Raw genomic sequence first — 142,440 nt, 5'->3', positions numbered from 1 at the left:
AGTGGAAGGTGTCCCTGTGCTCCTGTCCTTGCCCTTTAGCAGCCCAAGGCAGTGGCTGTGAGATCCTCCAAGGTGCCCTTTCGCAGCTGACTGCACCATTCTGCTCGCTGGTACAATGGGCATTCTGCCTTCTTTCCACAAAACTCTCCAGGCTTTTCCAGCATGAGTGGGCACACACAACAACTTGCACTACAAGGCTTGGCAAAGACACCAGCTTTTGTTTAGCAGGGTGCAAAGGACTAATAAATCACTTAATGATTTGTGTTCAAACACTGAGCAGAGTCATCAACAGCAGCAGTCGGTGTTGGGGCTCCAGCAGTGGCTCAGCCATTGGCTGGGCTGGGAGTTCAAAGCCTGGCCATGAACAAGGGCTGGAAAAGATCTCCTCCTTTATTTACATGTATAGTTATTGGAACAATGGAAGGAACAGCAGCAAATGACATCAGTGAGCAACCAGGATCAATAAGAACAGTCATGGAGAGTGGAAAGTTATGACAGAGCTTGGCCTGAGTGGAACAGAGTGCAATGGATTACCCTCACCTGACTTTGGTTTCTTCCAACCATGAGTGTGTGTTGTTCCTTTCACGCCCTGCCCCAAGGATTGGTTGGTTGATTTTCTAGCAGCTGAACCTAAAGTTGATATTTTTATTTTACTTAGTGGTCGAGCTAAGGTTCAGCTGGAAAAAACACCCTAAACATAAAATCTATGCCATGGTGGAATCCAGTGCAAACTTTTCTACAGGAGTAGAAAAAATAGGAAAAAACAAATACCTATTTATTGATCACATTTCTGGACTGAAGTATAGGAAGAACAAAACCCCACAGAACATTTTGTTGGACAACCCAGCCATTCTTAGCTTAACACAGGAACTGAAGCTCTCTGTATAATCATTCCAGCCTTCTAAGTTACCCAAAGCATCAACCTAGAGACTTCTCTCTGTCTACTGAGCCCAAAGGGTGTCTGTTCACCTGTTCACAGGTTACAGCCATACCTTCCACAAATACTTATAAAATAGTTCTTTAGAACACTCTGCAGTTCTGACCTCCTTTAGTTTCTTTACTCCTTGTGTTTTTGCAGGGATTTGCATAACCATGCTAAAAGCACGACTATTCACCTGCCTGATCTGATAAGAAAACTAATTTCCTGCTAGAATAGGAATTTTATTTATTTTTAAATACAAATGCATGGTGCTGGCAGAGTAGCCATCAAAGATAAGGAATTATCCAGAAGTTCTGAGCCCCTGACTTTAACCAGCAAGAAAACATTAACACTGACAGTCTGTATCTGTTGTTTGCAAAGTTGTCTAATAAACTTTCTGCTTTCAAGGAGTTTAGCAGCATACCTGATGTCCTACAGGTTGTTTGAAATCAAAATTTCAATGTACCTTTTTTTCCCTTTATAGTCTCCAAATAAGCACTACACAGAGAGGTTAAAGCATGACAGAGAAGAAAGAAAATCAACAGAAATTCACATCATTTGCACAATTGCCATCCTACATGTTTGGAAAGACCACAGATATTGGGTTAAATGAAGATAATAGGAAGTACTGCAAACTCCAGCAGCTTAAACACAAAACACAAATTAAAAATAAAACATTAAGGCAGGCCACAAGAAAGGTTTTGAAAAACAATTTGTAAAGGGCAAAGAAGCAGTTACTGACAAAGACAAAAATGAAGTGTGACGTGACAGGAGGATCATGTTCATCCACAGCCTGGGGGCAGATTCTGAAGGATTTTGGTGATCCATCCAAAGGACCTGAAGTCTCTTAGAAGTCAGAGTAAGGCACAGGGCTCCTGTGCTCACACTGCTCTTGTGGTTCCCCTCCAACATGGGTGACTGGATTGGAACAGATGGGTTTGATGTTAATTTCCAAGAATTGCTCTCCTCTAGAACAGTTTCACAGTACAGTCTTGATATGACAAAGGCATAAAATACTCTGAGTGTCTTGCTGGTCTCTGAAATAAAGAGTAATTTCTTCTTCTCCTTTCACTCATCCTGGCTGTGTTACAGGTATTGACTTCAATGTTTGATTTTGGTGGCTTTAAGGTGACCACATACCAAAGCCATTCAGAGGGTTCATGTTTCTCCAGTTACTTTTGAATATGTTTGGTTATGGGTTTGTTCTCTTCTTTCAAGAATTAAGCTCCTTCAGTACTCTGACATATGGATTCTGCCTCAGAACATTATTCAGAACTAGTTCTTCATGATTTGCGATGTGTAGAGCAACTAAACACCCTTAAAGACCCAGTATATTTCACTTCCAATTTATCCCATTTGGAGTCTTTTCCCCACAAGTTATAAGAAAGCATGGGGTCTTGTTCTGCCCTTTCTTCCAGCCAGGGTGACTGTAATGACCCAGAGAAATGTCTCAAATCAGCTCACACTGTTCCAGTGAAAGTATCCATTTGAATGTTACCAGCACAGCCTTAGACATTGTCCCAAGGGATAAGGGATTCCTGGGCCCAAGGCCACTCAATGGTTATGTTGCAAATGTAGCTGTACCCCCAGGCTGACAGAGGCTCAGTCTGTAAATCAGATTCCTGCCCAACAGAGACTGATCCTACTTCAGCAAGGCCTTCTCTGGTCCCTGGTTTAAAATTCACACCAAAACTGCTCCACAAAGGTCCCTTTGTAATTTTCTCCTCCTTATTAGTAGATCTTAGCTATCAAGATGAGATTCCTTTCATTTATTCTGTCTAGTTACACTTGAGTTCTCTTGATTTCATATGGATGAACTGCAATTCGTTTTGAGATGGAAAAAAAAGGGTATAAATTTGTTCAACAGAAGTTCAGTTTTGCTCCATCCAGGATGTTGAGAGCACTTGGGGATGTTGTCCCTGAGAGTGTGTGCTTTTACAGAATGGTTTTAACAGCTGTTATAATTTAACAGCTGTTATAATATTTTAATTATATATATTGCATCTGCTATGTTGACCAAAATGGGTGTGGAAGCAGAAGTACAGGGAAAGTTACTCTTAATATTTGAAAACAATTTTAAAAAAGAAAGAAACAAACAAAAAACCTGAGAGAGACATTAAAGTAAATGTACAAACCCTTAGTGCTGTGAGTAATCCTTTCCCCTGCAAACCATTCCCTGACGTCAGGTGACTCTCTGTATTTACTTGTCCAAGGGCTTGTGAGATTAGGTCTGAATACTATTCCAGAAAGAGTCCTCAGAGGTCTCCAACATTATCTTCATTATTCTGCCCTCTGTAAAGCAGCCATTCAACCAAAATTCTCTCTAATAAATTCAATTTATTCTCTGAGCTTTCTATTACCTTTGTGTTGGGTTTTAGTTGTTGTCCTGCAGTCACAATGACTGGAACAGTGACCTAAGGCTGAATTTGGCAATGTAAGGTAATGCTGTTTCAGGAATAGCTTAGGCTGGACTTCTGGTATAAAGTCTGGTTTTAATTCATCACTATGAAGAGTCAGCATTCATACACTGATATATAAACAGAATAGATACTGATACATACTCAGTCTTTCACTGAGTTCAAGCAATGCCGGTACATCAGTTTCCTTTGAACTGCTTGGTACAAGATTCCAGTGTCAAAGTATCTCATGATAGATGCAGAAACCTGGCTGATACAAAGCTTTAAAGCTTTTACTATACAAAAGACAAAAAAGTCACCTTTTCGTCATTTCTTTTCAATTGTGTGACTCCACAATAAAAAAGATGGGCTATACTGTGGTACATATTAGTATTGTATCATCATAATAAAGTCACATATCAGATTCATCCTTGTTCTAGTGAATTTTTAGCCTTGATCCAATCTAACACTGTTTTATTGAGTTATATAGCAGTATATTTGGCAGATCACTACCACAATCTAAGCTCAATAGTATCTATGGTTTTTATTATGCATCATGAAAAAAGACAACAAAAGAGTTTTTTTAGTTCAGAAGCCGTCATCTTTGACACACTGAAATTGAATTAGCCCTTAAAATTGAGTGTATTAAAATATTAATGTACCAGAATACTATAAGGGAGTGAATTATATTGTTTCTTTTGAGGCACTTTGAATCCCTTCTCTTAAGCAATACAGGGAGCTGGACATGTCTCTGTGTTCCCATCTAGACCTGGACATGGAACACATGGATGAGCACATTGGTACCCTGTGCTGAGTGCTCAGATGCACAAATTTTCCCAGAAATGGGGCGGTTTTCAGCTCTTCTGCCTCCTGCTGTAGTCCTGGCACTCAATCAAGTTCCCCACTGCTGGCTTTAAGATGAAGAGAAAACAGGAGCTCCTGCTTTGTGAGAGAGCAGAAGTGTGAAGTGTTCCCAGAACATGAAAGCATGAAAGCACGGAAACAGGAAATTCTGCTCAGGTGGATCTTTAGAACACACCTCACATGGCCTCAAAACAGAGGAGGCAGCAGAAGGTGGTCTTTAAGGGCCATTTTGGTTTGGCTTGGATACAGGAGTGTGCTCTGGCATATTTTACCAATTAAGCCATTATCTGCTGTCCATTATCCCCCAGGGCCACGCAAAAACTGTGCATCAAGTTTAGGATAAAGACAGCCCTACCTGATTTCCAGAACAGCACCAACAGCAGGACTGATACAATATAGGGTTGCAAGAGAGAAACTCAGACCAATCTGTGGGATAGATTTGAATCCAGATTTGCAAGATTACTGGAAGTAATCTTGGTTATTAGGCTATACCTAACACTGTTTCTAGATTCAACATGCACACAGAGGTTCAGGAAAATCCTGCTGTTGTGGGAGTATTATACTGAGGAGGACTCAGCCTCCAGAATTTTGTGGTGTCCATTGAAAGGGAGAGAATTTGATCCGTGTTTTTGGCCAACAGCCCATCAATCATTCCCACAAGGACTAAAAAGCAGTTGATGCTGCACAGCCCTACCCGAGGGCAAAAAGGGATGAGTAACAAGGCATGTAGCATCATTTTTTTTCCTGAGGAATTTGAATCTAGAAGGAATTCATCTGGCACAAATCCCTATCACTACTACAACAATAAATTATAAATTATTATAAATGACAAGTTTTCACCATGACAACACTGGATTGTAGCCTCAGCACAAGCAGCTAGGAAAACCCTTCTTAATTCAGTCCTTTCCCATATCAGCTGGATTCCCTGTGCAGTTGCAGGTTTACTTGTCCTTAAATCAGATGGGATCCATAGCTTGATGCAACAGCTAGTTACCATTGTGTTGTGATGCTCAGATCCTGATTCTAAGGATTTTTTTTAAAGATCCACTTTCTAAATAATGATTAGACTCTATAACAGAGTTTCACGTACCCCAGCCTATCCATTTATGACTGGTGAAACACTGGCCTTAGTAGTGAAACATTTGCCTTAATAGTAAAACTAAAATGTAGATGTCCAAGTGAGGAAGATGCCCCTGAAAATGCAGGGATTTTTAATGGTTAAGAGTGGGAAAAGAAATTCCATCTTGCCCAGAATGCATCATGAAGGATCGTGGCACAATTCATGGGCAGAGGATGGGGAGCAGGTGCAGAAGTCCTGCCCAACAAGCACCTCTGCCCAGCCCAGTCACTCTGCTGCAGGATGAATTTCTCCTGAGAACAGCAGAGCACCAGTACTGTCACTTTGGCCACTTTGTCCTGATGGGCTTCCCCTGACAAACGGGGTGGAAGGGAGAGCTGCAGTTCTACGGAAGCATCCAGAAGCACCTGCTTGCCAGGAAACGTTTTTTTCTCTTGGATTCCTGTCACTGCCCTCTTCTCCAAAGGTGGATTTCAGTGATAAGACCATAAACCATGACTCACATTTACACAAACCACTGTGAACCCTAAAGGGAACACATCCCTCTGGGAAATTTGATCAATGTTACAGAATAAGCCTGCAAAGAAGTAAAAATTCAGGAGTATCACTTCCAATCTTAATGGGATTTAATTTCATTTTTTAGAGAATCATAGAATTATAGAATTGTTAAGGTTGAAAAAGACCTTTAAGATCACAAAGTGCAACTGCCAGGGACCACAACCATGTCCAAAACTAAATCTTGTCCCCAGGTGCCACATGCACATGGTTTTTGAACACCTCCAGGGATGGGGACTCCACCATTGCCCTGGGCAGCCTGTGCTGGGCTTTATGGTGGGGTTTTGGTCTTGTCTTGGGTTTTAAAGTACTAAAAGCTGTAATTCTGATCCAAATCACAACACTCTAGACGTGGATGAAAGGGGGAAAATACCATCACGGGTTTAGGGACACTCAGATCCATTCTGTAACACTGCTAGAGTAGCTGGTGAAATAATTGAGCTATTGCATTTTAGCATGAGTCATTTGTTTGTTGTCAGCTTTAGCAGAGGAATCAGTGACCCTGTGTGTCAAAGTCTCTAATGTTGATTTGTTTTGATATTTTCCTAAAATGTTAAATTGAACCATCTATTCCATTTGCCAGGTAATCTTGCGAATTATTAACACTGCAATCCACAATAAAATAAATCATCAACAGCAAAACAGAAAGGTCTTGCCAGGACAAAAACAATCATTTAATAAAGCCCTAGGCACTAAATGTTAAATTATTTCTTTCTAATTTGAGTTGCTTGTATTTCTAGCTTGAAAAATGCAATTCCAAATGAAAAGCTCTCCTAGAAAAGATCAGCAGCAGCCTGCTCTCTAGCCAGCATCTTTAAAGTTTGAGCTTCCCTGGAAACTGCAAACTCCTACTGCAGAAAGAAGAGAGAAGAGCAGGCCAACAAATCTCCCCCAAATCTGTGCTGTGTGTATCCTCCCAGCTCTAAGTAACTGACAGACAATGAATCACAATGTTCTTTGCCCTCCTCCCTCAATAACAGTGTTTAAATTCAGCTAACATCAGTTCAGAGAAACTGTTCATAGACAATTTTTCTGGACCTTTACTTTAACTGCACTAAAAATTGGTCCCCAAAGCCAGCCTGGCTTATCAGCAGAGTAATCCCTTGAGAGACTGAAATGCACTGTTCTAAGAGAAACCATCAGACTCTCAAAATACTTTCCTTCAGGGACAAACACAGCCATTTATATCAATATAACAAAGAAAACATTTACTGTGAGAAAAAGCCTTCACTATATTATGAACATAATAAATCAGGGCTGGTTGCTTGGGATTCTAGTTTCATTTAGGCCTCTAAAATAAATCTGCAAACATTTGCCTGAGCTCTGTTTGTTCTTCCTCTGAGGACATTAGTGCTGTAAGATCTAAAACTCCCACACATACCTCTGTTTCTTTCTATTTACCCTTTAAAAGTAGAAAAGGTCTGATCAGGAATGCCCTATGCTGACCTTCCTCACTTCATCAAGCTCCTTAGGGACAGACAAAAATCCTAAAAAGTTAAGATAAGGCTGCACACAGGATTTAAGTCCATGGTGGTTTTGATGCTGACTTCAGATCAAACACATCAAACAGATACTGACATCCAAGTCTCTTCTACCCTTTTTTAAAAAATGCAGGCTTTTAAAATGAGATTTTCATCTGCCTCTGCTCAAAGTAGATGCACAAATGCCACATTGTGCCATTTCAGTGGCACTGATGCCAGGCTTAGACTGAATTTTAGGCTCAAGGAATGCAGGAGTGGGCCCCAAAACACTTCCCTTTTGTTCTGTGAGGATTCACTTCCAGTGTGACCATTTGCATCCTGAGTGCTCAGTCTGCAGGAGAAGCTCATTGGAGTTGTCAGTGCCTTGACTCAAAGTGAGTTCCCAACAGGAGTCTGCCTGATCCTCACTGCAGCCCCAGCCCAGGGGTCATCAACAGCATCTCTGCAGGCTTAGAGACAGTAAATAGGAAATATCTGGTACTGAGAATGACTAGGAGTTCTGGCAACAGATCCCAAGGCTTTTAGGCCATCCTGCCTTACAAACCCTAAGGAAACACACACCAAGGCTGCTTTTCCATCTGTAGGGCCACTGTCCAGCTGTGTCTCAGAAAGGGGAACAGTGAAGAAAACTTTTCATTAGGTGTTCTTAACATTTATTTACTATCAGTGGAGATTTACTATCAGTGTATTTCCTTAACAGCTAAAACTGGCACCACGGTAAAGGCTCTATCTGCCAATTAAGGGATTTCCTCTGTAAGGCTTAGAGTACTTTAGATTTGTACTTATTTAGTAAAAGGAATATCTTTATATAACTAGTTACATTTATATTTTTGCAACAGTTCACTTCCCCTCACAAAAATGAAAAGTTTTCTGAGTCGTTTTTAACACAGCAAATATTACTGTATTTAATTGGACTGAAATTTCATGCATTTTGTCCACCTGCCTTATTGGACTTGTACATGTGGCCTGTATAATGTATCATGTATTTTACAAAAGTAAATTTTTAATCCACTGCAGTCTTGGTGACCTCCTTTGGAGCATTCAAAGTACAATTCAGGCCTGGTTTACATATTGATAGCCACTCCAGAACACGATCAGTGAGCCATGGAGGTGTTTCCACATGAACTATGCTGCCAGCAGTTGGTCACACTAAAAGCCACCCTAAGCACGCCAGCTAATGACTCTGTGTCCTGACAGAGCCTGGCACAGACTCCTCTGGTGCAGGCAGAGCCAGCTGTGCCTCACATGATTTTCTCTGTATCCAGGCTGACTCTGGTCTCTGCTCCTTCTCAAAGGGTTTTCAGGCATGCCTGAGCACAGCCTTCTTATCCAAGAGTGTTCTATAGATTATGTACCTATAGTCAGCTTTGGCTCCCAAAAAACGGGGGCTAAACCAGCTCCACTGTACAGTAACAGACATGAAAATGCTACTGAGCTCTTCAGGTATCTGGCAGCAGGTGGGATCATTGATCCCAGTGGAATTACTTCGTCATAGTAGATTTACATGAGACACAGGTGAAAATGTTGGTGGAGCGACCACCTCACCTCCTGCCATCCCAAGAGGTGGGAACCACCAAGGAAGGGCAGTCAGGCTGTAGGATTGAAGGGAGCACATTCCAGGCAGCAGTGACACACAGCACCATTTCCCAGCCTGGAGCAGCAGGAAGTTTCCAGGATAGTTGGAAATTGTTTATTTTTGGCAGCCTGGAAGACAGAACTGAGTGGCCCCAAGGACACTCCACAGCCCTCAGTGGGGGAAGTCTGCCTGGTTTGTCCTTAGGGAGTTGTACCCAGGGAAGAAATGGAGAAGCCACACATACTAAAAGCATATAATAAACCCTATAAAAACACCTACATATTCTAGCAAGCAGTGCTATTAAGTCAAGTGAGTAAGCATAAATAGATCTACACAAAGACAAGAGGAAATATGAGCACAGACTCCTCAGAGGAAATCAGAAATTTTCTCTTTCTGAGCACATAGATTATCCCTGCTGAAATACTTCTGTCTTGAGTGCAGACTGAGCAGAAATATGCTTTCTTCTGTTTGTTGGAAGAACTTCCCCAAATTGCTGGCCAGTTTATTTTATAGAAGTTTATATAAAGCTGCTCTCTAGCTGGGTAGAGAGATGGATGGAAATCTGGCATTTCCATGTTTTTAAGCAGTTTGTTGTTAGATACTTGCAAAGTGTCCTGAACATCTGATGAATGGGAAAAATCTTGAGTACTAAATAAAATTGGATCTGCTTCAATGCCAGTTGTCCTGTGCTACCTACCTCCACTTGTTTTGTATACAATAGATAAATAGCACCAAGAGCTTGGGGTGTTACTAAGGACTTGTTTTTGTGACCCTTCTCAAGGCTGCACAGAGTGTTCTCCCAGCCTCACACTTCACCTACTCCTTGTGCTAATATTGTGTTGATGTTTTTAATCACCTGAAATCGACTTGTTTGAATGACCCACATCCCAATGTCAACCTGGCCACAAAATCAGCAAGTTCCTAAGAAACTGGACAGAGAAGGTAGGAGTCCACAGCCAGGAATTTCTGTCTCAGTGGCTGGTTTCCAGGGAGAGGTGGCTGTGTCTTGTTGATACAGAACTGAGCAGACACCCCCTACCAAGGGGGACACTGGGCAGGCAGAAACCTGTACTCTGGAACATAGTCAGGAGGACACCCCAACACTACCCTTCCTCCTCATGATTTGTTTTCAGTCTGAATCAGGATTACACCCAGATGCACTCCCAGGACATATAAACACTCATATTTCCTTTTAAATACTTACAGTAAAACAGAAAACATGGGTTTTACTGCCTTTGCCCCAGAGGTGTGCACAACCACTGTGCAGTTACAACATCAGTGCAGCCTTGGACTCGGCTCCTTCCCACCCAGGACCTTTCTGAACCATTTCTTTATTTCACACAGCTCACTCGATGGGCCCTCTCCAATCCAACCCAGTACAGCATGTGTTGTGTCCCTTCAGGGATGTGGGCTGTTTATTTAAGCTTGATAAAACAGGATTTGACTTGCAGCATGTTGAGGAAATACACCACTGTCTTTAAAAAGAAAAGGTAGAGGAAATCTGAGGTAATGTATCCTTCAATCAGCCTTGAATCCCTTGGACATTCATGCACAAACAAATATGGGACAAGAAGGCAGCAAGTTATGTCAAAGCCATGCATGTTCCTGGTGGGGAGAGTGGCCCAGTGGCAGGAGGGGAAGCCACAGAGGTTTCTTCCCTTCCCTTGTTGAGGCACATTGCCACAGGACATTCTGAGAAGGAGCTATCACCTGGAGTGCAGCAACCAAATCATAGAGGTGCAACTCGCTGGAAAAATTCCTCTCCAAATGTAGCCATCTGGAAAAGATTTACTGTCAGACCCCAAGGGTGTTGCAAGTGGTGTTGTATCATTTAAGGTGAGCCTAAAAGTAACATCTTAATGCAGTGACTGCAATGAGAACAGAGAAATTCCATTTACAAAATATGCAGAGCAATTGCAGATGCTCTGGAACCCAGGATCAAAACTCAAAGTTGTCTTGACAAAATGATATTGGGTCAAAAAGTAAAGAAACAGGACCCTTGAGAGATCATTTTACCTACCCTCTGACCCCAGGATCAGTTCTGTCAATACAATTGCTTCCAGTAGTTTCCAAACATACTCTTAAAATCCTCTAGTGGTATTCCACGTGCTCCCTCTGTGTTTTGGGTTTGTTTCCAAGGTGCAAGTACATTTACTGCTTTTCCAAGATCAACCCAAATCTCCCTTAATGTAATTAGCCTGTTTTTCATCTAGACCACTGTGGATACAGAAGACCTACTGCTTTCTTCCTTTTTGCAGCAGCTCTTTAAGGCCTTAACATTTATGTCCCACTCTCCTTCTTGCAGTTGCTTTTAAACTGAGAGAATTGGGGTTAACCTTTCCCTGAGAATCATACTTCTTAGATCTCTGAGCACCTTCAGTTCTTCCTTCCCAGTGCTCTCGTCAGCCCAAGTCTCTCCTGAAATGTAGCATCCAAAGCTGGACCGGGTCCTACTAATGCTGACTAGAGCAAACACATTACACTTTTTCAAATAATGCTCCTTCTTGCACACCCTCATGTGATATTTACCTTCTTGGCCCCAGCACACCATTATTGATCAGCACTTGATTGATTAGCTTGGTGATTCCCTCTCCCACCCTCAATTCCTTCTCTTCAGAACAGCTGCCTTGGGCCACAGGGTCAAACTAAACCTCTTGGAATCAAAAAGAAGCTGAGGGCTCCAAAGCCAGATATCCATGTCTCAAATTTTCCATGGAAAGGCCAAATGACAGGGAAGTTATGAGCATAGTTGGTGGCACAGTTTGGATGTTTTACAGGATTGACAAATACTGGTGAGTTCTGGATGCCAGTAGGCAGAACAAGTTTTCTGTTTCACACACATGGATCCATCACTGTGACATGGAGTTGATTTCCCAAAATACAGACAGTGCAAGACCAGCAAGATGACCCCTCCCAGCACCTTCTTGTGCATGACATTTCCTTCTAGCACCTGCACAATGTGACTGATCCTGATCCCTTGGAATCAAAGTGACAAGCGACACCCTGCTTCCCAAGGAACTTGATTCAAACCCAGCCTGTCACCTCACTGCAGTCCACGACCTGTGCCCTGAGGTCCTGCAGGGAGACTTTTGTGTAGGCAGTGCTTCCTTTGATCCCTGTGCTCTGGGCTCTGGCAAACCAGCTGCGTCACTGGGTCAGCTGAGGTGATCTGAACCTTTAGATCTGCTCCTTTGCTGCTTCCAAGAGCATTGTTTGGGAGGCTCCTTTTAAGGCACTGCACTGCTGGCTGGGGCATTTCCTCCCTGTGAGCAGGCCCTGAGCAAGCAAGGAAATGCACGAGATGTTTCTCCCCACTTTGTCTTCCTTTTCTGTACTTCAATTCCTCTTTTCTTCCCTCCCCCCCCCCCCCCCCCCCCCGCCTTTCTTTCACTTTCTTCCTCTTTCTCTCCTCCTTCCCATACACAGAATAATAGAACAGTTTGGGTTGGAAGAGACCTTAAAGATAATCTCATTCCACCCCCTGCCACGGGCAGGGACACCTTCCACTATCCCAGGTTGCTCCAAGCCCCATCCAGCCTGGTCTTGGACACATCCAGGGATCCAGGAGCAGCCACAGCTTCTCTGGGAACCTGTGGCCTCCCCACCATCACAGGGAACAATCCCTTCCTATGCACCCTGCCCATTTCCAGCACACATCCCAGCTACACCTAACAATCCTAAACCCAGCCCATTAAAGACTCAATTATTCAGATTTTCTCTGTGCACCACAGCAAGCCAGCGTCCCCTTTCCCATTTTCAGTGATGTCAGCAAGTCAATACTTTAAAAGCCCACAGGCATTTTCAGCAAATGCCATAATCCCATTACAGACGGGATTTCTATTTAATTGGAAATAAATAAGCAGGCAAAATAGCCCAACAGCCCTGCCCTACCCCCAAGCCACACTGTCACCCACCACTATTCCAGTTTAAAATCCATATCCATTATTGAAGACACTTGGTAAGTGTGACCATGCAAGGCTCTCATCCTACATTTATCCATGGAAAGGTGATGTGAAGGAACAAAAGCTTTTCCTCATTGCTCTGCCATGATCACAGGGAGAGGAGCAAGTCAGCCCCTGCCAGCTGGAGGTGACTGATAATTATTCAGGGAGAGCACTAAAGGCAGTGCCAATCCTGCTGGAGAAGGAAGGCTGGGATCAGTCACTCCCAGTAATCCCCACTGAGCTCTGCTGGGCTGATGTCTGTCACACTGTCACTGATGGCTGAGGAGATGGAAATCATGCTGAAGCCCCCATGGATGGGAACTCTGTCCAGCTGCCAAAGTGGAGAGAAAATAGGTTATGTAAACCACAGAAAGAGCTGCTTCAGCTGGAAGCTTTCCAACAGAAAAGCAGGATTCCAGACATTGCGAAATACACTAAGTTTTGCATCAAATAAGATGTTAGCAAATCTTCTATTTAAACCTTTTCTTGCCCTCAAAGGTAATAAAAATGTCAGTTTGCCACTTTTTCATTTCCCTCTCTTTTCCCAAAAAGTCATTTTCCAACTGTCTTTCCAATACTTTCTGTAAAAGTAATGATGTCAAAAGGAAAACATGCAAAGGAAAATATGCAAGAGATCTAAACATCATCCTGCAAGCCTCATCCAAAATAAAACAAAACAAGTAGAGGGAAGGCAAGGAAGAATGCAATAAATGTAATATTTCAAAAGTCAGCTATATGAATATAAGACACATAAGACAATCCAGTTCACTTTCACACCATTGTTTTATCATAAAAATCTGTGCAGGGCAGTAAAAGATTCCACCAGGAGCACTTCATCCACATTTCTTCAGAAGATTTTTCAGGCACTCTTAGCCACAAACTGCAATGTCCAAGACGAGAGTACATATAAAATATCCTCTCATCTTACTCCATCAGACACAGCAAAGGTTTGAATTTGTTTCTGGAAGCTTCCAAATCATGCAGCACTGCCATTGCTTGGGCTGGGTTACACAATCTGAAATCAACAGCAGACAACCAGGAGCGCTGATTTTTTTTTTTTAGTCTTCCTTTTTATTATAAGAAATCAGACAATAAATGGAGCCTATAAAAATCGAGCCAGGAGAATGCTGCAGTTCTGTTTCACCTGAAGAAAGTCAGGGGCATTGGCTCACAGAGCATCTCACAGAAAACTAAGGGGGAGTTGGGAGAGTAGTCAGAAAGCACAAATCGAGAAGCAGTTTTATAGCAACCTCCTTGCCAAATCCTTCACTTCTCCTTAAGTCTTTAGGAACTGGATCCTCTTTTCATCTATTTTATGATGCTCTTTTGGAACAGACTTAGTTTATTTAAGGAAAATGAGGACAGAAGCTGATTTTAGTCTAGGAACAGTCATCAAAATGACTAAAAATACTCTAGGAAAGGTTAAAAACACTCTAGGAAAGGTTAAAAACAAACCAAAGGTTAAAATCAAACAAACAAAGATCATGATATTATCTTAAAGTGCAAATCAACAAGTGCTTGCCAGTGGTTTACAGGAGCTCCACTGAAATCGTCACATTTCTAGAAGCTTCTGTTATTTCTACTAACTGATGAGAATTCACAAATACATTAGTTTAAAGTTGTATAAAAACTACATACATATACGTGTATGTGTATAAAAACAAAATAAGTAGGACCCTTAACAAGAACCTTATTCCTGAGATGAGGAATAAGCAACAACAAAGAGATCCTCTTCCCCAACCTTCTGTTATTTTTTGTTATAGTTACATCCCAAAATACTGTGAGCCTGTCAAAAGACAAATATTTTAGGCAGACATTTGAATTGCCTGTCTATAATAAGAGTGCATTCAAACAACAGAACTGGTATTCTGCTAAGGGCATCCAAATTCTCCTGAGGACTCAGCCCTTGCTCATGATAAATACAGGACACATTTCTCTGTGCAAGAATCAAACTACCCAAGGAATGATTAAGGGTGTCCACGTGGTAAATTTATTGTCTTACTTCAGAGTAACTTTCCCACCTAGGCTTCACTTTGTTTATTCTTCCCTGTGTGAGTGGCTTCAGTGGGGTCTGAAAAGATAACTGGAAGAAAAAAACTGTTCTGTTTTACTTTATTGCTTGAGAATAGTTTAGGTTTTGCTGGAGCAATTTTTCCCTTGAATACAACAAACTCATTTTCTAAGCATGGCAGCTACTCTTTTCCTTATCTGTGTTGCCTTGGAAACACAGGCAAAGGTTAATTTTCTTAAGCAGCCCATTAATTTCCTCCCCTGTCTATACTTCCCCTATATCACAGCTACAAGAGTTATGCTCCAGTGAAATTGAAGGCTTGCTTGCCTCAATGTCATCAAAAACACTTGGTAGCAGTAGGTGCTACTGGTAGGATTCTTCCCTTCCTATGCTTCTTCCATGGCTGGAATATTAGAACAGAAAAAAAGAGCAATATACACATCCAAATCTTCACAAATTTGGGGGAAAGAATGCAGCTGAAAGAATTCAACTGCTTGATCCAGCCAGCATTTGCTGTTCCATTTGCCTTTTGCACTGTCCTGTCCTTCCTCTAAATAATACTGTGAACATGAGAAATGGAACAATCCACCATTTAAGATTAAACTCCACAGATATTCACACTGAGTTGACTGAATTGGATACTGAATCTGACCCAGCACAAGGAAGCAATTTGCAGATGACACTGACTGTATTTCTATTTGCAACAGGAAGAGTGAAAGGCCTGGAAAAGGCCAATATTTCTAGTTTCTCAAGTAAGGGCAAACAAAAGGTTCTTACAGGTTACCAGGTCAGCAAACATGACTGGCAACAGCATTTCAGAAACCCTGATGTGCAGTGTCTGACTGCTGACAGTTGGCCTGCAAAGGATTTCCAGGGTGTCTGCTCAGTGCAGTACAGAGAAAAACCTCTGTGAATAAGATAAGCATCTACATAAAACATCTGAACAACATCAGCATTTGTTCCTCCTCAGCCCTAGCACACTCAAGCCAGCAGAGTTAACCAGAAATTTGCACTGAATATTTCCCGAAGATCACATCTTTAATTCCATAGGGCTTGCAGCAAAGAATCACCAAATCTGTTCATTGTATGCTCACAGTAAACACAGGGAACTAAAGAGGGAAAAAATGCTCTGGGAAAATGACTGAGATTTAGTTCCTAAGGGGCCACAGAACACGTGGGGTGCATGGAATCAAAATACACACACTTTGTTACTGATTTAGGGAGAGTAATGTATAGATGAGCATTTACACCAAGACCTGTGTGCAACCCAGGTCTGATCAGGGATGCCTGCAAGAATGAAGAGAAGCAAGGCAAATAATTAAACCCCACTGCAAATCTAGGTCTGTAATCCTGTAAAATGCAGGTTTAAGCCCATCAGTGGAGCTCAGGAAGTTCTAAGTCAGTTTGCTATTTTTAACCATCCAACATTAAACAGTAATAAGAGACAGTATTTCAAGGAAAGGTTTATCCATGGTAATCATTTCTCATGGAACCACTGACAATTTAGTAGGAAATACCAGTGCTATAGATACCTATGCATTCACTCATTGCTCCTCAGTTTTGTATCTTAAGATCCTTTAAATCCCTTCCAAGGGAAGCAAGCAAACTGGGAAGTTGCTTTCTGTCACTAAGAAATACTAATTTATCAATAAATAAAAAATTTAAAATCATTGTGATATTATTAAATTGAATCAATGATTCTGTGATTTTTAAAATATATTGAACTCTATGATTCTTGTGGGTACCTTCCAACTCAGGATATTCTGTGATTATAAAATCCTTATATTAATATGATATTCATTTAATGGTGACTGGTGTTTAACTGTAATGGCACACAGGGAAACAGTGCTGCATTTTGGGCAAATAGGACTTCAGTCATCCAAGGCAGTTTCTTATGAATGGTATTAGGCACTTTGAGAATTAATCTACTCCAAATCACTGTTCCTCCCCTGAGCACACCCCGTGCTCTGTACCAGCTCCCAATATAGTTCCTGACATGACAGGATCTCCAAGCCCCACGATGCCCCAGGGAATAGGGACATGGAAAATACCAGCATGTTTTTATTGATTTAGAGTCAGCAGTGGCAAACCAGCATTGACAGCTGGAGATAAATGTAACCTACATCTAGTGAGGGACACATTGGAAAAACAGGAGAAGTGGAACAACAAAAGGCCAATCTCAATTAGCTTTTATTCACCCTGTTGTATAAACAGACCATACAGCAGGCTCAGTGCAGAGGTCTAGGTGCATTTTTGTTTTCCAAAAGATCCAAGGATATTCCATCCTAACTACATGTGGAGCACAGCACAGAGCCAACCTTAACACATCTGAACACAGAGCAGCCCAGGAAGCAGCTGAGTAATAGTCTGGCCACAGGGTTGAGCAACTTCTGGGGAAAAATAACAACTACATACTCACAAATTAATCTAAGGAGAAGAGTTTTCATCAGTTCCACAATATTTTAAAACGCAAATTCTATTTTTACCATGTGTTCCCTTACTATGCTTACCACAGTGAGAGTCCACCACCAGTTCTTCTGACCATAAAAATGGCATTTCTAAGCAGTTCTGGGTGCTATAGACAATATTTTCTTTCAGAAGAGACTTGCAAAAAATGGGTTTTAAAAGACACGGAGAAGAGGCTGACATTCATAGAATCATAGAATCCTGGAAGTATGGAATGGTTTGGGTTGGAAGGAACCGTCTCATTCCACTCCCTGCCATAGGCAGGGACACTTTCTACTACCCCAGGTTGCTCCAAGCCCCATCCAACCTGGCCTTGGACACTTCCAGGCATCCAGGGGCAGCCACAGCTTCTCTGGGCACCCTGTGCCAGGGCCTGCCCACCTTCATACAGAAGAATTTCTTCCCAGTATCCAATCTAACCCTGCCTTCTGGCAGGGGGAAGCCATTTCCCCTTGTCCTGGTACTCTGGGCCCTTGTCCCGGCACTCTGGGCCCTTGTCCCAAGTTTCCAACTCTCATGGAGCCCCTCTAGGTACTGGAAGACTGCTAATTAAAACACTCATAATTAAAAGTAGCCCAAGAGGAGATGCAAACAGTGATTGGATGCTAAACTTATCATTATCTGAGGAAAAAAACTTTATTACCAGCACAGAAACACCATCAATTAATTTTATTTAGCGAGGGAATGTTCATTAGTCAAAATTCATGCCAAACTGTCATCAAGACCCTCATCTGGCCAGGTGTCAGTGAAAAAGCCAAGAGGAGAAGGGGTGATGGTATTTACTGTTCTAAATAGTGTCTGTAACAGATATTAAATAATAAATCTTAACAGAGAGGCCAGCAAGTAGAGCAGGGAAGAGTCACTGCCACTACCTTACAGACTTTCTGTTCCATACACCGAGAGAGCAGCACCTTTCACCTTGTCCACAAGTTCTTTGAGGAGACTAATTTTGCTTTTTAATTTTTTTAAGAATTCTTTTCCTAACCTTCCCCTCATATTTCACACTCTTTTCACCCTGCTGGTAGGAGGTGCCTTTCTGCTAATGTCCTTTGTGAGACATCCACTCCTGACTGTTATAGCACTGGCCACGTTTCAGCTCAGGCACAAAGTTTAAGGTGAGGTATGTCAAGTGTGCTGCAGCCTTTCCCAAGGAGAAACAGCCATCCCTAACGTGCATTTTAAAGGACACTTCTTTTTCCAGCCTGGCAAGGAAAAAAAACTCTTTGAAGCCAAATTATGAAACAAACAAAGATAGATTTTAGCCACATGACTATGGAAAATAAACATCTTTAGTAAATACATCTCACTGTTCTGACTGAGTTAAAAAGCCAATGAGCCTTTAATGGAGCTGCAGCACTGTCAGAACTTTGCCTCAGACAAAAGCTGGCCAATTCTAATTGCTTAATCATCTTAACTGAGATATTTTAAGCCCGAAGCACTGATTTCTTGGCAATATTCGAATTTCTAGGTAATTACAGTAATGGGAATTTGGAAATCAACTACAGACTCACACGATATAGGAAGTAATTCTAGAGCCTGATTCTGATGTTGTACCAATAAAAATTACTCTGCTAATAGCTCTTTAATGCTATTGACTGCTGGAGAACTGTAAATGACTCACACAAAGGGCAAGATCAGAATTTGAATCAATTTCATGATAAGCCATAAGAGTATCACTTGTATGTAGCAGAAAGGTGATGTTTTGGCTCTCCAAAGTGCTTGACATACACATTAGATAACAAATACCATCAACCTGTAAGCACTAGGAGCATTGTCTATCATATATTACCAGTGAAGAAAACAAATGCAGCAGTAGAACCAAAGTTTACCCCAATTAAAGCACCCCAGACAAGGCACAGTTCAGTCCCACCCTCTGCAAACCAACCTTTTTAACTGTGCTCGCAGCTGACAAATCCAGACAAGTTTAGGCCAGCAGGGGTAGGAAAACTCACCATTTTTCTAGTTTTAGGTCCTATTATCAGGAAACAAAACCATATAATTATTGCCACTGGACCTGAGGTGCTGATTCTTATGCAGAAAGAAAGGTAAAACCTCAAAAAGCAAAATTGGGATGGGAGAAGGGAATCCAGTATTGGATATCCAGTCCAATGATGATCTGTGATCATCTAAGTCTGGAAGACACAGCTTTCCCAAATAAGAGCAACTATAGAAACTAAAAGGCAAAATAAGTATAGAAAAGAGAGGGGGCTCCTCACATGTACTGTGGTCATTATGCACCCACTTACTCATTGGGAAATGCCTTCCTGGCTACCCCAGTTGCACAAACCCCAGTAAGGTCCCAGAAAGAGCAGAAGTTCTGGAAGAAATCCAGAGATTCTTAGAGAATTTTCCTTTTTTCAGTATGCATTTCAGAAAAGGTTGTAGTAAGATTTATATTTTTACATCCAGTGCAGTAAGACACCAAATTAAGCTGTGCATGTGCATTGTTACAGCCAAACAGGAAGTGAGACTTGCTCCACACATTTTCTGCTGCGTGTCTCTGCCATAACATTAGAGGGGTTCATTAAGAGCCCATTTAAAAGCACATCAATTTCCATTAAACTCCTTGATTCTGATAGAAGCTCAATTGTTTCATCCTTATTAAATTCTTGAGAACTTGGCTGTGAGAGTATTCAAACAGAGACTGACAAACTGTGAAGGTTTCAAAGACATTCTAAGCATTAGATTATTTACATCCTTAAGAACACACTGCTCCAGATAGTGAAATTAATTTGAGCTGGCTTGCCCTAAATTTTTTTCCAGCTCCTCAAGAGATTTTCCTACTGGGTTTAACAATGTCAAGCTGGTAAAGAACAAAGTACCACAAGATTTGAAAAATAATCTGTAAATCGCATCTAGAATAAAAATTCATGGAATTAGATCTTTTTGAAATAAAGGAATTATAATTCAAAGAATAAAGTGGAAAAAGGAGTCATGTTCTTTCTACACAGTAATGATACGTAATTGTTTTTTTTTCTCTACAAAATATCTTTGGAAAGTATTATTTAACTATTTTTGCCAGCTACAGGTAGGGCTGGGAAAGAATAGAAAAAAGAACACTCATACTCAAAATTGGATTGGCTTCACCCAGCATTTGCTATTGAAAGCCTGCAGAAGGGTGTCACAATGTCAAATACATTTTCAACTTGCTCCTTTTTCACTAGGAAGAGCATATCAAAACTCATTGACAGTGAGAGCTTCTCCTGGAGCAGCAGCAGCAGTCCTGGAGCCACCATTGCCACTGCAAGGATCAACAGGGTGTTAGTTCAATTTCTGGGAGACAGGGGTATTCATATTCCAGGTGTGCTGAGGTTCTTACAGCACTTCTGACTCTCCAGCTGCTGCTTGGCCTCATAACAGGAATAACAGACCTCTCTTTGCAGACCTCTGTGGTGGAGATATGGCAGTTGCCCAGAAAATCTGCTGCAAACTCATTTTATCATGAAATACACTATAGATTTCACAGACAAAACAAGGGGAAACAACGTAGTATCTTTGCCCTTACCACACGTTTTTTTGTCCTTGAAAACTTAGGTTCTTCTTCAACAGAAGAAGCAACAGAATTTTCATGCTTTTCTTCACAGAAAGGGTTGTAAAACATGGGCACAGGCTTTCCCAGGACAGTGGTGGAGTCCCCATCCCTGGAGGTGTTCAAAAACCATGTGGATGTGGCACCTGGGGACAAGGTTTAGTGGTAAACACGGTGGTGGTGTGGGGCTGACTATCGGTGATCTTAAAGGTTCTTTTTCACCTTTAACAATTCCCCAATGCCTCAGACACCTTATTTTCCATATCCCTGATAACTCCCACCACTCAGCTGGGGACTGCTGGCATCAGTCCATCTCCATCTCCTTCTTGCAAGGCACATTTTCAAACACTGAAAACTGAACAGCTTCCTTGACTGAAGGCCTTGCCTGACACCGCTAAGGAAGATTTTGCTATGGGAAAAAGAGACACAGACCTTGGGTTAGCGAGGCTGAAGTAAAGGTATTATGGTTAATTCAAGAGTGAGAGAATGAAAAAAAAAAAAGCTAATATTGCATTTCAGCTGCAGATTTCGATGATTAGTTGTAAGTGCATGAAGATGTTTTCAGTACTTGAAGGTACCTCGTTGTTTATCCATGACAAAGCATACGGAAGTGCAGATGGCACAGCTCTGTTTCACATATTGTGTTATACAACTATGATTGGAGTGACCCCAAACTGCCACAACAAGACATTTAACCCTCATTTCAGGCCAAATGTAAAAAAGACATTCAGATGCCTAAAGATGCAGATTGAAATTACTCAAATGATTAAAGCTAATTAAATTCAGCATGCATATACAAGTATGATCTTGTAAATAGCTGTAATGAAAATAATGTTCATTAGTTTGGGAATTATTAAATCAACATTTTGAACAGCTTCAGGAAAACAGGAACAGCAAGAACTGGGCTTAGATGAAGATTTACATAAAATCATCCACTCAGTGGTTGGCAGCTGTCAAAAAGTAAAGTCTCACAAGTTGCTACAGAAGCAACAGTTGTTACAAAAGCATGAAACAGGCAAGAAGATTATTTCCATCCATGGATCTTTCATACTGTGTACTCTGGGAAGCTTTGGTGAAACACAAAACATGCAAAGTGAAAAGGGTCAAAAGAGAGCAAAGCCAATGATGAAATGTATGGACTGACTTCCATATGGGGATTGACTGAGTGGAAACCCTGCAGCACAGGAAAGGTTTCACTTACAGGGGATATTTTAGAAGATTATGTATTCTTGAATAGCCTTGTGGAGGTGAGTAAAAATCAACTATCCCTCTCATGCACCAGTTCTTGTGCTGGAAGAGGAAGGGAAATCAGCAGAAATCAGGTTCTGAACAAACCAAGGCTGTTGGTCTTTCCAAAGCACTTGTTCAGCTCTTTCAAAATACTGTAAATTTTGTGCATGTACAACATCCTTTGGTGAAGAGCTGTACAAGTCTACCACAAGCTACAACAATCTGTCTTCTTTGTGTTTTGGCTATGGAGTTCTGCCAATCAAACCTCACATGGGTGCTGTTCTGCACCTTTGTTGTCCTTTCCATTTACTGCCTTTTCCACTTTTAATAAGCAAAAAGCTTACACGAACTCCCAAGGCAGCTGGACAAATGCTTAGCAAGACCTGTAGTTGGAATTATAAAAGTAACAAATCCCATCAGCCTTGCCTAAAAAAATGAGTTCACATGGGATTAGTCAGAGAGAAGAAAGGTATGATACACACCCTATTTTTACTTTTTTCTTGGCATCCATCCCCTTCTGGCCACTTAGGTCAGAGTCAGAGCAGGGGCCAACTTGGTCCCAGTCAGCATATGCATTACTGTGTTGGTTAAAATCAGAGTGAAATATAAAAAATCAAAATAATTTAATGGGCTTTTATCTAATAAAAAACCAAACAGTATTTGTTGTTCTGCCTTGCACTGTTATTTTTGGAGCACCATTAGCTAGGATTAATTAGTAGTAATTGGTAAACCCTTACTGTGAATCTTGCTGTAGAGTTTATGGCTTATCAAGACGTTTCATGAAGATGCATTCTCATGACTCAGATGTGAGGACAATGTTTTCCTTCAGACTCCTGCAGGTTCCCTGCCACAACTCTGCTGTTATTTATTCTCCATGCTAAGGACACAGCTGGTTTGTGAGAACAAGTGACCAGACTGATGGATTCTCATCACAACCAAAACCAGAGGAGATGGATGGCTTCAACCTCTCACAGTTTTAATGCTGTCACACAAACTGCCTAGAAAGACACAAACAAGTCACTTCATATTTTGGAGTATGTCCAATATTCTGAACACAGATGTTGTGAAAACATCTTACTCTGTATCTTTGATAGGGCAGATGCCAGAAACCTGTGATTTTGTGTTGTAAAAACTGATAAGCACACACAGATGCTTCCTGCTTGATACTGTAGGGTTCAGAAGAGCCCTCAGTATCAGCAGACATTGGCAAACAAACGCTTTTATCTCTGTTGGTATTTTGAGTCCTTTGATGCTCTTATTTCAAATCTGGATCCAAAAATTCCCAATTTATCTTTATTTTAGCCTCCTAAGAGAGAAAACAATTCTTTAAAACCCATGAAACTCCTGAGTAGTGATGAAACTGTGTATTTTGAAAACATTTTTCAATCCCAGCAGCATTCTGAGGGCGAGGCTGGGCTCAAGAACAGGACTACTGTTACTAAAGAAGAGGTGGTTCTTTATTATATCAATAGAGGCTCAAAGCTTGTTGATCTTTTTTACTTCCTTCCCTGTACAGAGAATGTTCACTTCAAGCACCAGGCAAACCTTGGGGCCCCCTGTTCACATTTACTCTGCGATTTACAAACCAAAATTATCCACCTTCAAAAGAGAAGCATGAACCAGTGCCTTGGTGTTTTTCTATCAGGAACCTAAATAAAAGAAATCAGTGCTTATATTTGCAAAGTCATTTGCCACATCAGATCTCAGGCCAACATGCTGCATTTATAAATTCCTTTGCCTGGCAAAATTTGGGGAGCAGCAGGAAGAAAACTTTCAGTAGACAAACAAGTGTGTAATCAGGAAGTTGTAAACCCTGTTGTGGAGCAGCAGCATAAGCTACATAACACTTTTACATTTCATGACTGACAAACAAAAGAGAATTCCTAGATTTAAAAAGGGAACAACTAACAGATCAAAGTGAATGAAAAATGCATTTTCTGCCTGCCCTTTGGAAGTTCCCTGCCTGTGAGCCTGCAGACACAGCCACCAGCCATCACACAGCCAGCCAGGTGCCACTATGGACCAGGCAAAGGCAGCACCTCAAAAAACAGAATAATTAAAACCTTACAAGGCTTCACAGATCCCTTTATTCATAAGGAGACTAAAAGAACAGAACCAAGCCTTAAACCCATCAGCAGCAAGACTTATTTCGAGTATAAACATCAGCAAGTGACATCACGGAGAAGAGACTTCACCTCCAATCCAATTGTCTGATCTGCTCCAGAGACAAACGCTCTTAATTCCTGCAGGGGTAACCTCGGAGCAGTTTCCCAGGCTGAGCAGCTTGCCTTTATAGGTCAGGCCAGCTCTGCTGGCCCCAGAGCTGTGACACTGACCTTAGCTGGGCATTTGGATCACTCTTGGTGATCCCACACAAGGAGCCCCACAGCAGCTCTCTCACAGAAGGGGAGGAGCTCTAAAGCCTCTATGAAGGACACTCAGTATTGAAGCAAGAGAACAACATAGGCTAGCAACAGAACAGACCTTAGCAGGAAAATATATTGGATGGGTGGAGATTTTTTTTTCACAGAATGCATGACTAGTCTTTTTTTCCTTTTTTTTCTTTTTTTTTTTTTTTTTTTGCCAGTGTCATGTGCTATTATAGAAACGTAAAACCTTAAATCTGATTTTTTCCTGAGCTGCAAACATAACATTTCCCCACCCTCTTTATTCAAACCACTCTAATCAAAACTGTCACTTGCTGTGGTCAGACACTTAGGAAACACAGCAATTCCCAAAAGTCTGTGGAAAAGTTTATTTTTTTCTTTGCCTACTCGGGCAGTATTTCCTTTTAGCCCTGTCATACTGCTCATTCCACCAGATGGTTTGCTGGTTCCTATTCTAGCTAAGAGGGATTTAACCAGCTTGAATTAATCCTTACAGTTGTCATCGACTAAGTGTTAATGCTCTGACACTGCTTTAATCCTTAGGGATTTCTTTCCCCTCTGTCCCCACCCTGCCGTGTGGAACAGGAGGGAGGGAGAAGGGCACTCAGGATGTTGAGCTGGCAGAACAACCCCAGTGCTCCAGTTGAGCAACAAGGTGACAGGCACTCACCTGGATAATCTGTCCCTGGTCATTCATATGGGAGATAAAACACCGCCAAGAAGCTTCTATTACCGCAGGAAAACTCACTAATTTCAGTGATTATATGTGAAGCAGGAGCACATGTACAAATGTAAGATTTGGCTTGTCACTTTTTAGCTTGCTCAGGGTATTTTGTGTCTTTCACACTGCCCAATTTTTAAAATTTTCCACTTTAATGTATTCCCTGTTTACTGAAAAGTAGAATCTGATATAAAGTAGCATTCACCCTCGGTGGGGGGTTTTCCTAGAGTCCGTATTTTCCTGTTGTGCTGCTGAGCTCATGAACCCAGCGCACCTGCATGTCCTCTGCGTGCATTAGGAACACCTCCTGGAATTGGGATCATTAGCATATCGCTAATCTCCACAAACTCATTATGCGCACACCCACTTCACCCTGACCTTTTCACCCAGCTGCACCACTGACAGACGCCCACTTTCCCCCTCCCGCTGTCCCTCAGGAAAACACGAATTTCTGGGTGTTCCCAGGAGGTGCAGGGAACCATTCTGGAAGAGATGGTAACGTTTGTCACTTGTTTAGAAACAGAAGTAAATATTCAGGGGGAAAATGCATTCAATTGGAATTTAAGAAGCCTCTTCGCTACTGATGGAGCTGCTCTATGGCAAACCTTGCCTGCAGAAAACATCTGAGCTCCTTCTGCAGGGCTACAGACAGCAATCTGGGAAGCATCCATTAAAAGCTGGGTGGTTATTCAGGGGCCACTGTTCCCACTGTCCTTGCAGGAAAGCTACACCTAATAAGGAAATTATTTGGACTATTGCATCAGAAACCATTTACTAGAGGAGTGACTTTAAGCCACAAAGCATCAGGTCTGCTTAATTGTGACAAGACACACAGTCAGCCTGCCACCCCTAGACTTGAAAGCAGCTGTATTTGAATTATTTTGAAAAATGCTTTAATTGAGAGACTTATAAATTGTCTCAGCAGCAACCAGACAGCCCTAGACATGCTACCTTCAGTAAACTAAATATGAAGTAATTCAGCAGAACTTAGACCATGATCTCACATCCATTGAGCTTAATAACCATTCACAAGTATCAAATTAATACCTTTAGACGTTTGCAGGAAAAAAGGTTTTAAATAAACATTTCCAGGTAGTGAATGACCAATTTCAAAAGAAAATATAAGTCTTCCCTGGTTATGGCTGGGATCCCAAAGGGGCCATTCACAGTTCCAATTTTATCTTTTCTGTCAGCTGGTTCTCTACTTTTTGCAGTAGCATTTTAAGGAGCATAACCAAAGTGTTTAACAATAGAAGTGTATATTTATTCTGTTTTATTCTACTTTTCTGCAGTGCTTTCAAGAAGCAGCAAAGGAATTTTTGCTCAGGTTGTCTAAGCTTATTCTTCAAGCAGCAACATGGTGTGCAGGAGTTCTACCCAAAAATGAAGCAGGTGGAAACATGTTGGTCTAATGGAAACCTTAACAAGGCTGCAGCTGGCATGACCAGCCTCCAGTGTTAGAGTTTAGGTTATATTTATATTTCTCTTGTTATATAATTATATAAAGAGTGCTTTCCTACCCCACTACATATTTATACAATTTGTGCATTCCCTTTCTTTCTGTTTGCCCAGCTTTACCTGGACCACCTTTTTCCCCACTGCACACCTGGGCTCTCAATCCTTCTACAGAGAAGAAGATGAACAAACACAACTTTTCAATCCACTTCTGTGAATTATAGTTCCAGAATTTATGTCTCACTTGAATTTTAAGCAAACTCTTGAACAGGGATACTGGAAGATAAAATGATATGTAAAATGCAATTAGAAATGGGGGAAGGTTTAGTGTGCTAGGGCAGCTTTTATTATCCATTTTCACACTACACTAAAGCTTGTTGTGTACTTTTAATTGACTGATTTTTTTTTCCCTCTCGTTTCTCTGTTCCACATAATGATAGAAACATGGAATTATAGAAAGATTTGAGTTGGAAGGGGCCTTAAAGCTCATCTCTTTCCACACCCCTTCCATGCCACTATCCCAGGTTGCTCCAAGCCCCGTTCAACCCAGCCTTAGACACTTCCAGGGATGGGGCAGTCACAGCTTCTCTGGGCACCCTGTGCCAGTGTCCTGCCATAGTATATAATTATGTATATTATTAAATACATGTTATAATATATGCAAATATCTACAAAAGTGCAAGGGTCCCAGCACAGCAAAGCAGGGCTGATGACTGATGTTAGTGTCTCAGAAGGCCCAGTTTAAGCTCATTCACAGCACTGTGGGATGTCTGTGGTGTCTGCATGAGGCACAGAAATCATGAGTCACCAGCACTGCCCCTCCTCTCATCTTACTGATCCCTGTTTCCTAAAACTTAAAGTATAAATTGAAACATTAAAGAGAAGATTGGGGTTTCAGTCTGCCCTCCAATTTACACACACACTGAGTTCCCACTGTCCTGGGGACAGCAGCACTCCCTGTCCTCACCCACCTGCAGCAGGAACCTGGTTTGACTCAAGATACTGATCCCAAGAAGGGAATCATGTCCTCAGTATCAGAGCAGCTAGGCAAAGGATTCCCACTTTGGAATTTAAAAACACTGACATTTTGCTTGGACAAACACACAGGGCCATGTGGGAATGTGAGTTTCCAGATATTCGCTGTAGCTCCTGCCACTGTCCATTCCCTGTGTCCATTAAATACTGTAAGACTCTAAATAAAAACTGTACAGTAGCAAATAATCACAATGTAAATAATCACAAGAACTGGTGCTCCAAAAGTTATCATTTCTGCATGAAACTCTTTTGAGAGGTCCCCAGCCAGCCAAAAAAATCACAGGTAAATTTAAATGTGTGGTTATTCTATATCCCACTGCAGAAAGCCAGCTCAAGTGTTGGTGGCAATAGTCGTGTCTGATAAAAGTGCTGAACTACTGATTTATGGGGATTTAATATTTAGGATTTCTCCAAAGTGGTGATGGGAAGACCTCCCCTTTAGGAGGATTATCCTTTTCTAAAAATGACCCATCTCGTCAGGCTGAGTTCCTGACCTTTGTTCCTCTCTGCTGTGCTCCAGAGTTTGAGCAGATTTATTTTGATTATGTATAATACCTTTACTTGCTTTAAAAATTATGGCCATGATTCTTATCCCCTAAAGACAATTAATTAAAAAAATCCGTTCACGGCAGCATTATTTTGCATGATGTCAGTGATTACCTCTGCTCTTACTCAGGACAACATCATGTCCAAACCTGTGCCCCACAGGAGACAGTAGTCCTGGTCAAAAAAAAAAAAAAAAAGAGAGGCAGCAATTGTTTTAACCACATCCTTCAGTGAATTTAAGCCCTGACATGTACACCTGCTCATGCTAAATACCTCTGGTTATTGTCTCTTCGTCAATTTAAGTATGAATGTCTGTTACTCTAACCAAACACAAAGCTCTGAGTAGAACATGTAGCAACTAAGATTCTTGGTCGTGTTGTGACCTGTAATGATCAGTCTAGTTTAATGTTTGCTTTGATGAATATTTTCCCCTCTGCTCACCAGTTAAAACAGCAGGAGAGTTCCCTGGCCCAGCTGGTGCACGTGGTCCACACACTGCCTGTCTTCCATGGAGAGGCAAGGACAGGGACAAAGAAGCACACAGCAGGGTTGTTCCACACAGAAACGCTTTCCCCCGTGCTGCAGCCTCCCCATCAAGCAGTCTCTGACAGAAAGGAGGAGGAAAGGCTTCACAGAGCAGTTCCCTCCCCTGCAGAGAGGACAGGGATAAAGCAAAAGCAGCAGCAGCAGAGCTATTCTTGCTTGCACTAAGAGGACTTAAAGCCTGTTCCTCTCAGCTGGAACCTTGTAAATGGAAGTTCTGGAGAAGATAAGGGACAGCTGATGTCTTCTCCACTAAACCCACCAGCCTGACCTTTACATATTGATTTAATGGATGCTAACAGAAAAGAAACAGGAATTCTGCACTTGATACCATACACCCCTGCCTGGAAAATCCCTGTGCCTGGAGTAGCTGGCAGAGCTCCAGGGCAGCCCAGCACACCATCCCCTTCTGCTCAAAAAATTCCAGTGGACTCAGACAATACTGTTTGATTCAAACTCTTCCCCAAATCTCTGTCCGTTCTCATAAGGTTTCAAAGTCTCACAGCCCCAGGGTCTGTTTGGGCTGGCAAGTCCCACCTGGCTCTGGACTAACCAGCCATAACTGCCTAGAGCCCTTTTTAGAGGTCCCCAGCAAAAAAAAAAATCCTAGGTAAATTAAAACTTATGGTTATTCTATATCCCACTGCAGATATTGCTGGAGAACTGCAAATTTAATCTGGTGAAATGTGCTGTGATGAAACGGTGCCAGATTCCTTGTTCTGTCAAGTTAACAACAGGCCTTTCCATCCACGGCTTTATTGCAGGAATTCAGAGCTCTGCTTTCAAAGGAAATAGCTTTAGGCTGCATCACATGTTTTACTTCCATATGGGAAATAGATGTAAAACTCTTTTTTTCAACATATCCAGGAAAACTGAGTTGCTGTCAAGGCTGACATAACAGTCTGCTTTGTCTCCTCAGTGGATGAGCAGACTAAAATAGCCTTTTCCTCACAGAATTCTAACACAGCTCTATTTTTATATATAAGCCCATGGATTTATTGCAAATCTACTGATAAAACTAGCACTACAATAACTTATGCAGACTACTTGGGGATTTTTTCCTCTTTAGAAAATTTGAATATACTAGTATTTTTTAATTTCATTTTAAATCTTTTAAAAAGCTGCTTTAGGAAGACAACTTTATTTCAGTGCATTTCCTAATTTGACAAGCATCTCAGAAAGCAGACATGAACCAACCAACTCGTCTTTGGGCTGCTGCCTCTGTCTTGGAAGGGACCTTGAAGGTAATCTCATTCCACCCCCCTTATCACACCTTCCACCAGAGCAGGTAAAATTAAATATATACCTAAATGAAATTAAATATATGCCTTAACTTATCAAATGTCCGTCTAAATATTGTGGCCAGATGAATTCCAGCTTTGTTGGCAGTGGTAATGTCTGACCCTGCCTGCTCAGATCTGACCTGGTGGCCAGTTTTTGGCATTCCACTGCCAGTCACATGCACCCTGCCAGCTCCCAAACACCTTCCTGTCCTTTATGGCTTTGCCTGAAGCATTAGGAATTCTTCCTTTTAGACTAATGTTCTGCATACTGTTAGTAGCTGATGGTATGCCAGCTCCCTTCTCCTCACCTATTCCCAGTTCTCCAAACAAACATTTATGCAAATCTTTTTTAGTAGCCTGAAAATTACCTTAAAGGTGTTTTCCACCTTTAAGTGTGGAATGAGTAAATGAAAAAAAGAAAACAAAATTTATTATTTTGGGTTAAGCATTCAGCACTTTTTCTTACACTTCTGAACTTCTTTCTTTCTGCTGTAGTTAATGGCAGGTTCCAGCTACTTGTGGATTCAAGTTCAAGACCTGGTGTAATTCTGACAACAATAGACCACACCTTTTAAAGGTTTCTAACAAAGGTGTGGTCTAGACAGTTTCTAAGTTATGGTAACTATTTATGTGTCTTGTGCTCGGAGGAATGGGTAAAGGGGTGAAAGGCAGCTGCATTGGGAAGTGCTATTATATAATGCACCCAGCTTGAGCTCCAATTACCCAGTAATGCAGCTAATTTTTTGTTTTCCTAAAGTTTCTCTTTTTTTCTGCTATTAAATCAACATGGGCTTTAAATGTGAGAATTTTCCTTTAACACTTTTCAGCAACCGTTTTCCATCTCCTGGTAATTAGTAAGTGCTGGCCCAGATATGCCAGAGCTGTAGGAGAACAAAGGAGAGAGAATCCTTGGATGAAGCCAGAGGGGAACGGGGACTGGGTCTTGTATTCTAATGCAACAGCTTGTTCCTGGTGCTCCCTTTTTTGCAGTTTCTAAGGGCTATTTAGAGCTCGTATTTTTTTTCTTTTAATGATTTGATTTTCCCCAAATGCAGACAATCGTGCAATGATATCCCATTGCCAGGCAGCTATGCTGGCCATCAGCTCTCCGTGCTCACAGCAGGTGTAAGCCTGCACACAAAGCCCGGGTGACCCAGACATCTGAAGCAGATGGAAATCCAGGGGGAGGTGGGGTGGGCGGGGTCAGATATGATACGGTGACACTTGCATCCTCCTTTATTACTCACACACTGACTGTCTAGAAATCCTAAGTAAATGGGATAATTATACTGCTCTTCAGCTCTGGTGTTTTCATTTAAATGCTCCTATGTCTTGCTCACCTCCATTTACTGCGACATCACTGGTTTTGTAACAAGGGAAGTTAAAAAGCTGTCACAGAAACTGAAGCTGAGGCACCTGGGAAAGTTGAAAGTATTCCCTCCCCGGGAAACATGAAGCAGAATAAAAATGAAGAGTAGATCTTGCAGCACAGTTTCTATTTCCCATTATTATTATTATTTGCATTCTCTGCATGTTGGGTATTGCAAGGGAAAATAAACAGCTCTAAAATCTCTCTTCATTACTCCTGAACAGTCTAGTTGGTCTCATTAGTCAGCCAGACACTCCTACTATTTTCACCTCCTTGCTTTGTTTACCCATGATAGCATGATTGAATACATTTCTCCCTTACCATACAAGTAGGTGTTAAAATTTATGCTTTGTTTTCCTAAATAACCTCCTACAACATACTCCTTCCTCTTCAAAATACAATCTCCTCTGCACTTCTATTTTTTCACAGGCACCAGCTGAGATACCACTCACGTTGTCACTGCTGTAACCCCTAATCCCAACACAAGAAGGATGGGGACCGGTTGGAATGAGTCCAAAGGAGGCCACAAAGTTGATCCCAAGGCTGGAGCCCCTTTGCTCTGGAGCCAGGCTGGGAGAACTTGAGGAGTTCACTGAAGAAGAGAAGACTCTGGGGAAACTTAGATCCCCTTCCAGAGCATAAAGGGGCTCCAGGAGAGCTGGAGAGGGACTTGGGACCACGGGTGGAGAGACAGGACAAGGGGAATGGCTTCCCACTGCCAGAGGGCAGGGTTAGATGGGATATTGGGAAGGAACTGTTCCCTGTGAGGGTGGGGAGGCCCTGGCACAGGGTGCCCAGAGAAGCTGTGGCTGCCCCTGGATCCCTGAAATGTCCAAGGCCAGGTTGGACAGGGCTGCTTGCAGCAACCCAGGATAGTGGAAGGTGTCCCTGCCCATGGCAGGGGGTGACACTGGATGGGCTTTAATGTCCCTTCCAACCCAAACCATCTTGTGCTTCTGTGATTCTATAAGATAAGCAGCCTTGCTTGAACTGGGCAGGACTTACAACTCACTGCCTGTCAGTAACAACGTTGATGTAAGAAGCAGATTGAGGGGCTGTGAGGAGACAGGAAGAGTTCAGTCTTCAAATTCTTTCAACCTTTTTCCTTTTTATTGAACCTTTTCTGAGAAGAAATCCTTGTCTGTCTGGAATAGAGCAGAAATCACGTGTATCTGCCAGTCCAAATTGTACGGTTTTCAGCCCATTCCAAACCTGAGTGTGCACTGACGAGTTTATAGATGAAAATAATAAAATGTCATCCTTCAAACCAATGATTCTTTACCACTGAATGCTATATAGAATTAAATCCTTGTGTTCTGCACGTGTCTGCCCACAGCAACTTCAGGTTGTAGCACTAATGCTGATCTGTGATCCTACTGTTTTACAAGTCAAAATTACAAAAATCGTCATGATACAGTACAAGAATTTGCAAACCAGCTAGAAATTATGGACCTTTGTAAAAGAAAAGACATTACTTCAGAAAAAAATTTACTTACTTGAGAATTATAGCTGAATAAAGCAGAGTAAATAGAGGAGGCCTAATACACTGTACTCACTATTGGATACACACTTCTCAATCCACTCTATTTCCCAAATACATGGACAGTATTTACACTACAAATCAACTATCCTTGGAGTGAAAACATTATGAAACCTTGTCACTAGGTAAATATCTTTAAGCTAAATGTTCAAGTTAAATTTCAAACTCCTTTGTTCAGTTAATTATGTCCTACTGGGCAATGTTTTTCTGTCAAATATCTTTCTGAATTGGTTTTGCTTTGGTTCATTATTCCTAAACAATCTCTTGAGGAAGTTCACAGGATAAGAATTTAGCATGTCTTTCCAAATACAAATGCCTCTCTTAAACTGTGCTGTCATAACAGTCGTGAGGTCTCCCAGCCCTGTTAGTGTGCATGTGGTGAGAAACAAGCAAAATATTGTACTTACAGGGTTTGGAGCTAAACGACAGAAGCACAGCTGATCACAGGCTCTCTTAATTCAATTGCCCCACATAACCTGCCTAGAAAAGACCTGCTCTGCCACAGGAAAGTGCAGAGGCCTATGTCAGAAGCAGACATAAAGTACCTTTAGTTTCCTTCATCTTCAGGTGAAGTCACTTGACCTCCTCAAGAGGCCATTTAATATTTCTTGTGTATAAAATATGCTTGGGTTTACCCAGAGTTTGCTGTGTTGTAATGTAGCCTCCTCAATGCATTCAAGGAATGAAAAAAAAGTTGCCATAATAAAGCAGAATCCCTTTTCTCTGATAGAAAGATCTAGCAAGTTAAAATTGCTTCATGAATATAAGATACCCTGTACTTAACTGAAACTTTTGTAACTCAATCTACTTTCATGGGGTTTGTTTATCCTGGAACCTGACCCCTTCAGCCTGCCACAAATCTGTTTTATCAACATAAAATGCCATTAATAATTAGATACCTCACTCATCTGACCATGGAAACGAAATTATGTGTACCACATAACATCCTTATGGCTTCAGAAATCTTTTCATCTGTGTTAGTTATCTCTTCATCTCTGTCATTATAAAAATGGATATGGATTCGATGGGTCATGCAAAAAGAAAATGTTCCAGAAATGATGCCCAAGACATAATCAAAATTAGTGGAGATATAGTGACTTAAGTAATTATTTTCATGGTAGTCAGTGATCAGAAAATACTTCTGCACATTCAGTAATGCTTCATCATTCCTTCTTTACACACTATAGTAGTTTATTTTTCAATTTATACTTAGGTCTCAGGAGGTTAGTGGCACTTGCACATATGCATATAAGCTCTCAGTTTTATAAATGTAGTGTCATGAATAATTGTCATCACTCAAGAGGAATGTAAAGCCTACCAAGACTTTTTTAAAAAAAACTGAATTACCCTTATCTCACACCAGGGATTTCTTGGTTTTAAGTGTCTCCAATTAATTACTGCTGCCTCCTAGATTCATAAGCTATCCAATATTTCCTGGAGAGACATAGAGGCAGAATTCCTTCAGAGAAGCACATCCAGAAAATATCACTTGCTCACTAAACAGTATGCTCCCAATTGACTGTGCTAACAGCTAATGTTTCTTACATCTTCAACAGCTACAGTCTTGAAAATATTTACAACTTTTTAATCTTCCCTTTCCCCCCCCTTTCTCATGGTGTCACATGAGATCTGACTGTGTATCATTAACTTTTTGAAATGTCCTGGATATCATTTGGAGCTGGGCTGTTCTCATGTGAAATCATTTAAATTGAATTTGAGTAAGAAGCTCTTACTCCATCTACTAAATCTGGTTTGTTTTAAGCTTCACCTTTTAAACTGCCCAAATGCATGATGTCTCTCAAAAATTTACAGGGTATATACTACTTGGTTCATGCTATGCAAGTCTGATCAGTTCCCATAGAAATAAGTTTAAAACATTGTGGTGACTTATCTTATTCAGTGAAAACTGAATTTGGCCGAGAAGAGTGAGACTGCTTACATGAACAGAGAGAATAAGGTATTTCTTTCACTGTTTAAAGAGAGAATAAAAATCCAGGAATCTCTTATTAGAGAGAAGGAGAGAGATAAAGACATAATTCCAGTGAAGTCAGCAGAGATAAACTGATAAAACCACTTTCAGATGAAATCTGATGAATGATGCAAAACCAGAATAGCTGTTACAGCCCCAGGTCAAAACCAAGACAAAAAATAGAGCTGTTTCACAAGATAGAGACACTGCTATGTTTATGAACATAAGGACATATATTCAGCTCAGCATTTTCATCTTTTTCCTTTCATACTGGCATTTATGATCTCATCTGGGTTTCCTGCCCTTGATTTCTTAACAGTCACAGCCTGCAGTACTCTGAGCTTAGACAGTCTGTGAGTTGCTCTGGATTGTGCTTGGAGAGAACACTTTCAGCACCTGTGGGGCACTGCAGCAGCACTGTCACCTGGACTTTTTAGACTCTTATGCTACAGTTTTCATATTTTGCAAACCATACTTCATGTAGGGCTAAAGAGTTCCCTGAAAAACAAGCTTGCCCACCTCAGTGCTCTTCACAGTCTTCTCGAAGTTTCTGATGTGCTTTGGTTCCCTTGGATCTTCCAGAGGGAAGGAGAGCAGCTCAAAAAAGCTGAATTAGTCTGCGTGTGACTGGGCATTTTGGGGCAGGCAATGAGCTCTGAAGCTGCTTTTCTGGAGGCTTCTACATAGCAGGGACCAGGCTGAAGCTGTTAGCACCTGGTGGGTGTGAAGTGAAGGGGCACCCACTGCTTCCCTCCTTACCTAAAACTTGGCAGCATTCATCTCTAGTAGGGTAATTCCTGTGTATCTATACCAGCCATGGAACAGAGCTTGGCCTTCAGATGTGACAAATTATCACTGATGGAATTTTGAAGTAGCATTTCTAAAAGCTTTAAATTCTTTTTTACTTAAAAAAGAGCTGTAAGCTCATGTAGAATTTGGATTTTTGAAAAATCATAGTCATGGAGTAGTTTGTGTTGGAAGGCCATGTCATTCCACCCCTGCCATGGGCAGGAACACCTTCCACTATCCCTGTCTAACCTGGCCTTGGACACTTCCAGGGGTCCAGGGGCAGCCACAGCTTCTCTGGTCAACCTGTAATTGTGTTTAAAGATGAGTAACCTCCACTACTGAAAATAAAGTTGCTGAGCTTCCAGCCAGGTTAAATGCTTTGTCTGTTTAATTGATCTGGTTTTGCAAGTCAAAAAGTGTACTGGATGTTAAAGCCCAGCTGCCTTTTGGTGGGATAGTTTCCATAAGTGGGAACTACAAAGAGAGAAAAAAAAATTCCATGTTCATTTCAACATTGAGGTTCTTCATTAAAACAAAAAATACATTAAGCAGTGAATATAAACATTAATTTTAGAAGAAAGGGCAAATGAGGCACTGTTAGTAAAGACAGTGAGTAAGGCAACATAGCTGAGATGGATTTGATTAATACATTAGGAATAACAAAATAACCCAAGCAATGTTCAGTTTCCCAGCATTAAGTAACCTTAATTACTTTCTACTTCTCTAATACATGTTTGCCACAGGGCATCTATCTACCATGTTGAACAGTAAATTTATGTATTTCTTTATGTAAGTTTCAGCCTCTTTTAAAAATCAAAGTTAAGGTCATGCAATGTTCTATATTTACAATCTACAGCCCACTGGAGCCAGATGAAGCCTCCCACTGAATCCCCAGCCACCAGCCTGAGATTGGTTAATGTGAGATTTTTTACCTTGGGGAGTGTAATTGTTGTCTGCTCTCTCTGCCACCCACGAAACAGTGCCTTTACCACTTGCTTTAGGTGAGAAAGTGGGTACCAACATTATGACTCAAGGTCTCTACCAGGTTTTACAGCTGTATGTATTTTTATATATTAATTTTACCTGCATTTTCCACGGGCAGGTAGTGATAGAATGAGGGATTATGACTTTAAACTGAATGAGGCAGATTTAGATTGGATATCAGGAAGGAATTCTTCCCCCTGAGTTTGGTGAGGCCCTGGCACAGGGTGCCCAGAGAAGCTGTAGCTGCCCCTGGATCCCTGGAAGTGTCCAAGGCCAGGCTGGATGGGGCTTGGAGCAACCTGGGACAGTGGAAGGTGTCCCTGCCCATGGCAGGGGTGGCACTGGATGAGCTTTACGATTCCATCCCACCCAAACCATTCTGGGATTCTGTGACATTGCCAGGAGGTTGTGGAGAGCAGCAGTGATGAGGGAAGATTTGCTGCTGCCCTACCCTCATCAGTCCAATCTCTGCCAAACCTGAAGCAAGGACAAAGTGCTCTGAATTTCCCCCCTTGCCTATGGCTGGCAATGATTTTTGTGCCTGTGGCTGTCGTGTGCAGAGCAGCCAAGGGCTGCACTGGTGCTCCCCAGCTGTGCTGTGTCTTTTCCCTCCTTCCCAGGAGAAGGGTGGCCAGCCCAACACTGCTGTCAGAGCTTCTGCTGTGGCTCTTCTGCCACGTGGCCAAAGACCCCCAGTGAACTCTGAAAGGATACAGAAGGATAAAGAGTTAACATGAAACAACTGAAACCACATTTCCCTATTTTCAAATTCTCCATATATCTTTCTTAGTGTAAATTATTTGAGGAGGGAAAGAGATAATGGCTGTTTACAGAAGTGCCACTATTTGTTATTACTATGAAATAAGAGCAAATTCTGAAAAAAGTAAAATTATCTAAATTATGAGATAGGTAGTTAAGCCTCACAGTGGTGACATTTCAAATTGTAAATATTGGAATGAAGCAAGCAAGTGCATAATCCCTTTCCATAAAGCATTTCTTGTAATAGCTGACATTTTCCAGGCCCTATTTTACCTTGCTGTATGTCAAATACTTCTGCCACATTAAAATATAAATTCCAACTTTGAAATGTTACAGAAATAACTCCTCACTAACCTGAGGAAAGATGTCACTGTCAAATCAAACCAAACTAATTCACTAGCATAAACCAGCTTGTCTTCTGGTATGAACGGACTACAAAGAAATAAGATGACATTTGTATAGAGACAAACAGAATTTGAGTAGGGGACCAGAGTACCCTTCTGGAGGAATCTGATGGATTATTATTATACAGTATATTTTGTCTGTGTTGTTTTGAGTCCACCAACCGCTGTGCATCCAGTTTTGGGCAGGGAACATCTGAGTTTTATTCATCAGAAGCACTTTTGATATTTACTCTGCTACAACCAAAAGCAGTTTTGCATTTCAAAGGGATTCCTTGTATTTATTCCCTCATTAAACAACCTATTTTTCAGCTGGAGACAGGTTTCATATAGTGAAGTGTTAATATTTAAAACTAACATCTTCTCATGTTGAGGATGCTACCTACTGATTAAACCAGGGATTCAGCTCAGCTAGGCAAGTTACTTCACATTTCTGAGATGTCAGCACTCATGGGATCAGATTGATAGCTGTCTCCTCCATGGGAAGATGAGGCAAGGTTTATTAGCATTTTGTAAAGTTTACATGAAGGATATTGATCTTGACATGTGAGGAAGATCTTGCTCTTCTTCCCTACTCAGTATAAAATTTAGGTTTCACAGTCTGAGCTGGGCTGTGCTGTGGCCTATTGACCCACTGATAAGCAGCATGTAGGTGATCATTTAAACAGCAAAGCCCTAACTGGGAAGGGTGAGATGATCCAGGTTAAGGATCTTCCATGAAGTTTAGCTTTCAGGCTGCACAATGCCCCTTACATATCGAGGCAGAGCAGCTCAGCTGGGAGTTTGGCAGTCATGGGTGGCTCCCTTCAGTCTGTCACCATGCTGAAGGTCAAGGTCCTGCTACTCTGATGCTTTTAGGGCTTAGGAGAATATTTCATTTTTGCATTTGTTCTCAGGAAGTGTTTGCACAAGAGTTTATGAGCATGGAAGTGTACAAGGAATGTCTGGATGTTGCACTCAGTGCTCTTGGCTGGGTGACATGGTGGGGGATCAGTCACAGATTGGACTCCATGACTTTGGAGGCCTTTTCCAACCTGGATGATTCTGGGATTCTGTGCTGTTTTCCACAGATGTGGTGTGTGAGTTTATTCTCACATTGTTTGGAACCTAGGAGACCTTTTCCTGCTCACCACTTATATCTGAGCTACATTCCCAATCCCAAGCTCAAGCAGAACAAGCTAACTGCTAAGAGACTTGCTGTACAGAGAGGTACTAATTGCAGATAGAGTATAACACACAAGGCTGACTTTAAGTTTGGCCATCTGGCCTCCATTAGCTCACATGGACTGGGGTTGTACACTTTGTTTCCCATCACATGACTTTCCTGTGTATTCCATGGTAGTCAGCCTTGAAAGACACCATTTATAATCTACAAGCCCCATTAAATTTTCACGAATATTCAGCTTTGGTAGTAATCTCCTGAACACCCTGTACTTGATGCATTCTTTCACCAGGGAATAATTTCCCTTGATAAACATTGATGAAAATGCAGCCGAAGTTAATTGATACCATTTCCATTTTTCACTCTGAGCATAGTTACTCTCGGGTTTGCTCTGTTTGTGCATGACAAGGATCAGTTGTCTTAGAGAGGGACTTACTATGCCTGAGTGACTGCAGCATCTTCCCACAGGCATTTGTGTGACAGTCTCCTCCAGTCAGCCAGAAGTCTTTTGCCAGCCATTTTCAGACTCAAGGATAGCATCAATCTCATGGTGGGAAACCTTTTGAAACTGAAGGCTGCTGTCACCATCAGCAATCCAGATACCCTCCCTCCCTTTCACACAACAGTGTGATTTCTCCCTGAAGAGATGTTTCCCAGAAAACAGATATTTCTGTTTGAACCGGAATTATTTTTAAAAGGTACTTTTCAGAAGTTTAATTTATCTTTTAGGGGCAGTGGTATCAGGAGCATCATTGTGTAGTCTGGCAGTGTTCTGTCTCCTAAAGGGAACTGACAGCACTGTACTGTCTCTAAACAAAGTCCACTTGATATTTAGTAACAAAACCACCTTAACTTGCTTAAAAATAGCAGCACGAATTAGTCAAGGTTTTTACAACACTTGGTATCATTAGCTCAAAACAGGAAGATAAACAGCAAATATAGATGTGGTTTTGTATTGTTTACTGCTTCCAATGGCACCATGTCCACAGAGTGCTTTCAGCAGACATGTCTCCAGTTTACAGATCATTTCCTTGCTCAAAACCCTCCAAAGATTACTGACTATGTCAACATGGGTTTGTACAAGAGCAGCCCTCAGGGCCAGAGCAGGACAGTTGCAAAGTTGGAAATGCTATAGCAAAAATGCCTTAAACATATGAACATGTCACTCTGTTCTTAGTGGAAGTTAACAAGTACCATCATTATATTAATAATTACAAATGTTTTCTGTTCCCTGCTGTTTTACAGGAGAAACCTGCTCCTAAAGATTCAGCAATTTCCAAAAGCTTCTCTGCAAAATTTCCCTGTTTGTTCTTCTCCATTTGCCAGGCACCTTTGCTGCTCTTTTCCTGCTCTTGCTGTAACTGGAGGAGCCAACCCGGTGGCATTTACTTTGCATGAACAAGACTGTGCAGAGGTAACCAGACACACAAACCTGCTGGGGAATGGGCAGAGTCAGAGAGCATCAGGAAGATCTGAGGATTGAGTTACCTGATCTCATCTTCCAGCTCATGGATCGCTGCAAGGCCAGCTCTGCTGAGCTCCTCCTGCTTTGGGAATTAGGATGTCTGGGCACCTCACATCACTGGGCTCATCGTGTGTAGCTTATCTGTGATCAAACCATAAGAGAAATTATCCCTGAGGCACATAAAGGGAAATAAAGGCAATTTATCTTTTCATTCTTGTTAGTGGAATTGTACAGCAAAGTAATCCATTCCCTATTCTCTGATGTGAGGGTGGGGAGGCCCTGGCAAAGGGTGCCCAGAGAAGCTGTGGCTGCCCCTGGATCCCTGGAAGTGTCCAAGGCCAGGCTGAACAGGGCTTGGAGAAAGCTGAGATAGTGGAAGATGTGCCTGACCATGGCAGGAGCTGGGTGAGGTGATCTTTAAGACCCCTTCCAACCCAAACCAGTTTGGGATTCTGTGATTCTATTGATGAGATTTCAAAGCAGAGTCACAATTCTAGATTTACAATTAAATCCTTAATACCACGTGTTTGGAAGTACTTAAGCCTTGAACAAAAGGAAAAGCTTCAGATGCTTATGAGAGGACTCTATTTTTCACAAATTATCCACCAGCTTTTTTCATTGGCAAAGGCACAGAGTTCAGTCTCTTTGCCCTGAAATTTCCAGATCAGGATATGCAGATAGTGGGGTTTGGCTGTCTTGTTCATCATTTGGGGAGAATTTATGCTACTTTACATGGACACTGGGCCATGATGAGGTATATTGCACTCAAAAAACATAGAGAAATAGCTAGAGATCAGTCCCTAGGGATTTACCCTACAAACTGACTGGGATGTTAGTTAGATACCCAATGGGATTTTCAAAAGTACCTTCATAGATTCAGCATCCAGTTGTGCTGAGATTTTGGCACCTTATTTTCTTTCCATTAGATTTTCCTTTGAAAATGTGATGTCCAAGTGCCAACTGCATTTCCAGGGATACAATGATCTCTGGAAATTGGGTGTTAAGCAATTTGCCTGGCAGCATCTGGTCTGTCAGTGAGCAAGTGCAAGAGCTCTCCAGGCTGCTAGATGTGGCTCATCCTTGGCCATTAATGACATTTCAGTACATGAGAACATCTGACTGACATGAAAAATTCCTGTGAATAAAGATACTGAAATATACCTTTATAGAGATATTTTATTAAATAAATGTATATATATAATATAGATATATTAAAAAATATATTGTTGGCCTCTCCATTCCACGTTAAGTTTTATGGGAGAAATAACATGTATTTGTAATTTCACCCATGGAGCGAAAAAAGGGAAAATTTTAAATCAACTTAAATTTTGGTTCTAAAAGACTGAAATAAATTATTTTTATGTCCTCTGCAGATCGTATTTGTTTCCTATAGGGGCTCTGCTTTTCCTGTGCATCATATTATTTCCTATTTATTTCTTTTAAAATCCCTCCTTTAGGGCTCTGTGTCCTACTCTCCTTCTTATTTTTCATGGAAATTTTTATCATGAAAAAAGAGGAGCAGACAGAGTTAGGGTAAAGAATACTTTATTTAACTTGGCCTCTTCCTGCACCTACATATTTGTTTATGATTTGCAAGGTTCCTGCTTTCATCCGGGCAGAAAATAGTTGCTAAGCAGCAGCATTACTTTATAAAAGGCAGAGCCAGGGTTTGATCCTGCCCTGACTTGTGCTTGTGACTACTCCCTCTCCAAGGGTGGGATCTACCTCCCACCTATCAACTAATCTATGTCTCTGTACAGCTCACAGTGCCCTGGTTTGGGCTTTATCTCTGTATATATGTGTGTGTGTGTGTGTGTGTGTGTGTGTATATAAAAGAAATTAAATTTGTGTTCTTGTGTGCATTTCTGGGTGCACTGGTACAAATCAACTTAAAGCTTAGTGTCTGCCTTCTTAAATGCATGAATTTACCTAAACTGTGCTGGTGGTATGAAGCTGGTCCACTGATTTTTGCCTTGGAAAAATCCATCTTGAAAACCTTGCATCAGATTTTTGAGTTTCTTTCCAGATTTCAAACACAAAAGTGAAAAGCTTTGAAACAAAGCAGAGAGGTTTGTAATATATGCAAAAAACGTCAAGTCATGTCCCAGCTTTTCTTGTATTGTCATGCCTCTGCCATTATTTAACTAAAAAAAAAATTTTCGTTAAAATTTATGCAAGTGTGTGAGGTGCATAAAACTCTGGAAATGTTTGGAGGTTTTGTTCATTAACTCTCATTGTACTTTTATATTTGATCTTGGTCATAGCAGCCAGTAAGTTGCTTGTTGTTTTTCAGCTCATAAAACAGACCAAAAGCCTTAGAGGGCATGAGTGCAAATACATGGAGTTTATAAATTTATCATACAAATGTAACAGGATAGGAAATGTGTATATCATCTAACCAGTGATGTGACTTCAGCAAATCCAATCCAAACTGCTGTAAAGCCACCATTTCATGTAGACCCAGAACTTAGACTCACAGAATCCTTCAGGCTGGAAAATCCTTTTAAAACTATCATTCCCCCAGCACAAGGCCACCACTAACCCATGTCCCCATGTGCCACATTCACACATGTTCTGAACTCTCCCAGGGACAGTGACTCCACTTCCCAGGGCACCCTGTCCCAACTCTTGAGCAGCCTTTCCATGAAGGAATTTTTCCTAAACTGGGATGCTCTTACTCTTCAGAGTGCTTTATACACGTTACCTGATTCCCAGAATTGCTCCTGAAACAAGTCCAGTACCTGGCTGCTGCAACCACATGTGGGAAGCCACCCAAAGCAGTGCAGTGGCTTCTTTAAATCTGTGAGTTGGATTGAGGAGAGGTGCCATAAATTCCTGACTTGATAAGCCTGACGGTAAATAGGCCGGACTTCAACCCATAAAACTAACTCCTGAAATTCCCCAGGTGTGGCATGGATTGCCAGGTGATTTGGGGCAATTTGCAGGGATTCTCCACTCTCTGTGTGTAATGCAGAGGTCTGTCCCTGCTGGGAGATACACACATGCCTAGCTTCTCCTCCTTGGGATCATGGCAGAGACCCAGGAGAGGAATGAGAGGATGTTACCTCAGGAGAGCACAGAGTTCCCTTTGGAGGCACAGCCAGTCCAGGCTAGATCCCTGGACAGAAGTCAGAGCAAAAGAGAAGTCAGAGCAAGGTTCAAAAGCAAGTACATGGAAACCAGGTTGTTACAGCTCTGAAACACCACAGAGAGGCTGAGGAAAAGCTGAGTTTAGTCATCAGTGGTTGTTATGCTGATCCAGCTGGGATTACACAAGGTAACTCAAGGAGAATTTCAGTTGCACCCTCTACCTGTATTTATTATTTTTTTGGCTTACCCACTTTCATGGGCCTTAATATTTAATTGACTATAAATGAACACTATGCCCAAAAAGTGAGAGTATAGCCTGCATTTCTCAATTTTTCCCACTGCTGCTAACATTAATTTGTTTCTCTATTGCTTTTAAAGACAATTCCAGTACATTCAACATGAATTTTAGATGTACATAATCAGATATATATCTCTCATATTCTATAACATCATGTCAATACAGAGTATAACACAACTTCTCAGAACAAATTTCTTAGCATATGAAGACTTAATGTTTTGCTTAAATCTCCAGTTCTCAGGAAAACTTACAGCTTTTTCTCTTTGATGTTGAAAAGCAAAACTGATTGAAAGTGTATTTTTAAAAAGCCAGTGGGAAGTTAAAAAGAGAAGTCACACACATCACTCGTGGCCCTGGAAACAGCTGTGCTGCTTTTGGTGACAAAAGGCTGGGCTTAGGCCTTATATAACTCCAGGAAAATCAATATGCAGCAAACGTACTGAGCCAGAACGGAATTTGACCCTAAATTTTAAAAATCACACAGGCTGTCTCCTCTCATATCTTTAAATGGGTTTTTTTTGTTCCCCAAATACCTTATTTGCTGCCATGAGTGATGTGTTGGCAGTGGATTGGGTCACTTGTAGGTGACAGGTTCAACATTAATCACTGCTGTATCTTGAATGCTTAACAAAATGAGGAGTATGTTGATCCATAAAAAATTGCCAAAATCCAAGCTGCACTCTGCCTAACTGCAGACATCTTCCGAAGAGATAAAAAGGGCTGCATGGTACAGATCTACCATTCCTCTGGGAAGTCAGTCTCCAGAGATCTCGACAAGCCCTCACAAAACTGCTCCTTTCCACACCTCAAAAATACCTAGGAAACCAGAACAGGAATCCTGGGTGTCTCTTTAAGGCACAAATTCTATTTGATACCAAAAATGCTTGAACCTTGAAAGAGTAAACTCCTCCTCAGCATGTACTTGAAATGGATATTGTTATGCCTGGCTGTTTGTTTCCCAATATTCTTGACAATGTTTTATCTGGTGTTTATGTTCACAGTAGTCTGTTCACAGATTTTTGATTACTTACTGTTCAAAGGTAAAGTAAATCCAGATATCTGGGATACATATTTAGCAACTCCAGGCCTATTTATATAGTGCCCTTAGGGCACTGGTCCACCTCACAGACAACTGAGAATAGAAAATGCTGTCTCAGGCAAGCCCACGAACCACTTCCTGTGCCCCCAGTGAGAGGATAAATCTCTGTATCACTGCACATAGCACTGAGATCCTCACCCCATGGCCCAATGTCTGTTGGCTGTAGTAGCAAAAATAGGTTAAAGAATCACCATTCCCATGCAAAACCAACCAGCTGAATGATTCAGGTTGAAAACAAGAAAAACTCCTCAGGAAGTTGATTTCTAGGTTAGGTGATTTCATTGTGCATTAGAGTATGTCCCAGCACATAACTGCAGTGGTGCAAGGGGTGAGAAAAAGCATGGAGGAGCTGTAGGGGTTGCTCTTCCCAGCCCTTTGTTTCTTCAGCTGGATTTGCAGAACTACAGAAACAATGCTAACACGTAATGTCTGTCATAGTTCTGTTTTCATAGATCGAGATCCTCCTAGAAAACTCTCTCGTCTCTTTGTTATGAGCAGAATTACAGGTGACTGTAGAATACATCCACTTTGCTCCCTTTTTACCCTAATTTGAAGAACCCTGTAAACCTCTGTCTAACTGAGGTCTGTGTTGAAGTGCTTATTCCACCAATCTTCCAAAGTTACTGCAGGTTTTGGATTTTTTTTCCTCTGGTTTGGCTTGACTTTTTAATTCTGAAGTTCAAAATCCTGGAAAGCTTGAGAATGTTTTCTTCTTTCAATTGCATCACCAAACTTTTTCACTATGACCATGTCATTGCCTGTTCTTTCCCCAAATATACAGTTTCCCAGTCCCAACATTTAATTTTTCAAAGAGGTGGCTTGGAAATATAGGAAGATACCTGCACAGCAATACCTGCAGCCAGCCAGTTATTTTGGCCATCAGCCTCTTTTGATGACTTTAAAAAGCTCAAGCTTTTAATCTTATCTAAATTACAATAATCTTTCTGCATATTTCTTCCCTAAGATCATATAGTAGATCATATGTTTAACCATATTCATTAGGTGGTCCTCTTCTAAATGGCCATGCAGAAAAGACATGTTACAGGCATGAATCATGTTGTTCTTCACAACAGAATAGCTTTAGGGTTAAAGTGTTAATACAGGACTTGGATGATTGCAATTTAACCCACAGTTTTGCTCCATTCTTCCTTTGCAACTCAAATCAATGATGTGGCCTTTCTGAGCCTCAGCTTCTTAAGCTGCAAAATGAGGCCTATAAATCTCTGCAAGTTGCTCTGAGACTACAATCATTCATTTTGGTGATGGGATCAGAGATTACAGTGGGGAAAACTTAAAGAAAAGTAACTGTAGTAGAATTCCAGGTAACAACAGGGCATAATCCTGATTCACTCATAAAAAGGAAGTGATCACAAAACCAAAAGGGATTCAGGTTTCACTTACAGATTTTAAACTACAGTTTATAAATGGCTCTGCCATTTTCCCTTTCCCATCAAACACAGTCAGATACCCTTCATGTATATGCAAAAGGAAAGATAAGGCATTGCACAAAAGCATCACAAGGAAAGACACTGGAGATTGTTTTAGCTACTGAAGAGCTGCTAATTTATCACCTTGGGGTTTGCCAAGTGGCATAAAAGCAGGCAATGGAAATTACTGAAGAAAGGACATTGAGAAGACAAGCCATAAATTAATCAGAGACAAAAATTTAAGAGATGAATTCTTAGTCTCTTGAATTTTCTCGCTTCTTCTTCAAGAGAGGAAGAAAGATTATCAATTTTGGGGAAAAGCAAGTCAATATTCTCAGTTTCTTTTTAGAACTTTAGCTCTCAGTAATACAAAGCAGACTGATATAAAATGAACATCTGTTTTGTGTGCTCTAGTGCCTACCAGAATTGATAAAAGCTGAATACATCCTCTAACTTTTGGAGTGTCTGTGTGACTTTTTGGGTCTGTGTGTATTATCTGAACACAGTTGGTTGAAAACCACTAATGCCTGTTTCTCTTTTCCCTAAATACTTATCATTCCTAATATTGGAGACCTGCATGGTAATTAAGATTATAAAACTGTAAGTAAAACATGCTGCAATTACCTGAGTAATTTGGTTTAAATCAGCTCAGAGGTGAATGAAGCAAATGCTCCTGCAGTCAATTATTTCCCACAGCTCCACACTGGGCCAGTTCTTGTTCCAACAATTTCAAAAGTAAGCATGCCTTTTACTCTGACAGGAGTAGGAACTTGCTGTTGACTGGTAGGAATGGCTGGCTGCAGAGCTTTGAAGCTGGAACAAAACAGGCATCATTATCACACACCAGCAATTGTCTTGGCACCACAAACATTTACATATCAGCATGTTGCACACTCTTCATTTAATGCGTGAGAGTAAAATAACAGAGACCTTCGTGTAAGGGTCAATGTAGAGTATTTCATCTTAATAAAAATCAAGTTTATTGTTTAACTTCCCCTCCTGACTATCCTGATATGTACATGTCAGAAAGGCACAATGCAATGCAGAGATACATATATATATTTAAAGAAATAAGCTGGGCTTTTCCCCACAGTGTTTGGACAGCTAAGAGCACTATTAATACCCCAGTGTAACACGAGGCAGCCTGCTGTGGTTCCCCCTCTCTACACTAAAAGGATGGACCCAGAAAGTGACATGCATGACCTTATGGTGGAATTTGCAGTCCCCAGGAGAGTAGATGACTCTGCATGTCTGTCAAATACTCTTGTTGTATCTACTCTATCCCCATTGGCATCCATCATGCTGAAATTTTAAATATCTCTAGCCTTTTTGTCCCCTCTCAAGACTGGGCAGTAATTCAGATACTGGAAGGGACACTGGTGCTGCAGAAAAAGTATTTCCCACTTCAAATGTGCTCCTTTACACTTTCCCCCTGTGCTGCTCTACCTTCCATAACCCTTCCAGTGCTCATCCTGTTTGCACTCATGTGCATATCTTCAAAGTGCACTGCATTTCCATTACGATATTCTGTGACTGCATTACAAAGTGTTGCAACTTGAGGTTGCCTCTGTGCAATTACTGATTCCTAATGATATAAAAATATGCAGAGACTAGCACTAAAATAAAACCATTTTGTTCTTGTTTACTTGTATTTAAATTAAATATTCTTGTTAAGGAGAAACTTGCAATTACTCCTGTCCTTTTATTTTAACGATGATGGTATCTTTAGTATAAACAGGTCACACTACAGATATTATACACGAATCTCTCCCCCTTAAATTGTCAGAGATTTGCTCGAATTAGCATTGCAACCAGAAGCTCCCAGCAGAATATGAAACAGGAGCTGGAAGCAGTGACGTGCTCTGTTTTCAAAGCCAGCATGCACACAGAGTGGCCTCAGCTGCCCAGCTCTCCTTTTACCCAACCATTAAAGCAAATCCCGCTGCAATAGGGAATAAAATTAAGTTCTTCTTGCATTCCTTACACAGCCCCTGTCCCTCACATCCCTTCTGGTGAGCTCTAGCCTCTTCCAGCCTCCAAGGAGAGCAGGCACAGGCAGTTACCTCCCTGCAATGAGGGGGAGAGGTAGGCACTGAAGATCCAGCCCCCACACAGATCTTGTGAGGGAGCACTTGAGTTGAAGCAGTTCAGATAAAAATCACAGGTAATTCTGTAACCTGTCCTTAAATAACATTCACATAATATTCTTTCTTCTGCAGCTCTCTCTCTTTACTTCTTCTCAGGTATTGTGGATCATCCCAGGTGTCAGACTCACACAATATGCTGCACTTGCAGAAGTCTCACAAAAATTCTGAGGAGTGCCGACTGCCCTGATCTTCCTTTCACCATATTCTCTCTAGATTCATGAGGTGGAAAACTTCCTTTCTGTCAGCAATGCCAGTCCTCGAACTTTGGTGGTGTTGGTCAGGTCAGACAGCTCTCTCCATGCAGTCCACTCAGCTGTGGAAACAAACACCACTGAAAACTGAAAAATAAATATGAAATAGTTATGTTCTATGCATTTCTATGCTGCAGAATTAATTTACATATAGCTCCGAGGTCTTCAAACAGAAAGTGTTACAGAAATGCAATGAATGTATTGTGAGTTACGTGAAAGAAATAATTTCAACACAAACTCTGCCTTCAGTTGAAAGATCTCATTTCCATGGAAGCTTTCATCAGCCCTATCAAAACTTACAACCTATGACAAGCTGGGTGTGGCACTCACCAATGCCACTGGAAGCAAATCACACCAAAAAAAGACACCTGTCCCAAATGTTAAACATAACCCCTCGCCCAGTGCTGAATGTTCTCCTGACACTGGTGAAATCAGAGGATCCATGTATCAGAAGGTTGTTTTTTCAGACACTGTCAAGCTGCAGCATAATACAGAGTGAGCACACAGTTTCAATAAATGTCTGTGTTCTTTGGAATAAATTATGAGGTTGAAGATTAATTCATCTCTCTTGATCAAGAAACAGCACAGTTCATCTTTGACTTTCTCCTGTGCTCATAGGAAAACCAGCCCTCAAGGTGGGGCTCTCATTAACTTGCCTTCGTACTAGCAGGGATATACAGTGGGAACAGCTTTTCTTTCATGGGACATAAAGATTCTTACATTTTTCTTCTCTTTTTAAAATTAAATTACTCTTAACATTACTATGGCTGGAACACATAAGCAGAGTTTGAGTGTCATCAAATCTATTCTTCTGCTTGTGCAGAGATTACAAATGCACAGTCCAACTCTTAAATAATTTTGTCCTCAAAACTTATGATGTTAGTATTAATTCAAAAAACAAAATTGCAGGACGCTAGGTTCTTCTGTAAAAGCAGAAATAAGAGTTTTGTTTGAAATAAAAAGCCCTGCAACAGGAACTATGGATCTCTCAGTATAAATTTTCAGTCATTTTCTGGAACACTTTCTGAGCAATGATAGAACAGATTGTTTCATTCTCGTTTGCTTTCCCAGCAGAGCAGCTAAATCCCTGCGTGGTCACCCTTTATGTTATTTTAAAAGCTCACCTGTCTCTCAGCAGGGAGGACAGGCAGTGTAGCCATCACAGCCATGGGATGTGTGGGAGCAGGCCTGTCCCCCAGGCTGTTGGTGCCCTCAGCCTGCTGCTGACGCTGTGTTCTGGTGTTCCTAATTACAGCCATCCCTTAACGACCACAGCAGGGATACAGGAGGCTGAAAAACACACTGTCGGCAAGGAGCAGCCTCTTCCAGCTGTGGTGGCCTAACAGCAATCCCTGATGCTTCATCACAAGAGGCTGGGATTTACACATCTCCCTATCCTTCTCTGGCATGACCCTGCTCTTCTTTGGGATAGAGGCAATCAGGTCGCTGTTTGTTTGTCTTCCAGAGATTTCCTACTGTGACCATTCTTAATTATTAATTATTAATTAATTTTAAAATATTCTGATTTTTCACTAGGACCATGAGTAAAAGTAATGATACAGCTTCAGAGGGAGAAAATTAAAAGGAAGAAAAAGCAAACTGGGAGCTACCAGGCTCCAGCACAGCCAGTGAACACTTAGTGAATGCAGCCCCAAGGACAAATAGTACAAAGCTCTTACTTGCGTGCACAGTCAGAAGCTGGCAGAAAGCTGAGGGGTCAGGAAGGCAAACAATTCAAGTGCAAAGTGTTTTATTGTAACCCTCTGCACAGGATGTTTCAGCCAAAGAAACTATTGTCCTTGTGGAAGCAAGAAAGACATACAGGTATATGAAACGAGTCAGCATTTTTGTAATGTACAACTAGAATATATTTGCAAAGATCACCTCCCATCAACCATAAATTAATACAGCTGAAAAGCTTTTGATTTTAAATAGGCTTCCAGTCCTAAGGAACCAATAACAAAATTTCAAGTTATATAGGAAAGCCACAAACTAGAGAATTTTTGAAAGGCTTATTCCTGATCAGGAGCTCTTGAACTTACATGCAAAGTGAAAAGGATCAGACTTTAGTCCAGTGTCCTTAAAATCATAGAATTCCAGAATGGTTTGGGTTGGAAGGGACCTTAAACCTCATCTTCTTCCACCCCTGCCATGGACAGGGACATCTTGCACTAGCCCATGCACAAGCCCTGTCCAACCTGGCCTTGGACGCTTCCTGGGATGGGGCATTCACAAAATTTGGAATCAGATCTGGATATCAACTTTGGATTTGTTTGCTCCAAGAATGATGACAGGACAGGTACTGCTTTGTGAACACACCCATACTTCTGAACTGATATTACATCTGGGTTAAATACTGTCCCAGGCCAAGGAAAAATAACTTGTAATATAAATAAAGGTAGTATCTCCATGCCCAGAATGGATCAGCTGACAGTTGCCTGGGGAGAATTGTCTTGAAAGATTTATAAAAGCTGTAATTTTTCTAAAATTGTAACTGTTTTCTCTGTGCAATATATATCTGCAGCTGGGAGTTCACATGAGTCTTCATCCCAAAAGCCGTGCCTTTGAGATGGAAAGATTGATCCTTCAAGGACAGGTAGTCAGAAGAAGGGTTTTTTATGGCCTTAACTAGTGGCTCTATCACAATCCTCTGAACGTTTCCTATGGACTTCATCCAGTTGAATTAATTAAGGAGAGTTCTGTTTGCGTAATGGAAATGAGACAAGACATAATTTATAGCCTTGGTGTCACAGACAGTCTCTGGCTTTCTGTCCAACACAAATCAAGAATGGTGACTGTGGTGGAAGAATTATGTCTCCTGAAACGAAGGAGGGAAGTTGTTTACATTGTTCGAGAAAGATGAGCAGAGATTTGATAGAGAACCTGTCATTAAAATGTCAGGCTATGGCTATTAAACCTGTGTCTTTTAATACTCCTTCATAGTGTTTATAAATGTCCTACATTCTTTGCTCCTATGTAAAGAATTTATCCAAGACTATCACTGCTTTGCCACTGGGAAGGAAAGGAGATGAACTGCCCTGCTCAGAGTAGCTCTTATCAGCCAGCCAGATGGCAAATGATGTGCCAGAATGTACAGGGAAGAGTCCAGCATGGACCATTAATCCCAACCCAGCCCAAACACCATTAAAATGTCACTGCTAAGGACTCTGAGAGCCAAGGCACTGACAAAATGTGCTCTATACAAGCACTACTGCAACTGGAATGAATGATCAAAAACCCTTCCAAAGTGCAGGAAGCAAAAGATATGGAATGAGTAGATTGGTGTAAGTGATAATTACACAAACCACAAGCAAATTTCAATTTTAAATATATATATGATAAAGGTTATTGAACTAAATTGTATTCAGTTTCATAAAGCACTCCGTTCATTCATAAAAACAATTTTCTATTTAAAACAAGAGCAGGGACTGGATTCTCTGGCTGGTGGTGCTGCACTGCACTGAGCTGTGCTAATCTGCATCCACAGAGAAACACTACAATACTCTGAATTTAAAAACATTTTGTAGAGCATTTTATGAAGAAAAAGAAAAAAAAAGGCCTTATTCCCACTTCTAGGAGTGACATATTTTTTCTATACTTCCTCCATTTTCAGTGCAGCAATCCAAGCCCCATATTTTGCTCTAACCAAACACAGTATTTTCTCCTCTCAGGTGGTTTTAATGACAAAGCTCTTACAGGAAGCAGAGTTTGATGTTATAACATTAAGCTTTCGCAATACCCAGAGACAGCAGATCTTTGGATGGACATGGTGGAGACCAGCAGAAGAGCCACATCAGGGACTCCTACAAACACCTGACTTAAGGGGAACACACCATTTGGATGACAAGAGGGTTTCCAGGCATTAGACTGTATTTTCTAAGGCAGGAGACAACAGATATGCAGAGCATCCAGAGCCTTCAAAAGCATAACAATTAGTTCTGGTTCAGCTCACAGTAACTCAATTACTTGGTATCAACTCAATCTACCAGGCCCTTTCCATAACGTGTTCTTCTTTACAAATTAATTAAGATTTAGTACAAGTTGCATTGGGAAGGGTTGCAAAGTTTCCAGCCATTTGAAATAAAGGCTTTTGCATGTCATAGAAGTACTTTCCATCATCATAGGATCTCATCCAGAGTAAGGGTGTTTTAATGTTTAAAATAGTTTCATGTTGATTGCACAGCAAGGAGCGGAGGAAAAACAAACCCTTTTTTTACAAGTAGGAGTGAGTTTGGGTGATCAGAACACAATTGGGCCAAGGAGAGCTGAGCTCCTGGCCTAGCCCTGCTCTGCAAAGTCCCAAAAGTATTCCCCTATCACCGGGGTCCATGGGAAAACAACTGGGAACACTCATCTACAGCTGTAGGGAAGCTGCTGCTCCTGCTCTCTGATGTCACATGTGGTGGCTGACAATGAAAATTCACGGTGATTCATAAAGGCATCTCCATCCCTAAGAAAACTGGAAGAGCAGCTTGCGTAATCTTGAGATTTACTTAATTAAGTCACTTCCCAGCACCGTTCTATTTGATCATCATTCCTTTACCTCCCTCTCCCTCCCACAGCTTTGCCTTTGATTAACACAGCCCTGATAACAAACTTCATTCAAAAAGAAAGCAGAGAGTGGGAAGGCAGCCCTGAGGTGTGGCTGGTGATTTAAAAACTGAAAAGAGGCAGTAAGAATGTTTCAGAGAGGTGGGAAGCTGGGATTGTCCTTTGCTGCAGGCAAGGTGAGAAGCTGGAGAGGGCCTCAGCTGCAGCTGAGATACATGTGCAGGTGAGGAATATACCTACAGCTTAATGCCTCGGCCTGCTTCTGATGAGACAAGACAATTATTTTCAGTATTTTAAAGCAGTTTCTGCTTGAAACCTCCGAACGGCCTAACTACAGTATTTTGAGACATGCTTCTCCACTGAAGTTCTTTAAGAGTGTTGGAGAAATGGGTAAATTTTATATAACAAAATATCACGTACACTGCACAGCTGAGACACTGAAGGTGTATCTAACGTAATCGACAGGTTTCCTATTTCCTGACTAAGGCGGCCTCTGAATCCAGAGGAAGGACACAGGGAAGTTGCACGGGGAAGTGTACAATGCCTTCCAGGTGACCTTGGCTCTTTGAATCAGGAAGCAAACATGGATCTTCAGACTTCACCCAGTCCATGGATTATTTATGATGATCTTGCAGCAGCTCTCCGGCCCAACCATGAATCAGGAGCTTGCATGCAAACACATAACGAACAGACACAACTTCAGATACCCGTCGTTTATCAGCAGGGATGTTTAAAAATTAATTACCCTGGAAAGACAGAATTTATCCTGAAGAGCGTGTGGCTATATTTCTCATCCAGCTGGGAAAATGCTGTTCCCAGAGGGATTCCAGGGTGATGGGGTGAGGTGGAATGGAGCTTTTGCGGCCTCACACAGAGGGCAAGCTGCCACGGGGAGTTTCCAACGTTAAACACGGTACTTTTTGGTCAAACAGACATGATGCCTTGAACTACAGCCCAGATTGATGAGGAGTTATGGCTGAGGGGCTATTACGGCTGCGGGAGCCTTGTGGCTGAGAGGAAGCCGTGGCTGAGGGCGTCAAACAGGTGAAGGAGAGTCGCGGCTGAGCGGGTGTCATGGCTGAGGAGGAACAGTGCCCGAGGGCGACCTGTAGCTGAGGGGCTGACATGGCTAAGGGAGCGTCACGGCAAGGCGGATCTCATGGCTCAGAGGGTGTCGTGGCTGAGGAGAACACGCAGCGCCAGGACTGAAAAACAAAGGCTACTGCACTCGTGGCTGTACGCTCCGATTAACGCTCGCTGCCGCAGCCGGTACCGGCCCGAACGAGCACAGCGCTTCCGCTCCGACCTCCGCCTCAGCCCCCACGGGCGCGGCGCCTCTTCCCGCCGGCCCCGAGGCGGAGGGGCCGCGGAGGGCGGGGCGGCCGGACTCGTTTCGCCGCCGAGAGGAGCAGATCGCGGCCGCCCCAGCACCGCCTCCTCCCCTCCCCGCTCTCCTCCCGCCTCGCGGAGGCGGAGGGCCCGAGGTGAAGCGTTGTGCGTGTGTCCGCAGCTCCCGTGGCCGCGCTTCCGCGCTCCGCTCCCCGCTCCCGCCGCCTTCACTCGGCAGCGCCGCGCTCTCCGCTCCCTCTGTTTCTCCGCTGCCCCTTCCCAGCCAGCCGGGGCTGCGCCTGCGAGTCTTCTTCCCCCGCATTCTGGAGGCTCCCAATATGTTCAGCACCGTCCGCGCTCAGAGGCACCAGGTACGGCCGGGCAGGGGCCGTGCGGCCGCGCTTTGTTCGGCGCTGGGGAGCGGGTGGAGGAGGCGGCGGCCTGGACGGGCGCTCCGCGCTCGGGGAACCGGAGCTCCTGCGGCTCCGCGGCGCTTTGTTGCTTGTTCGGGGCCCGTTTTCTTGGGCCGCGGAGTTGCCCGCATGGCCTGAAGGGCGTGAGGCCGCTCCCTCCGTGCCGGGGGAACGGGCGGGCCCCGGCGGCCGGCAGATGCGGTGTAGCCCCCGGCCGGGAATTCCCGGGTTCCCCGTGCGTTCCGATGTGGTGCCAAGGTCAGACGCTGCCTCTCCAAGCGCCACGCTGCAGCCGCGGGGTGGCATCTTCCTAAACCCGTACCATGGAGGGGGGGCGGTGAAAGAATCGCGGGAATCCTGGACTTTGAAGGAAATAGCCTCTCGGGGATGGGCAACGTGTGCGGATAGCTGGGTGCCAATATCATGACCCTCCCTGTCATCTATACCAGTTCTAGGAGGTGGGAGATAATAAAGCAAAATCAGTGGCTGTCAGCCCACGTTAGTGCTTCTGGGGAAAGCTGATGAGGGCGAATGACCAGAGCGGTTTGGTTTTGGTATTTTAGGATTTTTTTTTTTTTTTGGGGGGGTGGTTGGGGAGGTGTATGGTGTTCTCTGCGTGCGGTGTTTTCTGCCTGAATGCAACAATTTCCAAAGCTTTTTTAGAATTTTCAGAGGCTCTTCAAGGTAGAAAATGCCTTTGCGTTGGCACTTTTGCTGTTCCTTCATCCGGCATTCCCACAGACAATAAAAGCCTGAATTGACTATAATTTCATGCAGGGTAGAAAAATATTGACAGTGAGAAGCGAAGCATCTGAGTTATTTCCTAAGGAGATGGGTGGTGATAGACTAATGGAAATACAGTCTTATGTCACTCCTTATTTGTGTGGTTTGTGAAGAGAGGACTTTTGTTTTTTGCAGTGATGGGTGTGTAGACATCACATTTATTCTCTTCTGTCAGCAAGCTAGAAAGTAAGAAAGCAAGCAGGATGTGGTGCTTTGATGGTGAGATTGGTTTAATTTTAGAAAGCAGATTTTGTAGCCACAAGCCTGATTCCTGGAGCACAGGATGCAACAGTCAGGGAATACTTTCCAGTTAGGAAGATGTGTTAGCTGCTGTAATTAAGTCTAATTTTGTTTTCATCAGCTTGAGTTCTTAAGGAGCAGGAGATGGTATAAAAGGCAAAAACTGCCCAGGATGGGGGTGGAAGGCAAGGCGGACATACAAACAAAAATCACTGATTTGGTTGTGTGACAGATGTTTGGAGAACTGTGGGAAGTGCTTGTTAGTAGAAAAAAATGAACCCGGGGGTAAGGAAAGGGGAGGAAAGAGCTCTGATTTTAGTAGAGTGAATGTGAGGCAGAAGGTTGAAAAAGAGATGTATGTAGATAAAGACCGTGATGACAACAGCAAAAGTATAAAGTAGGAAAGGCAGAACCTTTCTCACGGTATAAAGTGAGAAAAGGGAACTAATGACCAGAGCTAGGGCTTAGAAGCGTGGGAGGCCAGTCCTGAAGGCCTGTGCTGAATGGGCAGCCAGAGTGTTACAGCTGAGGGTTGTCACTGGAACAGCAGTAACATTCAAGCAGGAAGCCTGCTGCATATAAATTTTTAAAGTCTGCATGCATAAATGTGTTTGGAAGAGCTCTCTGGGTTTGCTCTCTGTAGAGGGCAGTCCAAGCATTGCATCTTCCGGGGCTGCACGTAAGAGATTTTGGAAAATGTCCACAGTACTCTGTCCTTCCTCTTCAGTTCCTAACCAGTGATAGCAAATACTCTATCTTCCTTCTTTCTCTCTGTCCTCTTGGCATGGGAGCAAGACTGAGGTTGATGTGTAGTGAAATAGAACAATTTTGTTTACAAGTCATAGTTATCAGTGAGACTAAATCCTTAGTGGAAAGCAACTGAAAAGTGAATAAGCACAATAAAATAGTTGTAAATTCTGAGTCTTACTTTAGATTACTGGTATAAAGAGGTTGAGCCTCTTTAGTGGTGTAAAGTATGTCGATAAATGTCTTGGTCTTTGGTGTTTTGCCCAAATGCAGACTCGGACATGAAAGGATGATGTGTTCTTACCGTAAATAAATGCTAATGTATGAAAAAATGTTTTGAGGACATTTGGTTTTATCTTCTGATTCAGATAATGGACTGTGAGCAGTCGTAGGTGTGACCTACATTTCTTCTGAGCTGGGCTGTCACAAGCCAGAAAGCTCTGACTTTTTGTTTCACATGTGTCAATCAAATGTCTGTCATTATATCAGCAAGTACTGACTTTAAATCAAAAGATTATCAAGTACCTCCCCCAAAGGAATGCTTTACCTGTGAGTTGAAGAAGTAATACCTTAATTTGACTAAAACGTTTGTGCAGAATTGGCACAGCAAATACTGCACATGGAAAATGGGCAGTATTAAAGATGAGAAGTAAAATTTGTTAGGTCATGGGCAAGGTGACTTCTGCCTCTGGGGCTTGTTGTCTTGATGGTCACCTGAGACCGCAGCTCCTGCCAGAGGCTCAGCGGGGGAGAGGCCTAGGGCAGCACTGAGGATCACTGTGTATCAGTATCATTGCTGTATAGGTGAGTTTTCTTAAATGTGCCTTTAAATGGGCATACAGTGAAATAGAGGAGGGAATCTCCCTTCTGGAAGTCAGGATGTGCAGCTGGTTTATCTCTGAGTGTGTTATGAGTTGTGATTCGCTCATGGTCCAGTGGTACATGTACCTGGCAAAGGAAAATCTCAGTCTATGCACGACATGAGGTGTTCAGGAAACGCACTTACTACAACAAGGTTGTGTTTAAAATCGAGCAGCTGGGCAGACATTTGAGTCCTGACATTCCTGTGCCTGGGAACAGCCAGGGTGTTGGAACACACCATGTGGGTGTTCCGTGACTTCAGGCCTGCCTGAGCCCAGTGTGATCAGCTCTTGATCCAAGGGAGTCTCCAGCCCCAACACCAGTACCAGTCCTTACTGTTAAAACTACAACAAAAATCCAGAGTTTACGGATTGATCTTTATTTTTTTGCATCATTTTAAAATAAGTGCTGGGAATAGCTGCTCTCAGGTAGGAATTTTCTTCAGTGGAATGTGTTGTTCCTGTTCTGGGATGGTAATTCTGTAGCTTTAATGTGTTTAAAGAAGTGCGTTTGGATGGAGCTTGAACAGTCATGGTGTCAGGGGCCCAGGCTTTACCTGGCTGACAGACATCTGGGGACATCTCACTTGGCTTAAAAAAATTCAAAATTATGAAAAAGTCAGAGTTCTTGATGTGCTGAGCTAAAAGGGAATATAACAAGGAGGGGAAGGTACTGACAAAGTGATTTCGATTTTTAAAAATAATTTAAAGGGAAGAGTTTGTTTGCAGTACCTGTGTATAACCTTTAATGCAGAACAGGCAGCATTCTTGACTTTGCAGTGAATTTTGGCTGATAGTTTGGATTGTGTTCTAGCAGTAGTACTCTAAACCAAAATATGGGAAGTTGTGAATCTTCTTGTTCTATTTAATGCTGCTTTGAGTAATAATATTCGCCATGACACACACAACAGCATTGAAACCTTGTGACAGTAATTAAGATATTTAAATTCCAAGATGTTCAAATTCCTAGATACTCAGATTGGACAATACCATTAGGGACACAAATGCGTTTGTCTGCATGGGATTGGTGTCTCTCACAAAGAAGGCCTTTAACAGACAAATCTTCCATTTCAATCCAGAACTATTTTGGATGACCTTCTTACGTCTTCAAGGTCCCAAGCAAGTACGTGTGGCAGAGTTAGAACACTGGAAATAAAACTGATGTGTTACAGCAGAATGTGACGAGACATGTCCAGAGATGTAAACTGAGCGAGGCTGATTGTTGGATTTAGTTAGAATAGTTTGACTAGCTGTCTTGTGACTTGAAATATTTTGGTTGTGGTTAACCTTTGGGGAAGGTTCTGTTTTGAGAAGTTTGCTTGCTTTAAAAATCGCAGTGATTATGCCAGTTGTACCAACGGAGGAAGTGTTGACTGCCAAATGTCTAATTAAACAATATTTGTTATATAGAGCTTGGTGTCAGCTTCTTAACTTGCCTGTAGTATTACAGAAAGAATAGACCTTAATTTATTATTGTTTAATCTCACCTATATGTGAGATGTGTTCTCCCAGCAAAGCAGACTGGCATTGCAGTGTGTTGAAGGAAGTTGTGTCCCGGGGTTCCTGGCGGACGCTGCCGTGCTCGGGAGCAGGTGTGCCCTTCTCCGGGCTGTGTGACTGTGCCTGCTCCAGCAGCCAAGCTCAGCGACAGTTTGCTGTGCTGCCTGGAGTGTTCTGTGTGCCCGGCTGTGGGAATGGAGGCAGTGTCCCGTGGAGCTGGTACGCGGTGGGATAATGCCCCCTGCCGCTCCCGGGAATCCCTGCTGGGCTGCCCGGGCACCCGGCAGGTACAGCTCCTGCCAAAGTCACCGCTGGGCTGAGTGCTGCCCATGCACCACGGTCACAAGGCTCTGTTCCTTGCAATGGAGAGGCGCTTTTTGTTTTTGACAAGGAGAAATGAACTGCGTCTATTTTTAGGAAACCCGGTTCCCAATGTGGCATTTATTCTGTAGATACAAATATAGTATTGGAACTGAAATGATTGATGTTTTCCTGGGGTGGCAACAGGGTCATGGAAAGTTCCAGAGTGAGTGTTTGTTGCCTGTTCCCTCCCTGCTGCTGCTGCTCCTCCTCTTCTCCCCTCCCCAAAAAATCCTGGCATAAAGAGCCCACCAGCATGTGAATTCCCAGCACAGCCACTCCAGTCTGCTCTGCCAGTGCAGAGCTCATCCAGAACCCAACAGATTCCCAGCTTGGCAGAGAGACTTTTTACCAAAGAAAGCTGTCATACAGATAGTGATTCCAGACTTTATAAATCTTTCTGGAACTAGCAGAGACTGGAGAGATGCCCAGTCATTTCAGACATGTCCTTAATCCATCTTCAGACAAATTTAGGCATTCGGTAGAAGAAGGCTATAAGTAGATGAGCACAAGAAGAGCCGAAGGTAGGAGACTTGTGGATTGGGTACTTTTAGAAAATGGAGTAATTTCTATTGTGTTGTGTTTGAGTTACCTACTTGTGGAAACAATAATGATAATAGGATGTCAGAGTTGGTAAGGGATTGGCTAAAAATGGGATTCAACTCTTCTAACTTTTTCTCTAAGCACTAATTTAGCCCTTTTCTTGTCTCCAGGGGTATAATGATGGTGTGGTTGATCTCACATTAGGCATGAAGACATGCTGGTGTCAATATGGAATTGTTCAGGCTGCTTGCTTTTTGTGGGGAAAAATAATACAAAAAAACCCCCAAAACAAACAAAAAAAAACCAAACCCAAACTTGTTTGTGAAGAAAAACGTGTTTGTTTGGGTCAGGACCGTGAATGGAGTTTTATGTGAAATACATGGCAGTGCTATCTGTCGTCTTTACATGATAACTTCTTTATTGCAGGTTATGATGCATGATTATCACAGAAGAAATTCATGTCTATAGCTCATAAGGACTATATTACATCATCTTCAAGCCTGATAGTTTTGGAATCCATATTGCAGCTGCAAAGACACGTCTGCTTTTGCATTTCCACAAACATCTTCCGTGTCAGGAGATCCTGAAACTCAAGTGCTCTGTTCTATCACAGTGATACCATTGGGCTATTCTAAATTTATAGTCATATATTTGCTTGGTAAGTTGTACCATTAATTGTATATTCAGTAGTTAATACTTCTGTTGTATGTAAATCTAAAATCTTGGTGGGTTTTTTTTTAATAAAACACAACAAATGGATGTTTGTAAGTAAAATTATTGTTGCCAGTTTAGGGTTAGATACTCGCAGTAGTAAGTGAATTTAAAATTGATAGATTGACACTGGAAGTATTTTGTGGGAGCCTTGGTATTTTTATTACTGATTTTTGCAATCCACTTTCTGTGGTTCAGAGTTTTCTTATTTAGTCTGATCTTCAGAATTTTCTTAAACTTGAGATCGAAATGTACATTGTTTCTGGTAACATTAATAGAATCCCATATATACTCTAAGATTTTTAAGGTAACTGTACTTCTATGTATGTTTGCAGCTCAAACTTACAAATCTGATTTTTTTTAAAATTGCTATTTCAAATTCATTAGGTTACCTGAGGGTAATAGTTTAGTATTCTTAATTAGCTTCTTATTCGGAAAGTGATTAACTAAAAAAGAATCAATTAAAGGAGCTATAGAATAGCTTCCACATAAAAAAATTAGAGTTTCCTGAAGTTATTTTTCCAGTTTTGGACTCTCCCTGAGGTGGTATCTTTGTATATGGCTGAGATCTTCAGAGGAAGCTGTTCTAGCTTTGAGATGACTTAAAATACATGATTGTTGTTCAGAATTTATTAAATTCTGTCTCTTTTGTTGCTCATAATGTTCTTTCATGACTGCCAGCTGCTCTAACATACTGAGTCATTACTCATTAAATTAAACAAAAAATGTTTCTCTATCTATTCTATTTCACAAGCTACTTTAAATTCTCAGTTCTTATTTTTCAGTGTAGCTGGATTTCATGTCTGCAAAAAATGCAGCTGGACCAGGATGGTAGGGAGCGGAAAGTGATGATGAATATGTTAGCTGGGGATGGATCTACCAAAAGAGATCTTTAGGGAGGGGAATCCGTGTAATCCAGTGGCTCCCAGATTGCTCCCACAGAGCTGGCATAGATTCAGTCTGTGGTTTTGAACCCAGTACCTGCTGAAGTGATGTGGATGCATTAAAAGTTGTGGCCTCAATCCCTGAAAATTATTAATCCATTAATGCCCCCTGCATGTTTGTATGCAAACAGTGTGTTGCTAGTGCTGCTGTACTGAAGCAAAATGCTGCATGTGTAACCTTTGCCCATTGCACGTGCAGCCAGACCAACGCCAAAATGATTCCCAACGGGTATTTGATGTTTGAGGATGAGAACTTCATCGAGTCGTCTGTTGCCAAACTCAATGCCTTACGAAAGAGCGGCCAGTTCTGCGACGTCCGCCTCCAGGTACCCGGGCCTGGGGGGCTCTGGGGGTTACACCATGTGGAGCTGTTCCCTCACTCACTGGGAGATGTGTGATTTTAGAAGCCCATTTTTCTGAAAAATGCATACTAAAAAAAAAAAAACAAAAACAAATAGGGTGTACTTTGAGGGAAGTGATGTTAACTTTCAGCTTGAGACTGTTGATTTGAAAAATTGATTTGAACTGTGGCGCTCACCTGAGTAAGCCTTCAGAATGTGAAAATACAAAGGTAATTACAAAAAATCCTCACCAGCACATGGGCTTCTTGTTTGTGTTTGTCATAAAGGTATGTGGACACGAGATGCTGGCGCACCGAGCCGTGCTGGCATGCTGCAGTCCCTACCTGTTTGAAATCTTCAACACTGACAGCGACTGTCATGGGGTTTCCCATGTGAAATTCGATGATCTCAACCCAGAAGCTGTTGAAGTTCTGTTGAATTATGCCTATACTGCTCAGTAAGTAGTTCTCACGGTAACTAGAGAGAGGATAGACTTCAATTTGAAGAATCAGAATAATAGAGGTAAATTTCTCTGTTTAATAGGTTAAAAGCTGATAAAGAGCTGGTGAAAGATGTATACTCTGCAGCAAAGAAGTTGAAGATGGAGAGGGTTAAGCAGGTATGGTTCTCAGCTCTTCTGGAAGTCCGTTCTGCCTTCCCAGGCTGAAAGCATTGCACGTTTTGGTGTTAGTGAGCCAAAACCTGATGCTTCTGTGGAAGAAGTGCTCAGCATAAAGCTGCTGTAGATGTTCCTTAGAACTGTATTAATTTGGTGCCAGCTGGATGTGTTGCTTCCAGTTGAGCTGTCTTGGTGCCAGGGTGTTCCCTGAAGTTACGTTTTGTATTTGTGCACCTGTGTAAGAAAACCAGCTTTGGATCTTGGCTGGTTCCTTACCTTCAGATCTGTGGCAGCAGCGCTGGGCTTGGTTGTGTTGAGAGCGTGAATAAACCTGTAAGTCTGTCAGAAAAAGAATAACTCACACCTGAATATAAATTTGGTACTGTTTGACTTTGGAAATACTCTTAGCCGCAGATAGGGGTATCCTTTACAAGGGAATTGGGATTATTAGCTCACTTGACTGGGAAGTAGTTTTGAAGAGGTGTTCAGTAGAAAAGTGGGGTCAGTGTGGATGTCCGTAGCTTCCAGATGTGTCTGACTTTTTAATTTAAGATGTGCATGTTCCTGTGGAAGGCAGCATTCCCTTTACAGCACTGGCATGGGGATGACAGCAGAGTCACTACACTGCAGTTAGAAAACAGCTGCTGCTGCTGTATGTTGGGATAGATAATTTAAATGTTTAAAAACTGTCTGCTTGTACACTAAGCTGCAGCTCTTTCGTTGCCAGGTTTGTGGTGACTATTTGCTCTCCAAGATGGATGTGCAGAGCTGCATCTCGTACCGGAACTTTGCCAGCTGCATGGGAGACTCTCGGTTGTTGAACAAGATTGATGGCTACATTCAGGAACACCTTGTAGAGATTTCAGAACAGGAGGAGTTTCTCAAGCTCCCACGGTTAAAGGTTAGCTTAAGTTTGTATCCTTCTGGTACAGGATTTCCAAGAAGCAACCTGAGGAGCAACTAGGATTTCGTTCCCTTTTGGGGGCAGGAAAGCTTGGTGTACTGACTGCTGTCAACAGTGTGACAATTCTGAATCTGTGTCCTCTTCTTACTGCTGTGGACCTTAACTGTAGGGAATATGTGCTGTCACCTTTTCCAGGTGTAAAAGGTGATTGTATTTAAATGTGCTTCCTAGTTCCATAGGCCGAAAGCTCCTTGTGCTGTTTTCTGGTTGCATGGTAGAGTTATGCTTACTCTGTAAAGTACAGCATGCTACAGGGTAATTCCTGGAGAGTACATAACCTTTTCTCTTCTCCCTCAAGCTTGAAATAATGCTGGAAGACAATGTTGGCCTACCCAGCAATGGCAAATTGTACACAAAGGTAATCAACTGGGTACAGCGCAGCATCTGGGAGAACGGAGGCAGCCTGGAAGATCTAATGGAAGAGGTTAGTCTTTAAGAAAATGGGATTTTGTGATTAAATATTTAAAAAACCCAAAAAAGCCAATATGAAGGATGACCCCTATTTTTTTTTCTTTTTTTTTTTTCCGTTCACTTTTTTAACTATGACCCTGAAGAATTTAAATTTTGCTGTAGGTACCCCTAAGCTGAGAAACTGGGGGGGTGTTCAGGTGAGCTGAATGCACTGTTCAGTCTGGTCTTCACTTTCCTTTTTGCTCCCTGTTGCTGTATAGTAGCCTCAGAGTGGCCTGTATCTGCTTTAGTTTGGGGAGGTGGTACTGAGACTTGCCATAGATTGGTGATGTTTTCCTTTGCAGGTTTTGCTTGTAAATGCACAGTAGGTAAAAGCTTCTAATGGTTGTTCCTCCCCGTTGGTTTATCTCCCCATAGGTTTATTAACAAAACTAGGATACCAAGGCTGAAGAACCAAGAAGAGCCTCAAGTGTATTGACACGTACAGAAGCAGCAGTCCTGCCCCAGTGCTCCTAAGAAAATCCGCTGTGGGCAGAGAACGATCATGATGATTTAATGGTGTTTACTTACTCCTTTACAGGATGCATTATTTTAAAACTTGTGTGTTGTTAAATGGCTTTTCTCATGAATACTAATGGTAGATGTAGCCTGGGCAGTGTTTAATGGCAAAATTAGTGGGGAGATAAAATTTTTAATTGGCTCCAGCAAACGCACTTTACCAAATCATGTGAAATTCTTCGAAATTTTCCAAGTCTGCTTTTACAAGCACGAAAGATCCCCAGAAACACTTGTCTAGGCAAAAGTCCATGTTGATGCTGTCGTATAATCTCAAGTGTGTATTTCCTCTTGGAGAAACTCAATTTAAAGCTTTGATCATGTTGAAATTAAGATGCATTTCATTGAAACAGCTGCATCTGATTTCAGTGGTGGACAACAGTTTCTTCCAGAGCTTAAATTTATGTTGTCTTCCCTCATTCCCATATCTTTCTTTTAGAATCCACTGTTGGCTTCTCTTGGCCTTTTTTGATGGAGATAAATATGTGTATTTTTTATAGCAGAAAGCTTGTGTGCAGGGATAAGGAAAATGCTTGCATGAGACTGTGAATTTGTGTAACTCTGCAAATTAATGTGCCTTTTGCTTGTCTAATGTTTCTGTGCTGGGAAAACAGCAGAAGCCCATGGAAAATGAAGATTTCTCTCAAGCTGAGAAAGTAAGGAACCTTCACCCCCTGTTTGAAGATTGCCACCATGACATCTGCTTCCTTTTAGTTTTGCCACTGTGCGAGCTTGAGATGAGCTGACGAGCAGTGTGGTGTCTGGGGTAATGTGCCTGTAGCTGAGGAGCACAGAGACAGCAGCCACATGGGTGTTCTGTTGTTGTTTTTGCAGGTGCAAACGCTGTACTACTCAGCTGATCACAAGCTGCTTGATGGAAATCTGCTAGATGGACAGGCTGAGGTGTATGGCAGTGATGATGACCACATTCAGTTTGTGCAGGTACAAATTGCAGACAGTCTCAGGTAACCCCAGGTAGACTGGAGCAGTTTACAGCACACCTGAAGTCCCGTGTTCTGCTGGCAGAGAAGGCAGCAGGTGCTGTAGTGGAGAAATGCACCACGAGAAGGTGTCTGACTGGGAGCTGCTGCAGGCCATGATGTGCTCTCAGCTTGTCTGTTTGGCAGGCTGGGCTGACTCTCAGCCTTTGCAAACAGAGTGCTCTAATTCTGACTTCAAAATCAATCCTGGCTCTTAGAAGAAAGAAGAGGCAGACAAGCACTCAGCTGTAGGAAGTCATCTGAGACCTTGTAGTTCCCAGAGACTGTAGAGAAACATGGACTGCTTGGCTTGCAGTGGGGAATGTGTCTGGTAAATTTGGGCCCAGAAAATGTTTCCAGATCCAAGTTCTAATCCTTCAGCTGCCAGCGTCCTCTTCTTTTGTTCAGCTGCACTGGTGGTGTAGCTGCCAAATCTCTCTGAGTGCAGATCACTCCTGTGCTATTTGGGAGGTTTTTGTTGCGGTTTTATTTTTTTTTTATTTCTTACCTGGTGTAATCGTTCTGAACTCCAGAAAACCACATGGCTTAGTACAAATGCAGGCTAAGATAGAAAGAATAAAAAAGGACTAACAGTTGTAGATTATCAGTTGCTTCATACAAATTAATTTGGTTTAAATTTATGATTTTGAAGCAAATACATTGTACTATTTTATAACAGTGAAGCATGTTCATACAAAAAGTTTCCTTCATTAAATTTTTAGCTAACGTGTAAAACACTGCCTATCCCAGAATGTGGATTTTAGAAGTAAAATGAGAGGAGAAGGAAAAGCCAGCTAATTTTCCAGTTTCTTAATTGTTTTTAGAAAGCTTTCACGGGGTTTTCTACCTCTAGATACCACTTGTAATGCTTAGAAGCAGAGAGGTGAACGTTAAGAATGTTCATTTTCAGAAATAAGACCAGTAATTCTCCATGTTTTTCTACAAATCCTTTCTGATAAGAAAAATCACCAACTTCAGACATCCTAAACAGTTGAGAGAACTAACACTAAAAAAACCCTAGATGCCAGTCCTGGAAAAATTGTTACTTTTACATTTTTAAATTACAAAATTTTGTATTTTCTGTTGCTGTCGAGGCAACTTAAGGATAAGAGTGTAAGTGGTTAATTGGATGAAGGTTCAGAAATAACAAAAATGCTCTCTACAAGTGTTCTGGTTGTCTAGGTGAGCTGAGCTTAGCAATCTTGCTCCTTCCTTTCTGTGAGGTTATCTGAGTTAGGTGATGTGTTTCAGAAGTCTTGTGACAGTTTCCATGGAGATCAGGCTCCAGGGAATTGTGCAAGCATCTCAGACTTGGGACTGTGGTCATAAACTCTGCTGCTGAACAGAATAGACAGCACAGTAACTTCCTGTGCTTCAGGAAGAGCCTCAACAACCCCAGCCAACTGTGCTGAAACTGGAAATTTTGAGGTTTTTCTTAATAGAGCAAAATAATATAAGCTACAGTATAAATTTAATTGGAAATTAAAAGAAAGCAGAAATCTCTTGTTAGTGGGAAGTATCAAGGGAGTAAAATCCAAGAAACAGCTAATCTGAGCACAGAGAAGAACTGAGGTGAAATTAGTTTTTCTTCAGGAAATGAAGAGAATAGTTAATTCACTTGCAAACAGCGTTATATAATTAACTCAAGTTCGAGAAGCAGAGCTGGGGAGTGAGACTCCTGTGTGGTAGCCCAGTTCTTTCTTTATATTTGTAAATCCTGCTAGAAATGCACACTTACTTCAGGGATTTGCAGTCCAGCACCAGCAGTATAAAGGTGCAGTCACAGGATAAAGTGAGGTTCCAGGAGAAAAGTGTAGGGTGGTTTTTGCCACTGTTGCTGGGCAGGCAAGATGTTCTGCTGAAAATCTAGGTGTGCTATAAATGCTGCTGTGAGGAGGTGGTTGACGAGTGTGCTCTGGAGTAGCTACACAGTATCTCAGAGAAGCAGAGGTAGAAGGAGCTGTAGTCTCTGGCTAGGTTTCTGTAGCTGCCTTTTGATTTTGCAGAAGAGGCCACCACGTGAGAATGATCACAAGCAGATCAGTAGCAGCTCCTCTGGAAGTCTTTCTCCAAATGCTACTGTTCAGAGTCCTAAACACGAGTGGAAAATCATTGCTTCAGAGAAGACTTCGAGTGAGTAACAGGGGCAGGGGTTGTCTAACAGATGTGTTCTAGTCTCGGGTACCTGCCACCTTCTGCTCTCCGGGGATTTCCTTCACATCTCTGAGGAATGCTGAGGTGTTTTTTCTTACTGATGATAGAAGTCAAGTAATTTGTAGGGTGCTTCTGATGTACGTGGGCCAAACTGGGGTCACATACATCTCAGTTCCTTATCAAATAAATCCACAGTGTGTCACCATTTTCCCAGAAAATCCAAAGGAGACAGGCAGTCCATAGTTAATTAACAGAGTTGTTTGCTCTGTGTGTGCAAGGAGACTCCCCGGCACCTGTTCAAGTTGCTGTCATATGTCCTTTGGGCAGTCTTTTAGTATCTAAAGCATAGTTGTCAATAACGAACACTTCTTCTAACACTTGGAAACAGTAACATTAAAAAACGAAATTTCGGTGCTGCCAAGGGGAGTGGCACAACCAGCAGAGCCCGTTTGGCATCCAGCTCAGCCCCCTTCAGGTGGCACCGTGTTGACAGTGGCGGTGTGCTGTCCCCGCAGGTAACACGTACCTGTGCCTGGCCGTGCTGGACGGGGTGCTGTGCGTGATCTTCCTGCACGGCCGCAACAGCCCCCAGAGCTCCCCCTCGAGCACCCCGCGGCTGCTGAAGAGCCTGAGCTTCGAGCTGCAGCCCAGCGACCTCATCGAGAAGCCCATGTCCCCCATGCAGTATGCGCGCTCGGGGCTGGGCACGGCCGAGCTGCACGGCAAGCTCATCGCTGCGGGTGAGCCAGGGCAGGGCCGCCGGGCTGGGGCTGTGCTGGTGCCTCTGAATGTGGGGCCAGTAACCTCTCGCTTGCAGGGGGCTACAACAGGGAGGAGTGCCTGCGCACTGTGGAGTGCTACGACCCCGAGAAGGACACCTGGACGTTCATCGCACCTATGAGGACGCCGAGGGCCCGGTTCCAGATGGCAGTGCTGATGGTGTGTGGGGTGGGGAGCGAGCCTGTGGGACCCCACCTGGGCTGAGCTGAACAGGGCACACTGAACAGGGTCGCTGTAGAAGTTCTCTCTGTAGTTCTGTGGTTACCTGAGCGCTCACGAGCTGACTGGTGTGCTGAGAGGTGACGGGTGTTGGTTTTTTCCTCTCAGGGGCAGCTGTATGTCGTGGGTGGGTCAAACGGCCACTCGGATGACTTGAGCTGTGGAGAGATGTACGAGCCCGAGATTGATGACTGGACCCCTGTTCCGGAGCTGCGGACCAACCGCTGCAACGCAGGTGAGGGAGGCCTCTGCAGTGCCCAGACTGAGGGTGGAAACTCAGCCAGTTCTTGCTCACTTGCTCTTCTTTCCTGTATCAACAGGAGTGTGTGCCCTGAACGGGAAACTGTACATTGTGGGTGGTTCTGACCCCTATGGCCAGAAGGGACTGAAGAACTGTGACGTGTTTGATCCTGTAACAAAGGCTTGGACGAGCTGTGCTCCCCTTAACATCCGTAAGTTTGTTGAGGAGCTGGGCAGGGATGGGGAGAAAAGGGTAACTGCAGAACAGCACCAAACCAGAAACTACACCAAAGCAAAGCCCCTTTGAGTTGCTGCTGCTGTTGTGGTGGCTGACTGTGCTGCCTTTGGTTGCAGGGAGGCACCAGTCAGCTGTGTGTGAGCTGGGGGGGTACCTGTACATCATCGGCGGGGCCGAGTCGTGGAACTGCCTCAACAGCGTGGAGCGCTACAACCCCGAGAACAACACCTGGACCCTGATGGCACCCATGAACGTGGCACGGCGTGGCGCTGGTGTGGCTGTCCGTGATGGTAGGGCTGGGGCTGCTGCTGCCTCGGGGCCTTTCATGTTTGTTCTGATAGGAGCAGCATACAAAGCTGTGCTCCTTTTTGGGCAGGAAACAGTACAGTAGGAGCCTGGCTAAATGGCCAGTTTTAATTAAAAAGCAAAAATCTCTTGGTCTGTGGGGCATTCTCTCCCCACCTCTTTCTTCTGAAAGTATCACTGTGCAGCTTCTAGAGCTGCACCTGTTTGAATTTGGATTTTGCCCTTACTCCGAATCAAATTCCCATCAGCTGTCACGGGCAGGAGACCCAAAGCACAAGGTCTGTAAGTGCAGACCTTGACCAGGCCAAAGTCTGTGACAACACCTGGAGTCCCTCTGAGCTTTGTCTAGGCTCCTGGTGGGAACACAGGCCGGCTGATGCTGAGCAGTGAGCGTGGCTCCCTTTCCTCACACAGGAAAGCTCTTTGTGGCCGGAGGATTTGATGGCACGCACGCAGTGAACTGTGTGGAGATGTACGACCCTGCCAGGAACGAGTGGAAGATGATGGGCAGCATGACCACGCCCAGGAGCAACGCTGGCATCACCACCGTGGCCAACACCATTTATGCAGTGGGGGGCTTTGATGGCAACGAGTTCTTGAACACGCTTGAGGTCTACAATCCAGAGTCAAACGAGTGGAGCCCCTACACCAAAATTTACAAGTTTTGAGTGAATTAAATTCCCTTTTCAAACTAACAGGCTTAGTGATGTAATTGTGTTTCAGTAGAGGTACACCTGTGAATAGGGGTGGGGAGGGCATAGATGTTGCCAACAGCAACACAGAGCTTTTGCATATTGCATATTAATGTGCTGTATATATTTGTTTTGGAAAAAATATTCAGATGAAGGGTTTTTTTGTGTATTTTAGAACTTTAAAGGTTTTGGTTTTGTTTTAAGATTTTGATGATAATGTAAGAGAAACTAGACCAGGCATATCATTTCAGGAGCTTCCCCCAGGGTTTGTCACTTTGCACATTGGATGACTTCCTGGAGATGTGTTCTTGGGGCAGGAAGGGTAATGTTTGTGGGGGATAATGTTTTTTTCTTTCATCAGGCCTTGGTTTCCTTCAGTAACTGGAACAATCTGTAACAAGAAGCCTTATTTAAATAGATATAATGGCTATTTTTTTTATTAAAAAAAAGCTGACATGCCTCTGCTAATACCTTATCTTTTACAATTGCCTTTTTATAACAGTTTTTATATACTCAGCAGAGTATTTTGTCTGTTGAAATGCAAATGGCAGATAAATGGTTATTGAAACAAAGAGACAGCCTTGGAGTTTCTAGAGCCCCAGTGGGACAGTGGATTGCCCCCGCAGGTGAGCTGCTGCCTCTGCTGCAATAATGTGAGTTAGTCTGCACCACCTTCCTTAGAGTTGCACAGGGTTTCTGGACATGACACACCCAGACTTTCTAGGGTGGGAAAAGGATTCTGGCTCCAAGTATTTTGAAGACAATGCAGAGTGTGCTTTCTGTACAGCAGTTTTGTTACTCTGGGTGAGCTGATCTTTGTACAACAGTTTGGGGAGGGGGGTTCTCATGGGTTTTAAACTCTTGCCAGCTGGCAAAGAAAATGTGTTGTAGTATCTGTCTTAAGTTTATTTTTCTAATATTACCAGCTGGAAGTGTGATAGAACACAAATAACTTGATTTTGTATGTGCTCATAGTCCTGATTTAGTTCACTCTCTCTATTCCTATGGATCAAACGTTGGGGTGGGATGACTTGGTGTCTAATGTGTAGTGCTGCACATCTAACTCTGGGTGCCAAAACTAGCACTGACTGCTTGCTGCTGCTGCAAACACATTAAAGGTACCTTTTGGGAAACCCTTGCACCACAGGCGTGCCCTGACCTGCCTTTGTGTCCTTTTCTTCCACGAGGTGTCCAAAGAGGAGTCTGTGATACTAAAAGTGACATTTCAGATGGGGGTAGGCACAGGAGAGGGGCAGGGGCTGGAGTGTCCCGTGTCCCTCATGCCTGCAGGGGAGAGGCAGGCTTGCTGCTGGAGGCTCTGGGGTCCCAGAGCACCACAACCCCTGGGGAGTGTCCAGGAGCTGTGTACAGAAACCTCTCTGCAGGGCTGGATGGTGCCCCACAGGGCCAGGGGGACAGGCCACACAAACTTGCAGATGCACAACACGGGTGCAAAGCTGCACCTGGAGCTACCCCTTCACCTGGGCAGCTTTAGGGATGCCACACTGGTGCTGGCACTAGGCCAGGTCCTGTGCAGTGGGGCAGGAGCTGGCTGCTCCAGCTTCCCAAGGGAGGAGGAAAACACACCAGGCTCAGGAAATTCCCTGGCTCCCTGCAGGCTGTGAAGCTGGTCCAGCTGAGCAGAGAAAAACCAGAAAGAGAGTGGGGAGCAAAAGACCCTCCCAGCCAGCTGCCCCCAGAGCATGGCCAGTGTATGCTGCAGCTGGGCCAGGGTCGGGACACGACGTGTCCCCATCAGCCCCTTGGAGCCAGTGTCCCCACCCTGTTCCCATGGGCTGGAGAACCCCCATGGAAACAGCCCTGCACAGCCACCGACTTCAACAGGAATTCCACCCCAGTCCCTGGCATGGAGCCTGGGCAGAACTGTGCTGCATTTGCATCCACAGGTACTGGCAGAGTAGAGAATTAACCACTGTTTAATGTAACAATAAATTACATTTTTACAATCAAGAATTTACAAATATATCCAAAAGTTAATATCAAAATAGACACTTCAGGACTTTGCCAGTCAGCTGATCTCTGTACAAATACATACAAGAAGAGGTAGTGTTAAAGGCCTTAGAAAATGGCTTTTGGAAAGTTTCATGTACTTAAAGCAGTTCTAGAAAGCAACCAACAGTACAGCCAGAGAGGGATGTCACCTGGAGAGCAGGGACTACCAGGCCCACCTTCCAGGAGGATGTGGCAAGAGCAGGGTAAGAAGTTTCCCCAAGAGCACTGCTAGCAGATTTCCAATAGCTACTTCCTGACCTCCGAGTCCCAGATGACACAACAGATTCCTTTCTCTCACATGTGACTTGTGAAGTACCAGTAAAACAAACAGGGCTTTTCCTATACAACTCAGCTCCTCCCAGGAGTGCTGGATCCTCACAGCACAGCTGCTGCATCCCAAACCAGCCCTGCTTCTCCTGGGTATCCATGGCTCTCCACCCTCACTCAAGACAACATGCTAATAGGGAATAGAATTCTCAGCAGAAATCCCGACATTTAATGTCCACGTGGAACTGTGTTTTCCCTTCAACTCCAAGCCAAACCAGCACCTTTGAGAAGAAAAGCCGGCAGGTTTTTGGCTCCTCGAGCACTTCCCTCTCCTCCCCCTGAGGAGGTGGAGCTCATGCGGCTGAGCCCGAGTCAGAGCCAGCCCCGGCTCTCGGCCTCCCTGTGGATGGATGCCTGGCACTGCTCCAGCATCTGCTCCAGCTGTGCCAGCTGGCAGCAGCCCACTTCCAGCCTCTCCCTGGGAGACAGAACAGAAAGGTTAGCAGGACACAGCACAACAGGAATCTTTACAAATACTCCTTACATTTTCAAGGACGTTTACATCAAACTCGGGCGCTATTAATTTTGTACTGCAAAAGCAGTGACTTTTGCACTAGAGCTGCGAAATCTGAGGATTTCATATGAGCTCCTTATAATAGCCAGCCCACAGCTGCCACAGGCAGGGCTCCTGTTCCCTTCGAGGGCAGGTAAAGTGGAACAATTGGCAGGAGAGGTCACTGACATCCACCTTCTGGAGAGACTGATTCTTTCTCAAAAGTCCATTTAAAAGCTGCTCCTCAACAAAGGAAGAAAACCCCAATCACTGAGTTTCCCAAGCACAGCCTGAGGGCTGCCAGGGCAGTCTCCAAAGTACTTTACTCTGCTGAACAAAGATTTCCACACACTGTTTTCTTTATGCCTCTATCAATACAGGTCTAGAGCCATCAACCTGTGGGAGTGAAGCTTTTAAACTGCTTTTTATTCCTGATACAAATATAGAATATCTCCCTCTTCGAGTAACTGCCCCCTGATCTTGCAATCTGATACTGAACTTCACAGAAGGTTCAAGGATGCAGAATCAATCCAGGCAAAGGGAAGCTTTTTAGAGTCATTCACCCTCCAGCCTTTCACTCAGCTGATCCTGGCCAGGGACAGCTCATTCATATTCACACAACAGCACAAACCAGCTACCTGTCCTTTATTAGCCAGCTCAGAATTATTAAAAATCCACAATCACATTTTAGAAACCTCCCTGAGCCTGGATTCACAAAACCTTCACAAACTGACACAAATTCATACAGAAATGAGCCAGAAACCACTGGCAGAGGAAGAGGGATCAACACCTCACCTCCAACAGCTTAAAATCATCATGTAGGCACTGATGCCTTATCTCCAATTTAATTTCTGTCCTCTCCTGCTCTGTGTTAATTGGGCATTAAAATTAAAAAGGTAATTTTAAAAATTCCCCATTTATTTTCCCTACACTGTTCCTACAAAGGGGGATTTTTATTGATCCAGATGATTCCTGTCATGGTACCTTGGTTAATACAGGTGAAAAAGCTGCCTCAACCCCCCCGATGGGGGCAGTAACTGACTCACCTGTACAGCTCCTGTGAAACACACTCATACAGCTCCTCAGCACTGAATTTCAGACTGTTATTGATCTAAAACAAAGAAGAAATAATATAGTCAATTATCAAGTAGCACATGTTTGCTACAATTATACATATATAGGAATAGCAGATACAGCTCATGTATTCCCTAACAGGCTCTCAAGTTGAAACAGTCCATTAAAAAAGTCATCCTGTATCTTGTAATAAAATCTAGTATTATGAATTCCAGCTCCATTTTCTAACCACTTCTGCATAAATCTAAAAGACCTTCAATAATTCTTCCTCCCCTCTTTATTTACATATATACATAGATATATGTGTAACTCAAATGAAATAAGCTCTGACTTGCATCAATTCCAAAAACATATGTGAAGGCCCAAACCCCAAATATATTTCCTTGCATAGCAGAGCACTGCAGGCCTGAAATATGTAACATATTAAACAGACATATTCTACTAAAAACATTCATTTCAAGACTTTTTACTCTTAACAAGAAGTCATTCACACCAAGTGAGTGCTCAGCAAATCACAGAAATAACTCAAATATCTGTTGAAATCCTACCAAAATCTATCTTTATGTTCAACAACTAATAAATAAGAGCAAAGAATGAAAATTATTAATGGAAATACAGTGATGAGACATTACCTCAGAGGTACTTAAAATAAAAGCTGTATGTGAAGTGATCAAGCACCAATGTCATACCTCATGTCTTCTGAGGAAGCTATACAGGGTCCAAATATCTTGGAAACTGCTGGTTGGGGTCAAAATTCTGAAAAAGAAAAATTTGGGGAGACTTTCAAGCAAGTAGAAAAGGAGTCTATGAAAGAGTTAAAAGAAGTCAGAAATCTTCAAGGGAAAAAAATTACTTGAACAAAAAGGAAATCATGAACTTTGAAGAATTTTCCCTTCCACTACTCTAACAGAATTAAAGAGCTTATTATTTCTGTGAGGACTTTTCTGGAGGCTTTTTCTAATTAAAAATTCCCTCCATGTTTTTGTGAGCCATTCCTGTATGAGGAGGGAGGAAACCCAGCACTAATTGGAAGCCCTTTGGTGCTCACCAGTGAGGCCCATGGGCTCATGCAGAACCCCAGCAAAGCTTCCCAGGATACACAACATTCCCAGCCCAGCTTTAACTCATTCCCTCCAGGTTCCCACGTGCAGCCCAAATACTGCAACTCACTTCCATTTTTTGCTACTTCTAATAACCACCAATTCCCACCCAATACTGCCAAGGGCCAATGGGATGTGGCAGCTGAAGAGAGATGGCTTTAATGAAGCACCTTGATGGACACCCTTTTCCACAAGGCTCTGAACCTGATCCAATAAAGAAGTTGGTTTTTAACAAAATTAATTACCCCCATCTATTTGGGCAGTTACAATTCAGTTCCACCTCAGTGTAACTTCATTTGCATTTACCAGGAAAAGAAGAACCCTCATAAATGCTGCAAAATGTACCATAAAATCAACATTTAAATACAAGTAACACCTTATATATACTAAGAAATACTGATAAAATTGTGATTTTTAAGTCTTAAATAGTTAAATCATAATTAAGATAATGACTGGACTTGGAAAAAGACAAAAATCTTTTGGGGAAAGCTCTATTTACTTTCCCATGGGAAAGTGCCCAAATTCTCCTCTTGCAAGCTGTAAGCTTCATTTATAAATGAATTAATTAGGAATTGAAAAAAAAACAGGAAAGTAACAGAATAAGCTTAAAACTCCAAGTTAAAGGATCCTATGTTTGAAGCAGGCTGGAAGATCATGACACAGCACAGGATTTATTGTAACTGGAGTGTCTGCTGCTCTTTCTCACCATCTTTCATAGGAATTATCACCAAAAATTAGTCACACATTCTTTCCCCCCCTTCCTAAGAAGCAGTACCCAAAATGTTTGCCTTAAACCTGCCAACTATGAGTCAGGAAGGGAACCAACTGGCTGTTCTGCCTAAAAACACCTCACAGCCTTCCCGGGGCACCTCAGCGACAATTGGCTTTGACAGTGGAAAAGCCCGGCAGGGAAAAGCTGCCAGCAACCCTCCATGGAAACGCTGAGAATCCTGGGAGCTGGAACTGCCCAGCAGCTCCCATTCCCCCAGCAGCTCCCATTCCCCCAGCAGCTCCCATTCCCACCCAGCAGCTCCCATTCCCACCCAGCAGCTCCCATTCCCACCCAGCAGCTCCCATTCCCCAGCAGCTCCAGCCTATCCAGCCCTGCCTCTCACACCCAGCACCTTCATCAGCAGGAGTGGAGCATCCCAAGCCTGGGAGAGGCTGACTCCTCATGGAATCATTCCCTCCAATCCAGGGATGGCTGCTGCTATCAGCCTGGATGCACAAGTGGACATGACATAAAAGCTAAGGTGTTACAAATAACCTCATCCCAAGGCCATCACAAAATGCTGGGGAAAAATCTGTCCATCCCCATTCTTCCTGCTGTGCCAAGGACATACATGGATAAGTGATGGAGCTGCTGGTGGAAAACCTGGCCATGGGAGCTCTCCAGAGGAAGGATGGAGAGAACACACTCAAGTGTATCCCTGCAAAACCTCAGGTGCATGGACAAACACACTGTGCCTCCAGCTCTTTGGGGAAAAAAACCCGAATTGTGTAATTAATCATCCAAGTAACTTAATGTTAAATCCTGTCCCTCATTTTATGGCCTTTGCTTGGACGATGCCAATGGTTTCTGGGTTTGTACTGTGGAATGAGAAGTCAGACTTTTGGCTCCAAGTTTTACAGGCAGCTCCAAATAAAAGAGATTTGTTGTTTTGAGGGGAGAGTCCTCACTCCACACAGAGCTCTGGGAAGCTGCTGAGGGAAGAGCCTGCACCATAACTTCCCCCACAGATTCCCAACAGGTCAGCATTTATGAAACAGCCTGGCGCTGTCTGCAGCTCAATAGGGGCTGCAATACCAGCTCCAGTCTGGGAATACATTCTTCTGTACAAAACTGACACATTCCTGCCTACAGAGCAACGATTTCTCAGCACCACTGCTCCCTACTGCTTTCAGTCACTGCATGTTCCTTTCTTTCATCACCTACAGCCACCACCCTGTGCTATGGAAAATGGACATTTTAAGAGAAGGCATACACTGGGAAATCTGGACCTGTCTGTATGAGCATTGACTCTGCCTCCATTACTTCATTTAATCAAGTTGCCCTCATTTCCATGGAAGATTTTCAGTGATAAAACGTCTGCCTCAACTACAGGACTATGTCTCTGTGTCTAGAGAACTTCCCCTAAATCAGCAATTTTACCACCCCGTGTTTGAAACCTTTTGGCTTCTCAGAGTGCTCTAAAGGCACCACGGCTGAGCAGCTGCCCAGCACCTCTGCCCTGCCCCTGGGGAGTGCTGCCCACTTCCAGCTCTACTGGAGCTTTATTTCTTACAGTTGTCATTAAAATTGGCACAACAGAACATTTCAATTTGGGCCTGGCAGCAGAGAAGGCCGCAGGTAAGTTCAGTTTCAGGTTTCAATTAAATGCATAAAACCATGAAGATCAAACAAGTAGTGATTGGAATGTCTGATACTTTCTCAACAGGGAGCTAATCTCCATTTTACTTCCAGAAAGAGACTTGTGTGCAGGGCAAGATTAAAGGCAGAGCTCTCATCTAGAGACTTTATTGGGATTTTATGGCAGAAATTATTAACTGCCACAGGAGCCTAAGGGAATGAAGACAATTCTCTAATGAGACACCAAGGAAAAGAAACCTCAATTCCTCCACTGACCAGCTGAGAAAATAAAGAGGACACAGTTTCTCTACATCTGTGAAATTCTGTACTAAAACTAGTAAAACTGCAGAATTGTTTTTAATTTATTTAAATTCAGTGATCAGTTCTGATATAGTAAGATTCTCCTGCACTACTGAAATCGTTAGAAATTACACTTTTAATTTACAAATGTTTATTCAGCCCTTGACTAAACCACATTTTTCCAAACCCATTGGAGTGTGAGAGAAATTCTATTTAGATAAAATATTAGAAAAGCAGAATCCAGACTCCTTATGCAGTCAGTAACAGACCAATATTTTTACAGGTGACAGCATATTAGTATAAATATTTAGGAGGCCTTGTATCTAAGTGTATATGCTATAAGCTGTGAGTGATTTTAAAACTGGCATATGAACAAAAAAATTCTTTTTTAGCCAACAGATGAAAAGAAAAAATCCAACTTGAAATAAGTGTATCAATTCACCAAAGACCGAATTTTCTTTCTTTTCTAAGAACAAGGATTTCTTATCTAAAAGAAACTTGGCAGGAAACATGAAGACAATGTCCAGTTCCCTAGGGCTGCATATAAAAGCTTGCAATCACAAGTTCTATTCAGCTGGGAGCAAATATAAGCTAATCCAAACCCCTATTTTAAAGAGTTAATGTAAGAGACCTTAAATAAGGTGCCCCAATTAACTGGTTCCAAGTAATACCCAACTCAAATACTAATATAAAATACCAGTGAGAACACTCACAAATCCTCAATCCAAAATTATTTAAAATCATGTAATGGTTTCACAATTTTACTGGATGCTTAAATTTCAGAAGTTTCATACCATTTGTTCATTACCAATAGTAAAGGTATATAGTTAAAATATGCTAACTGTACTGATTATTCTTAATTTCAGAGCTGAAGGCTGTCATTGCTGGCACACAGAATTGTGCAATACAAACACCACTCAGCTACCAATGCTGTTAGAGGAAGAAACCAAGATAAAATAAAAAACCTGCACAGTGTCACAAAGCTTACCAGAATAGGGTAATGTGCCAAAAGCTGTTCCTGACACATCTTCCATGAAACAAGTTTTGTTTTTTTTCCCCTTTTCTGTATCTGTATTTGTCATTAACATGTCCTGGCCATCAAGCCTGAATAGCTGGGGTAGTGCCACTGGTGTAGTATTTTTTTTATGATTAAGGGTTTCACTGGATTTATCTCAAAAAGCATCATCATGTTTTTCTAATTGTTTTTAACAATCTGAAAAATCTAAACTTTTAATGCAGTTGAACTTTCAATATAATTTACAAACTTCCACAAGATATTTTTTCTCTTCTTTGTTCTGGACAGCAAGAGCCAGAAGGTACCACAGAGTCAACTGTATTTTATTACTAAAAGTTGTGTTAGCTCCAAATATTCAAGCCAGAACTTTCTCACTATTTTTTCTCCAGTGCCTCCTTTTCTGCAATCATGTCATTAGATTAAGTCACTGAGAGGCACTTTTTCAAAAATCAAGAAAAATAAATACACTGCAAGGTCAGTTTTAGAGCAAAATGAAAGTGAAGTGTCTCTGCCCATGGCAGGGGATGGAACAAGATGAGCTTTAAGGTCCCTTCCAACCCCAACCATTCTGACTCTACGAAAACTTCTGAATTTTTGCTTTAATACTCTGTAATATTCATAAAAATGCAATGAGACATTAACATGGTTCTCTGGAAAAGCTCCTCAGAACTCTCCAACTCCCTTAAATCCCTCCACTCAAGGCCAATGCAGTGCATGTTTGGGGCAAATTCTCTCCATTTCTTGCTCCACGATGCCACCTACTGCAAATTTGCACGTCTGAGCAGGCACTTCCAAAGTGTCCAGGAAAACTACTCCATTCCAACAATCAACCTGTGTACTTGAGGAGTTTTTATTTTCACAGAGCTCTCCCACACAAAGAAAACCAACAGTTCCCAATGAAACATCTCTGCAACACAAAAAGAACTACCCTGAATATTCCATATTCCCATTTAATCCCATCCACCACATCTATAAACAGATACCCCAGGATCTGTTGCAAAAACGTAAGCATTGGAATGAAGAGATCAAAGTTTAGCAGTAACCTGCTTTATTGAAACAATTTCCTTAGAGGGAAAAGACCCACCAGCAATAAAGTGAATCCATCAGCACTCAGCTGCTCAAGCTCATGTTTCTACCCATATTTTTCTGCTTCTAATTTTATATATTTTGATTATTTATGTTTGAAAGAGAGAATGTAATTCTTTGAATGAGTTATATTTCACTGCTATGAAAAAAGGACTAAGCCAAGACGACACAGGAGATTCCTTATTCTTCCTGAAACTTCCAATTTTTGTACTGTAAAACAAAGGGCAGAGGGCTGGGGCACCCCTGCCAGAGGGCAGGCTTAGACAGGATACTGGGAAGGAATTGTTCCCTGTGAGGGTGGAGAGGCCCTGGCACAGGGTGCCCAGAGAAGCTGTGGCTGCCCCTGGATCCCTGGAAGTGTCCAAGGCCAGGCTGGATGGGGCTTGGAGTAACCTGGGACAGTGGAAGGTGTTCCTTGCCCATGGCAGGGGTGGCACTGGATGGGATGTAAGGTCCCTCCCAACTCAAAAAACCATGCTGGGATTCTGTGGCTCTGTAAAGACAGAGGGAATATTATCCTGCCTAAAGAAAGAATGCAGCTGATTGTCGTTGTTACGGCTGTCATGAAGAACACTCGAACTTAGAACAGCAAAGCCCCAAAACTTTATATCCTTCACTCTATTGGAGCTTTGCCCCTATCTGAGTGGGCCTCACATTTGAAACACAAATGCCCTGAATTATTCAAAGTTCCTGCCATCAGAACTGATGTATTAATCATAATCATTGATCATTAACAGCTTCAGTTACACCTGGCAGAGGTGACACTGGTCAAACACTGGAAAACAAATCCCAGACACAGAAGGCAATTTCCAACAAGAGATCTCCATGTCTGCAATACTTTCATGATCTTTTGCTACCAATGGTTCAAGGCAGCCCTGACAGTAGGATTTTTACTGCAAATCATGTCACCAAGCACATGAATAAAGCGTGGTTTGGTGCTGAAATATTTCAAACTTTTGTGGCTTCAGGAGCCCGTCACACATTTTGTGCCCAGCTGCAGTGCTCACCTGCCAATGCCCTCACGGATGTCCTTCACTGCTGCCAACAGCTTCTGCAGCCCCAAAAAAGCCTCCTCAAACGAGGCCTTGGCAGCCATGGTCACTGCACTGGGGTCCAGCTTCTGGAATAGCTCAATACTGAAATTCAAAAGAAATAAAGAGACAGAAAAGCAGTTAATAAAAAAAGCTCGGAATTCAGAGAAACCCAGCGTCCGTTTTGTGCTTGTATTTTGTTTATTAAAACAGAAAGGTCAAATATAAATCCCACTATCTAAAACAGTCTCAGAATAAATGGCAATGCAGAAATGGAGTTATCACTGCTGATTAGGTGAGTCCTTACAGACCACCAGAAATGGAGTCCCTTTGGCTGGCTCACAGCCCCTCCTTGGAAAAGATTCTAGACTAAGACAACAAAAAGAAAACACAGTGCCTATTTGGATTTTATCAAAAGATATGGCATCACAGGGAGTTTACATCAGATTTTTTTAAAATAACCAAAATAAAAGCAATGGTAAAAGATCTAGAAGGAAGAGAAGGTAATTTCCTGCAATTCTGAGTTTACATGAGAAAGGAAATTCAATAGATTCTGCATTCAGAACGTGAAGAATTTTGCTCAACAACAAAATGTTTTCTATTTTAAATTGATTTTCAAGATTTTAAAATAGGATATAGAATTTGGCATAAGCCAGTAGACCTCCATTGGGTTTGGAAAGAAAATAACCGCAAGAAAATTAAGATCTCAGATGCTACTTTATAGATAAACACAAGATTTTTGTGGATGTCTCACACTTGTGGAGTTTCCAACTTTATTTTCCAGGGCAACTCATTTCAGCTGCTGCATAGAAAAAGAGTAGCAGACTGACTTAAAAATTCACATGCTCCCAACTTTGGTGTGACAGGTTGTGTGATTTTTTTTAAATTTTTTTTGGGGGTCAATTTAGATTAATTATGGAGTAAAAAAGCACAGTTTCTAAAATGTGCTTGTTTGAAAGTTATCTAAGGTTATGCGTTAGCTCTGAGCCCCTTGAGCAAGCTGTACCTGTACAAGTTCATGGTGTTCCAAACACCTTCCAGGACTGACCAGATTTCCTGGTGTCTGTTTTCCTGAGTCACATGAAAGCTGGGATGTAGCTCTTTTTCCTCAGTGCTTTGCAGATTGGGCATCGTGGCTTCCATTTTTTCACACGCAGCATTTTCTGAAAGAACCATGATGTCTTCTGATAAATCCTGCTCACTCTCTGACCTCACCTTATAAAACAGTTCAGCAAACAAATAATCAATGTATTTGGTTCCTAACTTCAGAAAACCAGAATCTACACACTTCTACAGATTTTTTTAAGGCAATACTCAATGAATTAAGGCTGAACTCTGAGTCACCTTGGTTACAGTCTCTGCATCCAAAGCCTCTCTCAATGATTTGGGCTGGAAGGAATCTTAAAGCCCATTCAGTTCCACCCCCTGGCATGGGCAGGGACACCTTCCACTGTCCCAGCTTGCTCCAAGCTCTGTCCAGTCTGGCCTTGGACACTGCCAGGGATCCAAGGGCAGTCACAGCTACTTTGGGCACCCTGTGCCAGGGCCTCACCATCCTGACAGGGAGAAATTTCCTTCCCTGACAAGCTTTCAGACAGAGCCTGATTCTCATGACAGCAGAACTGCAGTTTCAGGGCTGACTGCATCACACAGAGGTCCCTGCACAGGTGATTCCTCACCTTCTTTCTTTCCCCTTCTGCCTTTTCCAAAGACACCAATAACTCTTTACAGCTGTTCTGACCTATCTTCTTTCTCATAAATCCAAATATTTCATCTATACCCATGACTCCAGTTTTTAAGCCATTACACACAGAACTGACTGTAACTATAAACCAAAATAATTGGAATTTCCTCCACAGCAACTCAGAGTTGAGCTGGGAGTGAAGATCAACTTCCGAGAACACAAAAGGTGTCAAGATAACCCCCAGCAACCATCATAATCCACGTGATACAAGGGAACCCCTTCTTCAGCTACAAAGACAGTGAAAGCTGAAATAACATACTTAAGAACAGCAGTCTGGGACACATGTCAGAAGGAGAAACAGCAAGTTTAATTTCCAAGACCCATCAGAGAGAAATGCAATAGAAAAGTAAGACAAAATAATGATTTTAAGTAACCCTTCCAATACTAACACATTTGTATTAGAGAAAAAAAAAGTATCAGCAGATATTCACTGCATGAAAATAAAAGTTGGGGTTTCTTCATTTAGAAAATACCCCAGCAACATTTCCTGGAGCAATCAGTGGAAATGATGGGAATAATCAAGAAATCTAAACCAGGTTTGGAACGTGGAACAACTTGAGGATGGGGTGAGGTGAACAAATACCAAAGTTGCCCTTACCTGCCCAAAGGTCTCACACAGTTTTGTCACTTCAGCATAAGCCTGGGGCAGGACACCGTTGTAGTCTGACCTGCAGCTGAAAGCATGGAGCAATTTTTTGGATTCCTGGAGCAAGACATGCACTGTTGAGGAGTCTAATGGTTTATCTGATGTTTAGACATTAATATAAGAGGGAGAAAAAAAATAAGTTAGGATTTAACAATCTTGGCAGGCAAATTTAATATTCAAATACCTAGATTAACAGAAGCCCATGAAAAGCCAAGGAAAATAGTTCAGAAGCATCAGGTACAACAATCTCAGAGAAACAAGAGTGAGACTGCTCACTCCTTAAGCAAGTCTTCCAAATTTATCCTGGGATCTTGCATGAGGATCAACTGGCATATCTAAAATAATTCTGCAGAACAGCAATATCACAAAGAGCTAGAACCAAGGAAATCACAGAATATCCTGAGTGGGAAGAGACCCACCAGGATCATGGAGTCCAAACCCTGGCCATGCACAGACACCCCAACACTCCCACCCTGTGCATCCCTGGGAGCGTTGTCCAAACACTCCTGGAGCTCTGGCAGCCTTGGGGCTGTGCCCATTCCCTGGGGAGCCTGGGCAGTGCCCTCCACCCTCTGGGGGAGTTCACCAGGTCTGTCTGTCAAAATCAAATGCTCAAAGACATCCTTAAACAAATGGAAGGTTTTGGTTTTGTTTTTTTTTTTTTGGTTGACTTCTTTTTAAAACAAACCTCCCTGCCCTCACATACCACATTAAATATCCTTTGTTCCTCCATAATTTTTTGGCAAATGCAGATCATTTGGTCACATGTAACATGGGGGCAAAGGAGGGAAAAGGATTATTTGATTTTTAAAAATAATTCAGAGACTTTGGTGACTACTAATACACAGTCAGTTCTATAACTCAAACCTGAACAGGGAGGCTTTTTACAAGTTTACAATTAGCTTTCTCAGGGACTGTTACCTGCATAAAGGTGTTTAGAAAGACATTCAATGGTTGAAAGTAAACTCCTTGGCACCACATAACCAAAAACAGCCATCCAGTGTTTTTTGTAACATTTCAGCAGGTTTGCTAAGGTCCACGGTGGCTTCAGATACAAGATCTGGAAGAGAATATGTTATAAATTCAAAACCTGATTTTAATTTAGACATATTCCTATATGTTCTACAACTGCTCTGTTCTTCAAGAATGTGATGATTTGTGACTGCTCAGGGAGAATTTCAGTGATTCCTCAGAACTAAGACCATGTCCAGATTTAAACAAATGAATCTATTAATAAAGATTTGATTCAGCAGCACCATGGGTTAAACAGTGATGCTCATTCAGAAGCAATACACAATCAGTCTCATGATTTGTGGTTCCCCATTCCTCAAAAACTCTTAATACTTTTGATTCATCTCAAAACTGATCTAATGAGTTACTTGTGCACAAAAGCCAACAGTAAGAAGAACAAAAAGAGCAACAGTAAATATGCCTTTGATTTTCCAGTACTGTTACAAAGTAAAAATAAACACTGTGACTATTTATACATGAAGTAAAACGTGTACTGAACAAAAATTGAGATTTCACTACTATCAAGTGTTTGAAGAGATGTTAAAAGAAATTAACCAAGTGAATAGAGAAGTGATTAAAAGCTTAGCAGCTAATCAGAGCAACTTGGGAAACAACAGTCATCCCACGATTTTGGGGGATTTTTAAAGCCAGAGGCTTATCTGCATTAATTTTAAATTTTTAACAACCCCCCACCAGCTATAAAATGGAATCTGAAGTAAAGCATGGACGATCTGAAAGTGCCTTGTACATGGGTATTTATCTTCTGCAAACAGTACTTTTCCAAGCATGTTTAGAGGTTCTCATTAGTACCCTTGTCATTCTGTATCTGCACTGGAATCAATTTAGCTGTGAACAGTTTTATCCACATCTGCTCTGGTGGGGAAGAAATGCCTACAACAAATTCCCCAATATTCTACAGAACATGATGGAATTATTTCTTGCAGGATGTATTTATAGTGCAGGAATTTACTTGACCAGAAAAGCTGAAATAGAATTTTAATGCCACTAATAAAAAGAATTCTGAAACTTCACACTGAGAAACCAGCAATTCTGTCACTGTGCCATTAAAATACTGCACATGTTGCACACTAGTGGTCAAACAGGATAATCTTGCTATAAAATGAAATATTAGAAGTGGGCACTGAGCTGTGTCAGTGATATCATGGACCTGGATGACTTGGGTTTGGCTTGGCACAGATAATAATAGCAATAAAATATCAGTGACATTCAAACCTCTAAATCATCCAAATATCAAGCAAGATGATATGATGTAAGAAATCACCTCCATCCACAGGTTTCCAAATGCAAGTTTCATTTCAGTCTCCAAAATACAAGACAAAGCTTCTCCTAAGTTCCTTTCAAGGTCTGGAAGCACAATTGGGAATTGTCCAGTAAAACCAGCACTGTGTCTTGTCTTCCCAAATTCTGTATCTGTCAAACCAATGGCACAAAAGGTATTTATTGAAACTGGGTTTATATCTAATTCATGTTGATGGTACATGAAGAACTTGTCCCCATAAATAAAGACAGACTGCACTTTAGTTTACAAAGGAGATGCACTACACCCACTACACCTAATTAAGTTTCAAGTATTTCTAGTTATACCCACTTGTACTGTGCATATTTTTAATTAAGAGCTACTAACCAAGAAGGTTAATTTCCCCAGAGTATTACTCATTAGTGATCTTACTCCACGTTTCTTTTTTCCTTAAATAACTTAGATCATAAACAGCCAGCAGGGTTATCAGCAAGCACAAGAGGATCACTTCTGAGCTCTGCAAGCTGTACCTGTATCTTTGGAAAAATGAAAAAACTTCCTTCAGCCCCAAAAAGTTCAGGGCACCTTTTAAATTATTCTAAACACAGGAAATCAATGCAGTGTTTTTCTCACCTAAATTAAAAATACATTGCAATTGAATTTCCTAGAACTCTGAGACAGATGGCTTAATTAACACCTTGAACTTCCAGAAAACCTTTGAAAAAATCTTCCCTGAAAATGAAACATTCCTAAAGATTCAAGCATAGGAAAACTGAAGGTGTAATACCAACTGTTCTTCCCCTACCCCACTAATTTTTACACATGCACAAACCAGCATATTCCACAGACTCACCCTGCTTTGACTGCTGCAGCTCCTCTGAGCTCTGGGGCCTGTTTGCACTCACATTCTGCAGAGCAGTGATCAGATCAGCTTTGCAGAATGCCTTGACCTCACTCACAATGGCTTTATTACACAAATTTTTATCATCCCTAGAAAAGAATTACTTGATTTCAAAAAAGGAATAAAAGAAGCACACTGAAAAAAATCTGTATTTGGAGAATTTAATTTGCAAACCATTATATAGACAAAGTTCTTTCTCAAGCAATTAGAAGCAGTTCAAAAAATTAAACTGGAAAATTAAGTTAAAATTAGAAACATACTGAAAAGTGTTTCAGGGTCTAAGTTTAAGAAAACAATAGCTGCAATTACTACAGCAGTGATGCTTAGTTGCTATGATCTCAGAAAGCAAACCAGGCAATAATTCTAAGACAGTACTATCTTATATGATGGCTACAGTTAATTCTCCTTGTTGAGATCCTTTTTAACTATTCTGCTGGCCAAATCATTATCCCAAATCCCACTCTGAGGTTCTGCTCTAGTACTTTCTAAAAATTCCCACTGCTTATCTTGGTAGAGGATAAAGGGATTTTTGGATGAAAAGTAGTTCTGAAGTCACCACCTGTTTTGATCAGTGAAACCTAAAATCACCATCACTACCCTATGAATACTGTGACTGAAACAGCATTTTCAGCAGCCACTGTGTCAACTTGCACAACCCAAATGGTGCCCAGATTTTTAACCCCACTCACTGAACTGTGCAGGAACTGGTTCTAGCCAAGACCAGGGCAAGTAGAGCCAAGGAATATTGGTCCTTCAAGGTAGCTTCACCTGCTCATATCAAATTCAGAATCAATGCCCAGAGGTCAGCTGTTATCCTCACAAACAGGAACAGCAGCAAATCCATGCCCTGCTTCTCTCTAAGATTAACCTCTTGTCACTTCTGCTCACCTGGCTGAGAACAGAGATAGTCTCTAACTGGATCTCAATCCTTAATTCATGTATTTTTTTCTATTTTGTAACTTCAGTAATATTTTTTATGAGAAACCAGAATAAAATCTGAGAAACCTATGCTTTAACAAGTTTTAAAATTGAATATTGAGTAAGCTGCATTCTATTTCAAGCCTCAAGCTCACGAAGGTGATTCTATCTCCAATTGTAGTGATTTATTATATCCTTCTACTCTAGCTTTTAAGAGGGTGATTGCCCTTCCAAGAGCTTACTTCAGAAACTGCTCTTTCTTTCAGCCCTGATTTGAAAGCAGTGTGGCAGGAGATCTAAAGGCACCCAGGAACTCACGTGCAGAGGATGACAAGAGCTTGTGGGAAGAGCTTCTGGTACTGCAGGCAGCACTGCAGGACACGGTCATCGTTGTTCTCGTCGCTCAGCCCATCTGCAAAGGCAGTGCACAAAGCTGAAGGATGTGGGCACAGCTCAGCCTCACAAACACCTCAGTGCACTCACGGTGCTCTTTGTACATTTAACACTCCCCACACAAGAACACAAGTGTAAGGTGAAAGTGAGAAACAACTGGTAAAACAATAGACAGTGAAGACATTTGCATGCCACAGGCTTAGACACGCTCTGAAGGCTGCTGTAAGAAATCAGCTCATTTTAATTAGCAAACAGCAGAGCGAAGAAGTCTCCATTAAAATCAGATTTGTAAGGCTGCCACTAGGTAAAGTGCAAGGATAAAATGTGAATGTGAATCCAGCATAAATGAATTGCAAATGTATTTACACATTTTTTGAGAAGCCAGCTGCATGGATTGCCCCCACAGTTTGCAATCTTGGTTCTTGAGACACTTGTAGATGAACTGCACTGCAGGGATAGCTTTGTCCCGAACATGCTGCAACATTTTCCCCTTCTTCAAGTTGTCCAGCTCTTGCAGGACGACCCAGGGAATTATTAATGCAAGTCTGTCAACTCCTGGAAGGAAAAAAACCACCACCAATAAACAAAGGTTTTTGCAGGAGCAACAGTACTACAGAGAACTTTCAATTTAAGCATCATATTTATGCAAGTTCACACCTTTTTGCCAATAGTTTCCATAGTCCTTGCTCGAGAGAATCTAGCATTTGAAAAAGGGCTGAAAAAGCTGACTTCCCTCTTTCTAACCTAACCTCAATCTGGCACTACACTGATTACATAGAAAAGTGACAATACTAGGCAAACAAAAGGGAGACACAATTTTATTCAGCAGAATACTTTGAAAACAGTATGACACACATTTGCAGCAATTATCTTGGCACACACCTGCTGTAAGATGTTGCAGCAAGGTGAACAGCAGCTGGAGTACCAGGCTGCACACACCTGAGTGACCACAGCTGTCACTATGCCAAAACAAGCAGCAAGGGCTTGTGTTCATTGCCAACCAGCATTCCTAAACCAGGAACAGGAAGTGTGGATACTGGACCATGGTTTTATTTGTAGGTAAATATGGGCTGAACTTTAAAGCTTTTATATGAAATATAGAGTAAATCAAAAGTTTAATAACTGTTCTGTTGGTCCCCCCATGACAAATACTTACGTCAACCATTTTCTTTCTCATTCACATGATGAGAACAGAATTTTGAAAAAAATGCATTAATAACCATCTGCTTGCAATAAATAAGCCAGGAATCAGCAGTCTTCTCAACATAGTGGATCTGGTGCAGAAACCAGAAACTGATGTTGCAATATTCTAAAAAAGCATCTCAGTATACATAAGACAACAGCATTCCTAACCTGGGAGAAGAAATACAGCCTGACACACTCCTGAAAATGACTCAGGCCCTAAGGAAAGGTATTTCCCAGGTGGCTGGAATAAGAATATTCATTAGGTGAAAGCATCAAAGCACCCTAAGCATTCTGACAGATTCCAGATATGCCTACCAAGAACTGACACACACGATGCTAATCCTGCAAACATTAAATAACCAACAGCTTTCCAGCATATTAGAGGCAGATATTAAAGTCAGAGTCTGCATTCCAAATTTCTGAGAAATTGCTCTGTTCCACCACCTTTACCAGGACAGCAACAAAGCACTGACTGACTGCTCCACATTTTTGAATTGTTTTATATTTCTAGAAAAAGAAATGCTAAAAGGAGACTAGAAAACAGAGTTACCACTAGTAAGAGGTTAAATGCCTAAATTATGTTCTTAGAAAGGGTTAAGACTTATTTACTGCTAAGAATTCAAGCATATTCCTGGGAATATCTGCCATGATTCTCTGCAGGTACATGGGCTATAAGCACAGTAGGTTCTGCTTCCTCAGCTGACGTTTCCCTAGGATGAAGTTTGGGTTCACAGAACCAGGCTCTCAAGGGTCCCTTCTGCCTCTGCAGATTCTCCTTTTTAAGGAGCCCAGGGCTTGGTTTCATTCAGGTAGCCTGAAACTCTTATAACATCTGTTTTTCTTACAGTGTCTTACTCATCAGAACATATTTACATACCTGGTATATCCTCAGATTTCAGGGATCTCACAAACTCAAGGTGACTAATCATTATATTTGTGTCAATCACCACTAGGATGTTCAGACCAGAACTAAAAGCCCCTAGGGGAAAAGAGGAGAAAAAAGAGAAAACAGCAGAAATAATGAGTTGTGTGCTCTCTGCTCAGACCATCCATAACTGTAATTACTTGTTGCAATTAGAGAGCAAAGCAGATCCAATCATGACATACCAGCAGAAACATTTAAATCCTGTTCTGGAAGATCTATCTCCATGCTTGTAAGTTCTCCACAGGTCTGTATTACAGACAAGGCCATCCTCTTCTCCACACGAGCAATGTGCAAGTCTTCAACTATCTGCATCTACAGTGAGAAAACGTGCATGTGTGCAATCCACTGGAAGGAATCACTTCATAACGATTCCCTAAAATGATACTTCTGCATTAAAGCTGTTAAAATTGCCTCAAAATTATGTTTGAAAAATTTTAAGTCAGTACAGGAAATGTAAATCCATGAGAACTTCTGCATATGCTCCACTAAAGACATCCAAAATATGGCCTAGAAAGATTTATGACCTTTCTACATGGTATTCAAAAACTTTGCTATATTTTTTTTCTACACAAACTGCAAGCTTCCTAACAGGCACTTCTTAAAAAACATGCCTCTCCTCCAACTAAAAAGTTAAAAGGATGAAAAATGAGATAGCTGGAGTATGTGAACATCTATGAAGGCCTTTTTGTTGCACATGGTAACAGAAAGACACTCTGTATCTCATGAAGTTCCTGATTAGCAGCACTTCAGCAAGTTTGCTTAGTTTTTTAAATAAATGCTCCACATTTAAGTGTAGATCATGACTCAACAATATCAAATACTAGAAAAGGTCATGGAATTGTCCAGTTACACCACCTCGATGCCCTTGGTCTTTAAGACAACACAGAAGTGTTAAATGAAAGTATTACCAACCTCTTGGTCTGTTTCTGCGCTCTGACTGTCTTGAAGGGGTGGAAAGTCTTCAGAATTCTGTAGGGAGAATTAAAAACACCACAAACACAGACCTTACCAACGTCACAAAATATCAAGGAATACTGAGGTACAAGGGATGCCCATGCCAGGACTTCTGGAATACAGCACTACAGTGTTAAACAAGTCCCTCACTCACCTTGGGGACAGGCACAGGCTTTCTGACCTCACCTCCCTGGTAGGAGTCAGACGTGCACGGGACCTCAACATTCTAGAAACAAGCAGAACAGAAGAACAACACAGGTCTTAGAAGGCTTTTTAGAGAACACTGAGTATTCCCAGGTGAATAGAGAACATAAACTTCTAGTTATGAGCATCTATACTATCATTTTAATAGGGCTTAGCTGCATGGCTTTCTTTTAAATAAATAACAGTGGATTAGACAGCAAATTCCATGTAAACATTAACCCGCTCACTTTGTTTTACATTGAAGGTGCTTGACCAGGCTGCCCAGAGAGTTTATGGAGTCCCTGTCCTTTGTCCTGGGCAACCAGCTCTGGCTGAGCCTGCTTGAGCAAGTGGGCTGGACTGGATGACCTCTAGAGGTGCCTTCCAACCTCAAGGAACTCCCCAGCTTTGCATGTAATAACTCTTGGCATACACACAAAATGCTCACATTACCATAACACAAACTGGAATCTCCAAAGATGCTGGGCATTGACACCAGAACAGCAGCAAAAAAAACCCCTGCTCAAGATCCAGCTTGTGTTTGGCTCTGCACCTCAACCTGAGCTTAGAAACAAACCCATCACAGATAAAAGGGAAGTTCTGCAGCACACACACCAATTTAGTCCCACATCCACTCCAAGCTTTCCTGGCACCACTCCGCTAGCTCTTTCTGGCAGCAAGTTTCCATTGGTTCAGTTTATTCATTCAAAAATGAAATAAAAAAAACAAAATACCAGCTGATTTATACCTAAACTGAAGTATTCCACACCTCCAGCAGCAAAGCAAAGCCGTGGAAGCATCTGTGCAGACACAGTCCCAACATACAAGACCTTTACTCTTCTGGTCTGTTTAACATTTAGCTGAGGAACATGGAAACAACGTTTACATTGGGATCAGAAAAATCCACCTAGTTAGCTATGAAACCTGGCTGGATTCTGTAAGAAGACAGTCTGCTCATATAAATCTGTCTGCCATTAAGAAACCATCCTGAAACATCTACATAATACAAAGAACAGGGCTCTCATTACCTGCTTAAAACACAATGCTGTGGCTTCCAAGTCTCCCCCTTTAGTTCCTGAGCGCTCAGGAGCTTTAGGAGAATCTGTGCCGTGTTTCTTGCGCTTCCGAGACTCCCATCGTGGCGGAGTCTCAGATGAGGAGTGTGACGATCTGTGTTTACTCGTGTACCTCTTTTTCACAGCAAAGTCCTTATATTCTTCTTCCTCCTCTTCTTCCCAGAAGCTAGATAATGCACTTGGCTCCTTATTTGCAGACCTATCACTATGCCCAGTCCTTGCAGAGCTGTCAGGTGGCTTTTTGGGAATTCTGACATCTTCACTACGTTTTTTTAAGCCCTCTGCCTTTTTATGTGGTATCTCGTGCACAGAAGACTTAAACTTTTCTATCATAGCTTGTTCTGCTTTTAGCTTGAGTTTACAGAGTTCAGCTTTCTCTCTCTTTTTCTTCAGTGCCTTGTCCCTCTGAAGTTCAAAGCTGTGCCAGAGCCTTTTTCCTTCTATTCCATCAAAGCGACTTCTTTCCTTGCTGGCAGCCACCACATCAGGAGTGCGGGTGGTTTTGCCATGTTTGATTTCTTTGGCTTTAAATTGGATCACTATTTTCTTCTGCTTTTCAGTTTGAATTGAAGAACCATCCGGGGTTTTGCTTCTCTTTGGAGATTTTTCCTGGGATCTTCCATCCGCACTGTGAAAAGCACAAGACTTGTGGTGTCGCTTCTTCTCTTGCCCATCTTTCTCGTGTTTGGATCTACAGAAACATAATAAAGAAAGTAATGTTATGTTTTGGCTCAGAGAATGGAAAAGAGCAACAAAAAAAGCACCTGCATTTGACTGAGACAGAGCTAAGCATTTATGAGCACCATAGTCTTAAATACGAACTTCAAAATAGTTTGATATGGCACTTTTTGGATTTACCTTTCCCCACTTACAGCCATTTTGGCTTTAAGAAAATAGAGAAAAAGCTTTTTCTGCATTCACTGTTGGTTTGAGAGATACCTTACACAGCTGAGCTCCTTCTTATCACACAGGTAAGTTTTAATAGCAGTTCACTGATAAAGGAGGTATGTCACCTAAATGGTCACCTTGGTCACACAGTGCCAAAACACACACAGCTTTCAAACTGTTCATCCTGCACTGACTGGGGAACTTGAAAAAGGAACAACAGAGGGGAATACAACACCATTCTATGGAAATAATGAATTATATGAAAAATTATTAGGAAACTTTCTTATAAGAGCAGAGAAAATTCTCAGTAATTATATTTACTATACACTAGGTTTAAAATATTCAAAGGAAGACTGGTTAAAACACCATATTTTATTTGATGAATAGGTTGAAAAAATCTTCAGTTCAGCATTAAGTGGTCTGTGATTGTTACATTTTTAAGTAGTTCTATTTAATGACAGACTGAGAATTTACCTCTGAAGTTCTGTTTCTCCTTTCACAGTGTGCTTGTAAGATCTTGTGTCTTCAGAGTTCTGAAGGTAAAAAAAAATCAGGGGCTTACAGAGGAAACTGTAGTTAAAAAAAACCTTCATAAGATAACATCAAAACTGGGTGGTTTGGCTGCTTAGAGAGACACTATCAAAGGATGCCAAGGATGTGCATGCAAAAATAAGGGTGCAAATGGTTTAGCAGCACTTAATGATTTAATCATGGAGCTCTTTAATGTTTACAATGTGATTCAACACGGCCCACTACAACAGTGACAACTACAGATCTGAGTAACATTGCTACCATGATCAATTCACAGGCACTCAGATAAAACCATGTGTCCCACATGTAGTTTTTATACACTTCTGGGATATATAACTCAGTTTTCCCAAAACCTCAGCAGGGTGTAGGAAGTTACAGCAGCGAACAGTAACACATGGATTATTTTGGATAAGGAAGCTCCAGACGGTTCATCCCTTCACAAATAATTCACTCCTTCAATAAGTGGGGAGCGTTGACTCAGTGAGGCCATTAGGTCACTGCTGCAGCAATTTCTGCTACCTAGGGAGGCCTTAGCTGGTTTAATTCCACACTAGAGAGCACTTAATGCAAAATCAAAGGCTTGCAGAAACCAGGGGAGTCCTAAATTAAAGGCAGTTCTGACAACTTCTGCCTGTGGTTGGTTCTGGAGCTGCAGGACCAACACCAGCAATGCAACAGAAAAAGCAGAATGACAGACAATTCCAAAGGCTCCTCCTGGGGTCACATGCACCCTCCTGCTGTCTCCACCAGCTGGAAAGAAGTGAAGGGACTTCCTTGGGGTAGGTGGAGCTCATGATGCTGCTGGGACAACTTCTGGTGATAATAAACCCATTTCCAGCTGCTCAGTTATTAATTTCTAATTTATAAACATTTGACTTTGAACAACATTTTCTCTATGATCAGAAAGCTTCCAACATGAATAATTAAGTTTATAAGGCCATAATCATGCTCATTTATTAACACTTGCAAAAAATTTTTGAGAAGACAGGTAAAAGCTCTCTTGCTTTATACACACTCCATGCAAAATCCAATGGGAAAAAAATCCAGCAAATTTAAGGGTGGATATATTAAACTACTAATTTATCAACTATGTATTGCACTTCTTGCACTTGTCAGAAGTAGACACAAACAGTAAAAAAATAATAAGAAGCTACACACAAGTAAGACCAGAAAGATGACAACTCCTGTAGCACCTGCATTTTACAAGTGATTCAGTGAAACCTGACTTACTAGATACAAGTATGTGCTAGAACATGCTGAGAATGTTGGTCATTAATTTATGTCTCAGTGGCTAGAAGAAAATATTTGAGAGTCACTCATCAAAATGCTGCGAAGTACAACATGTGGTTAATCAGAAAATTAGGATGTGTGTTCCAAGGTACAGAACAGTCCAAGAAAACAGCAGCACTTTTAGTACCACTATTAAACCCAACTTTCCTCAAACAGAAAGATGCACTAAAATAAAAAAGTCCTTTATTTTCTGATACCCACACTACTCACAGCCTCTGAAGAAAAATACATTTATCTGCCCAACTCAACCATCCTGCTGTTCTTTATGATCCTGTTTTTAAATTGGATTCATCTTTCTACCACGAGGCTGCTAAACAATTCATGTTCTCTCGAATGTAGGAGTTTGAATTAAGGTAATAAAAGTAATATTTCTGCTCCTACTCTGTCATCCTGGCCATCCAAAGAGACTTCCTTTCCAGCTAGTTTCTTCAGCTTCTTTTTAGACATCTTCAAATCCTATGAAAAAAAGCAGGTTGTCTTTATTACTTGTGTCAAGTTTTTAGGTCCAGATGAGATAAAAATAAGGTTTAACTGCATAGAGAAAAATACTTTAATAGTGTTCTTTTGCTTTCTCATTACAGAGCCACAGCAGATCTCAACAGGGTTAATTATTCACATCTGAGGGAATGGTAGAGCAGAAAGGGCAGCGATTCCATCTCCCCAGAGACACCTATTTTGTACCAGGAAATAAAGAGGAACTAGCATCCTTTAACACTCAGTCGTATAACCAAGTTTTAAAACCATCGGACATTGGCAGGGGCTGCCCAGGGAGGTGTTGGAGTTGCCATCCCTGGAGGTGTCCAAGGAACGATTGGACGTGGCACTCAGAGCTCCGGGCTGGTGACACGCTGGGGATCGGGCACAGCTTGGACTCGTTGGGCGTGGAGCGCTGTTCCAAGCCAGCTGAAGCTGTGACTCTGTAAGGCAGTCCCGGCTGTGTGACAGTCGCCTTCGGCCCCTCCCGAGGATGGAGGAATTACAGTGACATCCCGCAGCAGCCCCGCCACCCTCCACACAAACAGCGCACAGCAAGAGGAAGTTCGGGGGAGCTGTGGAAAGCTTCACCCGGGGTCCCGGCGAGCCGACTGACAGATGCCAGGCCCGAGCAGGGGAGCCCGGCACCGGCTCCGCTCTGAGGCGCGGGCAGCACCGGGCTCTGAAGGAGCCTCTCCACGGGAGGCTGAGGGGCGGCAGCCTCCTGCCTCACTCCCTGCGACGGGAAATCCCCGGAGGCCCGTAAGGCACCCGGGGCGCTGCCAACACAGCTCCTATTCCTTTCCCTTCCTTACGTCCATTTCCCTTCCCTCCCCCGCCGCCTCACAGGACGCCTCACCCCGCTCGGCCGTTCCCCGGCGGGCCCCGCGGCGGCTGTCAGGGCCGGGCGGGCGGCTCGGGCCGTGCCCGGCACAGCTGCCCCGGGCCCGCGCGGCTCCTCCCCCGCCGCAGTGCGCGCCGGGCCGGCCCGGGCGCGCCTGGGAAGTGTAGGCGGAGCGGGCCGGGCGGGCCGCACTCAGTGTGCGGACTCCGCGGCGGGAACATGGCAGCACTGGAGGCGGCGGAGGCCGCGCTGGGGCGGCGGCAGGAGCAGCAGCAGGCGGAGGAAGAGGAAAACCACGAGCACGACCATGGCCTTGACCATGAAGGCGGCGGCGAGCTGGCGGCGTTCAGTGAGAGCGGGCGGGGAGCAGGCGGGCGGGCAGCTGGGCCCTCCGTGCCGGGGCTGGGGACGGGCGGGTGGGCGCCATGCGGAGCCCGGGCGGGTTTGAATTTACACCCCGGGAGGATTTGAATTTACACCCTGGAGCCGATTCCTGACTCCGTCCGCCCGGGAGCCTTAGGAGGCGCAGGATCCCGGTTCTCCCGTTTTCCCAGCGCGGTGTGGGGCCACACGTGTTCCCGCCGGCCTCGCTACGCTTGAACCTGCGCTCCTATCGCTTCTTTCTTCCCCAAACCTAATGATATTTTGTCTTTGGTGATTATTTATTATTCCACGAGGTTCCATGGGGAGCCCGAAGTTCGGCGTGGGCCGCGCGGGCTCAGCCGCGCATCTGTCATCGCAGTTGTTTAAACCAAAACGCGTTTGCACCATGTGCTCAAAGCCGAGTCTGCTGCAGCAGGGAAGTTGGACCACCATGGTCCTTCCGACCTGATCCCCTCTGGGATTCTATAAACTGATTTTGCTGGACTTCAGCTCCCCAAGTGAGCCCTTTGCTGCTGCAGCCTTACGGTTCGACGGAACCGACTCTTCTAAGTATTTCTTTTTCTTGTGCACGTATACTTTAGGTTCTCTAAAGCATTATTCTGTTTGTGTGTAATCAGTGATTTCTGGTGGCCACTTAAAAAAATCCTGAGGTCTTGGATGCTTTTCTTCATCGTTCAGTGTGAAAGTTTACCTCTCTCCTTGTACGTTTACATATTAACTAGATTTTTTACATATATACATACATTATCCTTTTCAACCATTTTAACCTCTCCACGTGCTCTGAAGATGCAGACTGTCCAACTCTGCTGGTTTTTTGTCACTGCTGTGCTCTCACTATGCATTTTTTATAACTGTTTCCACTTTTCCTGCAACTAATCAATACCTGTTACAGATTTCTTATCAAACACGCTTTTAATTACTCGTTTTCTTTCTATATTTATATTAATAAAATATGTAGAAATTATCACCAGGAATCCTGCAATTTTTTAATGGAGCAGTAGGCTCCATGCAAATCTTTCTTAGGTGAGTTGTCAGTTTAAAACAGGTCTGTGAGGAACACAGCAACAATCTCTGCATAGCAGTGCACCTCCTGATAGATTTTAAGGTAGGTAGAATAATTTTACTCTCTGCTTCTGTTTCTTCAGTTTCTTGAGCCCCTGTCTTGAGGTATTCCTTCAATTTTCTCTTTCTGTTAGTTTTCATAAGAAGAGATATTTATACCCAACAGCAATGTTTAAAAAAACAAACATAAGTAGCCTAGGGGAATCTGCAGAACTGCTGTAAGATCCTTCCAGCTTGTCTTAAGTTGTGGTCAGGAATAGGTGGATCGAGAAGACTGGTGAAATCAGAGAATCGTGGAATGGTTTGAGTTGGAAGAGACCTTAAAGCCCATCTTCTACTATCCCAGGTTGATCCCTGCTGCATCCAGAGAGCAACCATACATTCCTGCATCCTCTGGAAATAGCTTCCAGCACAAACCAGTTTGTAGGTCCATTGAGGTCTCCATGAGGTGCATCCCTCATGCATGTGTTGAGATAGACAGCACGTGGTTGCCTTTTGTGCTCTGTCTGCTCATCCTGTCTGTCCCATCCACGCTGAAAAGCCTTGGCCTGCTCTGTTGCTTCTTGGTAATTGTAAAGTGATGCCAGACCTTTATTTCTTGTTACCCGTGGTTGAAACTTCACTAGTCCCACCTGTTCCCTGGAATCTTACTGGAAGGAGGACAATATCTATAGATTTACATGGCTTTCTGAATCCTTTCCTAGTGCTTCTTTATGTCCCTTGGAGAGGGGTCCATAGGAACACACCTTCTGGGGATTTCTACCTCTTACTTCAGTTATTTTTCCCGGATGTGACTATTCTCGTCATTTTATTGCCTCATCTCTCAGCCTCTTTAAGTGCTTGAAATATTTCAAACATTTCACTAGGCCCATCAGGTACTGCCCCAGGAAGTAATTCATGTGCAAATGCTGATGGCCCCAGCACTTACCCTCATCACTGCCTCTGCTGATAGCAAATTCCTGCCTTTGTCTCTTTTATATTGTTTGAATCATGAGCTAAACTGTTCTAAACTGTTACCAAACTTTTAGCTGCCAGTAAATTGTTAGGAGAATTTGGAGCTCCTCCTTGCCTTCGTTGCCTTGGTTCAGTGCATCCTGCCTGAAAATAACGTGTCAATGTTATTTTGTTCACCTTAAACATTTGATGCTGATGTGTGAATAGTCATTTCAGCTGTCCAGGCTGACGTTGCTCCACAATGGTTTCCAAGGACAATTGAAGTGAAAATTCATCTCGTACTATTTTCCTACATCATTTTTTTTCCTCGTTCCTGCTTGTAGTCAGCACCAGATTATTGGAAACAAATGAACATGTTTGTATAGTTCAGTTACATCAATGACACTTTTACTGGGCTTTTGTTTGGTTTTAAGATGGTTTGATGGCCTCTGAAAAAGTGAAAAGCAACAACATTGATGTGAAAATTCCCGAGTCAGAATTGGAAGCTGAAGAAAAAGGAGCAGAGGAAGAACGCCCAAAGGAATCTGATAGCAACATTTTGGATGTATCATCTGATTACCCAAGAGGTTTGCTAATAAACTCTTAATATTTGTGTCATGTGCTGGAAGAAAGGTAGAAATACTGGGTAAAAAGGGAGAGGTAAAGGGAATGTGTGAAATCTTATTTTAAAACTAAACTCTGTATCTTGACCATGTGGATCAGTTGCTTTGTCTGGTATAAGAAAACCTGAGGATTTATCCTTGTAAAGCTTAAAGTTGCTGCAGAATCTGTGTTACAGTGGACTGGGATGTTCTGTGTGCTGGAATAAATAAAGCAGATTTCAACCTAATTTTCTTGGTATTGGCAAATTCTGACCAATAAGTTGAAAAATCAGATGGTACATTTAAAGGTTAAACTGTTTACTAAGGGAAAGAAAAAAATGGTAGAAATAAATGTATCCTGGCTCCACAGTGAATAATTGTTCTTAAATTTGGTCCTTATAGTTCAACTTATAGTCCTTATATATCAACTTATAGTTGATACTTAATTTTGCCAGTCAGTTCTTTTTTGCATGATTTGCATTCACTAACAATGCTGAGCAGTAAAACCAGGTGTAAAGGGAATGTGACTTGATCTTTTCAGCTGGTTTTTTTCAAATGAGGGTATTTCTATCTTAGGAAGTTTGTGTGTCAGTATTAAAAGGAAGTAGGAATATATGAAAATATATGGATCTTACTAAACAGCCATTGTGGGGATAATTTTTGCAGTCATTCCTGCTGCCATGGGAGTAAAAGGACAAAAACAAGTATTGCACTTGCTGCTACAGTCATTCTCTAACAGTGCTAGATTTGAAATGTTGCATAGAAAAGTAGCAGTAAACTAAAAGCAATTTTTAAACTAAGAATATTTAACTTCTAAATATTTTTGGGTTTTTTTTAGACAAACATATTTCAATTCAGAGACACCTTGCTGATCTAGAGAAACTGGCTGACTTGAGAGAAGGTGAGTTTTCCACAGCAGTGTCCCAGAACACAGATATTTGTGTTACAGGTATTTACATTTTCCTTTAGATTTTATCTTTAACACACTACATATATTTATGATAATTAAAGAGGAGGGGTTTTGTAAAAAAGAGCTTTATGATTTCTTCTCTTGTTCTGCTAAATTCTGCCTGGGTGGTTGTTTCTGTAATTATTTTGTATTTTTTAAAATTATTTTATAAAAGATACGTTGCCTTTTTTGCAGTTTAAATAGATACCATCTGCTTGTTTTGTCCAAAAGATCCAGGAGTTGAAACAACAAAGTCTTGTTCTAACCTCTTGATTTGTTGGGGTTTTTGGTTTGGTGGGTTTTTTTTAACATTTCAAGTCTGTGCATGTCATCTGTAAAGTTCTGTTGTTCCTCAGTACTTCTCAGAAGTTTCCTTAGCCTCATCGTGCTGGAGTGAAAAATACTAGAAACCAAAACCCAAAGGTAGTAAAAGTTAATGAGTTTTAAAGTTATAGTGATTTTGGTCTATATTCTATGGAGCAGAAAGAGGCAACCCATAAATGTGAAGTTTGTGCATGAAATAGGATGTTCCCTGAGGATGTAATCTCTAACTCGTGTTGATTTTGCCTTCAGCCTTTTTTCCCTTGGCCTGCATCTCAGCTAACACAAGTGATAACTGTATTTCATGTTTCTCATAGTTTTTAATTGTATTTTCAGATAAAAGGAAGCCTTGTCCATTGTGTCCTGAGGAGAAATTCAAAGCGTGCTATAGCCACAAACTCCATCGCCACTTGCAGAATTTGCACTGGAAGGTTTCTGTTGAATTTGAAGGTAATGGCATAGTAAATACTATTGTAAAATTGTGGGTATGTTCTGTGTTTCATCTTTCAAAATTCCTCTTGACTTAAGCATTTTGTTACCAGCTCTGAATTAGAACCATATTTTGATAGAATGAATTTTGAGGTGAGATGTAACATGTAAATGTGGAATTACTCTGTTCTTCTCCAGCCAAAATGGTTACAATTGTGCATTTTTTCTTTAGAAAAACACTAATAAGTGCTTGGCAGTTGAAAATTACCATAAAATTTAAAATATGTGTTTAATGAAAAATACTTCAATGAAAGTTTTAGTTATATATTAATAATAATCAGACACACACTCATGGTCAGTTTTGGTGGATCATAGATTCCATGGGTTCTGATAAACACTTGAAATCTTTATGTAGTTTCAGTATTTAGTAGCTTTAATTGCTTTCTTAATCAACTCTGTGATCTGCTTGTAAGATGCATTAAAATTCCTGCAAGAAGTTTAGGAAGGAAAATAAAGTGAGCAGTGTGTGTTTTTTAAAAATCTAAGTGTGTGGGTTTGTGAGAAAAATGGGCAAGATAAAGTTGAACTATAAATGTTCCAACTGGAGTATGAGGTATCTCATTTAGGTTTTCTTTAACTGGAACCTATGTTTATAGGAGTCTTCACACAAGGCTTTTAGCCAGGTAACTGTTTTTGTGAAAGACTCACAGGTACTTTTGAACTGGAGATTTGGTGTAGCTTTGTAAGATGCTCAGAGACTTATTTTAATAAATTTTAAACTCTTTGCATTTTAAAGTTTAAAATGTATAATTAGCTGATAAATATCCTCGTGCAGAGAATGAATGTACCAGATAATTGGTGATGTTCCCTTGTTGCTGTCTTTTGAAATCTGAAGCGAGAGCATGTGGTGCAGGCCACAGACATACTGTGCATTTACTGTTCTGGGATGGCATTTGTTTTCCAGGGTACAGAATGTGCATCTGTCACTTATCCTGTCGGCCAGTAAAACCCAACCTTGTTGGAGATCAGGTAAAAAAAGAATCACAGAAATTCTTGTTACTGTACACAGTGGGGGAAGTGGGGGACTGAGGGGAACTTTTGAGATGTGTTTGGAGACTAAACAGATCTTGCTCCTCTGTGTGTGGTGCCAAAGGCTTGTTGGTCCAGGATGTGTGATAGAAGCTTTGGGTAACTGCATGTGGTTGTACAGCTCTCATTGTGGGGGGCAGCTGCCTGGATCAGCTCTGGCTGTAGATTCCAGACATTTTGAGTGGTCTAGAGGTAACAGACAGATGAGTTCCGTATGCCTGTGTTCAGTTCTACTTCAACCATATTTTATGTGTTCTGAAACTACATCAAAGACTCTATTTTATAGACATTGTCCAAGATGGGAGCTCATTACCACTGTATCATCTGCTCAGCGACTATAGTACGGAGAACTGACATGATAGGTCACATTAATCGTCATGTGAATAAAGGAGAGACTGAGTCAAGGTTTATCACAGGTGAGCTCTGACTGATATGAAACATTCAGTCTTTTTCTGTCATATACCATGTGCAGTAACTGTGATAAAGGGTGGTGGACACAGGAAAAATGCAGAAACAGAGTTAGCCTTTCTAATTAAAAATCGACCCTTAATATTTCAGAACTTTGGTTTCATCAGAAGTGTAGCAGAGTTGTGATTTAGTCTTTCATTGACCAGTTCCTGTGTTCTTATTGAGATAACTAGTACTCCCCTCACCCTTAATGTGTTAAGTACCAGCTTGTGTGTCTCTAAAAGAGTGAGGGACATGGCATCCATAGAAAAAAGTCTGAAGTAAATCTTTCTGCAAATCCTTTGTTTTTTATCCAGACTGCACCAGCCCGGGTTCCCTAAACAAGGTGATGTTTTTTCAGTCCCAGAGAGTCGTGATAGAGGTGTCAGTAGTTTTTCAGTAAATTACGATTCTACCTATGTCCAGAATGAGACTTTGGTTTCTAAACTTGCATAAACTAGGTTAAAAATATTTCTAAATAACTGGAATGTGAGTAGTTTGATGCCTGGCCATCAGTCTGCATGTCTGAAAAATGATAGTAGTACCATATTCCATATCTTTATAGATTTTTATGCTGTGAAATACATTGATCACTGTGTGCTTGCATTGAGAGCTGTGAGTAAAGAATGGCCCATTTAGCATTTTTTAACAAAAGGCATGAGGGGTTTTTCCTCACAGGGGGAGGAGAAATCCTGAGGTTTTGTGATCTGTAGGCACTTGGCAGCTCTTGATGGCCCTGAAGGTGGAGCAGATACACCATGTGTGTGTTTGGAAGGTCTGGGAGAGGCAGGGTGAGCCCTGGAAGGTATCCAATTGATAGAAATTTTTCCTGGCTGTTCCTAGGTACATTTTAGACTGGGGATGAATTGATCAGAGGAATGGTGGCCTGTGTTTACAGCTGTCAGATCTGAAAGCTTGTTTTGCCACAGACTGTTTACACAGAGCTCTGGTGCTGGAATTGTCCATGTGCTTGTGCTGTTTATGCACATTTCATGGGACTGTTCAGTAACTTAAAATAGATCAAGAATTTTCAGGGATTTTTGCAGTTCATTTAAACACATTCAGGACTATGTTAACAGGCTTTTAATTAATTGGCAATGCATTATGTTTAAACATGCAAAATAAATGAGCTAAGCCTCAGGTTCAGGAGCTGGCTTTCTTAAACTGGAGTGGATACATAAGAGTCCAACAGAGGAACGAATCTGATGTTTAATGAGAAAAAATTGTGGTAGAACATGATCCTTATTTGCCACTTTTGAGATTAGAAGATAAATTGTTGCCTGCTTCCCCCCTCACCCTTGTAAACTGGTCCATGTGCTGGTTGGATTGCAGCATAACCTAGACTTCTTGCTTTATGGGAGCAGTTTTTTTTGTGTTAATATTAATTTCAGTTCTCACTGATTCTTTCCTTCTGCCTCAATTACTTTTTTCAGTTCGTGCTCCCAAGTCTTACGAAGTGGTGAAGGAGTCGGCCACAGATGTGCAGGTTCTTCCCAATCACTCCACACCTCAGAAAACAGATTCCTATTTTAATCCTAAAATGAAACTCAACAGGTGAGAGAGCAAGGGAGTAGGAGGATGCATCAGAGGGATGGGGAGTTTGCAGTGAAAAATGTGTTTTTAAAAGCAGCCCTGCAAAATTTCTGTTCAGAGGGCAGGAAAAAGGAGTTTCTCATCAGAAAACTTCTTGACAAATAGTATTTATACCCAAGAACACTATATGTGAAATAGTGTCATTTTTGAAGTAATTAAATGTTTTCCTGTCATTATTAGATCTTACCTTAAGAATACTCAACTGTAGAATTCAACTTTTCAACATAGCTGAGGTTTTTGATTTACAGTTCTTCCCTGTAAAAGATGGAGTTTAGCTTAAACATTCCACTAAGTAACAGGTTAACGGGAAATAACTAAGGAAAAGGAAGTAAAAATATTCTCTCGACTTACAAACTGTGGCCATTTTTTATCTTGCAGGCAGTTGATATTCTGTGCCCTGGCCGTGCTTGCTGGGGAGCGCAAACCCATTGAATGTTTGGATGCTTTTGGTGCCACTGGTAAAGTCCAATTCTTTAATATTTTGGTTAATATCCAATAGGAGGAAATGGCAGAAATGCATAACTGACATACAAAAAGACAACTGTCAAAAGCTGGATTAAGGCTTTTTAAAAGGCTGTAAATAATACTAAAGTTCAGTGGTCTTCTTAAACAGTTGTCTTAATGTCCTTAAATTCTGTTTTTCCTCAGGTATCATGGGATTGCAGTGGGCAAAGCACCTCAGAAGTTCTGTGAAAGTTACAATTAATGATTGTAATGAAAATTCTGTGGCAATGATTAAGGAAAATTGTCATTTAAACAAAATGAAGGTGAAACTGAACATAAACGAAGAAGACAGTGATGAAAATGTGGGAAATGGAGAAGAAAATAGTGACACCATTGAAGTGACAAAAATGGATGCCAATGTTGTCATGCATTTGAGATCATTTGATTTTATGTAAGTATTGAATGTTTCTGTCAATTTTATGGTTTGATAGTGACACTCCCCACCACAATTCCCAGTATATGATTATTTGGAGAAGTTGGAATGATAAAAGAATCAACCAGCAGTCACTTAAAATGTAATTTTGTTACATAAACGGTGTAACAGACAGAACTTTAATCTTAAGTGTTCTAGAAAGTGCTGGAAAAATACTAGCCTTTCTGACATTCAGAATGGATTATAAGTATATGTCCAAATTTTAACCCAGGCTGGGTTATTTTTATAACTTCATTGTCTGTTTGCTGAAGGGAAATACCAAATCAGTTTTGGGGTTTTCCTTAAACTTTTTAGTTTAAAATGCTATTTGTTGCATCTCTTGTTTTTGTCCATTTTGCAGCATATTAATTTTGAGATAAAGCAGGCTGATTCTTCCGGGTTAGGTCTATAGATGCATGCATTCAAATCCTATACACGTATCAGAATAAGTGATGGGATTTTTTTTTTGTGTTATTAATGACTAATTTCCAGATCTAAGCAGTGCTGAAAGTTTTAGTCCTGTTCCTTCTTTCTGTTTTACATGTGATCATAGGGGAAGGTTATAAAACAGTGTTTTCCTCAGTGTAAAGGTAGACTCTGGAGTATTTATAGACACTCAGTGGTACATCCTTTCTTTTCAGCCACTTGGACCCCTTTGGAACTTCTGTGAATTACCTGGACTCTGCCTTTAGAAACGTGAGAAACCTTGGGATTGTGTCACTGACATCCACAGACATCAGCACCCTCTATGCCAAGGCTCAGCACGTGACCCAGCGTCACTATGGCTGCAATATTGTCAGAACAGAGTACTACAAGGAGCTGGCAGCCAGGACTGTAATTGCCTCTGTCACAAGGTACTGCTAAACCATTTCCAGTTAGGCTAAAAAATTATTAGTTAATTATTAGAAATAATTAGTGACTGGGCAAAGTGAAAATGCATCAGTAGGGTAGGGGGGTGGGATGGTAAGGTGTAAAAAAAAATAACCAGACTTGCAAACTCTCTCTATTAATTTTGCCATTTTCGAGCTCCATAGGACTTCCTAAATACAAAATTAGTTGCATGAATGGCTCCTAGCTAAGCATTTAGATAGACTTGCTTCAGTGAAACCTGATGTTCACTGTATATCCTCATACTTGAGGTTCAAAAGATGGAGTGATTACTGACTTGTGAAATCAGTTATTTGCATATAGATACTCTCAGTAAACTCAGTCTGTTAAATAAATGAAGACCTAGAACCTAATTAGAGAAAAAAGGTACAGGCAAGAGGATGGGACAACTGCTTGGGAAAGATGAGGAGGAAGTGAAATCAGCAGAGGTTTTGAGAATGCCAGAGCACAAGTGCTGACCTGAACATGTTTAGATTTCTCTTTCCTCTACCTGCACATGTCATCATGCAGGTGGCAGCTATTTCCAGCTATGATAAAAAGAAGTAAAATTGGATTTGCTTGGCCTGACAGGAAGGCCACAAAATGAGGCACTTCAGAAAGAACACTTCCTCCTGATCTCTCAGATCTTCAGTACCTCTCTCTAGGAATTGGAGGAGTGCAGCAGGTTCGGGTGTCCATGGCAGTGTTTGCTTGCTGGATTCAGTACAATTTGGTTTTTGTGTGTGTTTCTTCCCCAGAGCTGCAGCTCGCTGTAACAAAGGCATTGAAGTGCTGCTGGCAGTGGCTCTGGAACACTTTGTTCTGGTGGTGGTCAGAGTTCTACGGGGCCCAACCCCTGCAGATGATTCAGCAAGGAAGATCCGATACCTCATCCACTGCCAGTGGTGTGAAGAGAGGGTTTTTCAGAAAGAGGGCAATATGATGGAAGGTGAATGGCTTTTCTTTTGCACTTTGTCTCTCTGTTCTGTGCCTTGTTTATATTTACATCCCATTAGTAGCAGTTCCCTTGTATGTAACAATGAGTGACATGTGTGAGATGGAGAGGGCACTGTGCTTCATGGCCACGGGCTGGATTGGTTGTCTGCATGAATTTTCCTGTAAACGTACTGGATTTGTGGCACAAATTGCTCAGGTTGTGGCTGCTCCATCCCTGGAGGTGTCCAAGGCGAGGTTGGAGCAGCCTGGACTAGTGGAAGGTGTCCCTGCCCATGGCAGCGGTGGCCCTGGATGGGCTTTAAGGTCCCTTCCAACCCAAAGCATGCTGAGATTTGTTTCTGCACAGGACATCCTCCCAGCCTGCTGGAGCTGCCAGGATGCCTGGTATGTCCATGGATCTGCCACTTCAGGAAAGCCCTAGGTGTGGGGTAGCCTTTGATACTATTGGGTTCCTCCACACAGCAGCTGCTGGATAGCTTTTGGTGTCAGATTGCTTTTCTGCTGCATTTCAGTTCCTTAAAATGCAGTGGACTGAGCAGTCTGTTTTCCCCCTGCTGTTGTTAATGGGCTGTCTCCACAGACAGGTTAGCAGAGGCAGGAGACAAAAATTGCAGTCCTGGAGATGCTGGTTTGAATGAATATAAACCCTAAAACCTTCTTTTCCAAGGTAGAGGATCTTGGATAGCTTGCTGTCAACTCGTGGTGTCTTTGCCCTGCTCAGAGTCAGATGAATGAGCATGCAATGAGCCTGGTATTAAAAAATTGTTAAAAATCAGATAGAAGTTTTAAGGATGGAGATGAGTAGCTGAGTACAGTGTTATGGTAGAGATCTTAATTTGTAAATTAATTGTTTGCTTAATGCCTTAGTTGCACAGGGCTTACAAGACTCCTAGGTGGACTGTGTTTTGCAGATGTAAGTGGCTGATGTTTCCGATTTTTTTAGTTGGCATTTACAGTTAGTCTGGACAGTTGTAATGGTAGGAAGGCAGATATTTTCCTTGTTACTTGAAAGAAACATAGGGAAGTTATGTTGCTTTTTTTTCTTCAGGGTTTTAACTCTGCTTACAGATCAAGTAATCAATCACTAAGTCTCATTATTATTACAAATAAATGAGCTGCTTGGCAGAAGTTAAAAGAGTGTCACACTTCTGCTGTTGCCCTTCCAAATTCCTTACTGAAGTGAGCTCCCACTGCATCTCTGTGTCTCTGCACTAACACAGGCATGGCTGGCTATTTCCAAACAATTTAAATGCTGTTTTTCTGTTGCAGAAAACCCTTACCAGCAGCTGCCCTGTGACTGCCACGGCAGCATGCCTGGGAAGACAGCAGTGCTTCTTGGTCCTCTCTGGTAAGTTCACATCACAGGACACATTTGGGGAGTCACTCTGGGTCCAGGATCACAGAAGCTCAGCTGTTCATACCATAACAATTTTTATTTTAGCACTATAAAAGGAGGTACAGCAACCAGGAGGAGCTGAGGAAACCAAGTGTGGATTTGAATTTAGTGGGGTGTTCAATTTTCCTTTCATTCAAACCAGTTAATAAATAGTAACACCTCTTAAATTTCACATTTAGTGCACTTATGGAATATGTCCTGCACAGGAGAACCTGCCTCTGGGTTCCTCTAATTGCCAAATATTAAGTTTGTTACTCTATACTTGTGGAGAATTTATTGAATAAATCATTATATGTGCTGATGGTAAAAAATACTACATTGCTTGTTAATTAATATTTGTAGAAACAAGAATAAATGTTCTTAAGTCTTTTAGCCATTTCAAATCAGTATTAAAAATGGTTGGCAATCAATAGTAACTTTCCTGTGGAGGTTGAATGACTTTCTCAACATCATAGGGTAGAAATAAAATGAGTGTTCTTGAGATCTTGATTTTTTTTTTTTAATATCAAGACCAGTGTTGCTATCATTGCAAAAAAAATCAGTTCAGTGTAACATAATTGCTAATCAATTTGGGCAAGAGAATTTTGGAACAGCTTCCACTAAGAAGTCTTAACTTCTGACTTTTCTTGTTTCATAGGTCAGGAGCTCTCTTTAACACTGGATTCCTCAGGAGGATGCTCCTGGAGGCTGTGCAGTACGGCTTGGATGAAGCTCAGCCACTGCTGAAGACATTAGTTTGTGAATCAGAGTGCACAACTCCCAAACCTTTTTCTACCCACAGTCCTGGTGATGAGAACAAACAAGGTAAGGAAAGGGGCAGCCTGTGCACAGAGAGGACTGGCTTTGTGGTGATGTTTAGAGATGCTGATCTGTGGTAAGTTACTTAACAGCAGTGTATCCATAGACTTGAATGCATTATCAAATCATTGAATTATTTCCTTCTGTATAATTAAAGCATTTTGCAGTAGAATTAATTTTGCCTTCTACTTGTATTCTAGAGGAGTGTGGAGTCTATATTAGAACACCAAATATTTCTACAGAATCCTACTTGGTACATGGTAAGTGGAGCATTTTGGCGTAGCTTTTTTCATACTTAACAGTACTGCACTATGGAGTTTTTTCCCACCCAGTACAGATTTTATTTTATCTTTATCCAGAATCATATTTATTGGTAAAATATGAAGGTCACTTTAATTTACTTGTTACAACTGGCCTGTTGATTAAATTCAGGCCAGATTTTACCATTGCAAACACTGGCTTACAAAAGCAGGCACACCCCTAAAGTTGCTGTGTGGCTTTGTTTTCTGTGCACTGTCTGAGGCATTTCTGGGGTGCCTGTGAGTGCTGAGGGGTTTCTGTGGCCTTGTTGTGGTGCAGGGAAGAGGAAAAGCGAGGAGGTGTTGCGCGGCACAGCGAAGCGGCAGCGGGCCGAGCACAGCGCCGAGCACCCCCCGTTCTACTACAACATCCACCGGCACAGCATCAAGGGCATGAACATGCCAAAGTAAGTGTGGGCTCACCGTCCAGCCTGCTCTGACACTGACACACAGCGTGTTCTGAGTCAGCCCTGTCAGCACCACGTCTGTTCTAAATGCGGGCCTTTGGTTTTGCTGCGTTTCTTCCCAGGTTAAATAAGTTCCTGAACTACCTGTCAGAGGCCGGATACCGCGTGAGCAGAACCCACTTCGACCCCATGGGAGTCCGCACCAATGCTCCCCTAGTCCAGTTCAAGACTATTCTCATGAAGTACAGCACTCCCACCTACGTGGGGGCACAGGCAGAAGGCCCTGTTCACCTCCCTGGAGAGATCCAGATGGGAGAAGAGGTTCCAGCTGCTGCAGCAATCAAGGTAGAGGAGGCTGATTTAGCAGAAGATGATAAATCTGGAGTTTCTGCTGCCATGTTCACACAGCCCTACCCCACTCACTGTGCTGCTGATTAATGCAGATGGGTTTGTTCATCAGGATGTTACAGACTTCCAGTACACCCTGTTCCAGTAAGCCACTCCTTCCTCCCAAGTTGGAGTTTTACCATTTTGACCTGCCTGTTGTACTTTGAAGGGACAGTTTAGACTTAGGTAGCAGAACTTAGCCCTGGTCCCAGCATGGCTGTGGTCACAAAACCAGCATTGTAGGAAGGCTGTGGAGTTACCTGCTGTTACACTCACCTCCTTTTCACACTGAGGCATGGAGGCTGCTTCCCAGTCTGTCCAAGCCTTACTGCCAGCCCAGCATCCTGGAATGGGGACCGGGCCAAAAGTGTTCAGCATTCTGGAATATGAAATTATTGTGAAACAGCCTATTCCTAAAATGCATCATTCCTAAAACCTGGCCAGCTATGATCCAGAAAGAGAGCATGTTAAGGTAAGGAAACAGCACAGGATAAAATGCCCTCTGAGTTAAAGCCAGGCAGTCCTGCCTGGGTGCAGCTGTAGCTCTAGGCTGCACGTTACTCTGCATTCAGGTGTGTTTCCAGGGTTCTGCCTCCAGGCAGGAGCTGATCCCAGGAAAACCGGATGGAGCGGTGACACGGCTGCTACCGAACTTGCATTTGTTACTGAACCGTAGTGAATTGTGTAGTCACTCTAGGTAGTTGTCTGCTCAGAGCTTACAGTGGTTGTGTGCTGCAGAAGGGTACAGGGACAAGCGACTACAATGGATGTTCAGGTGAAGTTTTGTGGTGACTTGTCAATAGTAACTCTGAGCTAAGATCTCTTCTGTGAACGAGCAAAGCTGCCAGGTGTTGGCAGTTCTGGTTTCCTTAAATACATGGCAGCATTCCAGCCAAACGAGCTTGCCTTTGTCCTTTCTTTCCACCACACTTAGTTCTGGTATCTCTGTGTATTCCATTTGACCAGCTGTTACAGCAGTGCCTGTTTCTCACGAGTTTGGTGTTCAGCCTAGCCCCCGGTGTCAGGTTTATCTAAGAGCAGAATATGAGGGGTTTTCCTTACCCATGTCTGAAACTTCACAGTAGCAGTAACATGACTAATACACTCCTGATGACACAAAACATGCTATGCTTCTGTCAGGCCAGAAACTGCTGCCTCTTCCACTCTTTTCAATTCCAGATTGCTTTGGTGGAGAGTTATTCTCTAATTTCAAAAAGGAAGAACCCACTGAAGGATCCTAGAATCAGTGACAGAGCAACAAAGTTTCCTTCCAAAATGTAGTGCTTACAGTTCTTTTCCAAAGGCCACCTGGGAGCACATTGGAAAGCTAAATAGGAGAACTTCTCATTCCCTAGTAGCATTTTTTGAGTTTTTAAGTGGGTAGAGAGTTGGCAGATATTGCTTGCAGGTAACACGCTTCAGTGTTAGTAGGCTAACAGCAGTCCTAAAGTCAGTTACCTGGGGCAAAGGATTGTTCTGATTACAGTGAAGTAGGTTAAAAAGAAAGTTTAACTGAAGCCCCTTGTGGGAAATACTTTTGATTACTCTTGCAGCTCCTTTTAAGGAGTTGAAGGTATTAAATACCTTTTCCAAGCCAAGGCAACTGTCTGGAGGGGCAGAAAAAGTGAAATTCAGACTTGTCTGTACAATCTAGGCTGTTTTCCTCTGCCAGACAAGCAGAAACTGTTGCAGTCTGGGGTGGAGGGACCAGCTGAAGGGGTGTTTGTAACTCAGGCCTCTGGAAATTCTCCTACTCAGTAGTTGTCTCTGCTGTTGACCAGGTAGGGTCAGTCCTGCCATGATGAGCTGACAGAACATTACTGTTGGTTTAAGTCTGGAGCTTGGGACATCTTGTTCCTCCTTGCACTGATCCACAGGGCCAGGTTGGCTGTTACAGGGGGAGAGACAGTGGCAAGTAGGTGAGGATAATGCAGGAGGTGGTGGCAAGGTCACAGCTCATTCCCTGTCAGTTCTTGGAGCAGCCAGTACCTAGTGCTGTGCCATGCACCAGTGACAGACCTTCAGCAGATTTTTGCTGGACCAAGGTGTTTCTGCAAGTGGCTTGTCCTGAATAGAAAATCTCAACTGATCAACTGCTGGAAGCCTGAGGGAAATCAGTGCAAGGCCAGCAGCTGAACAGCAGGCTGGAGAATAAATGCCATACGAGGACATATGAAAATTATGCTGTAGTATGATCCAGTTACCAGTATGGGCAGTACAGTGTCACCTCTACTGCTCAGTACCTGAGGGACATATCCTCCTACCCATGGGGTGTTTCCCGTTCAGCTGCAATTAAAGGAAGCTTTCTGGGAGTTTAAGCTCTTCAGAGGCAATTTGGGTAACCAAAGGTAGCCCAGAGAGCAGCAGGATCTCCTCAGTCAGAGTGCTCATGTTCAGTCCATCTCAAGAAACCCTACTCTGGGCATACTCGAGCATTGCCTCAATTCAAGGTACATCCTCTAGTTAAAAGTTGTGGTAAATGTACAGAGAAAACAAGGAAAGGAACAAAATTTGATCTCTCTAAATAATGTACCTCAGCTGAAGGGGTTCATTTCAGTCGCCCTCTGCTGCTATTCACTGCAGCTGCCTAATACTTTAATGCACCCAAAGTTGCTGGTGTCAACCCAAGTGCTGTGAAAATCCTTCATCCCCTTCCTCAGGCTGCAGGATCTGTTTGGAACAGCAGCACCTGTAACAGGTCAGTGGAAGAGCTGATACCTTCTGTGGGCCCCTATTTCTCATTTAAGGCTCAGGAGGGGCTGGACTGCTCTCAGGGGACTGTAACAGCCACCACTGGTGGAGCTGAGCTGCACCTGCACAGCCCCAAGGGCTGGCAGCAGGAACACAAACACTCCCCAAAGGGGGTCCTTTATCAACCACAAGAGGAAGCAGCAATGCAATTCCCAACAGGTTAACATTTTTGCTTTTATTGTCAATTTGAGCATTTCAGTGGGACTTTAGTGGGATAGGAGATACTTCAGTTGGATATTAGGCTTACCCGTACGTAACACACATTATGTACTTACAAAAGAACATGGCTTTAAAAGGGGGAAGAGTAACGGCATTTTGAAAATAAAATAGTTTCTAGCACTAAAGAGTCACAGTGCAATCAATGGTTTAATCAAAACAGCTACATTATATATATAATATTTAAAGAACATAAATATTCAGGAAATTCACTACAACATGAAAATAAAAGCTTCACATTCTCCCACGCTTTTCAAAAGAACTGGAGACAAAGTGACAGCTCCTAGACAGACTGCTCAGCTTCACAACACCTCTCTCGCTTAAGGGACTATCCTTCCCCTCAGCTCTCCCCCAGAGGGACACTGGCACTAATCTAGAAGTTTCCCCAGTAACTTTAAAGCATTTAGCACAGCCACTCCCCCACCCCCCATTATATTCCGTGGACATGCACTACAGTCTATACAGCAACGCTTCACAAAGTCAGCAAAAACAGGTCCCTAATAGCTGCCCCTTTGTGCTCTGGGGCCCGAACACTTCCATTTCACAAAAGCCCAAAGCTTTCCAGTCAGGGAAAATAATTAAGTTACTCAAAGAAGCCTGTGCAGTTTCCACAGTGGGATAAAGCTGATCTGAACAGCAGCCAGAAGGGACACTATTTACAAGTGCTAGGAAAGCCCAGAGCCAGAGAAGGGCAAATGCTTCCCAGGACAATCCCCAAGCAGCAGAATACTTTTGTATCACATGCCAAAGCCAGTGGGAGTCCAGGCAGGACAGGAGGAGTGTAAACTCCATACTGTGGAGTAAAGCATGGTGCTTCCCACCTACCATCAACTCTTTGCTTTGAGCCACAGGGGAAGGTTCATCAGCAAAGTCTCAGAGCAAAGGGAACCTTGTGGTGACAGCTTTCCTTCAGACAGGACATGGGACAGGTCAAACTGCCCCATCAGAGCCACAGCAAGGTCCAGAGCCAGGGTACAGGGGCTGTACATGCAAATGACCAGCAGCTACCAGGCCTTACAGCACAGCCCACTGCCATGTTGGGAAACTTAGGCCTAAATGTAAGACACTAAATGGTAAACTTTGTCAAGTACTGAAGTTGTCTTTCAAAGTGCTAAGCCATGTTTGTTAAAGCTATGGCAAAGTAACAAAAGTAGAATCTTGAAGCAGCTTACAGTCAAGATCTTCCCTACTCACACTGACACTGGGAAAAGGTCCCTGCTGAGGTGGCACAATTCCCCAAAGCAAGGCATTTTGATTGATGGCCTTGTGCTGGAATTTGGGGGATTTGCTCTAACAAAAAAGTTTTCCGGACAGTTCTTTACAGCACATTCACAACAGAGGTCCTACTCTAGGGAACAGAGCAGGGCTATGAAACATCCAGATTTGCTTCAGTTCAGCTGTGAGGACAGGGCAACACTGCAGGAGGGCCAGGCAGGAATCAAGACTGGCACGTCCTGCATGGTGAAGAGTTATGGGTTTGGGGTGTTTGGGTATTTTTTGACTGAAATAGCCATTAGAAACAAAACCAAACCAATCTGATGAACCACCTTGCACTGAAGTATTAAATTAAGCCCAGTAAACAGCAAGCTTTTAAAGTGTCAGTTTTCTCACTGCAGCTCTCTTTGGAAGCCCAGGATGGCTGGACTTGAAAGGAACCTTAAGCACCATCTCAGTCCAAGCCCCTGCCATGGGCAGCAATACCTCTCACAAGATGCAAAATTCACCTTCATTCACAAGAAAATGTCTTAATGAACATTTCCTAGGGAATCAGATTACCTCTTGCTGCAAGACTATCCCAAATCCATTCTCCACTGAGCAGCTCTTCAGCTGGATAACAGTCACCAAATTCCAACATTTAACACATTCCTTGGCATATGCTACTATTGAACAGACTTCCTTGGCCACCCAACACTCCACACTTCACAGAGGCTACTGTGTCTGATGGAGCAGAAATCCAGATTTACCTGGACAAAACAAAGCCATTCCAAACTGGAACACTGGATCAGATATCATGCATTAGGAACAAAAAGCATCTCAAACACTGGAATGCACTGGAGAAGGTCATTTAGTCTCCTAGGGAAAAACCAAAAAACCCAACCCAAAGACTAAATTAAATACAGCCCAGAATACTGTCTAGTCATATTACTGAGTTTACTGAGAGTGCCTGAAGGCACTGTGTGTGTTGTCCATGAAGATACTGGTGGTGCCTTATTTTAATATTAAAGAAGTTGTAGCTATAAAAAGTTAGTTCCATCCCAGTTTCCCAGCCCTTATTTGTGCTCCTTGGTGGGGGCATAGTACAGTTCCATGGGTTTGTTCACTTTCCAGTACTTCTCACTGACCAGCTCCAGGGAAAAGGACCCATTTAGCACCTAGAAGAGAACAGCAAAACAGGAACGAATGAGGTAATGTGATGTCGTGCTGTAAAACAGGCTACTTAAATCAATACTTAAATGTGTTGACTTGAAGGAGACACTAATATTGTGGCACAAGTTAGAAGCTAAAACCCACAAAGAGTCTCAAGTGAAGTAATAATTTTTTTCCCTGTGGGCTGAGGGCTGTGGCTGGTGCTTACAGTGAACTGGCCGGCAGCAGTGGCGATGTAGATGGTGTACTGCTTCTCACTGGCCGTGTCCAGGTTCATCTGGTTGGACTCGCCCTTGCTCCGCAGCTCCTCCAGGGCCAGTCTCACTGCCAGGTACTTGGACAGGTGATCAACCGTGGCATTGCCCGAGGTCTTGATGTACCTGTGACAGCAGCCACACATTAATAATGTCTTAATTAATAAAGTCATTAATAATGACTGAGCAGCGGTGTGGGAAAAGCCATCTGCAACGCCCCAAATAATTCATGTCAGCTGTGAAAAGGTCTTCATAGACAGTTCCCAGCTGAAGCTCCGTATAGATTTACACACATCACAGAGAGATGTCTCATCAGTGGAGAAAGCCAAGAAAAGACCTGAGGAAACACCATGAAACTACTCTCTGCTGTGAGCCAGAACTTGCAGTCTGTGCTTGGACTGGATTATGAACAACAAAATGTCAGGAAAAGCTGCCAGCTTGCAAATCCTGCTGACACAAAGCTGCTCTGAAAACTGCTGACATTTATGCAAGGCTTGTTTATTCCCAAAGAATCTTAGAGTAAGTAGAAAAGGGCTGATATAACACCATCATCCCACTAGTGAACTGCAATGCTAGAAAACCTTAAAAATATCTTTATTTGTGATCAAAGGCTTAAAATAGCTTATGACTGTATTTTTTATAATAGTTGAGCAATACCATCTACCTGACTTGGAACAGAAAGAAGGGAAGACTGCTTATTTGCATCTGGCTTTGGCACAGGTTGCCCAGAGAAGCTGTGGCTGTTCCTGGATCCCTGGAAATGCCCATGGCCAGGCTGGATGGGGCTTGGAGCAACCTGGGGTACTGGAAGGTGTCCCTGCTCATGGCAGGGGGTAGCACTGGGTGGGCTTTAAGGTCCCTCCCACCTCAAACCATCCTGTGATACAGTTAAACAGGATGTGGTATGACTGAAGTAAATTGATGGTTAGAAGCCCCAAGAAGTGATGGAAAGCCAAAGCACCAGGAAATAGCAGCAGAATACCTGGAGATGGCCAGGGGCCACTGACCTTGTCTGTGCACTGTCATCGTTCTCCATGAGGGTGGGGTGAGGCCTGAACACCAGCTCGATCTCACTGGCCCCATCCATCACTGGATCAATGGCCACAGTGGTGTTGTTGTTGTCCAGCTCCAGCCCAGAGTCATCCGAGGTTTTGGTCCTCTTGTTGCTGGGCCCTGCTTCCTGGTTGCTGTGTGTGGAGGCATTGCTGCAGTGGGAGCTGTCCCCGTTGTCCTCGGCCCCGCTGCCATTCTCAATCTGCTGCTTCTTGCCCCGCTGCAACCTGGCCACAAACAGGCAGAGACACACCCTGACCCATCCAGAATCCACCCGGGTCACAACACACCTCCTCCCCACGGGAGGCATGTGCACACGCAAGCACTGAACATTTCAGAGAGATTTAAAGTTAAAAAATTGCTAATATTAATTCTTTTGTAGAAAAAGATACTCAGAGACAGAACTATCCATTTTTTCATGTCCCTCAAACACCTTTTATGTTTAAAGACTATTTTGACTTCACAGTTTTCTTCAGGCAATTGCAGACCATTATTTTCATTCCAACATGGATCCACATGTGATTAGAACTATTAAATCACACCATGCTTTATCATGCAAAGTTTGGGGCCTCTCTCCCAGCTGGCTCTCTTAGGTTTAAATGCACATCTGGAATTTTACCACGGTGTAAATACCACTAATTCCAGCCTGTGAATTAAGTCACAACTAAACCCCAAATCCTGGTGTTCTGTGCATTTATTGGCATGTAAAGGCAGCATTTTGGTACAAGATTCATGGTGTTATGGTTTCTTATCTAAGACATCACAGCCATAATTTGGTAAAGCTATCAGGCTGCCTCAGCAGTCGCACCTGAGTGATACAGAGATTTCTGACAACAGACAAAAAGTTTAAAATTCTTTTGCCAAAGGTTAAAAATTGTTTTGGCAGATAACAGAGGAGAGGGGAAGATTCTCAAGCTCCACAGGGCTTGAGGGCAGGCACTGTATTTTTAGCCTAAAGGCAAACGAGGTGATTATGTACCTGTTCATAGCCTGAATCTTTAATCCCTCCTCGATGCTGTGGCTCAGGGCTTGCTGGTTGTTGTGCTTGCTGATCCTGGCCAGCACCCTCTCCTGATGAGCTTCGTACTCATCCCGGCTTGGGTAAATCTTACTGATGAGAGCGTCGAAATTGGGGTCTGGCCGCAGGGATCTTTTTGAAACGAGCTTTTTGCGACATGTGGGACATTCTTTGTTGCTGGACATGGACAAGAAGGAAGCAAACAACACTGAACTCTCCAGCAGTAACAAAACTCTGAGCTGTTGCTTTCATTCTTGGTCAAAGTGCTCACTGAGACCAAGTATTTATAGTAAATCTGGAAAGGGGCTTCTGTCTCTTGACAGATCAGGTAGCTGCAGATATTTAAACAAAGATCCCAAATATATCTCTCCTCTTTTATTTTAAAGTAAGTTTGAGCAAACTATTTAGACTGAAGAGATCTAAAGTCCCACGTTCCCTTCTTCTCTTCATTTTCTGGATGGATTTTTACCTATAAAAAATGGATGTCTAGTGGAAATTATACTGAGGCATAGTCTTAGGAGGAAATTCTTCCCTGTGAGGGTGGGCAGGCCCTGGTATAGGGTGCCCAGAGAAGCTGCAGCTGCCCCTGGACCCCTGAAAGTGACCAAGGCCAGACTGAACAGGACTTGGAGCAAGCTGGGATAGTGGAAGGTGTCCCTGCCCATGGCAGGGGTGGGACTGGATGGGCTTTAAGGTTCCTTCCAAGACAAACCATTCTGGGATTCCATGATTCCATGACTTCTAACACTCGCAGCACACGTAATTTAAAATGGCTGAAGCCCACATAATTTGAAATGTATTATTAGGAAAAGGAAGAATAAGGGAAATGAAACCCATTTTTTTCAGTGATGTCACTATTATTTATTTTGTCGGTATTTTTGTTTTACTGTTACTGGATCTAAGGGAAGAAAAGAATACTTAAACTCCTTGCAAGAAACAGAACTATGAAATGATTTTTCATGAGGAGACAATATGGTCTGTCTTCCAGAGATGTATAAACATGGAAAAACAGGATTTGAAGCGTGTGCTGCATATTCAGAAACTCCCAGTGCACAGTGACTGTCTCACATCAACCCCCACCAAGGACACTTCCACCTCAAGTGCAATGGACTGTCCACACCCTCTTACCTCCACACTGTTCATCCCTGTCCCTGGCAGCATCCCATCCCTCTTCCCATCAGTGTCCCCTCCCTGTGCCTTGGCAGTGCTGTCCTCCCCACATCCTGGCAGTGTCCCCTCCCTGGCAGTGTCACCCTTCATGCCCTGGCAGTGTCCCCTCCCCATGCCCTGGCAGAGTCTCCCTTCATCCTGGCAGCGTCCCCCCGTGCCCTGGCCATGTTCCCTCCCTGTCCCTTGGCAGTGTCCCCTCCCTGGCAGTGTCACCCTTCATGCCCTGGCAGTGATCCCTTCCTGGCAGTGTCTCCCTTTATCCTGGCAGTGTCCTCTTCCCATGCCCTGGCAGTGTCCCCCCCGTGCCCTGGCCATGTTCCCCCCCTGTCCCCTGGCAGTGTCCCCTCCCTGGCAGTGTCACCCTTCATGCCCCGGCAGTGTCCCCTCCCTGGCAGTGCTCACGTACCCGCTCCTGAGGGCAGTGATGATGCAGTCGGCGCAGAAGCGATGCAGACACTCCTTCGTGGTCATGGTGTTCTTGAGCATGTCCAGGCAGATGGGACACATAAGCTCGCTGTGCAGGCTCCGGGGGGACACCACGATCTCCAGGCCATCTGTGATGGCTTCCTGGCAGCAAAGAAGGGAAAGGTTCTTTCCTGGGGTTGAGTCCCTTCCTCATGGAGACAGCATGTTTTACCCAAGGGAACACAGCAAAGAGACATGACACAAACACAAAGCACACAAAACCCCAGTGCTGCCAGCCCTGCAGCACACAATAAAAACAAGGAGCTGCTGGAGGAGGTCCAAGGGAGGCCAGGAAGCCTATGAGGGGTCTGGAGCATCCCTCTGATGAGGAGAGACTGCGGGAATTGGGGCTGGTCAGTCTGGAGAAGAGAGGGCTGAGAGGGGAATCTCTTTAATATATGCAAGTATCTCCAAGTGGTGTCAGAGAACAGTGCCAGGCTGTTCAGTGGTGCCAGTGACAGGACAAGGAGCAATGGCCATAAACTAAAACAGAACAAGTTCCACCTCAACATGAGGAAGAAGTTCTTTCCTTGGAGGGTGCAGAGCCCTGGAACAGCTGCCTGGGGAGTGCACAGAGTCTCCCTCTCTGGAGACATCCCAAACCCCATGGATGTGTCCCTGTGTCACCTGCTCTGGGTGACCCTGCCTGGGCAGGGGGTTGGCCTGGGTGATCTCCAGAGGTCCCTCCCCAGCCCAGCAGTGCCGTGGCTCTGTGATTACCTGGGGTGTTCTCTGCAGCTCGTACAGACTGAGCTCCCAGGTCTTGCTCAGAGGCTGCGTCCCGTTGGTCTGCACGGCCTGAGACATGGCTGGGGAAAAAAGGGACACGGGCTGAGCACTCAGCTGTGTCTGGCTCAGAATCATCTCCTCTTCCAAGCCACAGCAAGCAGAGGCTCCAGGGAACACCCACCCCCCTCAGCTGTGTCACACATGGATAATCTCCTGCTTGTACCCCTCCAGGAGAACTGGGGGAGCTGCTCAGCCATGAACACTTGCCAAAAATCAATTCAGTTGTTAAACAAAAGCGACACAGAACTGAAGGCCAGAGAACATGGGCCGCAAATGCCACCTGATGTGGAAAATATTCCTAAAACATCCACTTCCACATATGCACATGGGTCAGGCAGGGTCTGCCTCCCAAACCAAGGAGAAGGGCAAAATGAGACAGGACACAGCACACCAGTCAATGTGCTCACTGGAGCACAACACCAGGGCTTTTCCTTCTTCCTCAGAACACATCCCATGGGCTTTCCCATCAGAAGTTTGAAGGATACTGAAAGATCAAGAGAAGCCAGTCACTGCATAATTTAAATAATAATTTTAGAAACTTAGAGAAACTGCACTGCTGTTCCATCAAAATTTTAGTATTGTTACATGAGATGAGGCAAAATTACCACAGAGTCGCTGCAGATGTGAAAAAGTCTGGTCAAGGTGACAGAAGAAAATGATGTTTCTGAACAAAAAATAATTTTATGCTGGGGGAGAGGAGGCATTGCTTCCCAGGACTCTAAAAATGCCTGCCTTGAACAGGAAAACTTATCTCAGAGAGCAGTATGTTTAAAAAAATAATTGTAACTATATAAGTGAAAAGATTGCAGTTACAGACCTTTTTTCTATGTGGAAGAAGTAGAAGTGCTTTCTTTTATTCCTTTTTTAAATCTGGGTTTCCAGATCCTTCAGTTCATCAGCCAAATGCATTTTCTACTGGCATCTACCACATACATTATAATCCATTTTCCAACTCATTGAGTTCTTTATGAAAAGACCCAAACTCTCTGGAGAAAGAGGTTACTATACAAGCTTTAACTTCCTCTGGAATCAAGTGGAAAAAGGCTGCCCTAGTGTCCCAGATCTCAGTTTTTATTTAAGTAGGAAAGGCTTGGCTCCTCCCCCTGGCTGGAGCATTTCCCTATGGGATGATGGAATTTTATCACTCTTGCAGTGGGACTCCATGGCCCATTAACAGATGATATCTTCCTGGAGGAAAGATGGGTTGTGGAAAAGATAAAGAACACTGTCCCACCTGTTTGTATCAGATGGCCCATTAGCAGAGAATATCTCCCACAGAGATAAGGATCACTGCCCCAGCTGTTTTCAACAGATGGTGATGGAATACATGCTCTTGGTCACATCCTCTATTGCAAACTAAGACAGGGGATCAGAGAAGTCCCATGTCCAGCTAAGACCTCACCAGCCCAGCAGAGGTGAGAAGCCACCCCAGCTGCAGACTGAAGCACTGGGCTGTCCTGAAAGGACTCTTGAGTGTTTTATTTCAGTTATTCAGTGGTATTAATTTAATGATGGTATTAAGTGACACATCTCAGCAAAGAAAGGAAACACTCTTTCTCTGTGTTCTAACTTCCACTAATATTTAAGGCAATTCCACATGTACAGGAAGCTAAGTGCTCCAGGATAAGGATATTTTTATCTTGTTCTAACAGAGGCCAAACATCATTCTGTGTCTGCACTGGATACTACTCTTGTGTGCTTTTAAAGCTGACACATTCAATTAACCATCATTTCAGCTGCTGAAAGAAATTCATAAAGCTGCTTATCAGAACCCTTCCAAACCTGCTGGAGCACATGGACCAAGACAGCAGAGTCCCAGAGCATCCAGCCTGTCCTAGCCAAGAGCCTGCTCTCCACACCTGAGTGAAGAGCTCATCCCAGCAGCCCCTGTGTGTACAGGTAATTCCTCACCTGAACTCCTGTGCTGGCACCTGCTAACACAGAACAGCAGCTCTGGGGGCCAGGCCATCACCAAACCCATCCATCTGCACAACAACCACATTAACATCAACATTTCTTCCTGGAAAAGGTGGGCAGGCATTGGAAGGGGCTGCCCAGAGAGGTCTGGAGTCCATCCCTGGAGAGTCCAAGAAATGCCTGGACATGGCACTCAGTGCTCTGGGCTGGTGACACGGTGGGGATCAGGCACAGCTTGGACTTGATGATCTTAGAGGTCTTTTCCAGCCTCAGTGAGTCTGGAATTTATCCTGCAGCCGTGCCTACAAGCCCAAGGCTACACTGCACGTGACACTGTACAGCTGTTGTGATAAATAAATTACCAGCTTTACTCGAAATCCTTCTCATCTGAGATATCCAATGCCTCACTCTCACCCTAAGGGCTGCAGTGATAGTACTTTCACATTTTAAGAGGAAAAACTGTGGCCTTAAAGGCAGCTGAAAGCTGCAGAGATCCACACAGCCCATTCTGTCACTACCAAACACCTCCTCTGCCTCTGGCAAGGGAAATCTGAGGAGCAGCAGAAACACGGTCAATTCAAGCAAGCTGGATCGACAACAATAACAATCAAATTGTGCTCCATGGAGTTTCTACTCTTCTTGATGATCAATAAATAAGCCTGCTTAGCTTTTCCCCGATCTCCTACAATTTCCATATCTATATCATTCCTGAAAAATGCATGAGGCCTGACTTCTCTTCCCTCTGGCACTGGTGGCTCTCAGATCGGAGTTTCCTCACACTGCTGAAATCTAACCCAGCAACATCCACAGCTGGCACCAGGATCAAAATCCAGCTCCACAGTCAGGAGAGGCATTTTGACCCTGAATTGCACTGACCATGTAACAGCCATCAAGTACCAACCAGCAGCCACAAAACCAAGACCAGTGAACCATCTTCAGATGCTGCATCAAGGAATGACCTCTCCATCTGTTTGGGGAAGAGAGATGGGAAACACCTCTATATTTAGCTGACACTTCAGTTTCCTTTCAGGACAGACCACTGCTACTAGATTTGAAGCAGGAAATCACATGTGGCTCAGGTCACACTGGCTGATTCCTTCTAGAGCTACAGAAGTACGAAGTTTTCCATGAGCTGAAGAAGATTACCTTCCTGTTCTTGACACTGTGTTTAGAGGGAAAAATATGAAGTGTGAAGTTTCTAGCCTGAAGGCACAACAGACTTTTTATTAACTGCTACTGGCAAAGGGACAGAAGATAGAGAAAAAATGTCGAGCCTCACGTTCGTTCTTCAGTCTGGAAATCTAGTCCAGTAAAACTTCACATTCCTAAAATCACTGGCATAGTTCACTCTTCCTCTCCATCCCTTTTGGCATTGTTTTTCAAAAAAGTCTTACATGACAGGTTTCTCACAGTCATTTTCTCAGCTCACAGTTTAAGAGAGATTTCACCTCAACAATACCCACTTTTCACCTGCTCAACACTTCACATCTTTTCTACTTAGAAACAAAAGTGGGATCCCTTCTTCACAAGTCACACATGGAGCACCAGGAATGTGAAGTCAGACACCCCTACAAGCTTTTCTTGAAAAAACTTCTGACACAACACAGCCTTCGACTTTTTATCATCTTTGATGGTGGTCCCGGTTTAAACAGGGAGCAGGGGATGCCGTCAGAGACCCCTCACAACCTGGATTATGCTCCAAAACGCTTTGCAGGGTCTGTTTTAGCCTAGGCAAAGGTTAAAGAGCATCTGCAGCGTGGTTGTGTCAGCACACCTTGAGATCAGAGAAAGGCTGGAATGGTACCAAGCAGCTGGAGAGAGAACCCACAAACCCAGCTCAGGTGTGACCATAACCACACCACCCCCATTCAACTTTCTGTGATGCTTTCATGAAAAAAAACACTTATGAGGAAAAAAATTGCATCAGGCTCTTTTAAAAAAAATATATTACACATTTTTAGAGAGTATTAAAATCTTAGAAATAACTAATTTCTGTTCCAAGTTGTAAAAGGTAAATATTTAGACTTAAAACAGTAAGAGACTTAAGACCTCTATTCAGTGTGCCAAATTCAACAGCACCTTCAACCATTTTAGGTTTTTCTTCCTAAGGATTAATTCCTTTAAAACAGGTATTCATAGTGCAGTTACTTGGAAGTTTAACAGGTTTAGAACTTTAAGTTTTACTCTCTCTCACAATATGACTAGTATTGGGAACGGATTGCACGTTTCACAGAGTACTCAATTCAATCATTCATTTGAAACTAGTAAATTAAAACATCCTGAAATGTAAGGTTTTTTCTGGTTTTACTATTATCTTAGAGTTTGATTTAAAAACAAAATCCACATAATCTGGAAGACACTGTTTGAAGGAATTAACCTTCCCTGCAATTCCCTGGCAGTTCAGATATCTTTACATCCAGTTGTAATCTAGGACAACTGGGACTAGATTGTAATCTAGCATATTTAGTATTCACTCTGAAGTTATGTTCCTCTCTGGATCAAAAATCCCCCAGCAAACAGCCAAATCGGGTTCTGCCTGGAGCTCCTTTTGTTCCCTGCTCTGGAAATCCCTCCTCAGTGATCCTGAACAAGGATGTCACCGCACCTGGCTGTGCCTCCCATCCCTCCTTACTGCCACCACTCCTCGAACGGTCTCTTGCTGACTTTATATTGCACTTACTCTAACTATACCCTGATCTCTGAAGGGCCAAACTGAAGAGAGGAAGGTCCTGCTGAACTGGGTGACAACAAATCCAACCTCAGGGACAGATGTTCAGAGCTGCCATCAAAGCTCAGTGGCTCTGTAGGGCAGCTCCGCACGCAAGGTTCAAGTTGTCAGCCTTGCAGACATCCAGGTGGTAAGGTATGACTTGGTATCCATCAGATCAACAGCAGTGAAGGAACTGGAAATTAAGAGATTAACATTCAAATGTTTTGATGAATTATATCAATATGGCCCCACTATGGCCGAGAAAACAATTTAACTACAACAAAACCAGAAAATCTCAAAACACAAATTTTACATTTGGATAGGTAAACTCTCATTGAATGTCAGATACTGTGTGACTGGCACAATGGAGAAGCTACTAATGCAATACAACTATCTGTAAATACATGAGTAACAAATGTTCCCCACACTCAAGACTTTGTCCAGTTCTGCATTTAAAATTCTGAGAAATCCAGCGTTCCTCACTCTATAAAGAGCAGTTAACGAAGAGACACAACCTCAGTGCTGCCCTAGAGCACTCTCAGCCAGGAGGAAAAGATGTATCATTAATTCAAGACCACAGACTCAGAAATGTCTCAAAGCAGCCAATAAAACAGGAATGCAGAGAAATCTGAGGCACCAGTACAGTTTAAGAGCCCCAACAGTTGGTAACACTAAAAACCTTTTCCCAGCATGACTGTCCCTCTCAGTCATACCACAGCAGAGGTTTTCATTTTCCTGATAACTAGTCCCAAACTCCCATTTTCCCATAAACTAAACAGCATTTCTCTTCAACATTAAAAAAAAATCCTCCCTTGAAAAGCAAGTAACATCTAATGCTGTGTTTATGGAATGTCTGGAAGGCTGCTGGACAGATGACATCTGACTGAGGCAAAAATAATACTGGCATTTCTGAAACCCATGGGCTTGGAAGCACATGGTCTTTTATAGCTTCTTGGCTGTATTTATTCTCCTAAGAAAGTGTTTTGCCTTTGAGATATGGAATCTTCCAGCTAAGAGCCACTCACAGTTCCCTGGCCTGAGATGGATCAATCCATGGAGCTGGGCAGCATTTCCAATCTGGCTGTCAAGCTGCTCCTCCTGGCTGGGAGACACTGCAGTGTGACCTCACACAAACCATCTGCTGTGCATCTGGACACCTCTGGAAGGGCTCCACGAATCCAATGCTGACACAAGTGTCCAAAGGGAAATAATCCTCCAGGTTTAGATGTCAAGGGCAACAGGGAAAATGAAGTACCAAATTAAACTGTTGATCAGACTCCAGGCTGTTTTATGACAGTGCTGGGAACAGCCATGTACTTCTGGACATGACACAAAGATGTGATTTTAGGTTGGTGCTTCTTTGTGTATTTATAGCAGGAAAGTACAGCAGCATTTAAGCACCCTGAGTCCAGGTACATCCTTCCTGTGGAGCTGAGGCTCAAATTTCAGTTTATTCTAACAATACTCTGTATGCATCAGTGGCCTTTTCACACCACCTCCCAGATCACTCAGTTCTTATCAATAACCTTCAGTCCTCAGTGTCAGCTCCTCATTCCCAGAATTCCCATGCTCCTTCTGTATCCTACCCTCCCGGACCTCTCCTCAGCTAGAAAAACTGGAATACATAAAAATACCATGACATTTCCAGAATACTATCTATATATCATCAGTTGCCTCTAAGGAGTCCAGAATTCACCAGCACAAACACATCACACATCAAACCCAGGCTATTCCTAAATTATAAAGCTTAAAATTTTTTTTAACCTTGAAGGATCAATTTGAAAACTTCTCAGGATTTGGTACACACACAAAAGCAAACATTGTCCACTGTTCTAATGCATCATACAGTAAGATTATTTTAATCATTAAAGCTCAAAGACTTAGCCTTTCACACCACCTATATCTCATCCAAAGCAATACTAAAATATGTTACAACATTAATGCCTTCTGCCAGGAGTAGAAACAAAACCCAAAACTGTTACAGGAACAGCAACTTTTCACTGCTGATGTGGGTCAATAGATCAGGCAAACACTTGACCTCAAATGTGCCAATGACCTTTGCCAAGAATTCATATAAAAAGGAAAACAGTCATTACCAAGCTATAATTTAGCCCTGTGAAGCATCGATATTAAGCAGAACTCTTGAAGCAACAATATTAAACAGAACTCTGGAGGAGTGAGGAGAACTGTGATTTTATCTGCCACTTGTTAAATTTTATGTCAAGTTTCTCATATTATGAAGCATGCTACTGTACAGTATATGCGTGACGACCCTGGTGAGTTTCAAAAATGAAGTTCTCAATCTCTTAAGTTAACCTTGGACTTAGAATTAATAACCAGCTGGGAAGGAGAAAAGCCAAAGTTCCTTTCTAAAATTAATTTCAGTGCTGTAACAGATCAGAACACGAGAGAGATAAAGGACTGAAAACTTTTTGGAGCAAACAAAAATAAAGCTTCATACTCCAGGAAAGTTGAATCTGTCACAGCAACTATGTTGTACAAACAATTCATGATATGTGCTGCCTTAGGGTATTTTTAATGAGATTTAGTTTTTAATTTTTCCTTGCCCTGCTCTGCTGGCACATTTTTGAGGCTAACCACTCTCTTGCTGTGTCCTTGAAGTAACAGCTGTTGAAAGCAAGACCTGAGCACTTCAATCAGTAAGGTGAAGTTTAATCATTTCAGTACCTTTGTCGTGGCCTTTACATTTTCTGTACATTTTAACAAAAATTCTATGAACATCTGTGCACTACAATTCAGAACCTTTTGCATCTTCACAGATGCTGTGACTGGCTCTGCCAGAGGTACGTGCAGGATTCCAGGTTCCTTCCAACACAGTAAAACCAAAGGCTCGTTGAAATAACCAAACCAGACCCTGAACTTCAGTGCCTGAGGGGCCAGCACATATCTTCACCGGGAAACCAACATGGGTTTGTTATTTTTCATCCTACCAACAAAAAAACGCCGTGAAAACCTGCTCATCACCTTCTTGGACTGCTGCTTTGGTACAGTGATAAAAGATGCTTCTAAGCCAATTTTAAGAAACATTGCAAAAGTTGAAGCCGAATACACTGAAATTCAGGTGTACTGCTCTCTCCAGGCTACCCAGATGACATCAGGCAAGCCACTTGCCCTGCCCTTCAGCACACAGCACACCTACTGTCCATCCCATTTAGTAAGAGCAGCATTCTATCACATTGATATTGTAGGAGAAATTCTGAGATGTCAGACCAGCAAATATGCCTGGGTACTCAGCTTTTCCAGAGCTATATTAGAGAGACACAAGGATTTCTCTCACACTTGGCAGCGAAGCCACAACCAACAGTGATAGACTTTTCTTGATGAGAACAAAAAGGCAGCTTGGTTATTAATAAACAGAAAATAAACTCCCCCACAACACTTGAGAGACAAAAAGACTCAAGCCATTTTATGTCTGATTGACTTAATAGCTTCAATAAATATATAAAAGCAAAACTGAATTTGGCAAGCAGGCAGCTCTCACCTACAACAGCAAAAAAAAATTTGTGTTTCAAGGACTCCTTCACAAGTAAGACTGTCCATTTCGTAAACAGTACTACACGAGCAACACTTAACACAGTTTAACCCAATAATTACACAAAGCAGTTCATTGTCATCCCCAAGAGGTGAAGAGTAAAGAATGATTAGGTTTTAATTAGTTAGCAGAACACTGCTCATAACTCCCTGCTGTCTGCAAGAGAGCTCCAGGATCCAGACTGGGGGGAAGAGCAGACAGGGGTAATTCCTAAAATATTTCTCCACCACAATATCAAATGCTGCTCATTCCTCTGAAAATTAAGAATTTAAGGTCAGCTTTGACAGCCAGTTATTTACATCAACAGAAAACCAAGCAGAAGCAAGCTGAGGCTCAACAGCATCTCTTCACCAATCTCTTTACTCTCTGTCTCCATCATTAAACTGCCGACCTATTCAGAAAAAAATAGGTAAAAGGTATTTAGGGAAAAAAAATAGAAGGAATTCCTTTACTCCAATGCTTCTTTCATGCATGTTCCTAGAGCTAGTGCTTCTCTAAGGGGAGATCCGGTGCTCCTTCTAAGAAAAATACAACTGAGCAGTCGCAGACTGAAGTCTCATTTTTAAAGCTCCTTTCCCGCCCTCCATCACATTCTTTTTGTAAGCAAGGGAAAGAGTTAAAAGAAAGATGAAGAAATTCACTTAGCCCAGCATCTATTTCACATGTAAAACTGATGGCTTTCCTGTAGCCTGTATTTCTATTCAATGTCAGCAGAGCACTGAAAATGCCAGAATTCTGATCCAATCGCCCAAGATGCCCGACCAAGTCTTTATACTCAATCCATTACCACCAATCACTCCTAAAATACAAAACATCACTGATCAAGGGAAACGCATGCAACTTCTTTTTCTGGCACCTGCATATTATTTCACCTCTAAGACATGAAGAAAGTGCTTTACTTGGCAGCTGCAGCAAGTCTGGCACTTCAAGCTTGGAAGCCAAAGGTCAACAATTTTAGCCACTGAAGAAGTGAAAAAATACCCCCAATACAAAGTCTGTGTCCTTCTATTATCACAAACTTGAATGCAGACAACAATATTATTAAACTGTGAGTGTGCAGTTATCAAAGGTTTAAAGATGCTCTCAATTTGTCTGTCATTGCTGAAAGGCACTGTAACAACAGAGTCACACCCAGCCACAAACTTGTACCTGACACTGCAGCTCCTGCTGCCCAGTGAAAATTCCTCCCATCTCCAGACAACTGATAGTTAATCCTTCCAACAAATTTTTTTAATGCAAAATATACCGCTTATCTATATCTGCTGCTGTCACAGCCGGCGTCTCTGTCTTTGCTGACAGCTGAATGTCAGCTCTGAGCTTGACATGATGTATAAGAAAGTCAAATTATCTCATTACACAAGTTTTTAATGGAAACACAGATGAATACAAATCAGAGCACCTCTGCAGGGAACTCCTATGACAAATCGAGTCTCTGTCACTGAATGAATGACATTTGATGAAAGAATTCTCCCCAAGCAATAATAATTTCACCTGCACATCAGTCACATTTTTTCAAACGCAAGCAATTCCCTTTAATCCTTAAAAGCCCATGTGCAGTGCACAGTTATCACACAGAGCTACAACCACTTCCAAACAGGGCTGGATTATGAATTATTATACTGGAAATCATCTTTCTCCACTAGCTATCCTCTGGATCTCTGTGGAATTAGGCATTCAATCCAATTATTTTCCATAGAAGAGAGTCTGAAAAACAAACAGCTTACAAAACTCCCGAGAAGAATATTGCTCAGTGCTTGTTTCATATACACACGGTGCCATAGCGCTGGTGCAAGGAAGGCAAGTGATCCAGAAGAGCTACTGCAGAATGCAAAACTCGGCAAGAAACAAGTGCTAAATTCGTACGGGAAGCAGCGGGAGCGATGTGGAGGGAGCAGGCACATCCTGAGCTCCCGGCACAGCGTCCTTCTGCACCTGCTGCCCTGTGGGAAGCGACATTTTCCCGGGAGCAGCTCCCAGCCCCGGCTCGCCAGCATCACGCCCCGCCAGCACCGCTCGGCACGGGCTCCGGGACAGACAAAAGACCGGGAAGGCCGAGCTATAAATCACAGGCGGGATCGTAGTGGACGATCCGCAGAGGCAGCGAGAGCGGCTCGGGGCCGTGTCCGTGAGCTGTCCCTTGCCGGGGATGGAGCCGCGCTCGCCGGGCTGGTGCTGCGCTACTGCGGCTGCGATGGAGCCGTGTGTGCCACCTCTGCCTGCAGCGGCACACATGCACCCACATACACGTTCATACGTGCATATACAGGGAGACGGCTGCGTAGGTATAGCTATGTGTGTAAAAATGTATACCCCGGCTGCTCCGGGCTCAGCAGCCCCGCTCCGGCCCCAGGAGCGGCTCAGTGCCCCGCGGCCCTGCAGCACGGCCGGGCCACGGGAAACGGGGGCTCCAGGCTACCATGGAGCCGCTGGTCACAGCTCCTCCCGGGCACCTCCGACCCTCGCCCCGCCGGAATAGCCCGGCAGCCGCCTCCCCACCCGGGGTCAGCCCCGCTCGGACACCGCGCACAGGCACCCGCGGCTCCGCACCCGGCCCGGCACCGCAGGGACAGAGAGCCCCGGCAGCGGCGCCCGCCCCGGCCCCGCGCTCACCGCCCGCCGGTGCCACCTCCGTCCGTGGCCGGCGGCGCCGCCGCAGCCCCCGCAGCACAATATGGCGAGCGGCGGCTCCGCAATGGAGCTCGGGAAATAGAGGGGAGTTACATATTCATGGCCGGGGCTGGGCAGGGGGAGCGCGGACGGAGCCGCCGCGCCTGGGCCGCCCCGCGCCCTCCTCCGCCTCCTTCACGGCTGGGGCCGCTCGCTGCTTGCCCTGCCCACACCTCCGGCCCTATCGCCGCCAGCGCTCTGTATCCGTTTCCCTTTTCTTTCCCGTTCCCAGGATCAGCACCGCGTCCCGCGGGGCTCCCTCCGCACCACGGCCCCTGTCCCCTGACCGCCCTCCCCGGCCGGGGGCGGCTGAGCTGCGCCCGGCGAGCTTCAGGTGGCACGTCAGGAGGAATTCCTTCACAGAAATGGTGATTAGACATTGGAAAGGGCTGCCCGGGGAGCGGTGGAATCACCGTCCCTGGAGGTGTTTAAGGAAAAGCCGCCTGTTTGACAGGGTGGCGCCGGGCACAGGTTGGCCTCGATGATGCCAGCGGTGTTTTCCAGCGCCGGTGACTGTATGGTTCCCGCAGCCAGCCCCGGAGCTGGGGCCGGGCGGGTTGGCGGTGCCCCGGCCGGAGCGGGGCCGGCCCGAGCAGCTCCCCCTGTCCCCGGCCAGGTGAGCCTGCGGGCTGCAGCAATTGCAGAGAAGTTACCGCTGCCTCACGCCCTGCTCCGCGGGCAGCAGCGGATCCGCCACCGCACTGCCCCGCTGGATGGATGCTCGGGCTCGGGCCGGCTTCTGCTGGGCTCTGCTCCCTCAGCCCCGGGACTCTCGGAGCTCTCCGCTCCACAGAGGGCCCTGCCCGGAGTCCCAAGGCTTTGGGGACAGCTGAGCCCGGGCAGGCGAGGCAGCGACACCGAGGGAGCCGGGCCCGGCCCATCCCACAGCCCTCAGACGGGACTGACGCTGAAGGCACACCCGCGGTGTTTCTGTTTGCGATACACATTTCGGTGTTCTCGAGCATCTCCAGCCCGCTTTGCCGTCCTAACGTGAAATTAACGTTTGTCTTGCCGTGTGTGCGTTTTCACGTTTGGTAAAATAAAACAGTTTTTATGAGATTTGGGTCTTCAGGAGTGCTTTTACCGGTCTTGGCATTAACTGTTCTTATGCGATAGCAAGACAGTGCACTTAGTGTAATTAAATCTAATGTGAGTAAAAAGTGAACAGAGATCAGACGTGAGTTTGAATTAATCCTTCAGTCTTTAATCATGCAGCAACATAATTAAGATTATTCTATATAGAGTATTAAAGGCAATTCGGTATGAAGTAATGTAAGTTTTCTTTGAGTGTTAGAGTTAGTGTTCTCATAATTAGAATATTTTAATAGTCCTGGTTTGGATCTTCACCTCTCCTTGCAAAACTTCACATATTTTTGAGAAATTCTAGCCTAAGTCAGGTTATTCCTAAGTAATTCTTTTTATGGCATAGTTTCCACTCCCTCACACCCCCTATGACCTGTACTGTAGTCTATAATCTATAACTGATCCTTCCAAAGCATTGATTAGTCAGGGATAACATCTCTGTACTCAAAGTGCGATCAGATGTCTCAGATAATCTCAGAGGCAGTAGGCTGTGGACAGGATTTAACAGTCCTTGTTCTTGATTTGGTTTCTTAAAGAGCTGTTTTTCTGAAATGGGTTGTGTTGACCTCTTTCGATATTAAATTTCAGAGCTGGTACAGAACGGAATAAGAGATTCTCATACATTCCTCTCTTTAGAATGACACTAGCTAGAACTAATTATTGAAATTTTCCTGAAGTTTCAGCTCTTCATCAGTGCCAGTGAAAGGAAAATGTTGTCAAGTTACTGTGGTACCAGAAGTGCCTTTTGGTAAAAGTTGTTTCACTTGTTAATTGCCTGCAGCACTGAGGTGAGTGAAGAAGTTCTGATACTAATGTACCACTGTTAGTAAAATTTGTTCTACGTGAGAAAAGCTTAATGCTGCAAAAATAAGATTTGCAAAATGAGAGCATGCAGTTGTCAGGAAGGCAGATCTCCAAAGGCAGATGGAGTGCAAAGTGAGTTGGAATCATATAATCTCAGAATGGTTTAGGTTAGAAGGGACCTTAAATTCATCTTCTTCCAACCCCCTGCCATGGGCAGGGACATTTTCCACTAGCCCAGGTTGCTCCAAACCCCATCCAGCCTGGTCTTGGATATTTCCAGGGATCCAGGGGCAGCCACAGCTTCTCTGAGCACCCTGTGCCAGGGTTTCACCACTGTCACAGGAAAAAAAATCTGGTAAAATGCAAAACTATACACTGGCATGTAAATTAACAAGCTATAAACGTTTCTAGGAACCTTTTGCTGAAAGAGACACGAAAAGAAATTCAACACATTTAAGCTGCACTAAAGGTGTCCGGCTCACTGTATTTATAAGAATATTTATTTGATTCTGTTTTATATTTCCTGTATGATTTAGGAGTGGCACCATGAATCTCCTCTGCAATGTGGTATTCTTGCTGCTTTTAAGGAGGTGAGAAAAGGCTGCTGCCAAGTACTTTCCAAGTGCAGGCTGTCCTCCTGCCAAGACATCACCTCAGGGTTTGGTGCTCGGGGGCAGCTGTGGTGCAGATGCAGAGCTGTGTGCTCGGCACAGGGACACTGCTGTCATGGCCAGGGCACTGGGGGCCATGTCCCTCCTGCTCAGCACTCCCTAGATCAAATCCAGATGCTGTGTCCAGTGTGGGGCTCTCCCTGCAGGAAAGGCCTTGACAGACTGGAGAAAGGGAAGGCAAGGGAGGCCCCCAGGATGGCTGGGGCTGGAGAACTTTCCCTGAGAGGAAAGGCCATGGGAGCAGGGCTTGGTCAGCCTGGGGCAGGCAAGGCTTTGGGGACCCTACAAATCCAGCCCCTTCCTGTGAGGTTATTGAGCCAAGCTTCTCTCAGCCAAGGTGAGAGGTGACAAGAAGCCAAAACATGAAAGTTCTAGATGAATACAGGGGAAATTTCCCATGAGGATACTCAACAGCAGCACAGTTGCCCAGCAAAGCTGTGCCACCTCCATCCTCACAGGTTTTCCAAACACAGGCAGTTCAAGCCCTGGATGGCCTGATCTGACCCCAGAGGAGACCTGCTTTGAGCTGGAGCTGGGACAGGGACCTCCTGAGGGCCCCTCCAGCCCAGGTTACACCGTCATCCTGTGATTCTGCATTCGGGTACAGACAAGAAAGCCTAGGAGATGGAAAATATTGAATTTCAATACAATACAATGCTCTGTGTTGGGAGCATTTTCGTTCTCTGCAGCAGGTAGCAAAACCATGCAGCATGAGAGCTGAGAGAGCTTTCATCAGCTCCTGCTTTCCACTGTTCCTGCTGTAATGGAAACATTTCTTCTGCTCTTTGCAGCAGCAAAGTAATAGTAAAGAAAATTACTCCAGTCAACTGAGACATTTTGTTTCCATGTCGTCCTTCCAGGTGAAATATTTATTACCTGTTAAAGTGATTGAAAGTCACCTGTCACTTCCTTTCAGAAACCAGCATATAGAGGGAAGGAAGAGAAAATACTCATGTTTTAAAAAGCTGGAGGCAGAGAATTGTAAATAGGAGGCAAAATATGGGAAAAATCAGGAGAAAATGTCCATGTTGGTGCATTACTCCACTATGGTACATTACAGTAAAGCAAGATAAGGGTATAAATAAATGATAACAAAGGAAAACTAAATGGGCATTGGTAGGATGAGGTAAGGTCTGCCCTAGCAGTAGTAAAAGAATCCTTTTCCTATGCTGAGTGTCACTGTGAGAGCAGGATGGATTTCTGAAGCATTTGCCCTTTGTGCAGGATACAAACTGTGCAGGGCAGCTTTGATCAGGATAAACTCGGGTACAATGGGGCAGGAGGAAAAGGCACTGAGGTTGTTCTTCTGAACCAACACTGCCTCAGGACCAATGGCTTTGCCACAGTTTAAGATTTAGATTCTTTGAAAATAAAGCAGAGCAAGCAAGGTGCATGATCTTTAATGAAAAATGTTTGCTATTGTGAATGGGAAAGAAGGGAAATTAAATAAGATTGCTCAACACAGATTGGTATTGTGGTTGTAACTGTGATGTGCCTCTTCCTCCTGCCAGAGCTGTAGCAGTCTGGTAAGAATGTCTAGTGGCAAGCAAGGAGAAAAGGCTTTTTCTGGATCATAAGAGACCTGCAAGATAATACCTCAGTGATAAATCTTTGCAGATTGTGGCTTTATTTTGAGGCTTGTAGACAAAATAAGTGAGAGAGTTAGGGCAGATTAACTATTCACAGAAGCAACATGAATAAATGTGAATTCTAACAGAATCCATGTTGCTCAAGGACCAAAATGTACAAATTAGGGATTCTATTGGCTGTGTTCCTCTGGAAAAGAAGTTTGGCATGAGACATTACAGGCTCTTAAGTATTCAGGCCCTGCCTGAATAAGTAGTTACTTTCAAGAGTCACTTAAAACCAGGGTGTAGCCAGCATTTGGACAGTCAGTGATGACCCTAAGGGGAAAGATACTTCTAAAAACAGCAGTTGGTAAATCCAGAATGAGCTGGGAGTGGTAGAGATAAGAGCAGGTAGTAAAAGAGTGGATCTCATTTAGGAAGGATCAAAGATTTATTTTTACCCCTCCAGTGTATCCCAAAAATTTCAATATACTTGATCCCAATAGAGCTGTAATGGAGAAGTGCACTGCTCAGGCAGTGAACAAGCAAGGACAACAAATCTTCCACCTTTGATGGGAACAGTGCCAGGCAAAATTCTTTGATGCAAATTGCTTATAAGAAGGCAAGGGAAAAATATCTCAAATATCTCAACTCTAAACTTGCAGCAGCCTCAGGAGCAGAAGGCATTCCAGTGGAGGCACAAGCCAAACAATCCCACAACCACAGCTGGGGAACAATAGCAGGACGGTGCTGTCAGTGATTGGTAGTAATTCAGAAGTGTTTTCATAGCAGCATTCAACTGCATGGTTCAGAAAGTGATTGCAAAGTAAAAACAGCGATCAAAACTGGCCAAGAATTTGAGGAGTAGCTGCAAGATAATATTATCTGCTTCATAAAGTGAAGTTTCAGGAGTGATCAAAGGGTTTTGCCAGTTTAATAACAATGGATAGTTCACACCCTCAAGTGGCACACCCTCAAATCACAGAAATGGCCATGCAACTGAAAATGTATCTGAAATTCACACTCTTCAACATTTCACGAGGTAAAAGCTCAGATTCACTTAGACTAAAAGAAAGATGTATTTACAAAATCTGTAGCCTTAGGGCTTACTCTCAGAAATTCAGAGTATTGGTTCTTTGAGAAGACATTTTATGTCTCCTTAGCTTTGGAAATGTCTCCAAGGTACATTAAGACATTCGACTGAAATAGAAGAGGTGGATAATCAGTAGCATCGTTTGTAAACACATGCTTAATTGGACTTTTGGAGAGGGGTAGCATGCACTTAATGGCTGATATTAATTCTGCATTTGTTATTTAAGACAGTGTATTAACAGGTGTAGAATGACAGCATGTAATCATTTAATCAGATAATTATCACAAATATTTTAATTTGTTGGGATTTTTATTTTAGGCTTTACCTTTATCCCTTTAATGCAGTAAGACAATTAATTCCATTAATCTAAAACATGTTGTTCAGCTACTACAAAACCAAAGGTGTTAATTGTTTCTGCTTGCATGTGCTGCCAGAGAAAACCAGAGCTGAGGAGAGAGCGTCTGTTTGTCTGCCCAAAGTGACACCTTTGTGCCAGAGTTCAGAGCCACCCAGGTATCCTGACACAGGAGGGACTTCGCAGCCATGAAATATGGCCAGCTGCTTCCATAGGATGGGAGTAGCACACTGCCTGCCTTCTCCCTGTGGGGTGCTGTGTGTATGGTCTCTCTCCTCTCCCCTGGAATGCCTATTCCACATTCAGGCTGTAAAAGATAAGTTGATTTCTTCCATTCCCAGAAATCCAGGGCCCAGAGATAAAGGCAAAAGAGTGGGATCTCGTTATAAGTAACTAGGGGAAAGCAAGAAAATGTTGCTTCTGTGCTCTGCATAGGAGGCAGTGAGTGAGACAGAACCCAGCCCAGGTACCAAACTCCAGCTGGTTTTCATTGTAACCCCTTGTTTACTACTCTTATAGTAAGTGGATTGAGGGGAAAGAAATCTTATTTTTTACCTTGCTTCTTCATAAGATTCTGCACATCCTTTCAGAAGTGTCTAAATAGTGTCAGGGAAAGAAAGCAGAATGCTCCAGCTCTGGTGCCTAGCAGAGGTAGTTTGAATTGAAATAGGGACATGATTAAACCCTTTTTACAACTTTTTAATGTCATTCAGCAAACAATGTCCTGCTCTCTGCAGTAAAGAAACGCAGGTAATTAAAGCCTGCCAAATGAAGGGAAGTCCTGTATACAATGTTTGGAAATAGTTTGTAAAGAAATAACTACATAGAAAGCGTTGCAAAGGTGAAGTCAAAGATTTATGAGGCATATAAGGTGTTTGTGGGATTAACTACAGGCTGACACTAACCCAAAGTAAAACTGTCTCTTGCACTGATGGACTTTTCATTTGTGGTGAAAAAAATGTGCTGTGCCCTGGAAAAAAAAATATCACTAGCTCTTCTCATCCTAGGGCTGTGGGCAATATTTTAAATATGTGCAATGTTTTAAGTGTGTGACACAAGACATCACAGCAGCAAGGTTAGAAATAGAAGAATATTAGGAGGAAGAAGCAATACCTGCACACAACTTCTTGGGATCCAAATAGGAGCTGGAGGCTGATTGATTGTAGATGGAAACAGTGCCACTGAGTGTTTCTGCATTGAGGCCTGACCTGTGGTTAATTAATCCATCTCTTGATCTCTAATTAGGTGCCATCAGCAGCCTGCACACAACAGTTACCTGGCGATATTTAAGATAATTACCTGGTGCCCTCTAGTGGACCACGAGACAGATACAATCAGACTTTTTTCCCCCGCATAAACAGATTTATTTTTGTTCCAGTGAATGGCCCAACCAAGAACCTTTGCTGAAATCATTGAAGGCTTATGCTTGCACTGAAAATCATGCAAAAGGTAAATAAGTATGAGGATGACTTGGTCTGTTGGGTTGATCTTTACAAATAGTAAAATAGACCAACATTTTAAAAGCAGTGACCAAAGGCATATTTTTAAAGAGACAAGGAGAAGGCAAAAAGAGAAGAGGGCAGAAGGAGAAGAAAAAAGGGAAAAATAATGAAAAAAAAACCAGGATACATTTTAATGATTCTTGGCTTAAGCATCAGTTACAGGAAACGAATGACTATTCCTTCCCTATTTGATATCTTATTTTAGAAGATTTCCTGTAGCACAGAATTACCTTGTTTTGTAGCTGGTCAAAGCCTGCAATCCTCAGCCTGACTGTTTTCCTGAGTGGCGAATTTCAGTAGATGATTGTGCCACACTTTCCAGAGGCTGCTTAAATTGTGCAAGACTATCCCTGAGCTAGGTGTTTCAAATATAATTTAGGGAGGTTTGCTTTTAACTCATCTGTTTTTTCCATTACTTGAACTTCAGCAGCGACCTCATGAAATTATGGAAAATAAGGGTTTGCCAGCTGGGTGCTCGCTCCAAACCCACATGTGACTCACCAAAGCAGCTGTGCCCATTTCTCCAAAACACAGCTCTGCTCTCTAAATGGTGGGAGTTCCCTGACTTTGCTGCTCCAGCCTGGACAGCCCTTGGGCTTTCGTTCTACAGATGTGGGCTCTGATTTATTTTGGGGTGCTGGAGCATATTGAACACACATTTCAGTCCAGCATATTAAGTAGGACTTTGCAGTTGGAGTTTCTTTCCAAGATCACAGTTGCCAGCCTTATGAATTAGGGATCTGCTGTGGACTTCGGTAGGTGCTTGGGGGCCGGCGTTATGTTAGGGTAAAGGTCTAAAAAAGAAATAATTTCTCTTTTTGAATTCTATTTCCACTCTTATTTGATTATTTTCAGGCTAAGGGGTGGAAAAGCAAGATGATGGCTGTATCCTGTTACTTGCTTCTAAAGTCTGTGGTTCTGCTATTTGGCAAACTGCTGCCTTGCAAAGAGCAGCAAGGGCACAGTTTGGAGAAATACAGCTTACACCTATTCTCTGCAGCCTCACACATCTGCTTCAGATTTGCAGCAGGAGGAGAAATGGGATGTGTAATGTGGGTTTATGGACACAGCAGATGTCCATACATCAGCACACACACATGCACTGAATACAGAGCACTTAACCTTTTGGGATTCACTGAAATGAGGCACTGGGCTAGTGAGAAGTACAGAACCATCTGTAATAATGGTTTCCACAGCACTTGTAAAGTACCTAGATTTGTGAAGTCCTAATTCTCCTCGGGGTCTATAATGAGGAGAGCTTTGTTGCTGAGTGTCTCTGTACAATAAGACAAGAAAAGCAGTTCAGGTGTTATTCCTACACTGTTCTTTGTTCCTCAGAAGAAATCTGTCAGAATATGGATTTAAGAGTTTATGGCCTGGAAGCAAAATCCCACAGAACTGAGTGCCTATGTTAAAAGTTGTCAGAATTTACTGCTACCTTTTAAACAATCAGTGGAAAGGCTTGAACCTATTTCAGGCAAAGAGGGAAAGATGGAATAAGCCAGTCTTTCCAGACAAAGAAAATGATGAGTATTAATGTGCAGTCATTTTATATTTCTGGCAGGACCTGTCTCCCCACAATATTTGTCTCGTACAGTTAAAAATGGCAGCATTAATACATTCTGCTTCCATGACCTCCTTCATGGTAGCTGATTGGAAAGATCAATAATGTGCCTCAGGTTGTGAGTCATTAGAAGTTTATTTTTCAGTGTTGATTATTACAATGTACGTGAGCAAATGTGATCAAAGCAGATTATTTACAATACACAGCAGTGTGGTCTGTCGAGCAGCACATTTCCAAAGCTGTGGAAAGTGGTTTCAGAGAGAGCTGACAGATTACTACAATGTTTATCATTGTTACTGCCTCAGTGGGAGTCTGGTTTAATCAAATTAACATAACAGTGGGAGCACAATGACAATAAAAATTAGAAGCACTGAAGAACTCTATTATGTGGCTGGTGTGGCTGGGAATGACAGACATTACAATGAATGCACAACAGGAGGATGCTCAAGGGTGACTGCTGCTCAAAGAAGACTTTTTTCATGACATTAAGCTGAGATTTTTTGTTTCCACACTGTCTGCTCTGAGCACCCCCTTCAGGTGTTGTGCATTGTGTCCTCTGTTCTCACATGCCTCTGAACTGGCTAAGCTGGCAAGATAGCTCTGGTCAGAGAATCCCAGACTGCTTTGGGGTGGAAGAGACCTTAAAGCTAACCCAGTCCCATCCCCTGCCATGGGTAGGGACACCTTCCACTACACCAGGTTTCTCCAAGCCCCATCCAAGCTGGCCTTGGACCCTTCCAGAGATGGGGCACCCACAGCTTCTCTGCTTTGCCAGGGCCTCACCACCCCACTGTAAAAAGCTTTGTCTTAAATTCAAACTAAATGTCTTCGTTTTTCCAGGAGCCACCAAAAAAAAATCAGGTTTTTTTGTGATAATTTAGCAACAATAGAAAACACTACCTTGAAAAAACAAGTTAAAACAAGCCTATTTCAAACCTCTGAAGCAATTTAAATATCACTGTTTGAAAGGAGTTCCAGGCATCTCTAGTGATAAGGTAAGGGGATGAAACTGTCAATAGATACCAAAGTTTTGACTACTATTAAAAAGTAGGTATTTTGGGAGCTTTGTTCCATACTTCTGTGTTCTTCAGAGAACATGTTGTGTTCCAGGAACAGGCACGCTGAAGTAAATCTCACAAGAGACAGTTTCAATTCATGACACCTGGTGGGTTCCTTTTCCCACTGCTTTCAGTGGTTGATTTTGCAGAAGTCTGGGGGTTGGTGTGCATGGGGAGGGGGGACCTAAATCCACAAGGTCCACAAGAAGAGGAACAACTTTCACAGACCTCCAGGACTGGCATATATCCTGGTCCTGAGCACCTCCAGCAGGAACAGAGAAAAAAATCATCTGTGTCTAAACAAGTTAGGGATACAAAGTTGTTGGACAATGAAACTGTAGAGATCACAACTGATTTCACAAAGCAACCAAACCCAAATTTTTAATGTCCTTTCTTGTGAAGTAAATGACAGTAGTATTGTGTAGCCATTGATCAGAGAAGACTCAAACCCTGCAGAAGGATTTGTCAAAGGCACCTACACACCATGAATAGCGACTATCTATGAACTTTTACAGAAAACAGCCATCTACTCATCCCCAAGCTGCAATAAAAAATCTTCTAAAATATATGCATCAAATACCATAAACGTTGCAGCAGAGCACTGGCCAAAAGTCAAAGCACTGGCTGGTGTTCTCTAGGACATAATTTCTCTTCGTTTCTGGTAGTTTTTTGATGATAAACTAGGAAAATATGATAAAGAGAAGTCTTGGAACACAGAGTGGGGATGAGAAAGCCGTGTGAACAACTTGACAGAGTGTAAAAAACATAATAAGAAGGCAGGAAGCAGGAGAGAAAGTGGTTTGGTAATCAGCTAGTGAGAGGAGGATGTAAAAGTGTGGTGATTCAGTGTTAGCCCCACATTGTTTCCTTTTGTAGAAATTCTTAAAATTTCTCGGGATTTGTGCCCTGTGCTTTGCCTTTTGTAGGAGTTGGAACCTGGATTTTCTTCTCCAGATGAAAAGATGGGTTATTCTCTGTCACAGCAGGGCAAGAGGACTCATACCTGGAGCAGATTTCTCTGCTCTTCTCTGGCTAGAAAAAACTGTCCACTTTGTTTTGATTTTCTTAAATCTCTTCTGACAGAGGTGTTACCATCCTCTCTAATTGCCCCAGCCTTGGCCAGCAGCATGTCCATCTTCAGAGCCATCAGGGATTGGCTCTGCCACACGTGGTGGAAGCTTCCAGCAGCTTCTCACAGAAGCCACCTGTGTGGCCTCCAGCTACCAAAAACCAGGTTGTGCAAAACCAGCACGAGGTGAGTAGAGTGGAACACCTCTCCTGTGAGGAAAGGCTGGGAGAGCTGGGGGTGTTCACCTGGAGGAGGCTCCAGGGAGACCTCAGAGCCCCTTCCAGTGCCTAAAAGAGGCTCCAGGAGAGCGGGAGAGGAACTGTGGACAAGGGCCTGGAGGGGCAGGACACAGAGAATGGCTTTAAGGTGAAGGAGGGCAGGGTTAGATGGGATATTGGGAAGAAATTCTTCCCTGTGAGGGTGGTGAGAAGCTGTGTCTGTCCCATCCTTGGAAGTGTTCAAGGATTGCACCAATCTGATCTAATGGAAGGTGTCCCTGCCCCTGGCAGAGGGCGGAACAAGATGATTCTTAAGGTCTCTCCCAACCCAAACCAGTCTGGGATTCTATGATTTTAAGCTGAGGATACTTGGAATTATTTTGCTTTGTAAAGAAAACTAATTGACTGGTAACTCTTTATTAGCAAAGCT

The 142,440-nt window shown here is 42.8% G+C and overlaps 4 protein-coding genes and 1 long non-coding RNA gene across 10 annotated transcripts; 2 read left to right on the top strand and 3 right to left on the bottom strand.

The window, feature by feature from the left end:
- Positions 1–40,480: 40,480 nt before the first annotated feature.
- On the bottom strand, positions 40,481–48,841 carry LOC148222862 (uncharacterized). Its single transcript, XR_015805267.1, has 3 exons — positions 48,647–48,841; positions 46,996–47,184; positions 40,481–40,598 (listed from the first exon to the last, which is right to left on the bottom strand). It is a non-coding gene; the product is annotated as an uncharacterized LOC148222862 (long non-coding RNA).
- Positions 48,842–54,852: 6,011 nt separating this feature from the next.
- Positions 54,853–71,395, top strand: IVNS1ABP (influenza virus NS1A binding protein). 2 transcript variants are annotated; one of them, XM_014886745.2, is made up of 15 exons: positions 54,853–55,020; positions 60,522–60,753; positions 61,950–62,076; positions 62,379–62,548; positions 62,635–62,710; positions 63,438–63,611; positions 63,973–64,098; positions 65,475–65,582; positions 67,627–67,753; positions 68,290–68,514; positions 68,592–68,713; positions 68,882–69,008; positions 69,094–69,225; positions 69,368–69,541; positions 69,972–71,395. In XM_014886745.2, the coding sequence occupies exons 3-15, from the start codon at positions 61,966–61,968 to the stop codon at positions 70,223–70,225; spliced, it is 1,926 nt and encodes a 641-aa protein (XP_014742231.1). In that variant the 5' UTR covers positions 54,853–55,020; positions 60,522–60,753; positions 61,950–61,965; the 3' UTR covers positions 70,226–71,395. The 2 variants fall into 2 exon arrangements, with proteins under 2 accessions (XP_014742231.1, XP_014742232.1); XM_014886746.2 differs by lacking the exon at positions 54,853–55,020 and adding an exon at positions 59,809–60,076.
- A 773-nt stretch (positions 71,396–72,168) lies between these two features.
- On the bottom strand, positions 72,169–96,364 carry SWT1 (SWT1 RNA endoribonuclease homolog). 4 transcript variants are annotated; one of them, XR_015805509.1, is made up of 19 exons: positions 96,275–96,363; positions 95,323–95,397; positions 93,595–93,653; positions 92,185–92,923; positions 91,128–91,199; positions 90,932–90,988; positions 90,202–90,331; positions 89,972–90,073; positions 88,276–88,464; positions 87,835–87,928; positions 86,551–86,687; positions 85,722–85,870; positions 84,350–84,488; positions 83,381–83,526; positions 82,045–82,201; positions 81,015–81,143; positions 74,846–74,912; positions 74,129–74,193; positions 72,169–73,007 (listed from the first exon to the last, which is right to left on the bottom strand). XR_015805509.1 is itself a non-coding variant. In XM_014886734.2 (19 exons), exons 2-19 carry the CDS (start codon positions 95,386–95,388, stop codon positions 72,902–72,904), a joined length of 2,613 nt encoding a protein of 870 aa, XP_014742220.2. In that variant the 5' UTR covers positions 95,389–95,397; positions 96,275–96,362; the 3' UTR covers positions 72,169–72,901. The 4 variants fall into 4 exon arrangements, 3 of the variants coding, with proteins under 3 accessions (XP_014742220.2, XP_014742218.2, XP_014742222.2); XM_014886734.2 differs by having other exon boundaries at positions 82,087–82,253; positions 96,275–96,362; XM_014886732.2 differs by having other exon boundaries at positions 82,045–82,253; positions 96,275–96,359.
- Positions 96,365–96,401: 37 nt separating this feature from the next.
- TRMT1L (tRNA methyltransferase 1L) lies at positions 96,402–110,996 on the top strand. Its single transcript, XM_014886737.2, has 16 exons — positions 96,402–96,608; positions 99,073–99,225; positions 100,079–100,141; positions 100,847–100,960; positions 101,904–101,968; positions 102,315–102,444; positions 103,909–104,029; positions 104,447–104,526; positions 104,717–104,963; positions 105,626–105,838; positions 106,610–106,800; positions 108,078–108,156; positions 108,842–109,008; positions 109,203–109,262; positions 109,582–109,708; positions 109,831–110,996. Exons 1-16 carry the CDS (start codon positions 96,479–96,481, stop codon positions 110,144–110,146), a joined length of 2,256 nt encoding a protein of 751 aa, XP_014742223.2. The 5' UTR covers positions 96,402–96,478; the 3' UTR covers positions 110,147–110,996.
- A 1,994-nt stretch (positions 110,997–112,990) lies between these two features.
- On the bottom strand, positions 112,991–131,157 carry RNF2 (ring finger protein 2). Of its 2 annotated transcripts, XM_014886740.2 has the most exons (7): positions 130,969–131,157; positions 120,110–120,198; positions 119,331–119,491; positions 117,716–117,931; positions 116,691–116,963; positions 115,638–115,809; positions 112,991–115,434 (listed from the first exon to the last, which is right to left on the bottom strand). In XM_014886740.2, exons 2-7 carry the CDS (start codon positions 120,194–120,196, stop codon positions 115,333–115,335), a joined length of 1,011 nt encoding a protein of 336 aa, XP_014742226.1. In that variant the 5' UTR covers positions 120,197–120,198; positions 130,969–131,157; the 3' UTR covers positions 112,991–115,332. The 2 variants fall into 2 exon arrangements, with proteins under 2 accessions (XP_014742226.1, XP_088026316.1); XM_088170190.1 differs by lacking the exon at positions 130,969–131,157 and having other exon boundaries at positions 120,110–120,315.
- Positions 131,158–142,440: the final 11,283 nt, after the last annotated feature.

The sequence above is a fragment of the Sturnus vulgaris genome, chromosome 9 (assembly GCF_052056855.1).
Source record: "Sturnus vulgaris isolate bStuVul1 chromosome 9, bStuVul1.hap1, whole genome shotgun sequence".
Classification (NCBI taxonomy): Eukaryota; Metazoa; Chordata; class Aves; order Passeriformes; family Sturnidae; genus Sturnus; species Sturnus vulgaris.
This window is presented reverse-complemented; position numbering and strand designations above follow the sequence as displayed.

What these genes read in the sequence shown, in the direction of transcription:
- IVNS1ABP (XM_014886745.2), top strand. Translation starts at nt 61,966, where the DNA reads ATGATTCCCAACGGGTATTTGATGTTTGAGGATGAGAACTTCATCGAG. An exon ending in TCAAGCTCCCACGGTTAAAG is followed by an intron (nt 63,612 to 63,972) that starts GTTAGCTTAAGT and finishes TTCTCCCTCAAG; the next exon opens with CTTGAAATAATGCTGGAAGA. An exon ending in GACCAACCGCTGCAACGCAG is followed by an intron (nt 69,009 to 69,093) that starts GTGAGGGAGGCC and finishes CTGTATCAACAG; the next exon opens with GAGTGTGTGCCCTGAACGGG.
- SWT1 (XM_014886732.2), bottom strand. Translation starts at nt 95,388, where the DNA reads ATGTCTAAAAAGAAGCTGAAGAAACTAGCTGGAAAGGAAGTCTCTTTG. An exon ending in CAGCATTGTGTTTTAAGCAG is followed by an intron (nt 91,200 to 92,184) that starts GTAATGAGAGCC and finishes GCTTGTTTCTAG; the next exon opens with AATGTTGAGGTCCCGTGCAC. An exon ending in GCTCTTGTCATCCTCTGCAC is followed by an intron (nt 86,688 to 87,834) that starts GTGAGTTCCTGG and finishes ATTCTTTTCTAG; the next exon opens with GGATGATAAAAATTTGTGTA.
- TRMT1L (XM_014886737.2), top strand. Translation starts at nt 96,479, where the DNA reads ATGGCAGCACTGGAGGCGGCGGAGGCCGCGCTGGGGCGGCGGCAGGAG. An exon ending in AGAGGGCAATATGATGGAAG is followed by an intron (nt 106,801 to 108,077) that starts GTGAATGGCTTT and finishes TTTCTGTTGCAG; the next exon opens with AAAACCCTTACCAGCAGCTG. An exon ending in AGAATCCTACTTGGTACATG is followed by an intron (nt 109,263 to 109,581) that starts GTAAGTGGAGCA and finishes GTTGTGGTGCAG; the next exon opens with GGAAGAGGAAAAGCGAGGAG.
- RNF2 (XM_088170190.1), bottom strand. Translation starts at nt 120,253, where the DNA reads ATGATTCTGAGCCAGACACAGCTGAGTGCTCAGCCCGTGTCCCTTTTT. An exon ending in GATGACAGTGCACAGACAAG is followed by an intron (nt 115,810 to 116,690) that starts GTCAGTGGCCCC and finishes CTGCTGTCACAG; the next exon opens with GTACATCAAGACCTCGGGCA. An exon ending in CTGCTGCCGGCCAGTTCACT is followed by an intron (nt 115,435 to 115,637) that starts GTAAGCACCAGC and finishes GTTCTCTTCTAG; the next exon opens with GTGCTAAATGGGTCCTTTTC.